Source organism: Heterodontus francisci, chromosome 6 (genome assembly GCF_036365525.1).
Source record: "Heterodontus francisci isolate sHetFra1 chromosome 6, sHetFra1.hap1, whole genome shotgun sequence".
In the NCBI taxonomy this organism is placed as follows: Eukaryota; Metazoa; Chordata; class Chondrichthyes; order Heterodontiformes; family Heterodontidae; genus Heterodontus; species Heterodontus francisci.
The window spans coordinates 95,228,408-95,330,398 of NC_090376.1; the positions used below are offsets into that span (position 1 = coordinate 95,228,408).

At 42.7% G+C, this 101,991-nt stretch overlaps 1 protein-coding gene and 1 non-coding gene across 4 annotated transcripts; one reads left to right on the plus strand and one right to left on the minus strand.

Moving 5' to 3' along the window:
• Positions 1–14,788: 14,788 nt before the first annotated feature.
• LOC137371611 (U2 spliceosomal RNA) lies at positions 14,789–14,976 on the minus strand. Its single transcript, XR_010975253.1, has one exon. It is a non-coding gene; the product is annotated as a U2 spliceosomal RNA (small nuclear RNA).
• A 1,905-nt stretch (positions 14,977–16,881) lies between these two features.
• On the plus strand, positions 16,882–67,516 carry birc2 (baculoviral IAP repeat containing 2). Of its 3 annotated transcripts, none has more exons than XM_068034079.1 (9): positions 16,884–17,019; positions 26,762–28,996; positions 29,596–29,695; positions 36,321–36,402; positions 36,499–36,544; positions 54,162–54,404; positions 56,136–56,390; positions 66,417–66,458; positions 66,654–67,516. In XM_068034079.1, exons 2-9 carry the CDS (start codon positions 28,099–28,101, stop codon positions 66,845–66,847), a joined length of 1,860 nt encoding a protein of 619 aa, XP_067890180.1. In that variant the 5' UTR covers positions 16,884–17,019; positions 26,762–28,098; the 3' UTR covers positions 66,848–67,516. The 3 variants fall into 3 exon arrangements, with proteins under 3 accessions (XP_067890182.1, XP_067890180.1, XP_067890181.1); XM_068034080.1 differs by lacking the exon at positions 16,884–17,019 and adding an exon at positions 17,057–17,412; XM_068034081.1 differs by lacking the exon at positions 54,162–54,404 and having other exon boundaries at positions 16,882–17,019.
• The last annotated feature ends 34,475 nt before the right edge of the window (positions 67,517–101,991 follow it).

Sequence of the window (101,991 nt, forward strand, 5' to 3'; positions counted from 1 at the left end):
AGCGTCTCTGTGCAGTGAGCCCACACTTAAACTGACAATGTGAGGGAGATGTATGCACATGCTGTGAGGCCAACTCACGTGCATTCTAGTGCTTAGGGAGTTTGTGCCCAATCAACTGGCTGCCGTTGGCCACTCGCCTCACCAAACCATAATAGATCATTAAACCTTTTCCTGCACTGCACCCTAGTCTTTCTACTAACCTGCGTAGCCACCTCCACCTAAACCCGCCTGGTCTTGTTGGGGATTCCTCCTCCCTGAGTCCACCTCTCTCCTCTCGGACACAGAATCTATTAAAGCCTCCAAAGAGACATCAGAAAAGTGGGGTGCTGCCCAGGGTTGCATTCCCATGCCTACACAGGCCCTCCAAGAACCCTGGTGACTCATTTGTATAGGCAGCAGCAAGTCCAGCGATGACTGCTTGCCTTTAAAGACAACATTCAGTTCCCCACTCCTACCTCCACAATACTTTTGCTACCTCGAATTGGATGTCGGACTCACTTCCAGGCCAATTACTTATCTTGCATTTAAAAATAGCACTCTGTCAGCGTGGCTGACGCAATGTGAATTCGGGACCCGGAAATGCTTCGGTCGTCGGGGTCTCACCCTGAAAACAAAAATCCGGCCTAATATCTTTGCTAGGTTTGGAGGAATGTTAGTTTACAATACAATACACCCGTTAGTCACAAATAGGTTACAAGGAGCTTTACATATGATCACCCAGTGAGCGGTCTCCTCCTGTTATCGTACTCTTCGGCATCTGACCAAATTACTTGGCTTAAGCACTGAATCACTATTTGCAACGATTTTTTTACCCTTCTTTCCAAGGTGGGCAGCATGTTTCATTGACATCTTCATACTGTCCTACCAAGATCCACCAATTGTCCAATGGGGCATCTAATTCTTTGTTCAAACCATGATATTAGAGACTGCCTTGACGGTGAGCATATGTTTACATTTCCTTCAATAATTTAATAATTTCTCATGGGTGTTGCAGACTTCTTCAAGATGTTTATCAGTAAACACAATAGCAGCTTCCTTTCCTAGTCACACGCACATTTTAAAACCACAGGATAATTAAACAATCAGTGTCCCTTAAAATGCTGACTTCTTGCAAACTGTTGCTTGGAGAAAATCCAGCCCAATGTTTTTGTGCACATGAAACTTCTCCAAAGTCCTGACTTGGCAAAAGAGTGAATTTTTTTTTATTTCTTTCATGGGAGGTGGGCATCGCTGGCATGGCCAGCATTTGTTACCCTTCTCTAATTGCCCTTGAAAAGATGGTAATGAGCTGCCTTCTTGAACTGCTGCAGTCCATCTGGTGTGGGTATACCCACAGTGCTGGTAGGATTTTAATCCAGCGACAGTGAATGAACGGTGATATATTTCCAAGTCAGAATGGTATGTGACTTGGAAGGGAACTTGCATGTGGTGGTGTTTCCATGCGTCTGCTGTCCCTGTCCTTCTAGGTGGGAGAGGTCACGGGTTTGGAAGGTCCTGTCAAAGGAGGCGTGGTGAATTGCTGCAGTGCATCTTGTATATGGTACACACTGCTGCCACTGTGAATCGGTGGTAAAGGGAGTCAATATTTAAGGTTGTGGATGGGGTGCCGATCAAGCAGGCGGCTTTGTTCTGGATGGTGCCAAGCTTCCTGAGTGTTGTTGGAGCCGCATTCATCCTGGCAAGTAAGAGTATTCCATCACACTCCTGACATGTACCTTGTGGATGGTGTACATAGCTTTGAAGTACATACGAACATACAAATTAGGAGCTGGAGTAGGCCACTTGACCCTTTGAACCTGTTCCACCATTCAGAAAGATCGTGGCTGATCTAATTGTAACCTCAACTCCACATTCCCACCTTCCCCCCATAACCTTTCACCCCCTTGCTTATCAAGAATCTATCTACCTCTGCCTTGAAAATATTCAAAGACTCTGCATCCACCGCCTTTTGAGGAAGAGAGTTCCAAAGACGCACAATCCTCTGAGAGAAAAGATTTGTCCTCATTTCTGTCTTAAATGCATGACCACTTATTTTTAAATAGTAACACCTAGTTCTAGATTCTCCTACAAGAGGAAACATCCTTTCCACATCCACCCTGTCAAGACCCACCCAGGATCTTATATGTTTCAATCAAGTTGCCTCTTACTCTTCCAAACTCCAGTGGTTACAAGCCTAGCCTGTCCAACCTTTCCTCATAAGACAACCCATCCATTCCAGGTATTAGTATAGTCAACCTTCTCTGAACTGCTTCCAACGCATTTGCATCCTTCCTTAAATAAGGAGAACAACACCGTACACAGTACTCCAGATGTGGTGTCACCAATGCCCTGTATAACTATAGCATAACCTCCCTATGTTTGTTTTCAACTCCTCTCGCAATGAATGATAACATTCTATTAGCTTTCCTAATTACTTGCTGTAACTGCATATTAACCTTTTGCGATTCATGCACTAGGACTAGAACAACTAGATCCTCTGCATCTCAGAGCTCTGCAATCTCTCACCATTTAGATAATATGCTTCTTTTTTATTCTTCCTGCAAAAATGGACAATTTCACACTTTCCCACATTATACTCCATTTGCCAGATCTTTGCTCACTCACTTAATCTATCTAAATCCCTTTGTAGCCTCCTTATGTCCTCTTCACAAGTTACTTTCCTACCTATCTTTGTGTCATCAGCAAATTTAGCAATCATACTTTTGGTCCCTTCATCTAAGTCATTTATATAAATTGTGAAACATTGAGGCCCCAGCACTAATCCCCATGGCACACCACTTATTACATCTTGCCAACCAGAAAATGACCCATTTATGCCTACTCTCTGTTTCCTTTTAGCTAGCCAATCTTCTATCCATGCCAATATGTCACCCCCTACACCATGAGCTTTTATTTTCCACAATACCCTTTGATGTGGCACCTTATCAAATGCCTTCTGGAAATCTAAGCGCAGTACATTGACCGGTTCCCCTTTATCCACAGCACATGTAACTTCTTCAAAGAACTCCAGTAAATTGCTTAAACATGATTTCCCTTTCACAACACCATGTTGATCCTGCCTGATTACCTTGAATTTTTGTAAGTGCCCTGCTATAACGTCTTTAATAATAGCCTTTAACATTTTCCCTATGGCAGATGTTAAGCTAACCGGCCTGTAGTTTCCTGCTTTCTGTCTTCCTCCCTTTTTGAATTTTTCGATTTAATGGAACCTTCCCCCAATCAAGGGAATTTTGGAAAATTAAAACCAACGCATCAACTATCTCACTAGCCACTTCTTTTAAGATCCTCGGATGAAGTCCATCAGGACCCAGGGACTTGCTAGCCACAGCTCCAACAATTTGTTCAGTACTATCTCCGTGGTGATTGTAATTTTCTTGAGTTCCTCCCTCCCTTCCATTTCCTGATTTACAGCTATTTCTGGGATCTTACTTGTATCCTCTTTAGTGAAGACCAATGCAAAATGTCTGTTCAATTCATCTGCCATCTCCTTATTTTCTTTTATTAATTCCCCAGACTCACTTTGTATAGCTTCCTTTATTGAAGTATGTCTGTTTATTGGTTTCAACTTGATTTTTACAACTTTTCTGCTTTTTGCTGAACATTCCATAGCCTTAAGGTGTTTTTTTTCTCCAGTGACTCTGTTTATCTGTAATGAAAACAGTTTGCAGCTGTTAACAGGTTACTTTAGTTCAAAATGCCCTTTTGGCATTCACAATGCATGCTCGTCAGATTCGGTCAGTTTTCCGTACACATGCTATACAGCATAGCTTCCTGTATTTCATTTAAATTATTGATGCTCCTGGGTTGGATAGCCTCACAAGTCTCAACCACAAATTTCAATTAAAACAATATTACAGTCTTTTATAAGTGTCAGACATGCTTAGTACACTGCACAAATGAAAGGTTGTGATGGATTCTCATGCCTTGACCTGTAAGGTCACTAAGATTCATCTAGCATTGATTCCATGTGTGCAGAGGGTGGAGAGGTCCAAGATAGAAGTGGCTTCTTACTCATTTCTTTGCTGTCCTGCACTCCTTCGGACATGATATTAATATAAGCTAGCTCTTTATCAATGTTCAAAATTTCATGATGCTTGCCCCTTTAAGCTGCAGCAGTACGTTAAATTTTGTAATAGCATGCAATTTCCCATCCTCCCCAGTGGATGAAATTCCTTGCACAATTGGAGCTTGCCTCTAGTTGCATAACTAGGCTGATCTCAGCAATTTGGCAAACGTTAGTGCTTGGCATATTAGAGGTGCATGAAATGAACTCTGCCCAATTTCTGGTCAGTTTTATATCCAATCAGAAAATCTAGGCTCAAGTCTCAGCTTAAATGTGCGATAACTTTAAACTCTTCCACAGGGGTCACTGAATAAGGATCAGGAAAGAGAACCCAGGTTAATGTTTGCCCTCCCTTGCTAAATAGCTCTGAGACCAATTGTAACTACTCTGAGTGAGATCAGTTAAGTCAGCTGGGAATCAAAATTGGGACATTCTGGTTTATGTGGTCATGCCTTTAACCACTGGATCATCAAAATAAAGTTTGTAATTAAAAAATGCAGCACGTTCATTGGGGTGGCGGTGGCGTAGTGGTATTGTCACTGCACTAGTAACCCAGAGACCCAGGGTATTGATCTGGGGACGTGGGTTTGAATCCCACCACAGCAGAAGGTGATATTTGAATTCAACTCATAAACCTGGAATTAAAAAAGAATGATGGTCATGAAACGATTGTCATAAAAGTCCATCTGGTTCACTAATGTCCTTTAGGGAAGCAAATCTGCTGTCCTTACCTGGTCTGGTCTACATATGACTCGAGATCCACACCAATGTGGTTGACCCTTAAATGCCCCCTGAAAAGGCCTAGCAAGCCACTCTGTTGTGTCAAACCACTACAAAGTCAATAAGGAATGAAACCAGATGGACTACCCGGCATCAACCTAGGCAACAGAAACAACAATGGCAAACCCAGTCCTCCTTATGAACAGTTGGGGGCTTGTGCCGAAGATGGGAGAGCTGTCCCACAGACTAGTCAAGCAACAGCCTGACATAGTCATTTTCACGGAATCATAGGTGGTAGACAATGTCCCAGACGCTGCCATCACCATGTTCCACTGGTAGAACAGACCCAGCAGAGGTGGTGACACAGTGGTATACAGTCAGGAGGGAGTACTCACATTGACTCCAGGCTCCATGAAGTCTCATGGCATCAGCTCAAACATGGGCAAGGCACCCTCCTGCTGATTACCACCTACGCACCCCCACCCTCAGCTGATGAATCAGTACTCCTCCATGTTGAATACCACTTGGAGGAAGCACTGAGGGTGGCAAGGGTGCAGAAAGTACTCAGGGTGGAGGACTTCAATGTCCAATACCAAGAGTGGCTCAGTATTACAATTACTGGCTGAATCCTAAAGGACATAGCTGCTAGACTGGGTATATGACAGGTGGTGAGGCAAAAACACACTTGATCTCAACCTCATCAATCTGCCTGTCGCAGATGCATCTGTCCATGACAATACTGGTAGGAATGACCACCGCACAGTCCTTGTGGAGAGCAAGTCCACTCCCCACTTTGAGGAGACCCTCCATCGTTTGTGTGGCACTCTCACCATGCTAAATGGGATAGATTTCGAACAGATCTAGCAACTCAAAACCGAGCATCCCTGAGGCGCTGTGGGCCATCAGCAGCAACAGAATTGTACTCAACCACAATCTGTAACCTCATAGCCTGGCATATCCCGCACTCTACCATTACCATCAAGCCGGGGAATCAACCCTCGTTCAATGAAGAGTGCAGGATGGCATGCCAGGAGCAGCACCAGGCATACCTCAAAATGAATTGTGAAGCTACAATCCAGGACTACTTGTATGCCAAACAGCATAAGCAGCATGCGATAGAGAGAGCTAAGTGAACCCACAACCAAGGTATCAGATCTAAGCTCTGCAGTCCTGCCACATCAGGCCATGAATGGTGGTGGACAATTAAACAACTAACTGGAAGAGGTGGCTCCACAAATATCGCCATCATCGATGATGGGGGAGCCCAGCACATCAGTGCAAAAGAGAAGGCTGAAGCATTTGCAACAATCTTCAGCCAGAAGTGCCGAGTGAATAATCCATCTCGGCCTCCTCCTGAAGTCCCCAGCATCACAAATGCCGGTCTTCAGTCAATTCAATTCACTGCATGTGATATTAAGAAACGACTGAACGCACTGGATACTGCAAAGGCTAGAGGCCCTGACAACATTCTGGCAACAGCACTGAACACCTGTGCATCAGAATTTGCTGCGTCCCTAGCCAAGCTGTTCCAGTACAGCTACAACACTGGCATCTAACAGGCAATGTGGAAAATTGCCCAGGTATGTCCTGCACACAAAAAGCAGGACAAATCCAACTTGGTCAACTACTGCCCCATCAGTCTACTCTCGATCACCAGTAAACTGATGGAAAGTGTCATCAAGCGGCGCTTGCTTAGCAATACCCTGCTCAGTGATGCTCAGTTGGGTTCTGCCAGGGCCATTCAGCTCCTGACCTCATTATAGCCTTGGGTTGAAACATGGACAAAAGAGCTGAACTCAAGAGGTGAGGTAAGTGTGATTGCCCTTGACACAAGGCAGCATTTGACTGAGTATGTCATCAAGGAGCCCTAGCAAAACTGGAATCAGGGGGAAAACTCTCCACTGGTTGGAGTCATACCTAGCACAAAGGAAGATGGTTGTGGTTGTTGAAGGTCAATCATGTCAGCTCCAGGAGTTCCTCAGGTTAGTGCCCTAGGCCCAACCGTCTTTAGCTGCTTCATCAATGACCTTCCTTCAATCATAAGGTCAGAAGTGGGAATGTTCAAACTCCTCAGATACTGAAGCAGTCTGTATAGAAATGCAGCAAGACCTGGACAATATCCAGGTTTGGGCTGATAAGTGGCAAGTAACATTCGTGCCACACAAATGCCAGGTGATGACTATCTCAAACAGAAGAGAATCTAACCATCTCCCCTTGACAATCAATGGCATTACGATCGTTGAATCCCCCACTATCAACATCCTGGGGGTTACCATTGACCAGAAACTGAACTGGAGTAGCCATATAAATACCATGGCTACAAGAGCAGGTCAGAGGCTAGGAATCCTGTGGTGAGTAACTCACCTCATGACTCTCCAATGCCTGTCCACCATCGACAAGGCACAAGTCAGGACTGTGATGGAATACTCTCCACTTGCCTGGATGGGTGCAGCTCCAACAATATTCAAGAAGCTCGATACCATCCAGGACAAAGCAGCCGGCTTGATTGACACCCCAACCACAAAAAACATTCACTCCCTCCACCTCTGACGCACAATGGCAGCTGTGCGTACCATCTACAAGATGCACTGCAGCAACACACCAAGGCTCCTTTGACAGCACCTTCTAAACTCACAACCTCTACAACCTAGAATGACAAGGGCAGAAGTTGCATGAGGACACCACCACCTCCAAGTTCCCTCCAAGCCACACACCATCCTGAATTGGATGTATGTCACCATTCCTTCAATGTTGCTGGGTCAAAATCCTGGAATTCCCTTTCTAACAGCATTGTGGGTGTACCAACCCCACATGGACTGCAGCAGTTCAAGAAGGCGGCTCACCGCCATATTCTCAAGGACAATTCGGGATGGGCAATAAATGCTGTCCTAGCCAGTGATGTCCACATCCCATGAATGAATTTTAAAAAATCATTAGGAAGTTACTTTCAATTGCTTTCTTCTTTAAAACTATATATGTTATATGGAAGTTGAGATTTCAAATTTTATGTAATATCAGTTAGGTTTAACACAGTCAGTTACTCTGCACCTATGTTGTAAAGAAATGATGTGCAGTCTATCTTTAAGTTGCCAGTGGACCATTTCATCAAGGATTTCCTCAACTTTAAAGTGCTTTAAACTAAGCCTTCATATCTTGCCTTTGCAGTAGTTTGAGAAATTAGACTAGATATTACCTCGATTCATAGAAAAACAATTTAAAAAATGAGCATTAACTTTATCTCTGAATAAATGAAAGGGATATTTGATAAGAATCCACAGATTATTAGGTAAAATAAAAGAAAATTACCACAACAAATTCTAAGAAGTGAAGTTGAAGACTAATACAGTAAGAGCATGAAAACATTTCTGCATTCTAAAGGGGAATTTCCTTTACGCATTTGATGAACCTTTGACATATATAGGGATTGTGCAACTCTTGTACAATTACCTGATTCCCTGTTTCAGCACAGCCCACCCTATGCTAATTAGAGTTAGAGTGCCTTTTCAGTTAAAACTCTTACACAAGATGGAGACTTGGTACTGCCATGTAGAGAAACACATGAAGTTTCTATCTTAACGCCCGGGTTGTAAAGTTATCAAGCCATCTTCAAATTGATTAGCCTTTCTTGGTTTTCATGTTTGCACAATAACAGCTGTGTTTGAGCAAGATACCACCTGCATAATCACACCATTATTTCATAACTAAATATTTGACATGTTATCTTAGATCTCGTAAATTCCCCTGACGTCATTTATGACTTTAACCCCTTATAGGGACTAAACCAAATCAGGAGTACATCCCAATGAATCTCCTTTAATTAAGTTCAAACCAGAAAAATTCTTATAACACTTATTTGGGTCCAAAGAATTGAACTAGCTTTCTCTCAAAGAAAGAAAACTAACAGAGAATATTACCATCTTTCGGATAGCCTATTTTTAATAATTATGGCTAAGTCTTAAATATCCCATATGTTATAAGGGTCTGGGAAACTCTCTTCAATACATATCTCTCCACTTAAAGAAACACAGAGATGGGGTTCTTGTAGTTGTATACAGAATTCTACATGAAATGATTTATTAACTTGTATTTAATATTTATTAAAGAATTTAACATGCAATACACTTTTAAGTGGATAAGTATATCACACTATCAAATATTACTAAGAGATGTAACACATAATCTTATTTATGACATAGAATCCAAAAGTTTAACCTTGCTAATGTTACAGCAAAATATCTTAGAATATCCATAAAAATTGAAAGTAAACTTTTACCTTAAATTCCCTGAGTAAGCCATAGGGTGAGAAATATTGTTAAGGATTCAACAATTCTACTTGACCTTTTAGCATATAAATGTTACCTTTCTGTGTGTGTTTTACCTGCTTTTAAGATCCATATTTGATAGTATCATTAACTAACATCTCTAATTAATGTTTTGCTGGAATTCCCCTGCTCTTGCAGTTGTAAGTATTTATCTGGTCAAAATGTTTATAATTGTGTTTACTTGACCTCTTGTTCCTGTAAATACTATTACATTTATTGTTTTATTGTCTATAATTGTGTTTTTTATGGTACCTTGTAACAACCTTTTGAACCAATCTGTCTACATCACCAACCAACACTATCAATTAAGTTTATTACTACCTCTTACTGATGTCATACAGGATATTGCAATGTGTGTTTATCCTCCAAGTCCCCGGCAACAGAAATACTGAAATGGATTTCCCAACTTAAAAGTTGTTTCTGGCTCACATTCTATTGTAACAGGGACCTTGAAAGATCTTGAAATTTTTACTCTACCTCCTTAAAGGGGAATTTCAATGAGTCTTGAAAACTGACCATTTATTCAATCTCTAATTCTAAAAGGTATAATATATTAACTATATCTAAATTCTACCTAATTAAGCCTATTATTCCATCATAACCCAAATAACTGATAATATCCGCTGAAATATTTAACAAATCAAATAAAATTGAAGGGAGAAATTTTCCATTAGCTTCATGATAGGGGTTGTCAGCTGTAGAAAACCATTAGTCTCCACTGAAGTGTTCATGGGGGAATTGAACATACTAAAATACTTCATTTTGGTATTATGGCATTTTAAATCTTAAAACGTGTCATATTGCTAAAGGAGATGAAGGGAAAAAACTAGTTAAACCAGCAGCACAGAGTTATTGAAACTTAAACAATTCACCCAGTTATATTGAATGCAATGAATCTTGAGAAGAAAAAATCTTGCCTTTTTAAAAATAAAAATCCCTGATGACTCATTGTTCATACACAAAGTATGAGAATGAGCCAAACAAGCCAGAAAGATCACAAGGTTGGATTGTTTTGAGTTAATCAGTCTCAATCAGGGTATTGGTGTCAGTGCTACAGTCAGTGTATCTTGAAATGAGTAGTGGACGAAGTAGGCCAAGGTTCTCATTTCCCATTGTTACCGAGTGAAGAAAAATATACACCTGAAATATTAGCCTGTCTTTTCTCTTTCTAGATGCTGAATGAGCTGATGTCTGTGTATTTCCAGCAAGTTTTCTTATCATTTCAAAATTTCGAACATTTTTACTTCTCTTATCCTTGAAAAGTGTTGTTCCTGTCCGTTAGTGTTCCCCACCCACCAACTCCCCAGTTTTCAAACTGAGAAGGACAGTGGTAGGCAATCAGCAAAAATCCACCCCAGATTAACAATAATTCCACATCAGTGAAAAGATACCCTCCAGTTTCCTCCTCTATCCACTATGATGTGATGCTAATGCCATGCTATTACTTCCCAGTTTTATCAATTGCAGGATCTTGATGATAAAGTCACAGTTTAATTGACGGTTGTTCTGCAATTTTACTTGAAAAGTTGCATTAAAGGAACTTCAGAGTGTGAATCAACTGTTTTCCAGACTTGCTGTGTTTTGTCGAATCTCCTAGAAGCTGCTTCTAACAAGTCAGGAGGATGGCAGACCTTGGATTTCCTGCAGTCAGAAGCAGCAGCTGCAGCAGCAAGAGGAGACACCAGTGAGAAGGTGAGTGAAACTTGGGAACTTTACTCTAGGTAAATAGTGAAAGATTATTTCTACTGGGGGTGGGGTGCAAATGGGAAACAAGATTGCAGAGACTGCGGATTCTCACTGTGGATCAGGACACCTTGAATTTACATCTTAACTGCCCATTCATGAAGGAGTGAGCTGTAGGTTGGCTGAGAATGGACTGGCAGCAGCCCACAGTAATGCTGTGGAGCTGGGAGGAGCAATCCTGTTTTTCCACAGCCCACAGAAGGGGATAAAAGAAAAAATTCTAACCATTTCTTCAGTGGGATTGTTAAGGACCGCTGAGTAGGTTGCTTCTTCTTTGGCCTCCTTGTCTCGGGAGACAATGGGTAAGCGCCTGGAGGTGGTTTGTGGAGCAGTGGTTTGTGGAGCAGTGCCTGGAGTGGCTATAAAGGCCAATACTAGAGTGACAGACTCTTCCACAGGTGCTGCAGATAAAATTGGTTGTCAGGGTTGTTTCGCAGTTGGCTCTCCCCTTGCGCTTCTGTCTTTTTTCCTGCCAACTGCTAAGTCTCTTTGACTCGCCACACTTTAGCCCCGTCTTTATGGCTGCCCGCCAGCTCTGGCGATCGCTGGCAACTGACTCCCACGACTTGTGATCAATGTTACAGGACTTCATGTTGCGTTTGCAGACGTCTTTAAAGCAGAGACATGGATGGCCGGTGGGTCTGATACCAGTGACGAGCTCGCTGTACAATGTGTCCTTGGGGATCCTGCCATCTTCCATGCGGCTCACATGGCCAAACCATGTGAGCCGCATGTGAGTAGGTTGCTATAGGACTGGATAAATTAGTCAGAGTTTGCAAGGCACATGCACCAACTAGTTTTTCACGCATTCTGTAAAAAGGTTCTGAAAGGTTCTTTATCTATTTAAATTATTTTAATCTGGAGTTCAAGGAGGTGCCAGGGATGCGTAAAAATAATAAGGACTAATACGGCAGTGGCCACGCCACTGGCTCAGATAAGGTGCAGGACAATGTGCCCAGAAATTGGTATACATTACACCCATTTTACCCACAAAAAACAAGTGGAAGACATACCAATTTCTATCCCAGTGTCTGCAAATAACTTTTGCTGAATGCAGCTCATGCCAAGATGTCAGATCAGACCCAGCATATAAATTGAATTTGATATCCCTGGTGTGCTGCTTGTGTCCCAAAGCATGTCACAACCAATAAGTTATTGTTGAAGTGCAGTCACTGTTGTTATATAGGAAAATACAGAAGCATATTTGTGCACAGCAAGGTGTCACAACTGCCAAATTAGTTGAATTATCAATTGTTGTTGAGTGAAGAATGTTTGGTTAAGCCATTAGGAGAACTCCCTTTTCTTCTTTGAGAAGTGCCATAGAATTTATCATCAATTAGTAGAACAAGCACACAGTACTTAATTTTAACATTTCATCCAAAAGACAGCACTTCTGTTAAGACAAGATTCCCTCCGTACTGTTAAGTGTCAACTTAGATTTATGTGCTCAGACAAGAGTGCTACCAACTGAGCCAAGCTAACACTGCAGTAGAGGTGCAATAACTGGTGTCAACACTTCTGGGTTGCCTGGAGGTGGAGAAAATAGGCCAGAGTCCCAGTTTCTTCTGCTGGTGTGAACATTGGCTGAGAGCAGGGTGAGAATCAGCTGAGAAGGCCCCTGTGAATTTCCTCCTAATTCGCTCTCTTTATTTCTCTCTCCTCTTTTAAGATGCTCCTTAAAATCTACCTCTTTGACGAAGTTGTTGGTTGGCTTTTCTGATATCTCCTTATGTGGTTTGCTGTCAAATTTTGTTTGATAATGTTCCTGTGAAGGGCTTTGGGACACTTTACTGTGCTAAAGGTCCAATATCAATTCAGGTTGTTGTCGTTAAATAGCCTACGAACATTTACTTTTTAAAAATTCATTCTTGGTATACAAAAATCACTGGCAAGGCAGCATTTATTCCTTATCCCTAGTTGCCCTTGAGAAGGTGTTGATAAGACACCTTCTTGAACCATTGCCATTCTTGTGGTGAAGGTACTCCTACAGTGCTGGTAGGTAGGGAGCTGCAGGATCTTAAACTAGTGACAATGAAGGGACAATAATGTATGTCCAAATTGGGATGGTATGTGATTTGGAGGGGAAATTTGGAATGATGGCATTCCCATGCATCTAATATCCATGTCATTCTAGGTAGTAGAGGTCATGGGTTTGGGAAGAGCTGTGAAGGAAGCCTCGGCAAGTTGCTGCATTGCATCCTATGGACAGTAAACACTGCAGTCACAGTGCATCAAGGATGGAGGGAGCAGATGTTTAAGGTGTTGGATATGCGGCCGATCAAGCAGACTACTTTGTCCTGGATGGTGTCAAGTTTCTTGAGTGTTGTTGCAGCTGCAAGTGGAGAGTATTCCATCACACTCCTGACTTGTGCCTTATAGATGGTGGAAAGGCTTGGGGGTGCCATGATGTGAGGCATTCACCACAAAATACCCAGCCTTTGACCTGCTCTTGTAGCCATGACACTTATATGTTTGGTTTAGTTAAGAATCTGATCAATGGTGACCCCTAAAATATTATTGGCGAGAAATTCAACAATCGTAATGCTATTATTGAATATCAAATGGAAGTGGTTAGACTCTCTCTTGTTGGAGATAGTCATTGCCTGGCATTCATGTGGGGTGAATGTTGCTTGTCACATATCAGTCGAAGCTTGGATGTTGTTCAGGTCTTGCTGCAAGTGGGCATGGACTGCTTCATTATCTGAGGAATTGCAAATGGAGCTAAAAACTGCGCAATCAATTAACAAACAGCCTCACTTCTGATCTCATGATGGAGGGAAGGTCATTCAAGAAGCAGCTGAAGATAGCTTGGCTAAGAACGCTGCCCTAAGGAACTCCTGTAGCAACTCCGTGGATTGAGATAATTGGCTTCCAACAGCGACTCTCTTCCTTATTGTCAGATATGACACCAGCCACTGGAGTTTTCCCCTTGATCCCCATGACCAGTATTACTATGGCACCTTGGTGCCACACTCAGTCAAATGTTGCCTTGATATCAAGGGCAGTCACTCTCAACTCTGGAATTCAGCCCTTTTGTCCATGTTTGAGCCAAGGCTGTAATGAGATCTACAGCCAAATGTGGTCTTGACAGAACCCAAATTGAGCATTAGTGAGCAGGTTATTGGTGAGCAAGTGCTGCTTATAGTACTGTTGATGTCTCTCTCCATCACTTTTCTGATGATTGAGAGTGGATTGATGGGACGGTAATTGTAGTTGTCCTATTTTTTATGGACAGGACGTACCTGGGCAATTTGCCTCATCAGCTAGATGCCAGTGTACTGCAGCAACTCATCTACAGACATGGCTAGTTCTGGCGCATAAGCCTTGAGCACTACAGCCAACATCTTTTCCAGACCTATACCTTTCTCTGTGTTCCCCGCACTCAGCCATTTCGCGACTTTTTTTTTCCAGAAATTTATTCATAAAATTTGTAAAAATATATTACATAACAGTTCAAATTTGACATTACATAAAGTGCAATACATTTCAATTTCTTTCAACACGGTACTTGACACTCTGAGGTGCCTCACTGCACTTACAAGTTATGTTTACAATTGACATTTACATTTTATGTCAAAGATTCTCTGGTGCTTACTGCCCGACATATTTTACACATTTTCCAGCCCCTAAGAGGGTGGAAAAAGAACAAACGGGAAGGTTTGTGGTAAAGTGGAAGACAGGAGAGATTAAATGATAAAAGAGTTGGTGATGTAAGGGGATAAGTAAAGAAACAAATGATGTGTCTAGAGGAGGTGTGAATGGCAGAATGCAGAACAGCTGCCATGGGAAAGCAAAAACAAGAGAAAAAGGTGAGTAAAAGCAAAACCTGCAAATAATAAGGAAACAAAATTTGACAGAGATTATCTAACATTTCCAGCATCTGCAGTATTTTGCTTTTGTTTTGAATGAAGCTGTTTTTAGTTCTCAAAATCCCCTGAAAGGAAGGTGCACTGTTCCCAGAAGTACTGCAATACTGAATTGATACATGGAGTGGGCAGAGCAAGCCCCTATTCCATCTCCCTGTTCCAAAAATCAATTTAATAATATATGGTCCACAGATAAGTGACATATCAGATATTGAATTGATAAAAAAGATTTTTCAAAGAATATTCTTTATTCATAAAATTTGTAACAGTACATTACATAAAAGTTCAAATTTGACATTACATAAAGTGCAATACAGTTCAATTTTTAGTATGGTATGTGGCACTCTGAGTGTCTCACTACACCTACAATTACAAATTATATTTACAATATACATTTACATTTCATGTTCAAATAGTCTCTGGTGCATACTGCCCGAGGAGTTTTCACAGGAAATAGGAGCAGGGTAGGCCATTTGGCCCATCGAGCCTGCTCTGCCATTCAAACAGATCATGGCTGATCAACTACCTCTACGCCATCTTTCCCCACTATCTCCATATCCCTTGATGTTGTTAGTATTCAGTAATCTATCGATTTCTGTCCTGAACATGCTCAACGATTGAGCTTCCACAGCCCTCTGGGGTAGAGAATTCCACAGATCCACCACCCTCTGAGTAGAGAAATTCCTCCTCATCTCAGTCTTAAATGGCCTGCCCCTTATTCTGAGACTCACCAGCCAGGGGAAACATCCTATCCACATCTATCCTGTCATGCCCTGTAACAATTTTGTAAGTTTCAATGAGATCACAGGTTCCAGCCCCTCCTTGATATTTAAGTAAAGTAAATCAAGTTGGCTGAAGTCTGGCAACTGTGATAGATGGAAGCTGAGAAGGATCATTCACTTGACACTTCTCTGGCTGAAGGTAGCTGCAAACGTGGTTCACTGTTAAAAGGCTCACACCAGAATAATCACGTGGGAAAGAAACAATGACCGGGTTTTCAATTGCCAGTGGGGTTGGAAAGGGGTGTGGGCATGATTCGAGGATGGCAGAGGGCACGAGATCCCGCCATGTCCAGAAAGTGAGGCAATTTGAAAGGAAGGGTGGGAGGTGGAAAGGGGAACCTGCTTGTCTCCAATTAATGGCCTATTAAACTCCTTGGGAAGCTTGTTAATGGGCCAGGGAGGGCAAGAAGGCAATTTTTAAAGGTGTGATCGCCAAACCTGAACAGACTGGTGCATGTTAGTGCACAGCTGTTGGGTTCAAAGCGGGCTGAGAATAAAGTTTTCTTAGTGGTGATGTAAAATTTTGGGTGCTGAATCTAGTGCTGGATCATGCGCTTTAGCTCATGAAACGTGCTGACCCTGTGAGATATTGCCTGCTCTCTTCTGCTAGGCAGCAGCAGGCCCCATCATGGCTGCTGTCTGCCTTTGCTGCTCGTGCTCTACAGGCAGCCTCAGCCTAGAACATGGCTACCCGACCTGAACCCAACGGGACCTGACGACATGTGTCGGGTTCAGGTCAGGTCAGGTTGGGTCGCTCTTCCGGGTCTGGCATTCGGGCTCGGGTTGGGCTGGGTCGGACATAATCTATCACCACCTCCCGTATGTGGCTCCAATGTTAATGTAGATTTTGGACTTGAAAGGTTGTTTAGTTACAGTTTTTTTTAAGCTTGTGCAACAGATAAGCAACAAAGTGAAAAACGGAAGCTAAATGGTCAGGTCGGGCGCAGGAAAAAATGGAAGGGGTCGGGCTACGGTTGCGTTTCATTTGCAGACCTAAGCTGGCCTTTACCGCCACCTCCGCGAGACGTTCAGCGCCACAAGCTGGGCATAGAACTCGCCTTCAGCCTAATTAGGACATTTACAGAAGCGTCATGTGAGACATACAGTGGCAACGCAGAGTCCAGACCTGGAAATTATCCATCAGATTCCCGACCCCAATTTGAAAATACAGCCCCAGAAGACAGCCTGAAAAGGAAACTGAGTGAAAAGAAAACCGAACTTCACGAGTTAGCCAATTAACATAAGAGGCAGGAGGCAGGCTGTGTGGAAAGTCCCTGCCTGGTGACCAATCAGCGGCTGCCAGGTGTTGCAGTGGACCAATGGGAGAAAAGGAAGGCGGAGCTAAGAGATAGTGAGGGCGGGGCACCAACCGAGTGACGGGGGGGGGGGGGCAGTGACTGACTGAGCGGGGGCGAAGGGCAGTGACTGACAGCGCGAACTAGTGGCAGGGCACCGAGTGAACAAAGAGAGAGGGGGAGGGGTAGTGACTGTTTTCGATTCCGGGAGCTGCTCTGCTAAAGTGGGTAAGTGATGACTGACGAGGTGTTGGGAAAGATCTGACTTTTATTGATATGTTTTTATGAATTACCGAGGAGAGGAGCGAGTGGCGGCCCTGGCCGACCGTGTAAAGGTGACTCAGGGCTGAGTGTTGATCGGAATTGTCCGGTCCCGCCTCACGATGCTGCAATGCGCCATTACCGTATTAGTTCTCATGCTGTTTGGCTCCTTCTGTGGTTAGGTTCCTCCCGGTCTGTAGGGAGTTTCTGACTCATTCCCCCAGATACTGTTGTCCCTGAGTCAGAAACAAAACAATTTTAAATTAACTTTATTGATGACTCATCTCCCAGCCCTCAAGGAATGACTAAAAAAGGAATTGCGTTTCATTTTATTAACTAGGGCACCAACTGTCAGTGCAGGTAAGCCATTGCAATGTTTTCATTTTTGCCTGCTCGCTGTCTTTTTCTTGGATGTGAAAACTTAGTTCTCTTTTGGGTAGGGTAGGATAGGGAGGTGAAGGAGAGAATGATGGTAAGAGACGTTGATCTTGCAAATAACAGCACAGGGGCTGCCAGAACGGAAGACAAATTTCAGACTTAGTTGAATTCAAAGGAAGCAGCCCCATTTCAAACCTATGTGAACAGCAGCTCATTTTCACAATGTGTTGATATTTTTAAACCAAGGCGAGATTTTTTAGAGGTCTGTACGTGTTACGTGGAAGAAAAATAAGGCAGTGAATCCCAGCTTTGAAAATGCATTTTACATGCATCAAATTACTTATTTAACATGTTTAAGGCTAGTACATTTATAATATTCAAAATGTTCTAAATAGACTTGGGTATGTTGCTAATTTCTTGAGCTGTTGTTAAGAGGCTAATCGGTAAATTCATGTTAGTGTAATCTTCTACAATCAACTTAAACAGAACTGCAGTTGGGGTGAGCAAGATGAGGCAAAAAAATGTGTAACTGCAGTTTAAAAATAGTATCTGTTGTACGTGTTAAAGATCAAGGGGTAGAGTTTCCATTTCGGGCCTTGTTACTAAAATGTCCTTGAAATTGTGCTCTTTAGGTTATGCTTTCTGCTAAAATTTATTTGTATAATTGCAAATGTAACATATGAATGTAACATCTTGCCTCTGGGCCAGTCTAATAGAATAATAGCTTTTTTTCCTTTCCTTTCTTCTATATTTAAGTGTGGTAATTCAGTGCAGTTTTAGTACGGCTGAAAATTAATTAAGAACTATATGGAATCATTTAATTTCATTGTTTCATCAGCTTCTTTAATAAATTAATGTTTTATATGAAACAAAACTACTAATACCTCTGCACTTAAGAAAATGAGTGCAATTTGAAGTCACTTCCTGAACTAGTGGAATTTGTCAATTTTAACCTTGTGGTTTAGGTAGTTTTTTGAGTGGAGTCTGATTCATCCAAATTGGGTCTTGAACCAGCATGTAAGATCATGGAAAACATGAGAGTAAGTGATTTAGGTACAACTCACTTATTTCAAGTTCTTTTATCATATGCACCAGTTTGGTCAATTTGTGCAGATATGACTAGTGGAAACTCAATCCCATGGTTTCTGCTCTGATGCAGTTAAACATTGATCGTAAAAGGACAGGTTAAAGATAACTTTCCTCAAAGCAGGTGCTTGAGGCCTATGAGCAAAAAGTTATCAAAGCATAACGCTCCCTGTAACAGCTGGCATATATAAGTAGCACCATAAACAAAGAAAAACATTCCAAAATACTTCATTGTGGGGTAATCAGACAAAAATGGACACTAAGACAGAAGGATATATTAGGGGTGACCAAAAACTTTGCCAAAGAAGTGGATTTTAAGGAAGACCTTAGAGTTAGAGGTGTGGGGGACCATGATGGCTAAATACATGGCTGGCAGTGATAGGCAGGAGGAATGCACAAAAGGTCAGAGTCATTTAAGGAGATGTTTTTTGCGGGGAGTTGGGGTGGTCTCAGGCTGTTAGATATTAGAGATAGGGAGGGACAGTGTCATGAATCATAGAATCTTTCAGCCCAGGAGGAGGTCATTCGGAATATTATACCTGTGTTGATTTTTTGAAATGGCACTTGTGCTTGCTCCCACATCCCAGTTTTTTGTGCATAACCCCTGTAAGCTTTTTAAAATATGCTTTCATAGGATGTGGGTGTCGCTGGAAAGGCCAGCATTTGTTGCCCAACCCTAATTGGCCTTGAACTGAGTGGCTTGCTAGGCCATTTCAAAGGTCAGTCAAATGTCAAATATGTTGCTGTGGGTCTGGAGTCACATGTAGGCCAGACTGGGTAGGGATGGCAGATTTCCTTATCTAAAGGACATTAGTGAACCAGATGGGTTTTATGGCAATCAATGTTTTCATGTCACCATTATTAAGACTAGCTTTCAATTCCAGATGTTTATTAATTAATTGAATTTAAATTCTACCAGTTGCCGTGGTGGGATTTGAACCCATGTTCCCAGGGCATTAGTTTGGGCCTCTGGCATTCCAGATCTGAACTACTGGAAAAAAACTCCATCTCCCCTCTAATCTTTTACCAGTGATTTTGTATCTATGACCTCTAGTTATTGACCCACTTGCCAGAGGGAATAAGTTTTCTTTATATACTCTAATCAAAACCTTTCAGTATCTTAAATCTCTATTGGGTCACCTCTTAACCTTCTCAGTTCCACGGAGAATAGTCCTAATTCTTCATAAATATCATTTATCACCCCTGTTGTCATCCTGGTGAATACATGCAAGCTCTCTAAGGCTTCCTACTGTACTTTAAACTTCTGTGGTTTTGGTACACAAATATGACCGTTTGCAAATGACTATTAATTCTCAAACTTGAATACACTCTTTCTGAATATTTTCTGTAATAGATTCAAATGAATCATTTCCTTCTCGTGCTTTTCTACAGTAATCATATCTCCTAATTTTGTAGTTGCCTTTGTTTTGTGTATTTACCAATCTTTATCCATTCTTCAATATATCCTCAAACATCTTTATTATTTTGCATTCAAGCTGAACATTTCCCAATTCATCATTTCTTCTAAATCAGTAATCCTGAAATATGGAATGTATCCATTTTATTTTCCTTGTTTTCCATATTGTCACAGTATTGAAACCAATGGTATTCTGATTATTGATGCTCAGGTGTTCAGACTGCAGTTTTTCCAGTATCTCGATCTCTTAGTGGAATTAACACAAGGATAAGAATTTAAAATTGGAACTGGGTGTCAATGCAGGTCAGCAAGGACTGGCATGATGTGTAAGCAAAACCTGTTGCAGGGTAAGATATGGGTATCAGAATTTAGGATGAGCTGAAGTTTGTGAGCCCAGCCAGGAGAGCTTGAATGAAATAATTAAGTCTAGAGGTAAGGATGAGGGTTTAGAAACTCTTGAGGCGGGTAGTGTTGTGGAGAGGGAAGCATGCTGTCTTTGTGACAGTATAAGTGGGGTTGGAAGTTCAGCTCTGGGTCAAATAGGATGCCAAGAATATAGACAGTCTAGTTCGGCCTAAGACAATGGCCAGGGAAGAGGTTGGAATCAGTGGCGAGGATAGAGTTTGAGACAGATCTGGCTTCAGTCTTCCCAATCTTTAACTGTTTGTCCAGGACTGAATTTCAACATATAATCTTCCTACATGTAAGGGCAATGGAGGAGCCGATGAGATGGTGGGGAGTGTATAATCCCACTATTAAATAGCCTATATTGCTTTCTCAGTCATGCCATTAAAAAATTTGCTTGTAAACTTAAATATATTGTCAAGAAAAATATGTAATGGGTTAAAAGCCCTTTAGTAAGTACTTCCTCTGAAACAGTGTTACCTTTTTCAATTTGAGAACACAATGCTCTTATTACTAGTCAGAAACTATAGATCTTTGCTTCATTTTAGTTCTGCTTTCGATATTGGTGCAATGATACTGAAATTCCTCCCTTGTGTAGAGTTAAGTGAGTCATCAGAAATGACCAACTGAAGCGATTTACAGTCTTAAACACTAATTTCTTTCAAGTGTATTTCTGAAGTGTGTCCAAGAGAATTTTCTAGATCGGGGGCGGTGCAGTGGTTAGCACTGCAGCCTCACAGTTCCAGCGACCCGGGTTCAATTCTGGGTACTGCCTGTGTGGAGTTTGCAAGTTCTCCCTGTGTCTGCGTGGGTTTCCTCCGGGTGCTCTGGTTTCCTCCCACAAGCCAAAAGACTTGCAGGTTGGTAGGTAAATTGGCCATTATAAATTGCCCCTAGTATAGGTAGGTAGTAGGGAAATATAGGGACAGGTGGGGATGTGGTAGGAATATGGGATTAGTGTTGGATTAGTATAAATGGCTGGTTCATGGTCGGCACAGACTCAGTGGGCCAAAGGGCCTGTTTCAGTGCTGTATCTCTGAACATAAACAAACATCTATATGTTTCCGGTCCAGTGAGGAAGGAGGCATTGCTGGATCTGATTCTGGAATGAGGTGGGTCAAGTGGATCAGGTTCAGTAAGGGACTACTTCAGATACAGTGGTCATAGTACCATAAGGTTTAGATTAGTTTTGAAAATAAACAAAGAACAATCAAGACTAAAAATAATTACTTGGTCAAACGTCAATTTCAATGGGGTGGGAATGGATCTGGCCCAGGTAAATTGGAACCAGAGATTGGCAGACAAAACTGTAAAGTAACAATGAGCTTCCTTTTAAAGAGAAGGTGTTTTGGGTACAGTCAAGGTACATTTCCATGGGGTGGGGGGAGGGGGAAAGTAAGGCAACCAAAGCCAGAGCTCCCTGGCTGACAAAAGAGAGAGTGAGTAAGATTAATAGTAAAGGGGTGGTAAAAGGAATAGCGGGGAGATTTGCACGTGGAGGCAGAGGGCACGGCTGAGGTACTTTGCATCTGCCTTTACCAAGGGAGACAATGCTGCCAAAGTCATAGTGAAAGAGAGGGTAGTTGAGACAATGGGATAAAATTTAGAAGTGGTATTTGGCTGGCTGTGCTTAAAGTTGATAAGTCATCAGGACCAGATCAGATGCATCTAAGGATGCTGAAGAAAGTAAGGGTGGAGATTGCGAACACTAGCCGTAATCACCCAATCCTCCTCAGATAACGGTGGTGCCAGAAACTGGAGAATTGCAAATGTTACGCCCTTTGTCAGGCAAACACCCCCGCCTGCCAAAACTGAAGCACACATTATTTCGCCACATGAACAAAAACTTAAAATTGCAAGCCCTGACTGCAAGGACATTTTCATAGTGCCAGACAGTGTTGAAACAATGGGGACCCTGTAGTTGCTTCCCCAATACACAGAAGTGGTCAGACCAGTTTTAGTTACATGACTGACTGACTGGCTGTTGCAGAGTTTTGAACTGAGAGTTTTAAATTGGAGAAAACAGGATTTGAACTCGGACAAAGCAGTATGCTCATGGAGTAAAGATCTCTCCTGGAACTGAAGCAAGAAGACCTCACTGCTACCTGCTTCCATCTCCTTCCCACTGAACTGAATCTTGTAAAAACACTTGAAACTCAGAGAGAAAAGTGTCCTGCAGGAACAAGGTTTTAAGAAGACTAATGGGCCCTAACGAAAAGTAAGACTAATTGCAAAAGGACTAGAGTGAGCTCAAAGCACCATAACAAAGTAGTGCCTCAAATGGTTCCACCTTATCTTTTCTTCTATTTTCTGTCCCTATTTGCATGTGTGTATCACGTGTGCATGCTAGCGTGGGCACATCGTATATCTGTAGGTGTGAACTGTAATCGAGTTTAAATTTTAATAATTTCATCTTCTTTAAACCTGAGAGCCTGTGTGAATTACTTTCTTTGTCTTATAATTGGAAAATTGTGAATAAAGATTCAGAAAGGGGGAGCTTAAAACACAGTGTGTTTAAAATTAAACCCTGTTACAATAAGACCAGGTGAAGATAGTAACAGACCCCTACACACCTTTAGCACCTAGTCATAACAGCCTTGTTCAAAAGGGGTGCAAGGATAAGCCCAGCAGGCCAGTCAGTTTAACCTCAGTGGAGGGAAAGTTTTTAGAAATGATAATCCGGGACAAAATTAACAGTCACTTGGATATATGTGAATTAATTAAGGAAAGCCAGCATGGGTTTGTTGAGGGCAAATTGTGTTTAACTAACTTGATTGCATTTATGATCAAGTAACAGAGGGTTGTTGAGGGTAATGCAGTTGATGTGGTGTACATGGACTTCCAAAAGGCCACAGCAGAAGGCTTAGCAGTCCCATTTAGCAATGCAAGGGAGGTGAGTCATGCAAATGAATTATTTTCTGACATTTAGCTCCAAATAAGGGAGGTCTATAGTGGATATGTTTTCACACGTACAGTGAGAGTATAATATAAGATTTGAGAGACAGGTAAAATTTAATCAGTGTATATAGGGATCGCAGAAGGCGACCCATTTTAAAAATAGGACAACTTCTGTTGGGTTTGTAGCTCTTAGTTTGTGGCGTGTTTTGTAAGGTCCAGTGAGATTTTGCACCTGTGGGCTGATAGTTGGTTGATAGATGTTACAGCAAAATGTTACAATATCTAAAATACAGCATTTCTAGAGTGACAGTGTTTTTGATCGGCTCAATACAAAGCATCTGATGATTCGGGAAGACACATATACGGTTGGCGATACTTGGTGCATGGGGAAGAGACTGGTTGGTACTGGAAAAATTTGAAGGCAGATTAGGATAAAATAAGTTTGACATTGCAGAATTTAAAGAGAAAATAGAGACTGAGGTAAAATGTAATCAATAATATAAAATTGAGAGACTGAGGTAAAATATGATCAGTATAATATCAGAGGGAGTCTGGGGTAATACAGAAATAAAATAGAGACAGAGGAGATGGCAAGGGAGGGAAGGGTGGCCTGGGGAGATGGATGAGATGATGGGATTGGTTAAATATACTAATTTGACTGCAGGGTCAATATGGGTAAGTTGGGATAGGGATGGTTTGGTGGTATAGGAGGGGTGGATGAGATAATGGAGTTGATTAAGTATACTAACTTATGCTGGTCTTTGCGGGATGGTGACTAACAGCCTTTTTTAAAGACATATTTATTGCTCCCCTGTTTTTGTCTGAGTGAATAATTTGCAACTACTCAATATTTAGAATTTGTAATACACAAAGTGGTGATTTGGCCCAATTGGCCTATGCTGGTGTTCTTGTGCTTCACACTAGCCTCTTTCTACCTCATAGATCATCCTCCTCCTGTTCCTTTATCCCTGTCTGGGTGTATACTGCTTTGAGTCTCTAGAGTGAAAGAGCACTGGTCTTATCTATTTGCGTCACCTGCTTTTATGGTTTGAAGATTTTGGTATTTTGCGATCTGTGAAGGAAATTCTATTTTCATGGTTTTGTTAAAAGTGGTTTAGGTGGGATACATGAGTGCTGATTATATGACTAGTTTAACTTGATGTCAGTGGATTGGTATATTTTTTGGAAACTTGTGCTAAACTTCTCTTGAAATTGAGCCTGGAATATTGCAAACAGAAAATGCTGGAAATACAGAACAGTTCAGTTAGTACCTGTAAGTCAGGTTAGTGTTTTGAGTGCAAGATCCTCCATCAGAACAGAAAAATTAAATGTAAAGCCTTCTATAATGTGGAAGAGAAGGAAGCTGGATGGGTAGAACTGCTGAATAGTGAAACATAATTGCTAAATAATAGAAAACACCATCTTAATGAGGCAATGAAAAAAACATTAGATGAACAGAAGGGTGTTTAAATAACCTTAAGATGATGTAAAATTGAGTGTGAGGAAATTTTGTAAGTCTGAAATATAAATGGGAAATGCTAGAAACACTGTCTTCTGTTCTGCAAGTCCCATCAAGGGGAGAAATATTGTATTGCAGTGTACAGTATCCCCTGCCAAAGCTGTATTATGGGAAAATGTCTGTGACCTGCATCTCCTCCACCCTCACAGTTGCTAACAGGCTGAACCCCGTCCTCAGCACTTTTTGTGAAAACCAGCATATTATGTTTTGTTAGGCTTTACAATTGAATAATATCTGTAGGTGCTTTTTTGGAGGGATGGGGGTGATGGTGGAAAGGAAACATTCTGAACCATGGTGGGCGCATTTAGGAAGGGTGACTAAAAGATTGGCCAGAAGGCTTTTAAAATGTTTACGTTATGGAACCATTGTGGTTTATCGAGGACTGGGATGATGAGTCCAAATCTGATGCTAAATGTGCTAAAAGTAAGTAGTACGAGGCTACCTGGTAAAATGGTCTCATACTACAGTTTGCACTGGCTGCAGTATGATTCCAGTCAATAAACAAAACCAGTAGTCATCTTTTGTTACAGCATATGCATTGTGTATTAATCTTTTAGAAATATTTTAGCCAGCCAACTGAACATTGAAAGGTATCAAACTAATGTATGTTTAGAACTTTATCATAATTTTGATGCATTTTGGGTCCTCCTAGAAGAAAAATTAAATTGTTATTGTTCAGTAGGCTGTATGGTAATTATCATGCAGGCCCCCACCTGCCAAGAATGAGAGAGTAATTTTGCCACAGGAACATTAAAACTTAAAATTGTTGCTGGGAAGAAAAGAGGGCCTATCACAAGGAATTGCCAGGCCCCTCGCCGGAAAGACCATTTTTGCATACTAGCGGACAGGGTTGGAACAAAGGAACCAGTCCTTGCTTCCCTTATACACAGAAGACATAGTCAGACCAGTTTAGTCACATGACTAACTGGCTTTTGGAGTTTTTTTGAATTTGAACTTGCCACAGAGTTTTTAAAACTCAGAAAGCTGTTTGCTCTTGGACTGGAAAAGACCTCTCTCCTGTCTGCTGTCATCTTTTTCTCACCAGCTTCGGAATCCATTGAAGACATATGAACCCCAAGAGAGAAAAGTCTCCTACAATGAACAAGGTTTAAGAAGAATACTGGGCCCCAATGAAAAGCAAGAACTACCTACAAAAGGACTACAGTGAGCTCGAAGCACAGTAACAAGAAACTCTTCTGCTATTGCCTCAAACCTCTATTTTTTCTTTTTTTTTCTGTCTCTATTTGCATGTGCGTATCGTGTATGCATGCTAGCCTGGGTCACGGCGTGTATCGTTGGCGTTTAGAGTTTAAGTTTTAATAAATTTCACTTGTCTTCATTAAACCTAAAAAAGCCTGTTTGTGCTCATTTCTTTGCCTTATGATTGGAAAGTGGTGAACAAGTACTCATCAAGGGAGAGCTCAAAACACAGTGTGTTTTAAAAATTAAAACCTGTTACAGTAAGACCAGGTGAAGGCTGAAAGAGACCCCTAGACACCTTTCTCACTTGGTCGTAACAGTAATTAACATCTTGCAAAAGATGCTGTGTTGTTAGCCAGAAGGATTTGTCATCATTGTGTGGGTGTGAAATTTTAATAGCACAGCAGTAACTCTCATTTCAATGAAGCATGTTGTCGCCTTGTATTGTGAAAAGCTCTTTCTGAACTTTGGTTATCTGGAGAGAACATTTTGGAGCTATTAAGTCTAAGGAGTGATACTAAGATGAGATGGGGGAATAGATTTCCTCTGTGCTGTGTAGTCCTTTACTTTGATTAATCATTTTGTTACATGAAGTTCATGTAAGCAATTTATTTGCATCTGTCCCCTATGAGTAATTTGATAATGTTAAAAGCATTGCACATTGAAGTATATTGGCTTTTGTGCAGATAAATACATTTTAATGATAATATTGCTGATAAAAGGATATGTGGATTGAAATGATGGTAAGAATATTTTTGAAGCAAAATCAGAACTCTCTTTGCTGACTACTTTTTTTTTATTCTCAGGTTTCTTTGGAAGATTTCGACAGAATTGCCTATTGATTCCATTTTTGACATCAATATTTCCAACTCTGAAAATTTGCCAATTTCTTAACTTGAAGCTTTAACTTCATAATGGGGGTTTAAACTTCAAATGGGCATATTACCTTTTTTGGAAGGAGCTTTGTTTCTGTTCACTATCATAATTTAATACTTTTTCAGGAAGAGTACTACGTTAAAGTGAAACCTTGCACTGGTTTTCTGATCATAGTTTTTGAAATTATTGTTTCCTGTAAGCATTTGCTTTTTAAAATGCAACGTTCAGCTGCATATTAAACAGTAACCTAGATATGATTCTGGAAATATATTAGGATTGCAAATAAAGAAAATGAAAATTAAGAAATGGACTTGTATCAGCAAAGAATTATATTTGCTCTTGGAATTAAATTCAATTACATGAACAAAGCCATTTGATAATTTTGAAAGCTAGTTTGCTGTTAAAATAACTTGGTACGTTGCTCTGTCTGGCAGGATGTCGGGCAGTTGGAGAGACCAAATGAGCTAGGAATGGGGAAAAGTAATTTAAAGATTTGTTTTGACTTCCCATCACTTAAACAGATCATTTGGTCATTATCTCATCACTGTTGAACTTTTGCCATGTACAAATTGGTTGCCATGTTTCTTACTTGACAAGTGACAACTTCAAAAGTACTCAATTGACTATAAACCATCAAAGGGCTTTCTTTTCCTTCTTTCACAGCATTTTCTTCTCTGACACTGAATGAATGGCCTCGATTTTAACTCTGCCTACCTACAGGAAAGCAGACACAGGGTGGGGGGAGCACAGGAGAGGGAGTCCTCTTTAAATGTGCAGTTCAGGTTCAGATGATGCCATCAGAGTCCCTGTCTTCAACCTGTAGCCTGATCAAAGGTGGCAGTCCAAACTTGCTGGAAACTGGATCGAGGGCCAGAGAAGGCTCAGCAAGATAAATTTTAAATGTTTAAGCATCCTTGTGGGCCAGAGGAATAAGAGTGCTTCTGCAGGTCCCACATTAAATCCTTGGGTCTCCCTTGCTCTGGCCTGCTTTATTTTTTAATCCCCTGCTCATTATTTATCTGACTGCTGAGGACCATCCCTGTGGATTGCTGGCAGCGGCTTCACCTGCCTGCTGGCCAGGCCAGGCGGTGGAAGCTGTTGGGTTAGAACAGGAGTCAGGGCCTGGCATGCAAGTTTATCACTTGTCAACTCCCACATGTACTATCCCACTCTGACTTAAAATCAAGCTCAGAAACATTTCAGTTTAGAAGTTAGTAACAAAGCTCCTCCCAAAAAAGGTAAGCCCTTATTCTGCAGAATATTCTTCATGAATATATTTCAAAATCAGAGTTTTGGCAACTTCAGAATAGGCAGAGATCAAGAACTGCAATATGATCTGTCCTCAGAACTTTATCGAATTTCAACATTTGCTCACTTCCCTTCAAATGCTTTGGTGTCTGAAAGGAGTCTTGCACGTGCTGGATTCTATTACACTGGTGTAAATGATAGGGTGCAGTGTTTCAGTTGTGGAGGCACTGTCGATAACTGGCAACCAGGCGATAATGCAGTTGAAAGACATAGGCGGTGCAACCCGAGTTGCAGTTTCATTCATAGCCTGCCTTCGAGTATTGATCACTCTTCTAGTCGCTCTGCATTTTATCCACCAAATGCAGCTTTCTTTCTTCAGTCATCCTTTCACGAAAGTGGAGCACAGACTGGCTTAGACCGCAGCATTCCTCGTGATACAGTGGTCTCCAGAAGTGTGGAAGACATTTCTCATCAATTGAGATATCCACAGTACAATGCAGCAATGTGTAGTGAAGAAACAAGACTACAAACTTTCCAGAATTGGCCCTCCTATTCTTCTTTAATCCCTGCAGAGCTTGCCAAAGCTGGATTTTACTATACTGGGGAAGAAGACAGAGTTGCATGTTTTGTTTGTGGTGGAAGGTTAAGTAACTGGGAACCTGGAGATCGTGCAACATCTGAACATAGAAGACACTTTCCTTCATGCCCCTTTGTTCTGGGGAATCATATGGGCAACATTCCTATGAGCAATACCGAATCTGAAAGACCAGATGAGAGTACTGAAATAATCCAAGCTGTGCATCCACGACATCCTGAGATGCAATCTTATGATACTCGACTGCAGACTTTTTTGCGATGGCCAGTCAGGAATTTTATTCAACCTGAACAGCTAGCTAGAGCTGGGTTCTACTATGTTGGTAATTTCCTTTTTCTATTTACTCCTCTCCTGAAGGTGTATAAAAACATACAAATGTTAAGAAGCACCATAGCTGCTTATAAATGTTTAGAGCTGAATAGATTGTTGGGCCACTTTGGGGTGGGCAGGGGGTGTTGGCAGGAGTGGTGAAGAGGGCAAGTGCCCCCCCCCCCCCACCAAACAGAAAACACTCCTATTGTACCAGTGTGATTTTTCTTTTTTCCATTTGCTTTCAAAGCATTTTGTGATCTTTGTAAATGTGAGATTGTTTGCACAATTAGAATTTAATGTAGGGCTGTCCAATCTCTCTTTTGGTAAGATATCCACAGCTGAAGAAAGGCTCTCTAGGCCATTAGACTGCACTTAATCTAATCCTAGGTGTCCAGAGATAAAAGAAACTGTTGGTGGGCTACCCAGTCCCTGCAATAAGCTGCCTTCATCTCAGCAATTTGAATCTTTGTTTTCCCTCTGCTGCCTTTTATTGTTTCTGGCAAATGTTTAAAAATGTCCTTAACTGGAAGGGACTTATCTATGTCATTGAATATTTTGCACCACCAGCAAATGAAGTTGAGAATTAACTGTCTATTTTGTTAAATTCAGGACAAAATGATGATGTGAAGTGTTTTTATTGTGATGGTGGCCTGAGGAGCTGGGAGGCTGGAGACGATCCCTGGGTGGAACATGCAAAATGGTTTCCAAGGTAAATTGTTCAGATGAGCGTATAAATGCACAGATAAATACCTACATTCTATTGAATAAAATTATAATCTTGCTACTTCGTATCTCGATTACCAGTCCTCCATGAACTAATTGATCTGAGCCGAACTTTGTTTTCTGTACCTGGATGAGACTTGACTTGTTAAACAAGATTACCTTGGGCATGAGTTCAGCCATCAGTAGTTAGTTTTTCTCGTTAGCTCATCCAGAAATACAACCTTTAAAGCCTTAGTTTTATGGTGAATATACCTGTATCAATGTGATCAGTCTTGATCATGTTATACGACATGTACTGAACCTGCTGTTACAGTCACCAATTACATCCTATGTGACTGTAACAAAGATAAACCATTCCTTCTTGCCCTTTCAACTGGTCTGCAGCCTTTGACGCAGTTGACCACACCATCCTCCTCCAACCCCTCTCCACTGATGATCAGCTGGGTGGGACAGTGCTGGCCTGGTTTCATTCTTATCTTTCTAATTGCCAGAGTATCACTTGCAATGGCTTCTCTTCCTGTTCCCGTACTGTAACCTCTGGTGACTTGGCCCACCCCCCTGCCCCTCCTATTCCTCATCTACATGTCACCCCATCATCCGAAAGCACAGCATTAATTTTTAATGCGCGTTGACAATACCCAGTTGTACCTTGCCACCACCTCTTTTGACTCCTCCTTGTTGCTAAATTATCAGACTGTTTATCCAACATTCAGTACTGGATGAGCAGAAATTTCCTCCAATTAATGATTGGAAACATTGAAGCCATTGTTTTCAGCTCCTGCTCCAAATACTGCTCCCTGGCTACTGACTCATCCCTCTCCCTGGCAACAGTCTGTGGCTGAACTAGTCTGTTCGCAACCTTGATGCCACATTTGTCCCCGAGATGAGCTTCCAAGTACATATTTACGCCATCACTAAGACTGCTTGTTACCATCTCCATAACATCACCCGACTTCACCCTGTCTCAGCTCATCTGCTGAAACCCTCATCCGTGCCTTTTGGACTTGATTATTCCAACACACTGCTTCTGGTCTCCTACATTGTACCCTCCATAAATTTGAAGTCATCCAAATCTCTGCTGCCTGTGTCTTAACTCTCACCAAGTCACGTTCACCGATCAACCCTCTGCTTGCTGATCGACACTGTACCGTTCAAGCAACATCTTGATTTTAAAATTTCATCCTTGTTTTTAAATCCCTCCATAGCCTCACCCCTCCCTATCTCTATAATCTCCTCCAGCCCCACAACCCTCAGAGATATCTGCGTTCTTCTAATTCTAGCCTCTTGAGCACTCTGATTTTTAAAAAAAAAAGTTGCTCCACCATTGGTGGCCATGCCTTCAGTTGCCTAGCCCCTAAGCTCTGGAATTACCTCTTCACCCTTCTTGCTTTTCTCCTTTTAAGACACTCCTTAAAACCTACCTCTTTGACCAAGCTTTTGGTCATCTGCCCTAATATCTCCTTATGACTTGTGTCATATTTGTTTTATAATGTTTCAGTGAAGCGTCTTTGAAGATATTACATTGAAGGCACTGTGTAAATTGTTGATGCATTAATTCTGAGAACATTCTTGCTCAGAAGAGCACATGAGGTAGGAGCAGAAGTAGACCATATGGCCCATCGAGCCATTCAGTGTGATCATGACTGATTTTGGGCTTCAATTCTGCTTTGCTGCCCGCTCCCCATATCCCTTGATTCCCTGTGAGACCAAAACTCTATCTATCCCAGCTTTAAATGGAGCATCCACAATCCTCTGGGAAAGAGAATTCCAAAGATTCACAACCCTTTGAATGTAGTAATTTTTCCTCATCTCAGTCCTGAATGATTGGCCCCCACGTTCTAGATTCCCCGACCAGTGGAAACAATCTCTCAGCTTTTACCTTCTCAAGCCCTTTCAGAATCTTGTATGTCTCAATTAGATCGTCTCTCATTCTTCTAAACTGCAGAGAATATAGGCCCAATTTACTCAGCCTCTCATCATAGGACAACCCCTTCATCCCAGGGACCAATTTAGTAAATCTTCACTGCATCGCCTCCAGTGCAAGTATATTCTTAAATGTGGAGACCAAAACTGCACACAGTATTCCAGGTGCAGTCTGACCAAAACCCTGTATGATTTTAGTAAGACTTTATTCCTGTACTCCAATCCCCTTGCAATAAAGGCCAACATGGCATTTGCTTTCCAAATAGCCTGCTGCACCTGAATGTTAACTTTGTGCTTTCCTTGTACGAGTACCCTGAAGTTTGTCTGAACATCAACACTTACCAGTTTCACACCTTTTTAAAAAAAAAAATAAAATTCTGCTTTTTCTATTTTTATGACCAAAGTGAACAATTTATACTTCCCTACATTATACGCCATTTGCCATCTTGTTGCCCACTCACTTAGCCTGTCAATATCTCTTTGCAGCCTCTCTATGTCCTCCCTGCATCTTGCCTTTCCACCGAGCTTTGTATCATCAGCAAACTTAGATACATAACTCACTGTCTCTTCATCCAAGTCATTGAGTGTAAATAGCTGAGGCCCCAGCACTGATCCTTGCGGCACCCCATTATTCATTGCCTGCCAACTTGAAAATGCCCCATTTATGCCCACTCTCTGCTACCTGTCTGTTAACCAATCCTCTATCCACGCTAATATATTACCCCCAACACCATGAGCCCTTATCTTGCCTATTAATCTTTTATGTGGCACCTTGTCGAATGCCTTTTGAAAATTCAGGTATACTACCTCTACTGGTTTCCCCTTTTTCTACCCTACTGGTTACATGCTCAAAAACGAATAAATTTGTCAAACAGGATCTCTCAAACTATGCTGACTTGTTCTAATCGTACTATGCTTTTCCAAGTGCAATGTTAAGACTTCTTGAATAGTTTCCAGCATCTTCCCAACGACTGATGGGCTAACTGGCCTGTAGTTCCCTGTTTTCTCTCGCACCGCTTTTCAAGAAAGGAGATAAACATTTGCCAACTTCCAATCTGACGGGACCATTCCTAAGTCTGAGGAATTCTGGAAACCCATAGCCAGCGCATCCACTATCTCTACAGCTATCTCTTTTAGTACCCTTGATGTAGGCCATCTGGCCCCGGGGACTTATCAGATTTTAGTCCCTCAAGTTTCTCATATGTTTTCTTGGCTGATATCAATATCCTTAATTTCCTCAGAACTGGCAAAGGTTAGAAATGTAATTGGTGTTAAACAAGGGAAGATGTGTGATAAGACAGAGGCCCAGAGAGATTAACTGGCAAGGTCCTGGGACAAAGGCAAAGAGTGTGATGAAAGACACTGCATTAGTGCAGAGGGAGTGTTAATTACAGAATAATGAGCAACCCTAGCCAAAAGCACAAACATGAAAAAAATAGGCAGGCACATGGTTAAAAAAAAGATGGAATAAAATAAAAAAGGGCCAGTCATGCTCTGCAATTATTGAACTCAATGTTCAGTCCAGTAGGCCTAATCAGAAAATAAGGTGCTGACCCTCGAGCTTGCGTTGATGTTCACTGGAACACAGCAGCAGGCCCTGGGCATGAGAGCAGGGGGGGTGTTGAAATGGCAAGCAACTGGAAGCTCAGGGTCCTGTTTTTGGCATGAGTTGAAGTGTTTCGCAAAGCGGTCACCCAGTCTGCGTTTGGTCTCCCCAATGTAGAGGGGACTGCATTGTGAGCAGCGAATACAGTATACTAAATTGCAAGAAGTACAAGTAAATAGCTGCTTCACCTGAAAGTGTTTGGGGTCTTGGATAGTGAGGAGAGAGGAGGTAAAAGGGCAGGTATTACACCTCCTGCGATTGCATGAGAAGTTGCCATGGGAAGGGGACAAGGTTGCGGGGGTAATGGAGGAGTGGACCAGGGTGTCACTGAGGGAACGATCCCTTCGGAATGCTGACGGTAATGGAGGGGAAGATGCATTTGGTGGCATCAAGCTGGCGGTGGCGGAAATGGCGGAGGATGATCCTTTTGATGTGTAGGCTGGTGGGGTGGAAAGTGAGGACAAGGGGAACCCTGTCACAATTCTGGGAGGGAAAGGAAGGGGGTGAGGGCAGAAGTCTGGGAAATGGGTTGGACACGGACTATCCAAGGCCCCAAACGCTCCTTTCAGGTGATCCAGCGGTTTACTTGTACTTCTTTCAATTTAGTGTACTATATTCGCTGCTCACAATGTGGTTTCCTCTACATTGGGGAGACCAGACGCAGATTGGGTGACCTCTGCGGAACACTTCTGCTCAGTCCGAAAACAGGACTCCGAGCTTCCAGTTGCTTGACATTTCAGCACACCCGCTGCTGTCATGCCTACATCTCTGTCCAGGGCCTGCTGCAGTGTTCCAGTGAACATCAACGCAAGCTGGAGGAACAGCACCTTATTTTCTGATTTAGGTATGCTACAGCATACTGGACTGAACATTGAGTTCAATAATTTCAGAGCGTGACTGGCCCTTTTTATATATATTTTTTTAACCATATGCCTGTCTACTTTTTTTTCATGTTTGTGCTTTTGGCTAGGGCTGCTCATTATTCTGTCATTAACACTCCCTTTGCATTAATGCTTTGTCTTTCATCATACATTAGCACACTCTCTTTGTCTTTGTCCCATGACCTTGTCAGTTAATCTCTCCAGCCCTCTCTCCTATCACACATTTTCCCTTTTGTTCTCTTGCCGCCCCACCCCCACTTTACTTGTTTAAAACCTATTACATTTCTGACCTTTTGCCAGTTCTGATGAAAGGTCACTAATCTGAAACATTAGCATCTGTGGAGAGAGAAGCAGAGTTGTCAGGTCTGTTGAGTTTTTCCAGCACTTTGGTTTTTATTTTGGATTTCCAGCATCTGCAGTGTTTTGCTTTTATTCCTTAATTTCCTCCCTCCTTTTAGCCCTAGGTTGCTGCCTATTTCTGGTATGGAACTTGTATCATCTTCCGTGAAGACAGGCACGAAATATTTGTTCAATGCTTCTGCCATTTCCTCATTCCTCATGATTTCTCTTGTTCCTGCCTCTAAGGGACCAATGTCTACTTTAGCTACTCTCTTCCTCTTTATGTACTTTTAAAGGCTCTTGCATTCTGTTTTTATATTGCTGGCTAGTTTACTCTCATTCATTCTATTTTTTTCTCCTTTTTATCAACTTTTTGGTGGTGCTTTGCTGGTTTTTAAAATACTCCCAATCCTCAGACTTGCTACTTTTTTTTTTACAGCATTGTAAGTCTCTTCTTTTAGTCTAATACTCTCAACTTCCTGAGCGAGCCATGGATGGGTCTATCTTGACAATTTTTTATTTTTGAACAGAATGTACTTTTGTTGAACTCTTTGAATTGTTTCTTTAAATGATTCCCACTGTTTATTTACCGCCATACCTTCCAGTCTATTTACCCAATTAACCTTAGCCAATTCTCCCTTCATACCTTTTGTAATTGGCTTTAAGTTGAAAATTCTTTGTGATTGAAATGTGTTACTTTCAAACTTAATGTGAAATTCACTGGTATTATAATCACTATTTCCCAGTAGATCTTTTATTATGACATTGCTTATTAACCCTGCTTCATTACACAGTACGCGATCTAAGATAGCTTTATCCCTAGTTGGTTCTACAACGTATTGCTCCAAGAAACTGTCATGAAAACATTCTGCAAACTCATCTTCTGGACCACTGTTGCCAATTTGATTTGTCCTAGTCTATATGCCGTTTAAAGTCCCCCACAATTAATACATTCCCTTTTTTACATGCTCCGATAATTTCCGTTTAATGTTCTGTCCAATAATGTAACTGCTGTTAAGGGCCTGTAAACTGCTCCCGCCAATGTGTTCTGACTCCTGCTATTCATAATTTCCGCCCAAACTGATTCTACTCCATGATATTCTGAGGCCAGATCCCTTCTTACGTCCTATGTCACCCTTTACTTTCAGGGCTATCCCTCGTCCTTTACCATTCTCTCTGTTTCTCCAAAATATTATGTACCCTGGAATATTAATTTCCCAACCTTGATCTCTTTGCAACCATGTCTCTATTTGCTCACTTTGCTTGTTGCAAATGTCAGGAGCAAGATTCAGTTAATACCTAGGAAGATTATGCTAAGTAGAGGAGGGAATTGATAAAGTTAATACAGGAAGCAAAGAGAGGGTACAAGAAAAGATTAGTACGCAAGATTAAATTTAACCCAGAAGGTTGCACCTGAAGTGCTGTAATCAGTAAGGCTAGGGACCAGGTGCTGGAAGGTGGGAATAGATTGGGTGGCTTTTTTCGACTGGCATGGACACGACGGGCTGCATGGCCTGCTTCTGTGCCGTCATTTGTCTGTAGTTCTAAGGAAATTGGATGGGCACTTGAACGAAATAAAATTGCAGGGTTACGGGTATAGAGCGGGGGAGTGGGTCTGACTGGATTGCTCCGAGAGCTGGCATGAGTCGATGAGCCGAATGGCCTCCTTTTATGCCGTAAATGACTCTATGGCTTCAAAAAATATCTGCAGTAGGGACAGGGTGTAATATACATCTATTCCTTGGAATTTATTAATTATTTTGATATATTTCAATGTGGAAATTTTATGATCTCTTCACCTTCCCATCACTTACATTATTAATCCTAATTGATGTGGTTTTAACCTAATATTTTCACTTCAGGTGTGAATATCTTCTCCAGGAGAAGGGACAACCATTTGTAAATCAGATCCAGACAAGGTTTCCAAATCTATTTGATCTGCAGGTAACAACATTTCTCTACAACTGCTACAGAATAACACATGAAATCTTTATTTATTTCTCTCAACTTTTGACCAAATTTTCCCATTTTTCTTTAAAGCTACATTCCAGTTCAGATGACCTCTTGGAGGAAACTCAGACACCAGGTAATTTGGTAATCCTATGAAACCTTGTGAAAAACACAAAGTAAATATTGTATGTTTCTGTTACTATTTAGCTTTTTATTCCTATTCACCATCTCTAGCGGTTGACTTTTCTCAGGCCATACTACTTTTTAATCTTATTAGAAATATGAGAGTTCCTTCCTTGTGGAAAGTGTTCAGTCTCTCTTTGGCTGCTCCTGATGCACCTTACGAATATTATCAGGATGCTTTTAGTATTATCTGTTGTGAAAATGATACAAAATTTGTATCATCAGCTCAAACACTGTGTTAAACTGTTACAACCAAGGCGGGTGTAATGCACTGTTAATTCAGTCCCACTACTCCGCAAGTTATAACATATTAGTAAAGTTTCCCACCTACTGGAAAGTAGCCAAATTAAACACACTTTGTCCCCCAGAATAAAGCACACCAAACTAGGTTTCTTTAAACAACAATAAAATTAACTATTATTAATAAACTAAGTCTTAAACAAAAATAAGAACTCTATGTGAAAAAATTGTTTTAAAACTTCTTCCTAACCTTCATGCATGCACACACATACATTCAAAAGAAAACCGGTTAACCGAGGAAAAGGCTTTTTTGGGTTACAACTGTTACTTGGAAATAATAAAATAATTGGGTTGTCACGGTCTGGTAGGATGTTTCCGGGTCGGTGAAGTGAACCAGAGTCTAATAGTCAGATGCTACTCTAAGTCTGTCCAAGTGAGGTTGATGAAGAGTCTATGATGGATAGGTGTTTAAGGCAATTTGTCTGCAGCAGGCGTCGCACAGATCATTCGGCAAAGGGTGTAGCGACAGGTCTGCTTGGATTTTGAAGTAGCAGTCTAGCAATAGAAGCTTTCTTGAGCTTTCAGGATCTCCCAAAACCCAAGAGGCAATAGAAATCACTTGTTATGGATTCTTGAGAGACTGGAGGCAATAGGAATCTGTTACCTTTGAAAATGCAGGGCTTCCTCTCTGCAAAGCAATCTTCCTCCACGGAGCATAGCAACTCTGCTAGTCCGGGGTCTTTCCTCTCCAGGCAGACCACAGCCACCACCTCAAACATAGGAATTCTTTTCCCAAGAGAGGCAAGTCTTCTTTTACAGAAAGTAGGTCTTTTTCTCTGGTCTGCAAGCAGGTGCCTGCCAGCTCACTGCATGCTGCTGGTACAGCCCACACTTCTTTCACAATGCAGAAGTGAAACTAAAACCCACAGTCAAGTCATGTGACAGTCATAAATCTTCCTGTCATTTGCCTGTTGAGCTGCTTGGAAACAGGTGCTTTGCAGTTGTGCACACTTCACTCAGTCCACAATTCAAACATCAGCTCTTAAAGTACTCTTTGCAAAGAAAAATATAAATACTCACATTAGTTAAAGTACTGTAAAAATGATCATTTAGTTGTTGCTGATTACGGTGTCATTTGCTTCACTGCAATATACACATTGTCAAAGATAGCCTTGAAGACGAGTTCATAGAGTGTATTCAGGATAGTTTGTTAGAAAAATACGTTGTGGAACCAACCAGGGCTATTTTAGATCTGGTAAGGAAGATCCTTTTACTATGAGAAGAGTGATCATATGATGGAATTTCACATTCAGTTTGAAGGTGAGAAATTTGGGTCTGAAACAAGTGTCTTAAATAAAGGCAATTACAAAGGTATGAAGGCAGAATTGGCTAAAATGAACTGGGAAAATAGATTGAAAGATAAGACAGTAGAAAGGTAGATGAGCAGCATCAGACATTTATGGAGGTATTTCATAATTTTTAACTAAGGTATAGAATCTCCCTCAATAGAATGAGAAGGATGAACCATCTGTAGCTAGTTACGGAAATTAAAGATTGGTATCAAATTGAAGGGAAAGGCATACAGTGTTGCAAAGATAAGCGGTGGGCCAGAAGATTGGGAAAATTTTGGAAACCAGCAAAGGACAACTTGAAGAGGGAGAAATTAGAATGAGAGTAAAATAGCATGAAATATAAAAACAAAGTAAGAGCTTGTGTAAGTGTATAGATTGCTCTAGCCATAGTCCCAGAGGACCATAGGCATCTCTCCCCATTAGAGAGAGACAGTTGGTGATGTATAGCTTGAGGGGTCACCATTCCTCAAGCAAGGGCAAGGCAAGAAGGCACGCTTCCATGAATTACCACAGCTGGTATGGGGATTGAACCCGCGGCTGTTGGTGCCTTCCTGCATTTCATGTTAGCCTCTAGCCAACTGAGCTAACTAACCATTGATAGGAAGAGAGCAGCTACAGTAAAAATTGGTCCCTTAGAGGATGATACTGGTGAATTGATGGAAAACAAGGAAATGGAGACTTTGAACAAGTATTTTGTATTTGTCTTCACAGTAGAAGATGCTGAAAGCATCCTAATAGAAAATCAGGGGGAAAAAGGGAGGGAGGAGCTTAAAACAACACTATCACAAAGGAGAAAGTACTGAGCAAACTAATGGCACTAAAGGCTGACAATATCCCTGAACTTGATGGCATGCATTGCAGGGTCTTAAAAGAAGTGGTTGCAGAGATTGTGGATATATTAGTTGTAATCTTCCAAAATTCCCTAGATTCTGGAAAGGTCCCAGTGGATTGGAAAACTGCAAATGTAACACTGCTATTCAAGAAAGGAGGGAGACAGAAAGCAGGAAGCTTTAGGCCAATTAGCCTAACATCTGACAGGGAAAATGCTGGAATCCATTATTAAGGAAGTAGTAGCAGGACATTTAGAAAATCCAAATACAATCAAGTGGCGTCAACATGGTTTTAAGAAAAGGAAATGGTGTTGACAAAGTTATTTGAGTTCTTTGAGGATGTAACATGCAGGGTGGATAAAAGGGAATCAGTAGATGTCATTGCTGCACAGAAGGAGATTATTTGGCCCATTGAGTCCATGCTGTGTAGTGTAGTTGGATTTCCAAAAGGCATTCAATAAGGTGCCACATAAAAGGTTAGCACACAAGATGGCTCATGGTATTGGTAGTAATGTATTGGCGTGGATGAAGGATTGGCTGGCTAACAGAAAACGGGTTAAATGGTCATGTTCAGATTGGCAAATGAACAGTGATCAGTGCTGAGGCCTCAACTGTTTCCAATCTATATTAATAACATGGATGAAGGAATCGAGTATTGTAGCCAGATTTGCCTATGATAAAAGGTGCAGAGATGAGAAATTTCCACCGAATGGTGGATTTCCGACATTGGGGTTTCGAATATCCGCCATTGGCTTCTCCCTCTCTAAACTTAAAAGACCGGTTTAATGTCAGTTTAATGGTTCAGTTTTATTTTAAAGCCAGCCAATCACGAAGCTGCCACAGTTGGATGGGTACTGTGTATGTGTGGGTGAGCAGTTGGATGGGATACAGTGTGGGGAGTTAGAAGGGGACACTGAGGGAGAACTTCAGAGCTTCAATTTGGAGGTCAGACAATTCCATACAAACAGTTGCCCCCATACAAGAAGGAAGGAAGGTTAGACTTGTGGTGGAATCAAGTACAACATTCTCTGCAGACTTGCATTTAATGAGCTGCTTCCATGGACCTATGGTTGAAGGTTCTTTCAGCACTGTGGCTAATATCAGTGACTCAAGATCTACCCGGATGAATGTTAGCACATACACTGCCATCCAAACTGGAATATGCACTGAGAGCAGAGGGTAAATCAAGTTGAGTACTTGGCAAGAAGCCACAAGTCAGTGACAAGCTGGTGAAGTGTATACAAGAGGTATGTTGAGGAGATAAGAGGAACAGAGGAGAAGGCTAGAAATCTCCCACCAGAAACTGGCCACAAAATGCTCTGCCAAAGCAGATTTGATGGTTACTGCTAAGAAAGCTAGGCTCATATAGCTCTGCATTCATCCAGCTAAAGGGAAAACCTAATGGGTCAATTAGCAGTGTTTGCAAAACGTTACCACAGATCTGTGTACAAAGCAGAGAATAGTTCAAATTGTGTGCTGATGTGAAGAAAACCTGTATAAAAGCCAAAAACAATTGGCTGAGTGAAAGAGCTGAAGAAACAGAGGAAGCTTTCAAGAATAGTAACACTGTTACGACTAGGTGAGAAGGAGGTCTAGGGTTCCCTTTCAGCCTTCACCTGGTCTTGCTGTAACAGGGTTTAATTTTAAACATCATGTTTTTAGCTCCCCCTTGGTGAATCTTTGTTCACCGCTTTCCAATTATAAGACAAAGAAACCAGCACAAACAGGCTTTCTTAGGTTTAAAGAAGAAAAGTTGAAATTTATTAAATTTCAACTCTTTATTTGGTTAATGCCGACGGATCCACACCCCACCCCACGCTAGCATGCATAGGCGATACATGCAAATAGCGACAGAAAAGAACAGAAGAAAAATGAAGTTGAAGGATTTGAGGCAATATCTGAAGAGTTGTTATGGTTCTTCACGCTCACTGTAGAGTCCTTGATTGTAGATAAATTTTGCTTTCTGTTGGGGCCCGGTATTCTTAAACATTGTTTGCTGGAAGAGACTTTTCTCTCAAGGGGTTCATGTCTTCAGTGGATTCAGAGGCTTGTGAGAAAGAGATGGGAGACGACAGGAGAGAGATCTTCTCCGTCCAGGAGCAAACACTTTTTCTGCCCAAACTGTTGGTAAAAATTCCAAAAACTCAGGTTGCCCAGCAGGTTAGTCATGTGACTAGCTGGTTTGACCATGTCCGTTTGTGTATTCGGCCATCTTAGCAGTCAACCTGGAATGCAAGCTCTCTTTCTTTTCCCCCCCCCCCCCCCCCACCCCCTCCACTTCGATGTCTATTAGTATGTAAATTATTTTTTTCCAGCCATGGCTGATCTGTTTTAACAAGTCATTTCCTCGCTCCACAACAGTTTAAAAATCCATGTTCATGACAAAATTGATGTGCCTTATTCTTGGCAGGTGGGAGCCTAGCATGACAAACATCAAGAAAGTATATTCACTAGTCAAGGTCATAACTGGAAAGAAATATGTAAACCCAGGAATAGGTATCCAGGACGAAAACAGAGACTTGTTATGTAAGGACGAGATCAGGCTGAGATGGGAAAATTATTGCAGGAAACTGAAGAAGAAACAGGATGAGCAACACAGATTGGAAGTTAGAAGGACTAGAACCTGAGTTACTGAAAGATGAGATAAGAAAAGCTGTAAAGAACATCGAGTGGAAAGGCAGAAGGACAAGATCAAACCAGTGAAAGCACTAAAAGCAGGAGGTGAAACAGCAGTAGATGCAATGAAAGTTATTGATATATGAGCAACAGATGAATGGGCTTGCAAGTGGACTATATCTGAGATGGTAACAATGCCCAAGATAGCAGGCGCACAGGACTGTCCAAAACGTTGTATGCTAAGTCTCATCAGTCATGCATCTAAAGTATTACTTGATGTCATCAAGCAGAGTCACCCCCCACCCCTGCGACCCCACAACTGTGAGAGCAGAGAAGTGGCAGAGGAGCAATTTGCCTTCATTCCTGGAAAGGGTACGACTAACGCTATGCCCAGAAATCACATGGAGAAATGTGAAAACAAGCAAGAAGGCAGGCTTTGGCTCATGTTCATAGACTATGCCAAAGCTTTCGACACTGTCCAGTATGATGTTCTGTGAAGGACACATAGACTTTGGTATACCCAAACATCTTGTATGGCTAATACAAGAGCTATACAGAAATGCTTCATGAGTCATCAGAGTTGGTGATCATACAAACCAATTCCAGTTTGATAAGGGAGTGAGGTGGGGTGTCTTCTCTCACCCATGCTGTTTAATGCTGTGGGAGAGAAGACAATGAGGATCGTGCAGGAAGAGAGTTACCAGAGAGATGTGGCTGCATCATAGCTCATAGCATATAGAATCTCATATGCAAACAACACCACACTCGTAGTCAGAACAGAGAGGAGCTAGAGACTGTGGCAGCCCTAGTCAAAAGATAGAATGTCTTTTGGTCTGAGCATAAATGAGGCAAAGACCATTATGGCTCTAAATAGCAGAGGATAAATGCAGATTAGAAGCACTGAGATGGAGGTAGTGGACAAATTCAAGTACCTAGCTTGATGATTAGCACCAAAGTTACATCCAAAAATGAAATCCAGGTTAGATTAGCTACGGCAAGAGGTGTGACCAGGGACTTGAGTAGCATCTGGAAGTCCATCAACATGAAGTTGGGGGAAAAACCGTCCAGTACAGCCACTAGTGTGGAGTGTTGCACTCTATGGATGCGAAAGTTGAACTCTGAAGAAAGAGGATGAAAAGAGGATAGCCGCTTATGATATGTGGAGGGTGCTCAGAAACGGCTGGATGGACAGAAAGACAAATGAGTGGGTTAGACCAAGAGTAGAAGTTCAGGAATCAAAAGTACAGTTAGACAGAGAAAGATAGCCAACTACGGACAATGGAAACGAAAACCCAATAGCTTTGTCTTGGCAACAATTGAAGGAGAAACTGAGGGGGGAAAAAAACAGAAGAGGAAGACAGAAAATTGGATATGTAGATGACATTGAGACGTGGACTGAGGGCGGCTTGAAGAAAGCCAGAGAAGAAGCAAGATGATGCCAACAGCCCCTTAAGGCTATGGTGACAACAGACTAACGAGCACAGATTTACGAATAAGTTTTCAAGGTCCTGTTCTGATTAAAAATTTACTTCACCTTTCATAATTACATTATGTACTAACTGTGAATGCTGAAATGTTGTAATGCTGAGGTCACTTTGGTGATTTTATACACATGCATTGGTCCACCATCTTAAGGTAATCGAAGGTAAACAAAGGGAAAACTTTCTACACATTTGAAATGGCCTGGAAGAATTTGCATTCAATACAGATCATTAATAGTGCTATAATTACATGATTCCTTGTCAAAAAAAATAAGACTTTTTTGTCTTAGGCCACTGATTTTCAGACCTTTTGGTCTATGGCCACTCTCAGGTAGGTGGGAAAGCAAGTTGTGAGGCAGACACAAAGGGATGAATTTTATCAGCCCGTTGGAGACGGGCTGGGAGGGGGAGGAGTGGTAAAATTGAAGTGGAAGGAGTATTGAGGGAGGCCTGACGTTTTCACATCACAACCTTATGAAAGGTGGCTGAGCTGGTCAGAGGAGGGTTGTGCTGGAATGAGGCAGGAAGGTGCTAAATTGCCTGTTTAACAGGCTTATACAGTGATTTTTACCAGGTGGTTCTAATTTTTCGACGGGTGCACAGGAACAACAGTGCTATGCAGGCTTAGTGGGAATTGGTGGCTGCAGTGAACAGCTATTGCGAGTGGTAGGATGACTTGGGAGGAAGGATGTTGCTGGTTGGACAGCGAAAGTAGCAATCTGGAGCAGGGGAAAACTTGCCTAGCACAGTGTGGCTTTCCACTTGAGTGCCCTTTTGGTTTTGGCACCTGTATGTATGGAGCAAGGAGGGATGGGATGCCCAGAGAACTTTGTAGCTGTTTGCTATGGGCCTCATTCACTCAGGCTTCAGGACCTCCAGTAACCTCTAAGCCCGTGGAACCCAAGTGCAGCTAGGTGGACTTTTTCATGTGCTTGCAGATGCTCCTGTGTGATGCTTCCCCTGCGTTGACCTTACTACTCCATGGCTTGCCATGAGAATGGCAGTGGTCCTCAGCAGCCTGGAGGACCCCAGCATTTTGAGGGCCTCCTTCACAGGTGCAGGGGCCCCTTCTGTTCCACAGCTTCATGATCCACTGGTGTCACACTTCAGAGGGGCTGAGGAACCGCTATCCACACTAGGAGAGCCCTGAGAAGAGCCCCCAGATGCTGCAGACAGCAGCTGCTGCTGTTGCACACTTTCACAGCACACTTGGCCCTCTCTAGTCACCTGAGGAATCAGAGAACTTGGCAATGGCTCCTGCTATCTTATCCCCCTTGCCCAGCCATTGGTCCACAGAGCTCATGGAGTTGGTGATAAAATGCAGGTCCGTGTGCATCCACCAAGTGGTATTCTGTATATGGCTTTCCATGAGGGTCTCCAATCTCTCGATGGAGGGAGTCATGCTGGCCCTTATGGCCTGGCTGGGTCCCTCCATTGTCCATGTATGGGTGTGCAGAGCCTCTGGAAGGTGCACCAGATGTTGCTGCAACTCACGCTGCAGCTCCAGCATCCGCTGCCTTGTGGATGATTCCAGGGGCAGGTCACCAGCCTGAAGCTGAACATCACCAGGCCTTCCAACAATCTTCAGTGTGAGAGGCGCTGACAGCCAACGTCAGTTAGCTGCTCAGACCCGTCTGCTGTGCCTACCAGATTGTGATCCCATTACGAACCATGCATGACTACCCACCAACGTATCTGCGCTGGTGGAGGGTGCAGGGGAATAAGGTGATGTAACCTTTTGAGGTGGTCTCCTCCTTCCGCTGCCCCTGCCCCTTCTCCAGTCCTGGTGGGTGCTCAGGCTCAGTGGCTGGCCAGTCTTATCTATGACCTGCAAGAGTGAAGACTGAGAGGACTGTGTGCTTTCTAACACATCCTTCTAGCTGCTCATCTGGAGCTCTGTGAGCAGTGGTGCACAAATGGACACAATGCTTTGTGCTCGCCAGAGGGTGTCTTGTGTCCATCATTAGGCCACTTTCTCAGGGCTTCACACCCATCTCGTTTTGCTTGTCTCCATTCACGCAGCTGCAGTGCCTTTCCCTCCCTGGGAGTGACGATGGCCATGTAGGACATTTCCTGTGCATTGAGCTGTTCTCCTGCAAGCACATTCTCATTGTTAGTCAACCTTCAAAGAGAGGCATGACTCCTATGTTGGTTGTAGCCCGACTGCCCAACATTGGACAGTTGGCACTGGCTGTGCAGAAGTCACCCTTGCCTGACCAGTGCCCTGCATAGAGAGACTGACATACATCTGACAGCCAATGCTGATGCCTGGACATCTTTGCTGATGGGGTGGACACCCACTTCTCCTATTTCTTATTCACCTTCAGTCACATTTAAGGACGCAAGATTACTGTTAGGCGCTGCACTCACCTTGCCAGAAGCATCAGGTCATTGACCTTTTTTTTGGCACTGCAGCCAGGTAAGAGGGACAGGCTCACTGCTGCTGACCTCCATCCAGGCCTGCTTGGACTACTGTGCTGGTCTCCTGCCTGGGGGAACAGGATTTCTTCCTCTATCATCTTACAGCCTGGAGGTGTACCTCCATGGAGGCATCGCTGAATCTTGGGGCTGACCCTTGCTCGAGCTTTGGCCGTATCTTCGAATTGTACTCCTGCCAGTACACACTCACTGCTCCCTCCCGGGCTGCTGCATTATACTGTACTGCTGCCTGACTTTTAAAGATGGCGCCAGTGATTGACCCGCTGGAAGGTTCCCCCGCCTGCCCACCTGGTCTTACTGGACAGTTCCCCCACCTGCTGGCCCTGACTCTGCCCCAGTCGTATGACCATGCCATCCACTTTCAGCCCCGGCAGGAGTTTCTTCCTTCGTGTAAAATGCAGCCCAGAGTGTCTGCAAAAGGATATAGGTAGGTTAAGTGGGTAAAAATTTGGCGGATGGAGAATAATGTGGGAAAATAAGATTATCTACTTTGATAGGAAGAATAGAAAATAGAATATTATTTAAATGGAGAGAACTACAGAGTGCTGCTTTACAGATTTTTAACAAAGTTAGCATGCAGGTACAGCAAGTAATTAGGAAGGCAAATAGAATGTTTTCTTTTATTGCAAGGGGAATGGAGCATAAAAATAGGAAACTCTTGCTACAGTTGTACAGGGCATTGGTGAGACCACACCTAGAGTACAGTGTACAGCTTTGGTCTCCTCATTTAAGGATGGTCTCATTTAAGGAGGGATATATTTGCATTGGAAGCAGTTCAGAGAAGGTTCATTCAGTTGATTACTGGGATGAAGGGGTTTTTTTTGAGGAAAGGTTGAGCAGGTTAGGCCTATACTCATTGGAGTTCAGAAGAATGAGCAATGGTCTATTAAAATATAAGATTCTGAGGGGGCTTAACAGGCTAGGTACTAGAGGATGTTTCCCCTCAGGGAAATCTAGAGCTAGGGAGCATGGTTTTGGAGTAAAGGGTTGCCCATATAAACTGGAGATTAGGAATTTCTTCTGAGGATTGTTAATCCTTGGAATTCTGTGCCCCAGAGAGCTGTGGATGCTGTCATTGAACATATTCAAATCTGAGATAGACAAGATTCTTGAACTATAAGGGACTTGGGTTATGGGGGACAGGCATGAAAGTGGAGTTTGAGGCCAAGATCAGATCAGCCATGATCTTAAATGGCAGAGCAGGCTCAATAGGCTGTATGGCCTACTCTTATTTCTTATACAGTGCAGCTCAACAAATCATCTTTTTGTTTTCAAAAAGGCATACAAATCTTCTTTGTTGGTGTCATCTTCCCAGAAGGTTGACTGCCATGGATCTCCACCTTTGTCTGTCCTGTGCTGTTCTTGCACATTCTGCACAGGTCAACTTTTAGAAAGGACTTGTTAAAAACGGGTTATTCAGTGACCGCTTCTGTCAGTTTTTGTGCTGCTAAAACATTGGTAAGTTATAACTATCTCAAAGTTTGGATATTAACACCTAATATGGTTTCCACAACTAAATAAGAGCTCCAATGGTGAGAAGGAGATAGATGAGCAAATGTTTTGGCAAATTTCAGGGCTTATAACAAAAACAGAGAACTAATATTAGGAGACTTTAATTACCCTAATATAGACTGGGAAAGAGAGAGTGCTAAGGACAGGGAAGGAGTGGAATTTCTAATGTACACAACAGAACTTTCTCAGTCCATTTGTCTCCAGACCAGTAAGTTCGGAAACTGTGTTGGCTCTGGCATTGGGATATGAAATAGGGCAAGTGGAGTCTGTTAAGTAGGAGATCAATTTACTAACTGTGACCACAACATAATTTGGTCTAAATTAATTTTGGAGAGACCAGAAAATATTGAAGCTAAAATGCTCAACTGGGGAAGAGCTAATTTCAGTGATTTAAGAGGGGCAAGTAAATTGGGAAAGGCACTTGCAGGGAAAAGCAATAATGGAGCAATGGAAGGCATTCAGAGAAGAGCTCGAATAGAAGCTAGGCGTATTCCTTTTGAAGGGAATAGATAGAGCATCCAAAGCTAATGCTAAAGTACAGGATGGAATTGAAGAGAAAAGATCAAACAACATTAAATTGAATCCTAAACATTTTATAAGCCTTTTAAGTGTAAGAGCTTAGCTAAAGAAAAAAAGACTATTAAGAACCCAAAGGGAAATCTTCACGTTGAGGCAGAGGACATAACTAAATTATTAAATAACCACGGTTGAAGAAACTGGAGAAGGATAAACTGGGAAACTACAGGCTAGTAAGCAGAACATCAGTGGTAAGATAATGGAAACCATTACCGGGGACAAAATAAACTTTAATTTGGAAAGGCATGGGTTAATCGAGAACCAGCATGGATTTGTTCAAAGAAACTTGATTGAATTCTTTTGAGAATGTTGATCAAGGTAGTGCAGTAGATGTTTTGTTTATATATTGTCTTTTGGAAGACATTCAATGAATGCCACACAGGAGGATTAAGATGGCAGCCTGTGGAATTGAGGGCAGTTTTGCAGTATGGATGTGGAATTGATGGGAGACAGAGGGTGGTGGTGGATGGACGTTTTTCAGACTAAGAGATGGTTTGCAGTGATGGTCCCCAAGTGAGAGTTTGGGTCCATTACTCTTCCATTTTTATAAACAACTTGGACTCGAGTATATGGAGTTGCATTATAAAGCTTGCAGGTTGTACAAAACTTGGCAACATAGTAAATAGTGATGAGGATAGTTGTAGTCTTCAGGGTGACATAGAATGGTGAAATGGGCACAAGTATGGTAGATGGAGTTCAGTCTGAAGTGATGCACTTTGGGACAACTAATGGGGAAAGACAGTATACTAAAAATGTCAAACAAAAACAAGAAATGCTGGATTCACTCAGCAGGTCTGGCAGCATCTGTGGAAAGAGAAGCAGAGTTAACGTTTCGGGTCAGTGACCCTTCTTAAAATGTCACTATTTTGAAAGGTGTAGATGAGCAACAACACCTTGGTGGCCTATACACAAATTCTTAGGAGGCAGGGAAAGTTGATAAGCTGGTTAAAGAGCATCTGGGTTAAATGCCTGCTCAAGTCACAAAAGAAAACTTCAACCCAAACGCGACGGAACCACATCGGACCTGAGCCTGACCCACCCCGAGCCCGACCACCGCAATGTTCCCTTTACTTGGCTTCCAACTCCCAATCTTCAGGAAGCTGCAGCATGAGCGTGATGATGTCATAGAGACACTCACTGCGCAGACTCAAGTTTCCCTGCTTGACGTCCCGGACTTGCAGCTCAGGTAAGTTTTTTTTTTTTTTTTTTTTTTTTTCCTCTTTTAAACACTTGCATGCAATTCTTAGTGTGTGTGTGTCCAGCCCAACCCAACCTGAACCCGACACATGTTGGGTTCAGGTCAGGTAGCAAGCCTTTAATCTGGGTTACTTGGGTTTATAAATAGTGGAATAGAATATAAAGGTAAAGAGATCATGCTAGAATTTTATACATCACCAGTTAGGCCTCAGCTGAAATGTTGTGAGCACCACACTTCAAAAAAAGATGTAAAGGTACAGAGGAAGTTTACTAGAATGTTGCTAGGGCTGAGGGACTTCAATTATGATGTGAGCTTGGATAAGTTGCAACTGTTCTCCTTGGAACAGAGGAGGTTAAGCACTGAGCTAATAGAATTTTTCAAAATAGAGTAGAAACCTATTACCTCTGGCGAGTGGGTCAATAACCAAAAGTCGTAGATTTAAAACCATTGGCAAAAGGTCAAGAGGGGTGATGAGAATTTTTTGAGTTGTCGGGAACTAAAACGATGGATCTAAAAAGCACTGAAGCTGATTCCGTAAATAATTTTTAAATCGGAGTTGGACAGATACTTAAGCAACTTGCAGAGTTATGAACAAAAAGCAGTGGTGTGGGGATAAGCATGATGGTTCTTCTTAAGAGCCAGAAGCAGACTAAATGGCTGTCTCCTGTGCTGTAAGTTTCTTTGATTGCTAAAGGTGCATCAGTCCTTGAAGAGGCGAAAAAGACATTTACGGCGCAGAAGATGACCACTTGGCCCAGCGAGTCCATGCCAGGTCTCCATGGAGCTGTTCAGTCTATCCAGCTCCCCTGCTTCATTCCCATAGCCATACAAGTTTATTTCTTTCAAGTGGCCACCCAACTTCCTCTTGAAATCAGTGAATATTTCCACTTCCGCCACCCTTGTAGGCAGCGAGTTCCAGGTTATCACCCGCTTCCTCATTTTCCCCCGCCCCTTTTCCGCTCAAAACCTTCACTCTGTGTCCCCTAGTCCTTGTACCTACCATTAATTAATGGGAACAGTTTTTCCTTGTCTAATTTATCTAAGCCTGTCATAATCTTGTACACCTCTAATAAGTCTTCCCCCGATCTCCTTTGTTCCAAGGAGAACAAACCCAGCTTTCCCAATCTAACCTAATTAAAATCCCCCATCCCTGGAACCATTCTGGTAAATTTCCTCTGCATCCTCTCGAGCAAGGGCCCTGACATCCTTCCTGAAGTGTGGTGACCAGAATACACACTACTCCAGTTGGGCCCTAACCAGAAATTTATAAAAGTTCAGCATAACTTCCCTGCTTTTGTACTCCATGCCTCTCTTTATGAAGCCCAAGATCCCATATACTTTACACTCTCAATATGTCCTGCCACCTTCAAAGATTGATGCACATGCACCCCCAGGTCCCTCTGTTTCTGCACACTCTTTAGAACCGTGTGCCATCAAGTATGTATTGCCTCTCCTTATTCCTTCTGCCAAAATGCATCATCTTACACTTGTCAGTATTAAATTCCATCTGCCACCCCTCTGCCCATTCTGCTAGCTATGTCCTATTGTAGACGGTTAATATCATGCTCACTGTTTTCCACAGCTCCAGTTTGCTGTCTTTGGCAAATTTTGAAATTCTACTCTGTATTCAAAGATCCAAGTTATTTAAAATATATATATTTTTATTATTCTTCTTTGGCCTCCTTGTCTCGAGACAATGGGTAAGCGCCTGGAGGTGGTCAGTGGTTTGTGAAGTGGCTATAAAGGTCAATTCTAGATGACAGACTCTTCCACAGGTGCTACAGATAAAATTGGTTGTCGGGGCCTTGTGCTTCTGTCTTTTTTCCTGCCAACTGCTAAGTGTCTTCGACTTGCCACACTTTAGCCCCGCCTTTATGGCTGCCTGCCAGCTCTGGCGATCGCTGGCAACTGACTCCCACGACTTGTGATCAGTGTCACAGAACTTCATGTCACGTTTGCAGACGTCTTTAAAGCGGAGACATGGACGGCCGGTGGGCCTGATACCAGTAACGAGCTCGCTGTACAATGTGTCCTTGGGGATCCTGCCATCTTCCATGCGGCTCACATGGCCAAGCCATCTCGAGCGCCGTTGGCTTAGTCGGGTGTATATGTTGGGGATGTTGGCCGCCTCGAGGACTTCTGTGTTGGAGATACAGTCCGGCCAATCAAAAAAGCAGTGGTCCCATCACTTTCCCTTGGGAAACACTACTGTCTACCATCCTGCAGTCTGAAAAACAACCATTTACTACGACTCGCTGTTTTCTGTCCTTAAGTCAATTTTTTTTTATCCAATTGGACACAACCTCCTATTCCATGAGCCTTAATTTTGTTAACCATCCTTTTTACGTGGCACCTTATGTGGCACTTGATGAAAATCCATATAAACAACATCCACTGCATTCCCTTTATCAACCACCTTGAATTGGTAACTAGGTTTTTTTAACACTTTAAGCTCTTTTTACTTGTGTTTTTGTTTAACACATCATTTTTAGTGAGACAATACAATGCTTACATCCAGAATTTTGCAATTCTTTTTATCGTTTTTTAAAAATTTAACTGGGACAGCTATTATTGGAAAAGATAGGAAGAGGATTTATACACGGAAATTTTGTTCAATTTTATTTTAGTTCATTTAAGTGAGCTTGGATATATTTGTTTCTTATCTCCTTTGAATTTTGTGGGCTGGAGGTTAGAAAAGGGCTGTTTTTGATTCCAGTTTAAAGAAACACTTAGCATATGCATAATCTCATATATTCGTATTCAGATTGAAGCAAGTGTTTGTACATAGGTCTGTTGCCTGGGCACTTATTGCATGTAGATGGTGTTCGTCTCTTGAGTTATAATTGGGAAGCAAACTTTGCTAATTTATTACCTTCAAATCTATTTATTGTGAAGTTGTTGTAATTCTCATTCTGGACCATTCCAAAACACTAAAAATTGTTAATGGTGCTCTAAGTTTTCTTAGCCCGACTCCAGCTAAGTTCTTACTTTCTAGATGGGAACATAGAGGAGATTTCCATCATTCAATAAGACTATGACTGATCTGCATTCTAACTCCATATTCTTGCCTTGGCTGTATATACCTTCAATATCCAAGGCTAGCAAAAAATCTGTTCTCAAATTTAAAATTATTTAACATCTACTGCTTTTTGTGGGGGAGAGTTCCACACCTTTACCACTGTGCGAAAAAGTGTTTCCTAACTCTCCTCTCCTGACAGCCTGGTTGTGATTTTAAGGCTATGTAACCTTGTCCTAGACTCCCAACCTCCTGCACCCTGAATAGTTGTAAAAGTTTCTATCTTACCCCATCAACTCCTTTTAAAATTTTAAGAAAAACTCTATCAAATGCACCGTAACCATCTATATTTCAAGGTATAAAAGTCTAGTTTATGTAATATCTCCTCAATTCATAGAACCATAGAATGCTTACGGCATAGAAGAGCTATGCCAGCTCTCTGTAAGACAAACACAGCTGGTCCCACTGCTCCGTCTTTCCCTGTAGGCCTGCAAATCTTTTCTTTTCCAATTTTGTTTTGAAAGCCACAGTTGACTCTGTTGCCCCCACGCTCAGGCAGTGCATTCCAGATCCTAAGCACACGCTGCGTGAAAAAGTTTGTCCTCATGTCGCCTTTTGGTTCTTTTGCTATTCTAAATTGGTGGCCCATGGTTTATGACCCTTCCACCAATGGGAGCAGTTTCTCCCTATCTATTCTGTCCAGATTTCTCATGATTTTGAACACCTCTATCAAATCTCTTCTCAACCTTCCCTTCAAGTAGGACAGCCCCAGCTTCTCCAATCCATTCTGAAGTCTCTCATCCCTGGAATCATTCTTGTAAATCTCTTCTGTATTCTCTCTAATGCCTTCATATCCTCAAAGTTCAGTGCCCAGAATTGAATACAATACTACTCGTTGAGGCCAAAACTGTATTTATAAAGGCTCACCATAATTTTTGTGCTCTATGTTGCTATTTATAAAACCCAGGATTCCATATGCCTTATTAACCACTTTATCAACCTGCTCTGCCACCTTCAACAATTTGTGCACATACATCCCCAGGTCCCTCTGCTCCTGCACCCTCTTCAGATTTGTATCCTTTATTTTATATTGCCTTTACTCATTCTTCCGACCAAGATTCTTTCTTAACTGCATTAAATTTCATGTGTCACGTGTCTGCCCATTCCACCAGCCTGTCTATGTCCTCTTGAAGTCTACCATTATCCTCCTCACTGTTCACAATACTGCTAAGTTTTATGTCATCTGCAAATTTTGAAATTGTGCCCTGGCACCCAAATCTGGGTCATTAATATAGATCAAGAACAGCAGTGGTCCTAATACCGACCACTGAGGAACCATACTATATACCTTCCTCCGGTCTGAAAAAAGAACTGTTCACTACTGTTTTCTGTTGCTCAGCCAACTTTGTATCTAGGCTGCCACAGTCCCTTTTATTCCATGGGCTTTAACTTTGCTGACAAGCCTGTTACTTAGCACCTTTATCAGATGCCTTTTGGAAGTCCATGAACACCACACCAACTGTACTACCCTCATCTATCCTCTCTGTTACCTCATCAAAAAAACTCAGTCAAGTTAGTTAAACACAATCTGCCTTTAACAAATTCATGCTAGCTTTCCTTAATGAATCCACACTTTTCCAAGTGATTTGTTAATTTTGTCCTGAGGATTATCACTTTCTAAAAGCTTTCCCACCACTGAGGTAAAATGACTAGCCTGTAGTTGCTCGGTTTCTCCTTGCACTTTTTCCTCTGGCACCATCCCTGTATCTAAGGCAGATTGGAGGATTATGGCCCAGTGCCTCCGCAATTTCCACCTCATTACCCTCAGTATCCTCAGATACATCTCATTGGGACTGGGTGTCTTATCAATTTTTTAGTACAGCCTTTCTAGTACCTCCCCTTTTTATCAATTTTTAGCCCATCCAGTGCCTCAACTATCTGTTGTTTTCACCATGACTTTGGCAACATCTTCTTTGGTAAAGACAGATACAAAAGTATTCGTTTAGTACTTAAGCCATGCTCTTTCTCCATTTGTGAATCTCTTTTTGATCCCTAATTGGCACCACTCCTCCTTTTATTACCTTTTTACTGTTTATATGCCTATACAATGTAACCCTTGGAGCCGTGGTGACATTTGATGAATCTGCACTGCAGTATATCCTTTTCTAAGGTCTTGTGCCAAGGCAATGCACAGTTATAATATGTTGCATTGTTTTTAACATTTTTATATTTTAATTCATCTGGGATATTGCTTATTGGAATTTTGCATTTCTTGTCTGAAGATTGCACTTTACTGTTTTCAATTCATAGTTGTTCATTTTGGACCTGGGGAAAATCGATCAGAAGATGCAGTCATGATGAATACACCAGTGGTTAAGGGTGCTATGGAAATGGGTTTTGATCGAAGACTCGTGAAGCAGACTGTCCAACGAAAAATCCTTACAAGTGGAGAGAATTACAAATCTGTTATAGAGCTCGTGACTGACTTGCTAAATGCCGAAGATGAAGAAAGACAAGACGACAGAGAAAGAAAACTTGAAGAAATGGCTGAAGGTATATATTCATTGAGGTGCTTGCCCTTTCACTGAATTGATAGATTAATTATATCAATGACAGAAGGCCAGTTTGCTAGACAGTTGCATCTTTTGAATCATTTGCAACAGTCTTCAGCCAGAAGTGCCAAATGGATGATCCATCTCTGCCTCCTCCTGAGGACCCCGACATCATAGGTGCCAATCTTCAGCCAATTTGATTCACTCCACATGATATCAAGAAAAACTTTGGGCCATGACAACATCCTGGCTGTAGTACGAAGACTTGTGCTCCAGAACTAGCCAAGCTATTCCAGTACAGCTATAACACAGGCATCTACCCACCAATGTGGAAATTGCCCAAGTATGTCCTGTGCACAAAAAGCAGGACAAATCCAATCCAACCAATTCCAGCCCCATCAATCTACTCTCAATCATCAGCAAAGTGATGGAAGGTGTCAGCGACAGTGTTCCAATAGGGGAATAACTCCTTCAGAAGATGAGGAAGAGATATAGATAGGAGCAGGTGAAACAAAATAATCGTTCAAGTATTAAAATTAAACATTACAGATTATTTAACTGTGTACTGCAGCTGAATCTGTTTGTTTATGCTCTTTGGGAGTTGTCAGCTAGATTCTCCACCTGTCAGGAAGCCATTGGTGTTTTGGTGCAGAAAATGACAAGATTAGCTTGGTTCAGTTTGATACAGCCACTTAAATTTTTGCCATTTGAAAAAAGTGGCCTTCGTTTTTAGCCAATAATCTATACTCATTTTTAAATAAAAGATTTTTTTTTAAAAACCCAGCAAATGCTGAAAATCCAAAACAAAAACTGAACATGATGGAAATATAGAGCGGGTTGGTCAGCCTTTAAGGTTTGAAAGTACATGCTGAAAACCCCTGTTCAGAACTGAAAAATGAATAAAAGGAGGTGGGGAGAGAATATGCCAATTGCCCTTTGGTGCTTCAAGTATTGTGTTTTTGTTTCCTTTCTCTCTCTCTCCCTCCCTCCCCCTTTTCCTCTTCATATAAATGCTTGCTTGTTTACAGTTCTGTAGAAGGGTACTGCTTAAAAAAACTGTCCATTTGCTTATGGTTGAGACTTCATCTGCAAAGCTTCCTATCCTTTGTTAGCTTTCTTGCCTATGCAACTTGGAGCTTTCTGATTTCTGTCCGTTGCTTTCTGGTAATTTCTTCTGTGTCTGCTGTCACCTCAGTCAGCGAATTTAGATATTCAGAACAAAGCCTAGTACATAACACATGCAGGAATGTGTCTGGCCAATACAGCTCCTTGAATCATGAAACTCGTAATGGGAGAGTATTCCTTTAGTGTTTCTACCAATTGAGTGAATATTCTTTTGTATGCATATATAAAATTATGTTGAGTGGCGTAGTACTTCATTTGGTAAACTAATGTTTCTATGCATATGTTATGGTACATTTAGAAACCTTAGTTTTTTTTCTTTCAAAATATTATTCGCATTGGTACAAAGTCAACAAATATATGCCTCAGTTCCATAAGCTTTCTTACTATCCTGTTTTTGGAGTTGGATTCTTTGCATGATGCACAGTTCCGTATAAAACAGGTAGCAAGAATCCATTGCATTATTGCTAAACTGCACCATGGAATTTAGTGATGTACATATACAAAGTGGTTAAAGTTTCAGTGAACTAATTCTCTTTGCTTTCTCCTTCCATTTTCTAGACCCAATGGAAAATTAGCAAATTCTGAATAACTTTTTTTCCCTTTGCAGGTGATGTATTGCTACTGAAGAAAAATTGTGTTGCTTTGAGTCAGAACTTGACAAATATAGCACCTTTACTTGAGGATCTAGAAATGCGATCCTTAATTGATAAAATGGAAAGTGAAATGATTAAACAAAAACCTCAAAAAAATGAACAAGCCAGAGAGCTACTTGATACAGTAATTCGCAAAGGAAGTGCAGTAGCTGAAGCATTTAAAGATGTCCTATTGGTACATGAACCTGAATTGCATGAAAAACTATATGGTAAGTAATTCCTTGTTTTAGTATTGTTCCATCCCATGTAAAACTAGGACATTCATAGTAATAGAAAAACTGCCTGCAAATATTGCAAGCTTTTTGTGTATTAGCAGCTTATATTGTCTGAAGGCTTAAATTATGCGTGAAACATAGAGAACCAGTGTTCTGCATATATTCTAATGTTGTTGATTTTCTTGGCTCATTAAGACTGGAGCAATGGGAAATCATTAACTGATAGGAATTTAAAATGTATAACTAATATAACTTCTGTTAACATAGTTTTTGAACATACTTAATACGTGACATTCCAAACCATGTTGTGAGTACACTGGCTTTTTCTTCTCCTTGCAAACTATGTGCGGCCCGTTTTTCTGCTGAGTAAATAGTTGGGTAGTTTGTCCTTTGGAGAATCATGCTTACATTTTCACCTCTTGCAGTATTACAACTTGGAGCAGCAAAATGAACCATGGATGTTCCTGGCAGTGGTGGTTCTAAAATTACAGTCGATAAGTTGGCTCTGTAGGGTTGTTGCCATTAGGATGTTTGCTTGCGTAACTTATGCTGTTGCCTAGTACCCCAATATGTGGGAGTTTTTTGAAAGTGAAGTTTGTGCCTGACCATTTCCTCTTGTCCACTTTCCTTCACTCTTTTCAATTGGTTTGATTTGGCCAGAATGTTCATTAAATATTTCAAGAACAAAATACTGCTTGTACTTGAAATCTGAAATAAAAGCCAAAGCTGGAAATACTCAGCAGGTCTGGCATTATTTGTGGAGAGAGAAACAGTTAACATTTCTGGTCTGTGTTCATTCAACAGAATTGGGAAAAGTTAGATATATAATAGGTTTTGAGCAAGTAAACCCATCGATTTCCCCCTGTTCCTGTCCCACTAAACTGATCTCTCTCTCTCTCTTTCCTCTCCTTTTCTCACTCTTTTCTCTCCCTCTCTCGTTCTTTTCGCTCCCTCTGTCGCTCTCTTTCCCCTTGCTAGGTATCTTGCCCCCTACATTCATGACCCTTCTGATAGCCTCTGTCACTTTAACAGTTTCCAGTTGCCTGGCCCTAACCATCTCCTTTTCACCATGGGCCTCCAATCCTGCTACACCCCCATCTCTCACCAAGATGATCTCTGAGCACTCCGCTTCTTCCTTGAATGGAGGCCCAAGCAATCGCCATCCTCCTCTGCCTGGCTGAACTTGTTCTCATAGTGAACAACTTTGTCTTCAGCTCCACTCATTACTCCAAATAAAAGGTGTTGCTATGGGTACTGGTGTGGGTCCTCGCAATGCCTGGCTTTTTGTCAGATATGTGGAACATTATTTGTCCCAGTCCTCCTTTGATCCTTCCTCACCTCTTTATTTTTCCAGTACATAAATAACTGTATCAGTACCGTTTCCTGCTCTTGACCTGAACTGGAAAATTCCATTGAACTTGCTTTCAGTTTCCACCCTTCTTTCACCTTCACATGGTCCATCTCCAACTCTTCCCGTCCTCGACTTCTGTCTCCATTTCTGGGAAAAGGCTGTCAACCAATATTTACTAAGTCCACTGACTTCCACAGGTACCTTTGACTACACTTCCTCACATCCTGCTTCCTATAAAGACTATTCTGTTCTTCCAGTTTCTCCGTCACACACATTCGTAAGATGCAACCTTCTTTACTGTTGCTTCTAATATGCCTTCCATTTTCCTCAACCAAGGATTCCACCCCCTCACTACTGTTTGACAGGGCCCTTGACTCTGTCTGTTGTATTTCATGCACTTCTCTCAGCCCTTTCCCTCCCTCCCAGAATCCCTTGTCCTCACCTTTCACCCCACCAGCCTCTGTATTCAATGGATCATCCTCTGCCAAATTCAGTGTGATGCCACCACCAAACACATCTTCCCCTCCCTCCCCTTTCAGCATTGTAGAGAGCCCATTCCCTTCACGACACCCTGGTCCACTCCTCAGTCACCCGCAACACTCCTTGTTTTCCTTACAGCACCTTTCCATGCAAGCATAGAAGATATAAAACCTGCTCTTTTACCTCCTCCCTTCTCACCATTCAAAGTTCCAAACATTCTTTCCAGGTGAAACGGCAATTTACTTGTACTACTTTCAAATTAGTATGCGATATTTTCTGATCACGCTTTGGTAGTTTCTTCGTTGGGGAGACCAAATGCAGATTGGGTGACTCCTTTGCGGAAACCTCCGTTTGGTCGGCAAGCGTGACCCCGAGCTTGCAGTTGCCTCCCATTTTAATTCTCCACCTTGCTCTCACACTGACATTCTGACCGTGGCCTACTGCAGTGTTTCATTGAAGCTCAATGCAAGTTCGAGGAACAGCACCTCATATATTTTGACTGGGCACTTTACAGCCTTTTGGACTCAACATTGAGTTCAACTATTTTAGATCATAACCTCGGTCCCCATTTTCTTTTGTGTTCTTTTGCTGGTTTGTTTTTTGCCTCTTGTTTCTCTCATTTCATTTACTTTGTGTTCAGATGGCAGCTATCCTGCCATACACACTACCTCTTCAGGACATGTCTTTGTTTTTTGTTTCTTTTACTTGTCCCATTACCACTGCTTTTAGATTTGTACCCATGAAACCTTTAGTCATTTAATCTCTTCTGCCCTCTACCCTATCACAGACCTTCCCACCCTTCCCCTTCACTTGTTCAAAACCTGTTGCACTTCTAACTTTGCCTAGTTCAGATGAAAAGTCACAAATTTGAAACATTCACTCTGTTTCTCTCCACAAATGTTGCCATACCTGCTGAGTATTTCCGGCACTTTGTTATTCTTTAAGCATTTTCTACGCTAGATTTGAACCCATTGTTGTGTTCCAATTTCCCTATTCTAAACTGCTTTTATATGCTTCAAATTTGTGAGCGATATTTTTAATTTTCTTTTCTCAAATGTCAATTTTTAATTACTGTGAACTAGATTACTAAACATTATATCCAGAACAGTCTCTTACAGTTGCTCTTTGCTAAACCAAAGGACATAACAATTGTGCATCGCTTGAGACCTGCAGTCCCATTTTTTTTTTAAACTCTTGCTGTATTCCCATGCATTATTTGCACTCCCCCCACCCCCCCCCTATGCAAATCTCTTTCCACTCTAATTACTTCTCACTGCCATGCCCCTCACCCAGATTTACACAAAAAGGCTGCCCTTCAATGCATCAATGTTGTTTGCTTCAACCACTGAGTGGCAGCAAACTCTGCATTCTTAGCATGCTAAAGAAATTCCTCTTCAATTCTTTTTGATTGCCCAATCCATTGTATTATGTTTCTGCTACATCTTGCTCGAGTTGCTGTTCTGCTTTTTTGGGGGAGCTTTTCAGTACACTCATTTTATTGCTGTTTTGGATGGGTATGGAATCTTACCTGATAAAGATCTCTTTAAGTAACTCATTCCCTACTTTTCAGGATGGCCTACAAATTAGCTCTCTAATACACCTGAGTTGTTCTGTTACAAGGTAGTCTGAGGCATTCTTGAGTAGCTTAATTTGGGAATGTGGAACTCATTTCAGATTGGGATGAAAAATGATCTGCAAATAAAAAAAATTCTAGTATTGGCTGGATCATTCTGTGTGGCAGTGGAAAATAATTAAAATGAAGACCATAGAACATAGAACATTACAGCGCAGTACAGGCCCTTCAGCCCTCGATGTTGCGCCGACCTGTGAAACCATCTGACCTACACTATTCCATTTTCATCCATATGTCTATCCAATGACCACTTAAATGCCCTTAAAGTTGGCGAGTCTACTACTGTTGCAGGCAGGGCGTTCCACACCCCTACTACTCTCTGACTAAAGAAACTACCTCTAACATCTGTCCTATATCTATCACCCCTCAACTTAAAGCTATGTCCCCTCGTGTTTGCCATCACCATCCGAGGAAAAAGACTCTTACTATCCACCCTATCTAACCCTCTGATTATCTTATATGTCTCTATTAAGTCACCTCTCCTCCTCCTTCTCTCCAACGAAAACAACCTCAAGTCCCTCAGCCTTTCCTCGTAAGACCTTCCCTCCATACTAGGCAACATCCTAGTAAATCTCCTCTGCACCCTTTCCAAAGCTTCCACGTCCTTCCTATAATGCGGTGACCAGAACTGCACGCAATACTCCAGGTGCGGCCGCACCAGAGTTCTGTACAGCTGCAGCATGACCTCGTGGCTCCTAAACTCGATCCCCCTACTAATAAAAGCTAACACACCATATGCCTTCTTAACAGCTCTATTAACCTGGGTGGCAACTTTCAGGGATTTATGTACCTGGACACCAAGATCTCTCTGCTCACCTACACTACCAAGAATCTTCCCATTAGCCCAGTACTCTGCATTCCTGTTACTCCTTCCGAAGTGAATCCTCACACTTTTCCGCATTAAACTCCATTTGCCAACTCTCAGCCCAGCTCTGCAGCCTATCTATGTCCCTCTGTAACCTACAACATCCTTCGGCACTATCCACAACTCCACCGACCTTAGTGTCATCCGCAAATTTACTAACCCACCCTTCTACACCCTCATCCAGGTCATTTATAAAAATGACAAACAGCAGTGGCCCCAAAACAGATCCTTGCGGTACACCACTAGAAACTATACTCCAGGATGAACATTTACCATCAACCACCACCCTCTGTCTTCTTTCAGCTAGCCAATTTCTGATCCAAAGCACTAATTCACCTTCAATCCCATACTTCTGTATTTTCTGCAATAGCCTACCGTGGGGAACTTTATCAAACGCCTTACTGAAATCCATATACACCACATCCACGGCTTTACCCTCATCCACCTGTTTGGTCACCTTGTCAAAAAAACTCAATAAAGTTTGTGAGGCACGACCTACCCTTCACAAAACCGTGCTGACTATCGCTAATGAACTTATTCTTTTCAAGATGATTATAAATCCTATCTCTTATAACCTTTTCCAACATTTTACCCACAACCAAAGGAAGGCTCACAGGTCTATAATTACCAGGGCTGTCTCTACTCCCCTTCTTGAACAAGGGGACAACATTTGCTATCCTCCAGTCTTCCGGCACTATTCCTGTCGACAATGACGACATAAAGATCGAGGACAAAGGCTCTGCAATCTCCTCCCTGGCTTCCCAGAGAATCCTAGGATAAATCCCATCTGGCCCAGGGGACTTATCTATTTTCACACTTTCCAAAATTGCTAACACCTCCTCCTTGTGAACCTCAATCCCATCTAGCCTAGTAGTCTGTATCTCAGTATTCTCCTCGACAACATTTTCTTTCTCTACTGTAAATACTGATGAAAAATATTCATTTAACACTTCCCCTATCTCCTCCGATTCCACACACAACTTCCCACTACTATCCTTGATTGGCCCTAACCTATCTCTAGTCATTCTTTTATTCCTGATATACCTATAGAAAGCCTTAGGGTTTTCTTTGATCCTATCCGCCAATGACTTCTCGTGTCCTCTCCTTGCTCTTCTTATCTCTCCCTTTAGATCCTTCCTGGCTAGCTTGTAACTCTCAAGCGCCCTAACTGAGCCTTCACGTCTCATCCTAACATAAGCCGCCTTCTTCCTCTTGACAAGCTCTTCAACTTCTTTAGTAAACCACGGCTCCCTCGCTCGACAACTTCCTCCCTGCCTGACAGGTACATACTTATCAAGGACACGCAGTAGCTGCTCCTTGAATAAGCTCCACATTTCGATTGTGCCCATCCCCTGCAGTTTCCTTCCCCATCCTACGCATCCTAAATTTTGCCTAATCGCATCATAATTTCCTTTCCCCCAGCTATAATTCTTGCCCTGCTGTATATGCCTGTCCCTGCCCATCGCTAAGGTAAACCTAACCGAATTGTGATCACTATCACCAAAGTGCTCACCAACTTCTAAATCTAACACCTGGCCGGGTTCATTACCCAGTACCAAATCCAATGTGGCATCGCCCCTGGTTGGCCTGTCTGCATACTGTGTCAGAAAACCCTCCTGCACACACTGGACAAAAACTGACCCATCTAAAGTACTCGAACTATAGTATTTCCAGTCAATATTTGGAAAGTTAAAGTCCCCCATAACAACTACCCTGTTACTCTCGCTCCTGTCAAGAATCATCTTTGCTATCCTTTCCTCTACATCTCTGGAACTATTTGGAGGTCTATAGAAAACTCCCAACAGGGTGACCTCTCCTCTCCTGTTTCTAACCTCGGCCCAGACTACCTCAGTAGACGAGTCCTCAAACGTCCTTTCTGCCGCTGTAATACTTTCCTTGATTAACAATGCCACACCCCCCCCCCCCCCCCCCCCTATTTTACCATCTTCTCTGTTCTTAGTGAAACATCTAAATCCTGGAACCCGCAACATCCATTCCTGTCCCTGCTCTACCCATGTCTCTGAAATGGCCACAACATCGAGATCCCTGGTACCAACCCATGCTGCAAGCTCACCCACCTTATTCCGGATGCTCCTGGCGTTGAAGTAGACACATTTTAAACCAAGCTCTTGCTTGCCAGTGCCCTCTTGTGTCCTTATAACCTTATCCCTGACCTCACTACTCTCAACATCCTGCACACTGGAACTACAATTTAGGTTCCCATCCCCCTGCTGAATTAGTTTAAACCCCCCCGAAGAGCACTAGCAAATCTCCCCCCCCAGGATATTGGTACCCCTCTGGTTCAGGTGAAGACCATCCTGTTTGTAGAGGTCCCACCTACCCCAGAAAGAGCCCCAATTATCCAGGAAACCAAAACCCTCCCTCCTACACCATCCCTGCAGCCACGTGTTCAACTCCTCTCTCTCCCTGTTCCTCACTTCGCTAGCACGTGGCACGGGCAACAACCCAGAGATAACAACTCTGTTTGTTCTCGCTCTAAGCTTCCACCCTAGCTCCCTGAATTTCTGCCTTAAATCCCCATCTGTCTTCCTACCTATGTCGTTGGTGCCTATGTGTACCACGACATGGGGCTGCTCCCCCTCCCCCTTGAGGATCCCAAAAACACGATCCGAGACATCACGTACCCTGGCACCTGGGAGGCAACACACCAACCGTGAGTCTCTCTCGTTCCCACAAAACCTCCTATCTGTTCCCCGAACTATGGAGTCCCCAATGACTAATGCTCTGCTCCTCTTACCCCTTCCCTTCTGAGCAACAGGGACAGACTCTGCGCCAGAGACCTGCATCCCATTGCCTACCCCTGGTAAGTCGTCTCCCCCAACAGTATCCAAAACGGTATACCTGTTGTTGAGGGAAACGGCCACAGGGGATCCCTGCACTGCCTGCTGGTTCCCTCTCCTTCCCCTGATGGTAACCCATCTACCACCTTCTTTTACCTGAGGTGTGACTGCCTCCCGATAACTCCTCTCAATAATCCCCTCCGCCTCCCGAATGCTCCGAAGTTCCTCCAGCTCCAGTTCCCTAACGCGGTCCTCGAGGAGCTGGAGCTGGGTGCACTTCCCGCAGATGCAGTCAGCAGGGACACCCTTGGCGACCCTTACCTCCCACATTCTGCAGGAGGAACATTCAACTGCCTTAACCTCCATTCCCACTATTCTAAATTCCCAAGTTTTTAACCAATCACACGATAAAACAAGAAAAGAAATAGAAAAAGCCTTACCTTACCTACACACAACCGAGTCCTTTTTTTTTGGTAAAGGGGTGGGTTGCAATGAGTACCTGTATACTGAAACTACTCCTGTGTTTCCCTTTGCTTTACTCTTGCAAGCAGAGTGGATAAAGGGGAAGTGGTAAATGTACTGTATTTTGATTTTCAGAAGGCGTTCGATAAGGTGCCACATAAAAGGCATAAAATAGGAGCTCAGGGTATTGGGGGTAATGTGTTGGCGTGGATTGAGGATTGGCTAACACACCAGGCAGCGGGTCAGGATCAGTGGGTCTTTTTCAGGTTGGAAAGCCGTAACTAGTGGGGTGCTACAAGGATTGGTCCTAGGGCCTCAACTATTTACGATCTATATTCATGACTTGGAGGAAGGAACAGAGTGTAGTGTCTCCAAATTTGCTGACGATACAAAAGTAGGTGGGAAGGCATGTTGTGATGAGGACACAAAGAATCTGCAAAGGGATATAGATAGGTTAAATGAGTGGGCAAAAACTTGGCAGATGGAATTCAATGTGGGAAAGTGCGAGGTAATCCACTTTGGTAGGAAGAATAAAAAGGCAGATTATTATTTAGATGGAGAAAGACTACAAAATACTGCAGTACAGAGGGATCTGGGTGTTCTTGTGCATGAAACACAAAAGGTTAGCATGCAGGTGCAGCAAGTAATTAGGAAGGGAAATGGAATTTTGGCCTTTATTGCTAGGGGGTTAGAGTTTAAAAATAGGGAAGTCCTGTTACAACTGTGCAGGGTGTTGGTGAGGCCACACTTGGAGTACTGCGTACAGTTTTGGTCCCTGTATTTAAGGAAGGATATACTAGCATTGGAGGCAGTTCAGAAAAGGTTCACTTAGGCTGATTCCAGGGATGAAGGGGTTGTCTTATCAAGAACGGCTAAACAAGTTAGGCCTTTATTCATTGGAGTTTAGAGGAATGAGAGGTGAGTTGATTGAAACGTATAAGATTCTAAGGGGGCTTGACAGGGTAGATGTTGAGAATATGTTTCCACTGGTGGGGGAATCTCGAACTAGGGGACATAGTTACAGAATAAGGAGGCACCCATTTAAAACTGAGATACGAAGGAATTTCTTCTGAGGGTGATGAATCTCTGGAATTCTCTACCTCGGAGAGTTGTGGAGGTTAGGTCACTAAATGTATTTAAGGAGGAGGTAGATAGATTTTTGAAATCTCGGGGAGTTGAGGGTTACGCAGAGCAGGCCCGAAAAAGGAGTTGAGGCCTGGGACTGATCAGTCATGATCTTATTGAATGGCGGGGCAGGCTTGAGGGGCTGAATAACCTACTCCTGCTCCTAGTTCTTATGTTCTTACATTGTAAACAGTGGAAAATACAAGCAATTGTTGTTAGAGTCCATTATGAAAGATGTAATAGCAGAGCACTTGGAAAACAGTGACAGGATGGGACAAAGTCAACACGGATTTACGAAAGGGAAATCATGCTTGACAAATCTACTGGAAATTTTTGAGGATGTAACTAGTAGAATAGATAAGGGAGTACCAGTGGATGTGGTGTATTTGGACTTTCAGAAGGCTTTTGATAAGGTCCCACTTAAGAGATTAGCGTGCAAAATTAATGCACATTGGATTGGGGGTAAGGTACTGACATGGATAGAGAACTGGCAGACAGGAAACAGAGTAGGAATAAACGGGTCTTTTTCCGAGTGGCAGGCAGTGACTAGTGGGGTACCGCAGGGATCATTGCTAGGACCCATGCTATTCACAATATATATTCATGATCTAGATGAGGGAATTAAATGTAATATATCCAAGTTTGCAGATGACACAAAGCTGGGTGGGAGTGTGAGCTGTGAGGAGGATGCAGAGAAGCTCCAGTATGATTTGGACAGGTTGAGTGAGTGGGCAAATACATGGCAGATGTGGTATAATGTGGATAAATGTGAGGTTATCCACTTTGGTGGCAAAAACAGGAAGGCAGATTATTATGTGAACGGCAATAGATTGGGAAAGGGGGAGGTGCAGCGAGACCTGGGTGCCCTTGTGCACCAGTGGCTGAAAGTAAGCATGCAGGTGCAGCAGGTGGTTAAGGCGGCAAATGGTATGTTGGCCTTCATAGCGAGAGGATTCAAGTACCCGTGGAGGCAGCCGAGTGCCCTTAAGTGGCTACTTAAGGGCCTTGATTGGCCTCTGGCAGGTGGGCTGTTCTTACCACTCCTCCCCCCCCGCCCGCCCCTCCCCCCCTCCACCCGACCGCCATAAAGTTGACCGGAGGTGGGAGTGGGGCATGTAGGCCTCCCGCATTAATTTTACGCCGCCACCATCCGCCCCACTGGGGTGGCGTAAAATTCAGCCATATATATCATTTATATTGTTTATATGTAGTGTGTGTGAATGTGTATTTCAAGTCCCTGCAGATTTTTTTTGTTCTGTTTACTATATATGATTATAGTCTCCTAATTTGTTTTATATTACAGTTCAAAAATGTTTGCCTTATTCAGCATCATCAGATATGTTGGGTAAGTTATTTCTTCCTTTTTCATCCATTAGTATTGTAAAATGCAAATATTTGCACAATAATTGGAATGGAATTGGCACACGAGTCTGGATTAACTAATTTCCCAACAATTAAAATGTTTATATTAACTTTAAGGCAGCAAACTGCTAGCGGATCAGTCAGCTTTTGGAGCTAACAACTTTTTTATTTTCTTTAGGCTTGACCATGGAAGAGCAATTACGAAGGTTGCAGGAAGAAAGAACTTGTAAAGTGTGTATGGATAAAGAGGTCTCTGTTGTGTTTATAATGTGCGGTCATTTGGTTGTTTGTACAGACTGTGCACCTTCCCTTCGGAAGTGTCCAATCTGCCGTGGTACCATCAAAGGTACAGTTAGAACATTCTTGTCCTAATCCTGATAACTAGCTTAATGCTACTGAATATCAGTTTTACTCAACCTAGAAATTATACCCAATTCATCGAGAACAATTGAACTCTGATCAGTTTGTTCTTGGAAGTGGGGTTTACCCAATCTACATTACTGGAAGTGAAATTTCTGTTGGCAGAATAAACAACCTTTTTACTTTAGAGCCCTTTACATAATCTTTAAATCAACAATGGCAAAGTAATTAACCTGATTGTAATGAATAATTCCATATGCTCTGTATTGAAATTAGTTATTTTAATGGAGTATAGAAAATCATAAAGTTGGAAAAGAATGATGAAAGGCACTGCTTTTACCATGTGATGTAAACCATTATGGGCAGCGCAGTGGTTAGCACCGCAGCCTCACATCTCCAGGGACCCGGGTTTGATTCTGGGTACTGCTTGTGTGGAGTTTACAAGTTCTCCCTGTGACCGCGTGGGTTTTTGCCGGGTGCTCCGGTTTCCTCCCACAAACAAAGACTTTCAGGTGTTAGGTAAATTGGCCATTGTAAATTGTCCCTAGTGTGGGAGGGAATATGGGATTACTGCAGGGTTAGTATAAATGGGTGGTTGTTGGTCCACACAGACTCGGTGGGCTGAAGGGCCTCTTTCAGTGCTGTATCTCTAAATAAATAAATAAATAACTAATTGAAAGATTTATATTTTCTGACTTAACAAAGCGCATGACAATGAGTTTGCTTCAAAATATAACTGTGAACATTGAACTGTAGTTTAAGGAAGTTATGTATCATTAGTATATCATCCATCCATTCCCTCTCTGGGGAAAATACATTTCAAAACATTTTAGTAAATCTCTCAACCTGGTGGCTGGACTCTTCAATTACTGAGTGACTTCTTTACATAAAACAAAGCCGATTATGCATGTGGATATAGGAATTCATAATGAGAACGTTGGTGAAAATTGTGTGATGAGAAACAATTGTTAAGCAGATGTAAGATTTTTAATCAAATATTGTGCAAAAGAGGAAATGAATCCCTTCCGTTATGACCAGGTGAGAAAGCGGTCTAGGGTTCCCTTTCAGCTTTCACCTGGCTTTACTGGTTTAATTTTGAAACAGTGTTTTTAGCTCCCCCTTGGTGAATCCTTATTCACTGCTTTCCAATTATAAGGTAAAGAAATGAACACAAACAGGCTTTCTTTGGTTTAAAGAAGAAAAGTGAAATTTATTAAACTTAACCTCTAATTCGGTTAAAGCCTATGGATACGCGATACACACATGCAGATCGGGACAGAAGAGAGCAGAAGAAAAAAAATAAAGTGGAAAAGTTTGAGGCAATCTCTTGAGGATTTTTTGTTACTGTGCTTCAAGCTCGCTGTAGAGTTCTTCATTGAAGGTATGGTCTTGTTTTTTGTTGGGGTCCAGTATTCTTCTTAAACGTTGTTCACTGTAGGAAACTTTTCTGTTTTGGGATTCATGTGTCTTCAATGGGTCTTGCCCATGAGAAAAAGATGGGAGCAGACAGGAGAGGCTCTTATCAATCCAGGATCCAAGAGCTTTCTGCCAGTTCAAACACTCTTCCTTGTGGCGAAATTAATGTGCCTCATTCTTGGCAGGTGGGAGTCTGCATGACACTTGGAAGATTATACCAAATCTTATTCTCTTTTATTGAAAAAAAAATTATCTTGTAAATTTACTTTCAACTACTTTTGGCTCTACTATTTTAAAATACAGATTTACCATATCACATTGATGCAGTTAAAGGAAGACCTAATGTCCTACAAGATTAATTTAAGAAATTAGGAAATTAAGATTAGGAGCTGGACTGCCCCAACTAGTGTTATAATAGAGCAGGACAGGAGGATTGGGGAAATCAGTGCATGGTGTCAGGATGGGGTATTCCACTTTGGGAATTTGCAGCAGTACTGGGACAAATGGAATTATTTAAGAACTAGCTAACTGAATAGGGAAAGTGCTAATGTATTAGCAAAAGGGTTAAATAGGTAAGTAAGGGGATTACATCATTGAACAAAAACATTGGCCCAATGACCAGGGGTATGAAAGAAGTTATGCACTGAATTTAAGCAGTGAGCAAAACCACCAGTTTTTTTTTTAAAAAAAGGACATATGGTGCAAAGAGGGCTCCATTTCCCATTTTCAGAAGTTAAGGATTCATTCCACTGGAGAAGAACTTCTGTGGACTATTACTTGGCTTGTGTGTAAAAGAAACAGAGTACCTCATTATGAGAACAGGTAAGGATACAGAACAATTACAATTGTTGTTTGGACACTAACCCTGATCACCTATTAATCTTTGCACCCAACTTTCCATATTTTTCACTTCTATAATTTCTTCCTGTTAATACAACCCTACACTTTTAGACTTGATGCTAGAGATATAATTTATTACTGATGCCACGGAATGTAGCAGTGAGTAGGTGAATTTACAGTCCATTAAATTAACTCAAAGTTCTCAATTATTTAAATTGATTCAGAGAAGGCATCTGGAGTAATTTCCTACTTACCAGTTTCCAGCATTAATGCTCAGCCAGAATAGAGTAACAATTCACACAAATATAAAACAAAATTAAATTTGATTTAAATAACTTCTATGGTGGTAGTATCTATCAATGAATTTCCTCTGGCAGTGGGTTCACCTTGAGTGCATAATCAAGGCTGAAACACTGATGGAGTGTGTCGGATCAGAATTCCTGTCAAGACAGGAGAGAAACCTTTTTCATGGATATTAGCTTTGGAGCCTGGATTACCTCAATTGGTGGAGTTCATTGTTCTCGGTCAGGGAAATCACATCAGCACTAAATGGATCTGTCTGGACCAGGCAGATAATAGAGGAAAGAGATTAAAAGGTGCTAAGTGCTGGCCATCCAGTAGGATGGCTTTAGGATATGTGATTATGATATTTCAATAAGGATCATCATAAAAGGGACAAGATTGAAGGGTTTGGGCTGCAGTTATGTGAAAAAGGACAGGGACTGGTCTTCTCCGGTCCAGGCCTACAATCAACATTGGTAACCAACAGCCATGTGGGTGATTGTAAGTTTTTCAGTCAAATCTTAAAGGGGTTTGTTCTGTGGGTGCCGCAATCAAGAAGGAGGGTCAGCAACGGTCAACCTGGCTCGTGGACCTACAATTCTCACCGGAAGGACCAACTGTGTGGAGGGATTGTAAGTGATCAGCCAATCCAAGGGGTATTTGGGGCTCAGTTTTAAAGCAATTTTAAGTGTAGCAACTAAATCCTGGGAGGGTTTGGGTTTTGAATTGAGTGAATTTGGGGTTTTGCTTATGGTTTTTCAAAAGGTTTATTTTATAAGTCATGGTGTTTGGGTGAGCGCCGAGGTTAAATTGTGGAGGGATTTAAATCGTACTAACCAAGGTGTTGTGTGGTGTCCTTTAGATTAGTTAGAGGTATTTGTAACAGGGTTTTAGAAGGGGTGTTATTAAATAAAGAAATTTGTGGTTCAGCCCAACCCTGGGTCTGTGCAATTTGTCCTTTATAAAATCCTAAAGTCAAGAATCCTCAGTAAGGGGGGAAAACGGGAGCGGGAAACTCTTAGAAGTGCTCCACTGTTGCAGGTGCTGGCTTTCAGGTGAGACATTAAATTGAGGCCCCACCCCACTGCTGTTTAGGATGAGTGCTTAAAAAAAAAAATCCCAAAACACTAGTGAAAAGCAGTTGAGTTCTCCCTGGTATTCTGGCCAATGTTTATACCTCAACTCGCATCACTGAAACAGAATCTGATGATTATGGCTTTGCTATTTGTGGGACCTTTACTGAGTACAAATTGGATGCAATATTTCCTACATTACAGTATTGACTACACTTCAAAAGTACTTAATTGGCTTTAAAGCTTTGGGCCATTCTGAGGTTGTGAAAGTGATTATATAAATGCAAGACTTTTTGCTTTGTTTTATTTCTTCCTTTGACAAACAAAAACTGGAAAGAGGTGCTTATAGTGCTATGGAAGGTATTTATGGTACTCAATATTTTGGTGGTAAAACTGTTGGAGAAAATCCAGATTGTGCCCAATTGTTGAACAAATTCTCCGGACTCAGACGTTGAGAACAAACACTTTATTGCATGATATCATGGGGGAGCACACCTTACCTAAAGGCGGTCCAGTGCTACTCCAAAGAGCTACAAATCGCCGTGGACTTATATAGTATAAAAGAAGCAGAGCTAGCTGTTTCACAATTGAGCATAAACCACAGGACAACCACAAGACTGCCTACAGCTCTGTGCCCTTTGCAAAGTCCGAGGTCAGTAGAGCGTTAGTTCGAGCATAACAAGCTATTGTTCCCTATTGAACGTACACACTCCAGGTACTATATTTGGCCGTTACTTCTGGCTAGGTTGCACAAACATGATAAAAGCGGGAGTCAGTAACGAACAGTCTGCGTTCACTTCCCCAAAATCCATCATGAGCTCTGTCCCTTCCTAAGCCAGATGATTGTGGTCAGTTGCTCTGTCTACATTTCCTGACCATTGGTTAGGTTAGCTACAAGCTGCGTCCTGTTTTTCTATTTCTACAAAGTTAAGTAATAATTAGCAAAGCTCAGAAAATTCTCCAACAGAAACTTTCACTAAAAAGGGGAATTCTACCTGAAGTCATATAGGCCAGTCCAGATAATGGCAGGTTTCCTCTCTTAAAGGACAGTAGTGAATGAGTTTTTATGGCAATCCAACAACTTTATGGTCACTTTTTACTGCTACTACCTTTTATAGAATTCAAATTTTCAAACTGCAACAGCAGAGTTTGAATTCGCACTCTCCATTAATTTATGCCTGAGTACTGGTCCAAAAATTTCATTTTCCTTTTGAGCCTTCCTGATTTCGGTCAATTCTTGAGTTGTAGCAGGTAAATACACTTCTACTCTTCTACTTCCTCAAAAAATAGAACGTCATCTTCAGGTCATGCTGATATGTGTGATAATGCATTCGCTGTTGTTTTCTGTTTGCCAGAAACATACTTGAATTTCATTCATCTCAATCAAAACCTCTGCACATCTGAGGTAACTTTGGGAATTATTTTGTATTTGGCAGAGTAACTAACCGAAACAGATCACAATCTCAAATTGAAGACCTAGCACATTGAGAATTTGCTGCATGCCCAAGTTGCATAGCTTTGTTCTGTTCCTTTCGAAAAACGAGATGCAAAATATACAGGCCTGCAACTCTCACCGCTTTGTACCTGAAACAAGACAGCACCTAGCCCTGTTGATTTGTCTGCTGCTATAATGGTTGCTAACTTTGGGTCATAATATGCTAATACTTTTGAAGAAAGAAGTTTCTGCTTGATTTTTTTCCAAAAGCTTCTTGGACCTCTCTCCAACAGCAGGCCTCGTCATTCTTTAATAACTGTCACAGTGGTTCGTTTATTCTAGCTAGATTCGGCAGAAACTTTTCCACCTGATTGACCATGACCATAAACCTTTGCAATTCTGTGATGCTCTTCGGCTCAGGAAAGTCTTTGATAACTTTTGTCTTTTAAGGTTCTGTTTTGATGCCTGATCCATCAATAATATGACTTAGAAATTCCACCATTTGTTGTGATGAGACACAATTCTGATTCATTAAACATGCTTTCTGCAATCTCTGCAACACTGCTCACACTCTTGCATAGTGTTCCTGATGACTTTCGCCATGGTTCAACATGTCATCCATGTGACAGATGATCCCTTCTAATCCTCCAGGATTCTGGACATCATTCTTTGGAAAATTTCTAGTGCTGATGTAATTCCAAAAGGTAATTTGTCAAAACAGAATCTTGCAAATGGTGTTATAAAAGTTGTCAATAGTTTAGATTCTTCATCCAAAGGTACTTGCTAAAAGCCACTGTTAGTATCTAATTTAGTGAAAAGAGTGCTTTTCCCTAGCTTTGCTGGACTCTCATCCACTGTTGCCGTTGGATGTATTTCTCTCTCTACAGCAGGGTTGTCCAACCTTTTCACATGGGGGAGGGGGGCACATTACAATTTTTGTCTTAGATAGGGGCCAGTGAGACAATTTGTGAAAGATAAAGGCTTAAAAATTTATCTTGCTATTAATCTTGGCATTTTGTCATGGATGACAATTTTGGGAAGGTTATAGTCTTGGGTTGCAGGCCTGCTGGTGGCTTATCAGGCCTATCTGTGACAGGCAGATTCTCCCACAGTGCGTATATGTGAAGCTGTAGTCGCTGCTGGGGGCAGTTGGATCTTTTTTCTTCCATGCTGGTTTTTCGCTCAGTCTCAAAGGTGTCTAGCCGTTCTGATGTAGCACCTCCAGGCATCACGAGCTATGGCCTGCGCTTCCCACTGGGATGGTTGATGAGGCACACAGAGAGGGACTTCTTCAGGTAATCCTTGGAATGTTTGCATGGGGCCCCTCTGTTCATTTTACCCATGGTCAGCTCTCCATACAACATGATCTTGTCATCCAGGCAATGTGACCCGCCCAACGCAGTTGGCTTTGCAGGAGGATGACCTCGATGCTCGTGATGTTGGCTGTTTCCAAGACTTCAATGTTTGTGATGCCGTCCTGTTAGCGGAGTTTGAGGATCCTGCGGAGGCAGCATTGCTGGAAGTGCTCTAGACCGCGTACATGACAGCGGTATAGGACCCATGACACACCCCGTACAGTAGGGTGTAGGACTACAGCTTTGTTCACTTTGAGTTTGGTCTGTGCTCTGAGGCTGTGGTTGCTCCACACTCGTTTGTAGAGTCTGCCAAATATACTGTTTGCTTTTGAGAACCTATTGTCCATTTCCTTGTCTATGCTGCCATCAAATGAGACGACGCTCCACAAATAAGTAAATCGCTCAACGGCATTCAACTCGGTTCCCTCGATGACAATGCTTGGTCTATATTCTTCTTGTGGTGCAGGCTGATGCAGGACTTCAGTTTTCTTTAAACTTATTTTTAGTCTGAAGAGTTGTGCCACCTCGGAAAAATGTGTTATATGTTGCAGGTCTGACTGACTGTGGGCCAGGAGAGCGCAGTCATAGTTATACAGCACAGAAACAGGCCCTTCGACCCATTGTGTCTGTGCTGGCCATCGAGCACCTAACTATTCTAATCCCATTTTCCAGCACTTGGCCCGTAGCCTTGTATGCTATGGTGTTTCAAGTGCTCATCTAAATACTTCTTAATCATCGGTGAAAAGTTCACGGATGAGTTTTTCTTGTGACTTTGTGAGCCTGAAGACTCACCTGAGGTTGAAAAGGCCTCCATCAGTGTGGAAGCGTACAGAACTCCCTCCTTAAGGTCTTCCGTTGCCTGCTGCAACACCATGCTGGAAAAGATGGTGAATAGGGTCGGAGCCAGCACACATCCCTGCTTCATGCCATTGGCGATACGGAAGGGACTCGAGGTCGCTGTTTTGCTTGACTTGGCCGTACTGATTTTCATGAGACTGCTTCACCATGGCCAGGAACCTGGGTGGGCATCCAAGTTTTACAAGGATTTTCCAAAGTCCATCTCTGCTCATAATATCAAATGTCTTGATGAGGTCGACGATAGTGATGTACAGGCCTTTGTTTTGCTCACGACACTTTTCTTGTAATTGAATGCAAATACCATGTCTGTGGTGCCTCTATTTGCTCTAAAATCACACTGGCTCTCTGGGAGGTTTTCTTCTGCATGATAGGCACAAGCCTGTTCAGAAGTATTCTAGCTAGGTTCTTCCCAGCAATAGGAAGGAGGGTGATCCCACGGTAGTTGGAGCAGTCTGATTTTTCTCCTTTGTTTTTGTATAAGTTGATAACGGCATCACGAAGATCCCATGGAATCCTGCCCTGTTCCCAGCAGGCCGTGAAAAACCCATGGAGCTTGGTGTATCGGGCAGGGCTGCCATGCTTCAAGGCTTCAGGTGGAATTCCATCAGCTCCAGGGGCTTTGTTGTTCTTCATCTGGTTGATGACGGTCACAGTTTCCTCCTGAGTTGGGCTCTCATCCAGTTCTTCTTTGGGCTGTTATTGGATGTGATTGATGGCAGTATCATGCACTGTGCACCTGGCACTGAAGAGAGTTTCAAAGTGCTCCAACCAGTGATCCAGGACTGACTTCCTGTCGGTGTGTAGGGTCTTGCCATCGGCGCTCCTCAAGGGGTTTTGAGCTTGATATGCTGGTCCATAGACAGATTTTAGTGCATCATGGAAACTTCTTGTATCACCAGTATCAGCAAACAGATTTTTTCCGCAAGTGCGATCCACCAGTCATTCCTCAGTTTACATTGAAGGGTGCTGCATGCTTGACGGTAGGCTGTCTTTTTCTCTTGGCTGGCTGGCTGGGCCAGGTGAGCTTGATGAGCTGACCTTTTTATTTTTAACAGAACTTGAATTTCCTTGGTATTTTCATCAAACCAGTCCAGATTATTCTTGGTGCTGGGTCCAATGACTCTAGGCTGTAAGGTTGCTTGATATATATCTCTGCAAGATGAGGTTTGCAGGTTGCTGACTCAAAATATTTTTGGTGGGTTGTCTCTAGGCCTGTTTTTGGGCCTGGAGTGCTTGAAGTGGAAGTTCACCTTTGAACAAGTGAGCTGGTGGTCTGTATGACAGTCAGCACTGGGCATCACTCTAATATGCAGGACGTCCTTTAGGTCACACTGGCACACCAAGCTGTAATCTATCAGGTGCCAGTGTTTAGAGCAGGGATGCATCTATGTGGTCTTGAAGCAATCTTTTTGTTAAAAGGAGGTGTTGGTTATGGACAATTGTTTTTCTGCACATAGTTCCAAGAGTCCATTTTCATTACAGTTTCCAATTCCATGGTTTCCGGGCACACTCATGCCAGGCTGTCACTGCCCACTCTGGCGTTGAAATTGCCAAGGACGACAATTTTGTCTTTGGGTGGGGCATTCTAGATGAGTTCACGGAGATCTGTGTAGAACTTATCCTTGTCAGCTGGGTTAGCCTTCAGCGTTGGCGCATAAATTAATAAAAGCTAATAGAATGTTATTGTTTATCGCGAGGGGAATTGAATACAAAAGTAGGGACGTCATGCTTCAGCTATACAGGGCATTGGTGAGACCATATCAGGAGTACTGTGTTCAGTATTGGTCTCCTTATTTAAGGAAGGATGTAAAAGCGTTGGAAGCAGTTCAAAGAAGGTTGACTAGACTGATAGCTGGAATGGGCGGGCTATGTTATGAGGCAAGATTGGACAGGCTAGGCTTGTATAAGCTTGAATTTAGAAGAGTACAAGGCGTCTTGATTGAAACATATAAGATCCTGAGGGGTCTTGACAGGGTTGATGTGAAAAGGATGTTTCCTCTTGTGGGAGAATCTAGAACCAGGGGTCACTGCTTAAAAATGAGGGGTTGCCCATTTAAGACAGAGATGAGAAATTTTTTTCTCTGAGGGTCGTGAGTCTTTAGAACTCTTCCTCAAAAGGCAGTGGAAGCAGAGTCTTTGAATATGTTTAAGGCAGAGGTAGATAGATTCTTGATAAGCAAGGGGTTGAAAAGTTATCGGGGGTAGGTGGGAATGTGGAGTAATCAGTTCAGCCATGAGCTTATTGAATGGCAGAGCAGGCCTGAGTGGCCTACTCCTGCTCCGAATTCGTATGTTCGTATAAACGCTGATGAGGGTTGCATGCAGCTGGTCCTGGAGGAGGAGGTGCAGGGGTATGATGCGCTCTGAATGGCCGATTGGCAGGCTTCAAAGTTTAGTGGCGATAGTCTTCAACATGAAACCGACACCGAAGAGGCGTTGTTCACCTTGAGGTCTACTTGACCAATAGAGGGTGTAGCAACGTTGTGTTCTGTCAAGTTGCTTTGCTCTGAGGAGCGGACCTCACTCAGGGTTGCTCTATCATTGTCTAGTCTGGCTAACTCATGGGCCACCAGGGCTGAGCGTCATTAGGGGTGACTTTTATCACCTGAATCGTGCATTGTCCCCGTTCCAGCAGGCGAGTTTCAGAATTTTTCTTCTTTTTCCACCTTTTGAAGCGGAGTTAGGAGTTTGCGTTTCCTTCTCTGTCATTGTTTGACTGCATTAAGAGATGCCCGTTGACTGCAGCAAGTCAACTGGGTGTTGGGGAGATGAGCATTTGTTTAGAAAATTTTAAAAATTTGTCTTACTATTAATCGAAACAACAACAAATGTGCATTTTTGTGAAGGAGCTTTAAATGTAAAGATTAATTTATTGAATTACTTTCTCGTCAATATGTTGAACATTGATTTAGTGAGATACCTTGCATTTTTTTGCTTGCACAAGGAGTCAATGTTTGCACAATTGTAAGGATGCGGAGTATTCCGGATAGATGGCCATCTGTCAGGACTGACCTGACATCTCTTGTTCCCAAACTCCCTCTCTGACTCCCTCCCTCTGTGTCACCCGCCTTCCCCACTGTCCCCCCCCCCCACTCTCGCTCTGTGTCACCATTCTCCCCTCATTCTCGCTCTGGCTCTGTGTCTCCCCTCCACCCCAGCTCTCGCTCTGACAGTGCAGAGGGTGGGAACACTCAGCAGAGCAGCTTTGCAGTCGGTCAGTTTTTTTTAAAAGTTGCCAGTCAGTTTCCCAGCTGACTTGTTGGGAGCAGGAACAGCGGTTTCTAAAGTTCGGACAGATTTGGGGTTTTCCAGTGGGGCTCTGACTTTTTTTTTAAGCCTACAGTTTTTTACCTGCAAGTCCGATGCTCATTTCCTTCAATCACCGCTCTGTGTCTGCCAGTATTGAAACTGCTGCTCCTGTGTCCAGTTTGAATCTTGATAGCTTCCTACAAGAATCTCTGCTTTCCAGGAATCTTCAGTTGCTCCATGAATTTCTCTTAGAAACAGTAATTCAACACATCCTATACTTGATTAATTTTTAAAAATTTTGTTTGGGCTTGCTTTTTATATTTTGCAGCCCAGGTTTCGTGCTCAGACGTACTAATTGGAAGTTCCCTGTAATGACCAGATGAGGAAGGGGTCTCAGGCTCCCCTTTCGCCCCTTCTCTGGTTTGAGTGCAACAGGGTGTATCCTTTTTTAACAGTGATTGAACTTGGCCATGTGAGCCGCATGGAAGATGGCAGGATCCCCAAAGACACATTGTACAGCGAGCTCGCCACTGGTATCAGACCCACCGGCCGTCCATGTCTCCGCTTTGAAGACGTCTGCAAACGCAACATGAAGTCCTGTGACATTGATCACAAGTCGTGGGAGTCAGTTGCCAGCGTTCGCCAGAGCTGGCGGGCAGCCATAAAGGCGGGGCTAAAGTGTGGCGAGTTGAAAAGACTTAGCAGTTGGCAGGAAAAAAGACAAAAGCACAAGGGGAGAGCCAACTGTGTAACAGCCCCGACAAACAAATTTTTCTGCAGCACCTGTGGAAGAGCCTGTCAGTCTCAAATTGGCCTTTATAGCCACTCCAGGCGCTGCCCCACAAACCACTGACCACCTCCAGGCGCTTACCCATTGTCTCTCGAGATGAGGAGGCCGAAGAAGAGAAGATTGAACTTACCACCTCAGTGATCGCTTGCTCCTGTTCCTCTAATATAATTGCAAATGAACCAATCAGACAGGTTTTCTTGAATTTAAACAAGAACGATATAAGTTTATTAACCTAATCACTCTAAACCAGTTATAATGACTAAAATATGCTGTGCATTTATGCCCACATTCACACGAGCCACAAACACACACAAATAGATTACAGAGGGAAAAACAGAGTTGGGAGGTTGGAGTAGAGTCTGTAATAAATGTAATTTGAATACAGTTCAGTAGTCCCATAGTTCTTAGTTGAAATTGTAGTCCTGAAGTCCTCGCTGGGCCACGTGCACGGTTGCAGATTTGCTTGTATCCTAGTTGTTGGTTGTAGGGGTCTGTAGACTTGGTTTTACCAGCTGCAGTGGAGGACCTCTGGAACTCTCCCTCCCTCTCTCCAGTAGAGAGAGAGCTGTTCCCTTGATGACTTTCAGTTACTGTCTGCTGTCTGAGCCACAACTCTCAATCTTCCAGAGTTTCACAAGCAGTCACATGGCATAACTACCTCTTGGTGTTTTAATGAGGTTCTTCTGGAATTTTCTCTGAAATTCAAGGTTCTCCCCTCAGGCTGCCCAGATATGCTTGGTGGTGGGTTGGCTGTTTCAAAGTCAATGGGTGTCAATGGCTCTTGACAACCACATTGATAAGATTACCTCAGGTAATTGAATCATTGTTTTGGGTAGGCTGAGTCAATCATGTTTGTCTCAAGTTTAATCCTTTGGTGTTTCAAATGCAAATGTTCATGGCTATCTTGGCTGCTAGCTGTTCTCTTTAAAAGGTTATTTGTAACAATTTCTAGTAAAGGTCTCAGGCAAAGTTCCAATTGCTGAAATTAATATTTCCCATTTGGCATGTGAGGTTTTCATTACAGCCCCCTCTTTTTCTGTACGAAGCACTACATTTCTCTGGCTGGGCAATTATCCTGCCAGTGCCTCACTCGATCACACCTACTGCAGTGAGACGCTGAAGGCTCTAGATGCTCTTTCTGCCTTTCCTGTCTTTGGCCACCATTTTTCGCCTTTGTTTTCTTTAGGTATTCAATGGAGTCTGCTACTTTCAAGATTGGACTCTCGCTGTCCCCTCGAACAAATGGTGGGATGGAGCAGCCAGTAGTATGAAGTGGTGGGAGGGAGCAGCGAGAAGGCAGGCCTGAGAGGGAGTAGGAAACTGAATGTAGTGATCACGAGAGGGTGCTGTTGGGGGTGTGTGGAGGTGATGATCGTGACCATTGAGGGGCGAGGGGGTTTGGGTTCAATTTTTGTTAAATTGAGCAGCGCCATCTCTATTACTGGCAGCTGTCCGAGACATCGCAGACAGTGATGCTTGTCGATGATGTTGCATTTGCACATTTACTAGCACTGCGCTACCTAGTGTAGGCAAATGCAGCCTTATTGAATTTTATGTGCTCAAGAATCACGTTTTTTTCTTGTATTAAAGTAAGACACCACAGAGTCTTAATAACCTCCTCGATGTAGCTTTTTACTTGTCCGTGCCCTGTTATGAGGATGTCATCCGCACACTTCCCCATGGCATATAACCTCGTGACCTGCTCCTTGTTGGGCTTCTGCGCGAGACCCAATGCAGTACGGTACCTAGTAAATCTTCGGACCTATTTCGGCCACACCTCTGCTTGGTTCTCACAAGCTACTTTTCTGGAGTTCTCCGGTAAGGACAGTGATTTTTCCATTACTTTAGTTTACCGTTGCCACTATGTATTATTCTGATGCTAGTTAGACTTACAACAGAATATCTGAGATCATCAGTTACAGGAACAGGAGTTTATTTACATGCATCTTATGTCCATGGCTTCCACTTCCACTTTATATGCGGTTCTATACAAGTTCTGTTACATCACTACCTGTGATGACACTCAGACTTTTTACATACTCTGCCCAGTAAAACCCTATATTACATTATACCACAGTAACGGTGAGGTAACAGGAAAAGAAGCCATTACAGGTAATTATCTGGCTACAATTGGATAAATAAGAACAGAACCAGGTGAGAGCAGTCCCACCCAGTTAGATGACCGTGGAGAGGCATTGGGAGGAGGATGGTGTGGTCAACCTGTCATCTTTGGTTCTTGGTTGTATAACCAAGTTGTTATGCCTCCTGCCTTTTCACTTTGCACACCATGGGGCTTAATTTTTGTATACAATCCCTCATGAAACACCAAGTGAGAGCAGTCCCACCCAGATAGATGACAGTGGAGAGGCATTGGGAGGAGGATGGTGTGGTCAACTTGTCACCGGCTGCAAAAAGGTTGAGAAGGACAAGGAGGGATGGTTTACCTTTGTTACAGTCCTATAGGATCTCATTTGTGATTTTGATGAGCCAGGCGGACACTAATTGGAGGAATTCAAACATTGGGCATGGACTTCAGAACCTTCATGGGTATGCAAATGGGGTTTTTGCTGCACTTCTGGTGAACTTAGTGCAGATTGGGGCCAGTTTTGAGAAAATCCAACCCCCGTAGTGTCATCTGCAAACTTAATTACTGTACAGTCAGTGCCCTCCTCGGGATCATTAATGAAGCAGTCTCTGGAGCACCCACTTCCTGACCAGATGCTATTCCATTTTAAAATCACCTTTTGTTCATAGTTGCATAACCAAGTTGTTAATCCTCCTGCCTTTTCACTTTGCACAACATGGGGCCTAATTTGGTATACAATTCCTCATGAAATACCATCAAAACCTTTTTGGAAATCCAATTGGATGATACTTACTAGTCGCCCAGTTTCCCTGATCCACAGTTCATAATATGTACTTTTTTGTTTCCCAGTAATCTCTGAATATCTCCTACTGGCTAGTGTCAATTATCAGATAAATTATAGCATCTCTACCAATGCTTTCCATGAACTTCCATACTATAGAAATTGGACTCAGTGGTCTGTAGTTTCCAGGATTTGACACAGATGTCTCTTTAAGTAAGGGAGGTGTGCTTTTCTCTAATCATCCTGCATTTCGTGGGTTCTCAGATGTTGAAAATATTCAGGGCATCACTCAAGACCTTTGCCATTTCTTCAATACCCCCAACATAAATTATTTCTGGTCTTATAAAAGCTTCAGTTTAGCGTAATATTTTAAATAGGAAAAATCAAGACGGTATAGTTCTTTAAGATAGCAATCAATTAACAGTATCATTAGACATGCCTTGACTATTCCAATGGGTGTCTGGCTGGCTCTCGTGCCCTGCTAGAAGAGAGCTCTATTTGAGTATACTTATACAAAGAGCTTTTCAACAGAAAAAATTGCAATCTTGAGAGTGGAGCAGAAAGTCCTCACTCTGCAAACATTTAAATTGTTGGGTAGGTTTAAACGGTATAATGGGAATCCAGTGGCAAGTGTGAGCAAACTTGTAGCTCACGGAATGAAAAGGACGGTAGCAACATGGAAAGGAAATTGGCTGAGTGACAGGAAACGAGTAGTGGTTAATGGATGTTTTTCGGGCTGGAGGAAGGTTTGTAGTCACGTTCCCTAGGGATCAGTGTTGGGACCCTTGCTTTTCCTGATATATATTAATGACCTAGACCATGGTGTACAGGGCACAATTTCAAAGTTTGCAGATGATACAAAACTTCAAAGCATTGTGAACTGAGGAGGATAGTGTAGAACTTCAAAAGGATATAGACAAGTTGGTGGAATGGGCAGACAGGTGGCAGATGAAGTTCAATGCAGAGAAATGTGAGGTGATTCATTTTGGTAGGAAGAACATGGAGAGACAATGTAGAATAAAGGACACAATTCTAAAGGGGGTGCAGGAGCAGACGGACCTAGGTGTATATGTGCAATAAGTCATTGAAGGTGGCAGGATAGGTTGAGAGAGTGGTTAATAAAGCATACAGTATCCTGGACTTTATTAATAGAGGCATAGAGTACAAGAGCAAGGAAGTTATGTTGAACTTGTATAAGACACTAGTTCAGCCTCAGCTGGAGTATTGCATCCAATTCTGGGCACTGCACTTGAGGAAAGACGTGAGGGCATTGGAGAGAATACAGAAGAGATTCACGAGAATGGTTCCAGGAATGAGGAATTTCAGTTATGAAGATAGATTGGAGAAGTTAGGACTGTTTTCCTTGACGAAGAGAAGGCTGAGAGGTGATTTGATAGAGGTATTCAAAATCATGAGGGGTCTGGACAGAGTAGATAGAGAGAAACTGTTCCCACTCATGAAAGGATCGAGAACGAGACGGCACCGATTTGAAGTATTTGGTAAGTGAAATAAAAGTGACATGAAAAACTTTTTCATGCAGTGAGTGGTTGAAGTCTGGAAGGCGCTGCCTGAGAAAGTGGTGGAGGCAGATTCAATTGAAGCATTCAAAAGGGAATTAGTTATATGAAAAGGAAGAATGTGCAGAGTTATGGGGAGAAGGCAGGAGAATGGGACTGAGGGAATTGCTGTTTCAGACAGCCAGTGTAGGCATGATGGGCCGAATGGCCTCCTTCAGCACTAACGATTCTGTGGTCCCCTGGACATATTGTAAACCAGGTTTGACACTGAATTGAATTTGCACTCCATCTATGGTCAATTTCACATTGGGTCTAATTTACTGTCAAAATAATGGCCAATTGCGTTCTCTGTTGTGCACAAATGGTAAGCAACTTCAGGCAAGGGGCAGATGCAGCAATCCGCCATTAGCTCCACAAAAACTGCATCTTACTATCCACCTCAGCATTGCAAAGTATTAAACAGCATAAAGTTGCTGTATTTGCCTGTCATTTCATGGGCTGAATGGCCACCTTCCGTGCTGTAAATTTTCTATGTTTCTATGTCTAGGTATCCTTATAACATTGTATTAATTACTTCCAATCAACCTCTCAAGGCTGAAAATGAACTATTACACTGTGGAGACTCATTCCATCAGGTATTATTTCTGGTAGATTTTTAAATTATAAAAAAACCTTTTTCTTTCTCTTCCTCTCTCACAATCCAAACCTGTCTTCCCCTGTCTATTTCTACCTGTACCCGATTTGACAATGAATTCACCCACTTTAATTCATCTTCTTTCTCAGTCCCTGAGCTGTTTATTTCACAGTCTGTTAATCTCATTGCTTAAGGAAACACACGTGCTTAACCCTTCACTCAGGTCCCAGATGCCTCATTCCCCCCACTGAGACATTATTGGCTTGCATTATCAGCAGCCTTCTTGAACCATTGCAGTCTGGTTTCAGTACACCCACAGTGCTGTTAGGGAGTTCCAGTGTCTGTGAAGGAATGATGATGTAGTCCTAAATCAGGATGATGTGTTATTTGGAGGAACTTGCATCTGCTGCCCTTGTTCTTCTAGATGGTAGAGGTCATGGGTTTGGAAGCTACCAAAGAAAGTGTGGCGGGTTGTGCATCTTGTAGATGGTACACGCTACTGCCACTGTGCGCCGGTGGTGGAAGGAGTGAATGTTTAAGGTGGCGGGTCAAGCAGACTGCTTTGTCCTGGATGCTGTTGAGCTTCTTGAGTATTGTTGGAGCTGCACTCATCCAGGCAAGTGGAGAGTATTCCATCACACTCCTGATGTGTGCCTTGTCAATGGTGTTCAGGCTTTGGTGAGTCAGGAGGTGAGTTACTCGCTGCAGAATTCCCAGCTTCTGACCTGCTCTTGTAGCCACAGTATTTATATAGCTGGTCTAGTTAAGTTTCTGGTCAATGGTAACCACCAAGATGTTAATGCTGGGAGATTCAACAATGGTAATGCTGTTGCCTGGCACTTCATTAGCCCAAGCCTGAATGCTATCCAGGTCTTGCTGTGTATGGGCATGGACTGTTTCAGTATCTGAGGAGTTGCAAATGGTACTGAACACTGCAATCATCAGCAAACATTCCCACTTCTTATGTTGGAGGGAAGGGCAGTGAAGCAGCTGAAGATGGTTGAGCCCAGGACATGACCCTGAGGAGCCTCCTACAGCAATGTCCTGCGGCTGAGATGTTAGGCCTCCAACAACCACAAACATTTTCATTTTGGGCTAGGTATGACTCCAGCCTGTGAGGAGTTCTCCCCCTGCTTCCCATTGACTTCAATTTCGCTAGGGCTCCTTGGTAACGTGCTTGGTCAAATGCTGCCTTGATGTCAAGGGCAGTCACTCTCACCTCGCCTCTGGAATTCAGCTTTTTTGTCCATGTTTGGATCAAGGCTGTAAGGAGGTCTGGAGCCAAAAGACCCTAGCAGAACCCAAACTGAGCATCAGTAGGGAGATTATTGCTGAGTAAGTACTGCTTGATGTTGATGACACCTTCCATCACTTTGCTGATGATTGAATGCAGACCGACAGGGTGTTGGAGAGGCTGTACCTGGGCAATGTCCCACATTATTGGGTAGATGCCACTGTTGTCGCTGTACTGGAACAGCTTGGCAAGGGGAAATAGCTAGTTTTGGAACACAAGTCTTCAGTACTACAATTGGGATTTTGTCAGGGTGAATAGCCTTTGCTATATCCATTGCATGCAGCCGTTTCTTGGTATCAAGTGAAGTGAATCGAATTAGCTGAAGACTGGCATCTGTGATGCTGGGAATCTCAGGAGGAGGCCAAGATGCATCATTGGCTCGGAATGTCTGGCTGAAGATGGTAGCAAATGCTTCAGCCTTGTCTTTTGCACTGAAGCGCTTAGCTCCCCCACCATTGAGGATGGGGCTGTTTGTGGAGCCTCCTCCACCCGTTAGTTGTTTAATTGTCCACCACCATTCATGACTGGATATGGCAGAATTTTGTTCTGACTGTTGGTTGTGGGACCATTTAGCTCTGTCCATAACATTCTGCTTCCACTGTTTTAGCATGCATGTAGTCCTGTGTTATAGTTCCACTAGGTTGGCACTTCATCTTTAAATATACCTAATGCTAATCTTGGCATACTCTCCTACACTTGTCATTAAACCAGGGTTGGTCCCATGGCTTGATGGTAATGGAGACTGAGGGATATTCCAGGCCTTGAGGTTACAGATTGTGGTTCAATACAATTCTTCCGATAGTGCCTCATGGTTGCCCAATTTTGAGCTGCTAGATCTGTTGTGAACCTATTCCATTTAGCTTGGTGGTAGTGCCACACAACATGATGGAGGGTGTCCTCTGTGTGAAGATGGAGTTTAATCTCTACAATGTCACTTCTACCAACATCACATAGGATTATATAGGATATACAACACAGAAACAGGCTATTCTTCCCAACCAGACCATGCTGGCGCTTATGCTCCACTCTAGCCTCCTTCCATCCTTGCTCATCTAAATCTATCATCGTAACCCTCTATTCCCTTCTCCCTCATGCTTCCCCTTGAATGCTGCTCTACTACTCGCTTCAACCACTCCCTGTGATAGCACCTTCCACATTAGAAAATAGGAGCAGGAGTAGGCCATTTGGGCCTGCTCCGCCATTCAAAAAAGATCATGGCTGATAGTCTAATTCAGTACCCTGTTCCCGCTTTCTCCCTATATCCCTTGATCCCTTTGGCATTAAGAAATATATCTATTTCCTTCTTGAATATATTTAATACCTTGGCCTCCACTGCCTTCTGTGGTAAAGAATTCCACAGGTTCACCACCCTCTGAGTGAAAAAAATTGTCCTCATCTCGGTTCGAAATGGCATACCCCGTATCCTGAGACTGTGACCCTTGGTTCTGGACTCACCAGCCATCAGGAACATCCTCCCTGCATCTAGCCAGTCTAGTCCTTTTTTAGAATTTTATAGGTTTCTATGAGATCCTCTCTCATTCTTCTAAACTCTAGTGAATATAGGCCTAGTCGACCCAATCTCTCCTCAAACGTTAATCCTGCCATCCCTGGAATCAGCCTAGTAAATCTTCTTTGCACTCCCTCCATGGCAAGGACATCCTTCCTCAGATAAGGGGAACAAAACTACACACAATATTCCAGATGTGGTCTCATCAAGGCCCGGTATAACTGCAGTAAGACATCCCTCCTCCTGTACTCAAATCCTCTTGCAATGACGGCCAACATATCATTTGCCGCCTTAACTGCTTACTGCACCTGAATGCTTGCTTTCAGTGACTGGTGTACAAGGACACCCAGGTCTCGTTGCACCTCCTCCTTTCCCAATCTATCACCATTCAGATAATCTGTTTTTACAACCAAAGTGGATAACCTCACATTTATTCACTTTATACTGCATCTGCCATGCATTTGCCCACTCACCCAACTTGTCCAAATCACATTGGATCCTCTTTGCATCTTCCTCACAGCTCACATTCAGCCCCAACTTTGTGTCATCTGCAAACTTGGACATTTAGTTCCCTCACCCAAGTCATTAATATATGTTGTGAATAGCTGGGGCCCAAGCACTGATCCCTGCGGTACCCCACTTGTTACTGCCTGCCACCAGGATGTGGATGTGGAGACGTGCCACCAGTCAGGTGGGACCCCTGCCGGCTGAGCCCCGACAAGCTAGCTCAGGTTAGACAGGAAATCCAGTCTATACAGGATAAAGATGTAGTTGAGCCTGGCCAATGTAGTTGGAGCTTCCCTGTTGTCCTGGTCCCGAAGACGGATAGACCCACATGGCCTGCTATTCCCCTGCAGACCCCTTACCACCTGGCAGAGCATGTATCTACAGCCCAAGGTGCGCATCTGACCAGTTATCAGACTAGCACTCATACAAGATTAATGGTCAGTCAGAAAGTGGAACCAGCATCCATTGTCCATAATTTTCCAGAGATGTGTGAAAACATTCCTACAAAGTAGGAGTAATCAGTTCAGCCATGAACTTATTGAATGGCAAACAACATCACGTGGGACACACACAGTTCTCGTGGAACCGTTAACGGAATTGAATTTAAGTAGAAACACAATGACACATTGATTGTGAGTCGCCATTCTTTGCATTCGAGAAGTTTCAACATCAGTTGCTTTCAAAAGAAGGATATTGGAGAGTACGCATTAATTGTCAACCAATTCTCAATCCATGCCAGTAGATTACCCCCAACCCCATGTGCTTTAATTTTGCACACTAACCTCTTAAGTGGGACCTAATCAAAAGCCTTCTGAAAATCCAAATACACCACATCCACTGGTTCCCCTTTATCTATTCTACTAGTTACATCCTCAAAAAACTCCAGTAGATTTGTTGAGCATGATTTCCCTTTTGTAAATCCATGCTGACTTTGTCCAATCCCATTTATGCTTTCCAGGTGTTCTGCTATCACATCCTTTGTAATAGACTCTAGCACTACTGATGTAAGGCTAACTGGTCTGTAATTCCCTGATTTTTTTTCTCTCCCTCCTTTTTTAAATAGTGGGGTTACATTTGCCACCCTCCAATCTTAGGAACTGCTCCAGAGTCTATAGAATTTTGGAAGATGACCACCAATGCATCCGCTATTTCCAGGGCTACTTCCTTTAGTACTCTGGGATGTAGATTATCAGGCCCTGAGGATTTGTCAGCCTTTAACCCCATTAATTTCCCTATCACTATTTTTATACAAATACTGATTTCCTTCACTGCCTCCCTCTCATTGGACCTTTGGTTCCCTAACATTTCTGGGAGGTTATTTGTGTCCTCCTTTGTGAAGACAGAACTAAAGTATATGTTTAATTGTTCTGCCATTTCTTTGTTCCCCATTGTAGTTTCCCCCGTTTCTGACTGTAAGGGACCTACATTTGTCTTCACTAAACTCTTTCTCTTCACATATTTATAGAAGCTTTTACAGTCAGTTTTTACTGGTCCTTGCAAGTTTACTCTCCTACTCTATTTTCCCTGCTTAATCAACCTCTTTGTCCTCCTTTGCTGAATTCTAAACTGCTCCCAATCCTCAGACTTGTAGCTTTTTCTGGCAATTTTATATGCCTCCTCTTTGGATCTAATACTATCTTCAATTTCTTTTGTAAGCCACGGTTGAGCCACCTTTCCGGTTTTATTTTTGCTCCAGACAGGAATAAATAATTGTTGTAATTCATGCGCACCTTTTAAAAATATTATCCATTGCCTATCCACCGTCTACCCTTTTAGTAAAGTTCCCCAATCTACCATAGCCAACTTGTGCCTCATACCTTCGTAGTTTCCTTTATTTAGATTCAGAACCCTAGTTTTGGATTCAACCACTTCACTCTCAATCTAAATGAAGAATTCTATCATGTTATGGTCGCTCCTCCCCAAGGGACCCAGCACAAGATTGTTAATTAGTCCTTTCACATTGCACAATACCCAGTCTAGGAGAGCCTGTTCTCTAGTTGGTTCCTCAACATACTGGTCTAAAAAACCGTCACGTACACACTCTAGGAAATCCTCCTCCACAGTATTATTGCTTGTCCCGAAAGACAATGGGTATGTGCATGGAGGTGGTCAGTGGCTGGTGAAGCAGTGCCTGGAGTGGCTATAAAGGCCAATTCTAGAGTGACAGACTCTTCCACGGGTGCTACAGATAAAATTGGTTGTTGGGGCTGTTACACAGTTGTCTCTCCCCTTGCGCTTCTGTCTTTTTTCCTGCCAACTGCTAAGTCTCTTCGACTCGCCACACTTTAGCCCCACCTTTATGGCTACCCGCCAGCTCTGGCGATCGCTGGCAACTTACTCCCATGACTTGTGATCAATGTCACAGGACTTCATGTCGCGTTTACAGACGTCTTTAAAGTGGAGACATGGACGGCCAGTGGGTCTAATACCAGTGATCAGCTCGCTGTACAATGTGTCCTTGGGGATCCTGCCATCTTCCATGCGGCTCACATGGCCAAGCCATCTCAAGCGCCGCTGGCTCAGTAGGGTGTATATGCTGGGGATGTTGGCTGCCTCGAGAACTTCTGTGTTGGAGATACGGTCCTGCCACCTGATGCCAAGGATTCTCCGGAGGCAGCGAAGATTGAATGAACTGAGATGTCGCTCTTGGCTGACATACGTTGTCCAGGCGTCGCTGCCATACAGCAAGGTACTGAGGACACAGGCTTGATACACTCGGACCTTTGTGTTCCGTGTCAGTGCGCCATTTTCCCACACACTCTTGGCCAGTCTGGACATAGCGGAAGCCTTTCCCATGCGCTTGTTGATTTCTGCATCGAGAGACAGGTTACTGGTGATAGTTGAGCCTAGGTGGGTGAACTCTTGAACCACTTCCAGAGCGTGGTCACAGATATTGATGGATGGAGCTTTTCTGACGTACTGTCCCATGATGTTCGTTTTCTTGAGGCTGATGTTTAGGCCAAATTCGTTGCAGGCACCCGCAATCCTGTTGATGAGTCTCTGCAGACACTCCTCAGAGTGAGATGTTAAAGCAGCATCGTCAGCAAAGAGGAGTTCCCTGATGAGGACTTTCCGTACTTTGATCTTCGCTTTTAGACGGGCAAGGTTGAACAACCTGCCACCTGATCTTGTGTGGAGGAAAATTCCTTCTTTTGAAGACTTGAACGCATGTGAGAGCAGCAGGAAGAAGAAAATCCCAAACAGTGCAGGTGCGAGAACACAGCCCTGTTTCACGCCACTCAGGATAGGAAAGGGGTCTGATGAGGCGCCACTATGCTGAATTGTGCCTTTCATATCGTCATGGAATGAGGTGATGATACTTAGTAGCTTTGGTGGACATCCGATCTTTTCTAGTAGTCTGAAGAGACCACGTCTGCTGACGAGGTCAAAGGCTTTGGTGAGATCAATGAAAACAATGTAGAGGGGCATCTGTTGTTCACGGCATTTCTCCTGTCGCTGGCGAAGGGGGAACAGCATGTCAATGGTGGATCTCTCTGGTTGAAAGCCACACTGTGCCTCGGTAGACATGCTCAGCCAGCTTCTGGAGCCTGTTTAAAGCGACTTGAGCGAAGACTTTCCCCACTATGCTGAGCAGGGAGATTCCACGGTAGTTGTTGCAGTCACCGCGGTCACCCTTGTTCTTATAGAGGGTGATGATATTGGCATCACGCATGTCCTGTGGTACTGCTCCCTCGTCCCAGCACAGGCAAAGCAGTTCGTACAGTGCTGAAAGTATAGCAGGCTTGGCACTCTTGATTATTTCAGGGGTAATGCCGTCCTTCCCAGGGGCTTTTCTGCTGGCTAGAGAATCAATGGCATCACTGAGTTCCGATTTTGATGGCTGTACATCCAGCTCATCCATGACTAGCAGAGACTGGGCTACATTGAGGGCGGTCTCAGTGACAACATTCTCTCTGGAGTACAGTTCTAGGTAGAGTTCTAGGTAGTGCTCCACCCAGTGGTCCATTTGCTTGCGTTGGTCAGTGATCGTGTCCCCTGAGTTAGATTTGAGGGGGGCGATCTTCTTGATGGTTGGCCCAAAAGCTCTCTTAATGCCATCATACATTCCTCTGATGTTTCCGGTGTCAGAGGCCAGCTGAATATGACTGCATAGGTGTTGCCAGTAGTCATTTGCGCAGCGCCTGGCTGTTCTTTGTGCAGCGCTTCTGGCTGCTTTAAGTGCGACGGATGTTAACTCGCTGGGGGCTTTCTTGTCGTTCAACAGTGCAATGCGCTTAGCGGCTATGACAGGCTCCAGCTCTTCAAAGTGAGATTGAAACCAGTCTGCATTCCGCTTCATACATTTGCCATAGGTGGTCATTGCTGAGTCATGGATGGCACCTCTGATGTGGGCCCACTTGGTCTCTGCATCTCCTGTAGGAGTGTTTTGAAGGGCTTTTTCAAGTGAATTTAGAAACTTATGTAACAGCTGTGGATAAGAAATTCTACTAGTGTTGATGCGCGGGCGGCCCTTCTGCTTGGAGTGATGCAGCTTCTTTGGTCTGAGTCTAACCTTGCTGCACACCAGGGAGTGGTCAGTGTCGCAGTCCGCACTGTGGAAGCTGCGTGTGATTTGAACGCTGTTTGAAGAGGCTCGCCTTGTGACTATGAAGTCCAGCTGGTGCCAACGACATGATCTTGGGTGCCTCCAAGAAACCTGGTGACAGGGTTTAGTGTGAAAGAACGAGTTGGTGATGCAGAGGTTATGATAGGTACACAACACAAGCAGTCTCTGTCCATTCTCATTCATCCTTCCAATGTCATAGCGCCCAAGGCAGGAAGGCCATGAGTCATGTTCGGCCCCAACCCTGGCATTAAAGTCCCCCAGCAGGAACAGGTGTTCGGTATTGGGAATGCTACTAATGATATTATGGAGTTCCTCGTAGAACTGGTCTTTAGCTTCAGGTGGGGAGCAGAGTGTTGGAGCATAGATGCTGAGTAGGTGTACTGGACCCAGAGGCGGTGAACAGTTGGATGGACAGTATGCGTTCCGATCCATTTGAGGGTGGCTCTATCATGCTGAGCAAAGAGTTTCTGATGGCGAAGCCCACTCCATGCTGTCTTAGTTCTTCAGGATCCCTACCCTGCCAGAAGAAGGTGTAGTCTTGCTCTCTTAGAGATCCGCTCGCAGGGAGGTGTGTCTCCTGGACTGCTGCAATGTCCACATTGAGTCTACTGAGCTTGTTGTTAATGAGGCCGGTCTTCTGAGAATCGTTGATTTGTGTAAGGTCTTCCGACAGGCCAGAACACATAGTTCTGATGTTCTAGCTTGCAAAACAAAGGGCTGGTACCTTCTTTCCTTTTTTGGTCGTGCTGTTTGGTGCAGTGTTACAGTCCACTTGTCAGGCAATGACCCTGAGCTTCAAGCACCCATTGAAGCAGGTGGACTGTGGCGGGACAGAACCTTACTGACCGGGGGCTGCCCGGTTTGAGGCAGGCAGTAGCTGTCCAGTGAGATGCGATGACATCTCCCATCGACAAAGGCAACCCGTGGCGCCCAATCTCTACGTCAATTAAGCTGAACTTATAACCCGTAACTGCTGCGATCCATGTTGTTTTGGTCGATGTGAGGCGACTATGGAGTGACCTCTCCATGACCGGTATGGCTGCAGGAGCTGCCGGAAACATGCCAAAGGTGACACATGACCGCCTTCGGGGTTCCGCTCCGGATTTTGTGTTCGGGTTTACTCCCTTAGCCTTGGTCTCTCCCGAGACGCCCACAAGGCAGTGGGGTTGTTAGGGTCCCTGCTCAAGTGTAGGTGGATGCCGGTGGGGAGGGGTTGCGAGGGGGAGGGGCGCGGTGGGAAGGGGTGGAGGGGAGGGGGAACTGGGAAGAGGGCTGCTGGGGGGTAGGGGAAGGGGGTGCGAGGGGGGTGCGAAGGGGGTGAGCTGGGAGGGTGGAGCGGGGGTGGTGGGGGAAGGGGGTGCAGGTAATAAAATATTTCATCAGCTCTTGTTTGTAGTGAAATACTGCAAGTAACCAGAGTCAAGGCAACAAACTGGATTTAGGCAGATTTAGTAAAAGTTTTAAAAAGTAAGAAGTTGAGGAGCCACCTAAACCCTGGGGTTGCCTCTGGGTGCTGGAAAACGGATTTTGGATCTTGGGGTCGTCGATCGCTGCTCTGGTGGACAGGCTCCCCGAACTCAGTCATGTGGTCTTCCTGTCCTTCGACGATACCGATGCCGGATTTAAGATGAAAGAGCAAGGTCCCTGCTCCCGAGCTGACGGGAAACTCAGTTGCCCGTCGAGCGTGAAGGGCGGCGTGGCCATGCGTGTAATATAATTCAAAATAAACAAAGGTAACATTCATGCAAAAAAATCTTACAGCTTTTAATGTGAGGCAATTCCAAGCATAGATCAAAATGGCCTCATTCTGTGCTGTACTATCCTCTGATTCTATGAAGCTAAAGCTTAGTTTTTTTTTAGAAAAAAACCTAATCAAATGGGATGTGAACAAGAAGATAATGATGTTCTTGTGCAGGTTTTGATTTATGCTTGGAATTGCCTCACAATACAAGAAGCTCTAAGATTTTTTTGCATGAATGTTACAATGCCTTTAGATTTGTCTTTTTAACATTGTTAGTCATCTTAGCTGTATTTTGCACTTCGGCCCCATTTGTTTCTCGCTCTTTTCTCTGCCTTCCACTTTTGCTTCTTACCATTCTGTCTTTCATTTCTATCCTTGTTTCCCCCTCCTCTGTCTCCCTGCTCAGATTCCCATCCCCCTGCCATTCTAGTTTAAACCCTCCCCGACAGCACTAGCAAACACCACCCCCCCCCCCCCACCCCCCGAGGAAATTGGTCTCGATCCTGCCCAGATGCAACCCATCCAGCTTGTACTGATCCCAACTTCCCCAGAACTGGTCCCAATGTCCCAGGAATCTGAATCCCTCCTCCTTACACCATTTCTCCAGCCACGTATTCATCTGATATATTCTGCTATTTCTGCTCTCGCTAGCTCGTGGCACTGGTAGTAATCCTGAGATTACTACCTTTTGAGCTCCTACATTTTAACTTGCGTCCTAACTCCCTATATTCAGCTTGCAGGACCTCATCCTTTTTTTACCTATGTCGTTAGCACCGATATGTACCATGGCAACTGACTGCTCGTCCTCCCCCCTCCGAATGCCCTGCAGCTACTCAGACATCCTTGACCCTAGTAACAGGGGAGGCAACATACCATCCTGGAGTCTCTTTTAAGGCCGCAGAAACACCTGTATGATCCTCTTATGAATGAATCCCCTATCACTATAGCCCTGCCACTCTTCTTCCTTCCCTCCTGTGCAGCAGAGCCACCCATGGCGCCATGAACTTGGCTCTTGCTGCTTTCCCCTGAGCCATCTCCCTCTACAATATCCAAAGCGGTATATCTGTTAGAAAGGGGATGGCCACAGGGGACTCCTGCACTGCCTGCCTTCCTCTACTCTGCCTGGTGGTCACCCATTCCCTTTCTGCCTTTGCCGCATTTGCCTGTGGTGTGACCATCTCGCTAAATGTGCTATCCATGATGATCTCAATATCGCCGATGTTCCACGGTGAATCCACCCGTAGCTCCAACTCCATAATGCCGGTAGCCAGTAGCTGCAGATGAATACACTTCCTGCACACATGGTCGTCAGGGACACTGGAAGCGTCCCTGATTTCCTCCATAACGCAGGATGAGCATATCACGGGTGCGAGCTCTCCTGCCATGACTTACCTTTAGATTACTTAGTAACTTCTTTAAATTAAAAAATACTAATTTTGCTAGGGGCCTTGTTCGACTCCAGACATGACCCACTACAATCTAAAGTCCTATTTTTGAAGCTACTGATAAATCCTACTAAAAATCAATACAATTCACTAGTTAAAATAAACCTTACTCAAAAAAAAGTTACTCACGTGTTCCTTATTAGTAAACTATTTACACGCACACCCTAACACTGGTGTACTAACTCAGCTATTTAGAGTTATTCCCTAACAGCAGTTACTCACCAACCAATCACTTTGCAGCTTTCCTGTGACGTCACTGCTCACTTTGTTTTCTAACTCCAGCTGCCTGGACTCCTCTCCGCTGCTCTCCCGGAAGGTAAGACGTCACTGCTCTTTTGGGTAAAGATGTTTCTTCTAAATTCCCTATTAGATTTCGGGTGAATATCTTACATTGATGGCCTCTAAACATGCTCTTCCCCACAAGTGGAAATATTCTTTCGGTATCCACTCTATCAAAAACTTTCATAATTTTAAAGACCTCACACCCCAGCCTTTTTTCAACAGAAGAATGACCCAGCCTGTCCATCCTTTCCTGATATGCATATCAACGCATTTCTATCATCCTTGTAAATCTTCTCTGCACCCTCTCCAGTGCCTGTATATCTTTTTTATAATATATCAACCAGAACTACACACAATACACTAAGTATGGTCCAACCAAGGTTCGATACAGGTTTAACATAACTTTCCTACTTTTTAATTCTATCCCTCTAGAAATAAAGCCGATTGCTTGGTTTGCTTCTTTAATGGCCTTGCTAACCTCTAGCGTAACTTTTAGTGATTTTGGTGTATTTGTGCTCTGGGATCTCTTTGTTTCTCTACCCCACCTAGACTCGCACCTTCTAAAGCATAAGTGACCTTCCTAATTTTCCTACCAAAATATACTACCTCAAAGTATCTATGTTGAACTTCATTTGCCCATTCTGCAAGTTTATTAATGTCCTGCTATAATTTGTTGCAATCCTCCTCAGTATTGACTATCTACCCTCACCACACCAACCACCACCCCCCCAACCACCAACCCCCCAAAATTTGGTGTCATCACTTCCCACTTTCTGCCACTCTGAATAACTACCCTTTACTCCCACTCTCTGCTTTCTGTCTTGAAGCCAGCTAGCAATCCATTCTGGCACTTGTCCCCTGACCTTGTTCATTCATCTATTATGAGGCACCTTTTTGAAGGCCTTTTGAAAATCCAGATAAATTAGATCTACTTCATTACCATATTTCACTCTCTCTCCCCTGCTCAAAAATTTCAATAAAGTTGGTCACGTTTTATTTTCCATTTTGAAATTTATGCTGACTATTCATTATTATATTCTTTTACAGATGTTCTTCTATTCACTCCTTTCGTAGGGATTCCATTACTTTTCCCGCCACTATTAAGCTGACTGGTCTATAATTCCCTGGGCATGTGCTGGCCCCCATTAAGTATAGGAATTACATTAGCTATCTGCCAGTCGTCTGGCACTACACCTTTTTCTAAGGCATTATTAAATATGTGTAGTAATGCCGCTGCTATCTCTTCCCAAGATTCTTTCAAAATTCATGGATGTAATCCATCCGAATCAGGAGCTTTATCCTCTGAGTTTGATTAGTTTATTCAATACATCCCCTTTGTTTTATTTTAAATGCACTTATCTCATTACGTATCTCATCATTTAAATGTCATGTCTACCTCTTCTATCTCCCTGGTAAATACTGAAGCAAAATAATTATTTAATGCCATCTATCATTAGCTGTGGTATTATCCTATCTCTTAATGGTCCTATTCCCATCACAGCCTTCCTTTTTTAATGTGCCGATAAAATATTTTACTGTTTTATGTTCCTTGATGATGTAATTTCATAGTTTCTCTTTGCCTTTTTTAAAAACTTCCCTCCTAATCTCTTCACATTCTCTCTTATTATGCACTCCTCTGTTGTCTATATACTTAATGTATGTCCCTTTCCTAACACTCAATTGGCCCCTTAATGCTTTTATTCATCCATGGTGTCTTAAGAGTGTTTAGTTTGTTCTTTCCTTTTAGCTGGATTTTTTTTCTGCACTCTGAACACCATTTTAAATGTTTCCCATTGTTGTTCAACATTGTTGTTTGCCAATATTGTTACTCATTTTATTTTCCTAAGTTCTATTCTCAGTCCCTCAAAATCAGCTTTTCTCCAATCTATTAACCTGGTTTTCATCACACTTATATCCTTCCCTATTATCATCTTAAAGCATATTATAATATAGCCACCATTGCCTAGATGTTCCACTACTTTTTACTTCTGGTTCATTCTCCATTACAAGATCCAATAGAAAATCTTCTCTTGTTGGGCTCTTTAAATATTTGGTTAGAAAGGAGTTCTGTACAAATTGTAGGAATTCCATTCCCTTATTTCCTTTACCTACCTCTTCTGCCCAATTAACATCGGGTGTTAAAATCCCCCATGATGATTGTTCTGTTTTTTACTCAATTGCCGAATTTGTCTGTATATTGCTTCCTCCACCTCCCACTATTAGATGGTCTGTTGACTACATCTATCAGAGTGATTGATTCTTCATTATCTTTTACCTCTATCCATATGGATTGTATTTTTGTCTTGCTGATAGCTGTGTCCCTTTTTTCTACTGCCATTATGTTATCCCTAATAAGTACAGCTACTCCATCTCCACCTTTTCTCTCTATCTTATCCAAATATGTTATACCCTGCAATGTTTAATTCCCAGCCATGTCTCAGAATTCCCTACCATGTCTGGTTCCTCACAAAACATGATTGTCTCCACTCCTGTTTTATTATGGACACTGTGGGCTGAATTTTAAGACGCCGTCGATGTCATGATCCGTGGCGGGGAGGGGGGCCTGAAGGTGGCTCCGGATGAGGCCCGGCAGGGCCCGGCCTGATTCTCCGCGGCGGCCCCCCACCTCTGGGCAATGGGACCACGCTTTAAATATTCAAATCAATAAAATTAATTAATTTAAATATACTTACCCGGGATCTTGAGGGCCACAGGAGCTGGCACTCCCGCGTCTTCAGATCCCTGTCTGGGGAAACGCTGGTGGGGATGGGGGAGGAGGTAAGTTTATCAGTACGGTGGGGTGGGGGAGGGGAAATGGGGTCAAATAAACGTAATGGGTACAGGGGATGGTGGGAAGGGTTGAACCTTAAACTTTGTGAAGTTTGGTAGGGTATTAGATATTAAAAGTAAGTGTTTTGGGGGGGGAAGGACAAATACTTATTGTAATTGTTATTGGGATGGGAAAGGGGCAAAAGAACTGTGTTTATTTGATTTTGATGTATATTTCTTTAAATATTTAAATCTGCTGGCAGTGCTGGCTGTCCTTTAAAAATGGCAGCAGCACATTTACATGGGCAGCTGACGCCGTTGCCGGCAATGGACTGCCCGCCCCCTCCATGTGATTGGAGGAGGCGGACTGCCCTGGCTATTCAAATGAGCCACTGCGCTTAAGATTGTGGTAGCTCTTTGGCGTGCAGCTCGCGCATTTGGTGGCGGCCTCATAAAATCCAGCCCTTTGCCTACATTTTATTTACTGTCGGGTAGATACACCTGTGACAAGGTAGATTGGTGAGGATAAGGTCAATGTAGGTTTTTTCCTCTTGTTAATTTTCTCACCAACTGCTGCAGGGTCAATTAGGCAGACATGTCCTTCAGGACTTGGCCAGCCCGGTCAGTAGTTGTGCAACCGAGCCATTTTTGGTGATAGGCATTGAAGTCCCCTGCCCAGAATACATTCTGTGCCCTTGCTACCCTCAGTGCTTCTTCTAAGTGGTGTTCAACAGTTGAGGGAGGGCAGTAGGTGATAATCAGGAGGTTTCCTTGCCCATGTTTGACCAGATGCCAAGAGAATTCATGGGGCGTGGAATCAATGTTGAGGACTATCAGCGCCCTCCCCTCCTGACTATATACCACTATGCTGCTACCTCTGGTGGGTCTACCCTTCTGGTGGGACAGGACATAACCGGAATGGTGGTGGAGGAGTTTGGGACAATGGCTATTAGGTATGATTTGGTGAGTATGTCTATGCAAGGCTGTTCCTTGTCTAGTCAGTGGGACAGCGCTCCTAATTTTGACAGAAGTTCCCACTTAGTAAGGAGGACTTTGCAGGTTCAACTGGACCTTGTATGCTTTAGTTGTTTCCGATGCCTAGGTCAATGCCGGTTAGGCCATCTTCAACTTTTCTGTAGTGATTGGATACAAAATGGAAATTCTGTTGCGCTAGTACTACCTTTGTAGTGTAAACACATTCCAAGATTGTCAGCCTGCTAAAGGTGGCACAGGTTTTCTAGTGCAAAAAGAAATCAGCAAAACGTTTAAATAAAAGTTGAAAAAAAAATTGCTACGGAACTAAAATAGATTATAGGGGAAAATATGGACTGCAAAGGAGAGCCAAAAAAACTCAAATAGCAATTTCAGCTTTCTGATCTAGGTAGTAGAAATATAATTTCTCAGTGCTGATTGAATAGAACTAAGGTGCCCCAGACCAGCTTTATAGGCAGCAGAGGGGGAGGGTTACTTGATTTGCACATGGCGATACTGGAGCATTGCTGTTGAATCATACCTTAACATGAGCTATTTTCAGAAAAACAGGAGACAGTTGGAAGATTTTAATGAGCACAAATTGCCTTCGTAGCACTGTTTTTGGCAGCATTAGAACAAAGAACAGTACAGTACAGTACAGGAACAGGCCATTCGGCCCTCCAAGCCTGCGCTTGGACTGCCTTGCACTGCTTCGCACCTGTGGCCTGCGTTGCCATCTGCTTCCTGCGTGGCAGCCTGGTATTTTGAGGCAAAGGGCTTACACAGGTACATCCCCTGTCTATGCGAGATGATGTTCATTTCGTGCTATACTGACATCAGAGACCAATTGGCTAATGGGACACCAGGGCCACCACCATTCCGGTTATGTCCTGTCCCACCAGAAGGGTAGACCCACCAGAGGTAGTGGCATAGTGGTATATAGTCAGGAGGGAGGGCACTGATAGTCTTCAACATTGATTCCACGCCCCAAATGAGTGGGCTGGTAGCGGGGGTGATCGTAAAATTCGGTGGCTGTATGAGATGGACAAACAATGCAGAAGGGCTCCTTTCGGAGTGCAGAGGCCAGGGGTAGGTTCAAGGAGTAGGAAGTAGTGCTGGAGCCACTCAGGCCAATGCAACTATCGTGCAGATGACGAGGGGTACATGAAAATTGTGTGGTGCCCACCTTGATCGTGAGTCCCCCCAAAAAAACCAGGGCAAACCCCTTTTAGTCCACACCCACAATTTATTAAGAGAAAAAAGAAAATTGGAACAGTTGTATAACAGGTAATTGAATCAATATTGCTCATTTATGGTATCACCCGAAGTCTCTTCCTCAAAAGGCAGTGGAAACAGTCTTTGAATATTTTTAAGCAGAGGTAGAGAGCTTCTTGATAAGCAAGGGGGTGAAAGGTTATTGGGGGTAGGCTGGAATGTGGAGTCAAGGTTACAATCCTATCAGCCATGATCTTATTGAATGGTGGAGCAGGCTTGAGGGGCCGAGTGGCCAACTCCTGCTCCTAATTCGTATGCCAAAATTGCTCCCAAGGGGTTCGCCTGGTGTTCTGACAAACATTTCTCTGTCAACCACCAAAAATAGATACACTAACCATTCATCCTTGCTGGTTGTGAGATTTTAGTGTGCAAAATGGCTGGCATGTTTGCCTACGTACTAACTGCAAAAAATATTTAATTTCCATCAACCTTTTACAAAAGCCTTCCAATCTTATATTGAATGAACAATTAGGAGTGGGGCTAGGACCATTGCATCTACAGACCAATGAAGTTTACAATTATGGGCACACAAAATCATAGAATGGTTACAGCATAGAAGGAGGCCATACAACCAGTTGTGTCTGTGCTGGCTCTCTGAAGGAGCAATTCACCGTTGCCTTTTCCCCATAGCCCTGCACATTCTTCCTTTTTAGATAATCCAATTTATTCAAATGCTTCGATTGAACCTGCCTCCACCACACGCAGGCAGTGCATTCCAGACCCTAGCTACTCGCTGTGTGGGAAAAAAAGTTTTTTCTTATGTCACCATTGCTTCTTTTGCTAATTACCTTAAATTGTGCCCTCTGGTTCTCAATCCTTCCACCAATGGTAAGTTTCTCCCTATCTACTCTGTGCAGACCAATGATTTTGAATACCTCTATCAATCTCTTCTCCAAGGAAAACAGTCCCAACTTCTCCAATCTATGTAGCTGAAGTTCCTCATCCCTGGAACTAACATTCAGAATTCAATTTTTTATGGCTTTATAAGCTTAAATTATTGCTGTTATAAAACTGAAATATTCTCAGCAGTTTTATATTTTGGAGATAGAAACTTTGCCTAATACAATATTATAACTTCCTTCAGATTATGCTGTAAATATCTGTGGATAAAGTAGTTTCAGGCTACAGCTCATGTCATCTTTGCTTTAATAAGCTCCATTTGTAAGCACAAAATAAATTGTGTGGAATAAAATACTGTCAAAATGTAAAAGATTATAAATTGTAACATGCAAGCAGCTAATCATTGAATTCTAAAAAGGGTCAGACTACATGCACTTAACCACAAACCGTTATAGCTATAGATTTAGCAACTGCTTCCTATTAAAACTTTTGTGATATATATGTTTAAATAAATCAACTTTGAAACTCCACAAGGAAAAGCTAGAGAAAAGTAAATAGTTTTTTCATATTTTATACTAATGTATGGAAGAGATACAGGCACTATTACCCATATTTAATGCTAGAAAATGTAGTGGCAGAGGACTGGAGAATAGCTAACGTTATACCTATATTTACGAAGGGAGATGGAACATGTCCAGGGAACTACAGACCAGTCAGTTTAACATTGGTGGTAGGAAAAATAATGGAGTTCCTACTAAAAGGAGAAAATGAAAAAACATCTAGAAACAAAAAATATAACAGACACCATGGATCTCAAAAGGGAACGTTTGCTTGATCACCTTCATTGAAGACTAATAAGGAATTGAGGTTATAGATGAGAAAGGATGGAAGGAGGTTCAAGTGGAGCATAGATGCTGCAAGGACTGTTTGGGCCAAACGGCCTGCTTATGAGCTGTGTATTCTATGTAATCTATGTGATGATTTTGAAGCTAAAAAAGAAAATTAAAACATGTCTACATTGTGACTACCCTACCACCAAGCTTCTGTGATTGATGATGCAGAGAACTAATTGTACCAATGAAGCAAAGCCACCTGAAGATACTTGGAATTATGATTGTTTTGGAAATGGGCATTCAGGGAACATGCGCATTGGACAGAACATGAGTAATTTCCATATAAAGTATTCCCTGGTTTGTACAAATTAATTTTTCACTTTTAATTTTTCATAGGTTACTTTATGGACCTACTGTATTGATGCAAGTTTCAGGTGGATTGTGTGGTGTTTTTATAGTTTAAAATAAACAACTTTGGACTGTTTTGCATGCTGATCAAATTAAGTTAATATGCAGACCTTTATCTTGGCTTGGAAACCTCCCTACATTTAATTTCCAGACATATCTATAACCCAAACTAAAAACAAGAAATGCTGGAAATACTCAGCAGGTCTGGCAGCATCTGTGGAGACAGAAGCAGAGTTAACATTTCAGGTCAGTAGCCCTTCATCAGAACTCCTGTTTAGTGTTAAGTGTATGCAAGGCATTTTTGACTAAAATTAAACAGTATGGCCATAGCCACACCTGTAGCTGTTCAGGAATTTCTACTGAACAATACTGGTTTTAAGTAAATGTAAACAATTTACTC

What these genes read in the sequence shown, in the direction of transcription:
- birc2 (XM_068034079.1), top strand. Translation starts at nt 28,099, where the DNA reads ATGAATATATTTCAAAATCAGAGTTTTGGCAACTTCAGAATAGGCAGA. An exon ending in CATGCAAAATGGTTTCCAAG is followed by an intron (nt 29,696 to 36,320) that starts GTAAATTGTTCA and finishes TTTTCACTTCAG; the next exon opens with GTGTGAATATCTTCTCCAGG. An exon ending in ATTGCATGAAAAACTATATG is followed by an intron (nt 56,391 to 66,416) that starts GTAAGTAATTCC and finishes TTTATATTACAG; the next exon opens with TTCAAAAATGTTTGCCTTAT.